Raw genomic sequence first — 104,032 nt, forward strand, 5'->3', positions numbered from 1 at the left:
AAGCACGAAAAGCATTGGAATAAAAAATAGAATCGTTCCGCGATAGCACCCCTGTTTCAGCACGGGTGATGAGAGCTCAGGCATTTTTCTGATTCCCAGTACGCTGAGGTGCACTTCACGTCGAATGAAGCACCAAGGAGGTATCGCTGTCTTGGATGCGGGGCTCAAGCCTGACGGAAGGTGGGCGGAATGGTTTGCAATCGTTGCACAATACGACGCCCGTGGTCTTTCTGAAGGCAATGTTGCAAGGTTTGGCAATGGGACCGGGAAAAATGCCTGACAGGAGCTCTCAAGGCTTCCACCGCAATGTGCGTTTGCAAAGGTTGGTCCCGTGCGATGGAAATAGTCGCTTCAGTCGACGCGCAATTTGGCAAGCCATGGCAAACTCTGGGAGCCTGAGGTTGTACAGACTGCAAAGTGCGAATATTTGTTTTGCATCTATTAGTCAGTACGGGCAGACTAGCGTATATAAAAAAACGATAAACAGTGATCTATACAGTTCCAGCATTGCGTCTACCGACATCCCCCAGGTTTTTCCACCCAGGAACTTGAACAGCTGGGAGATTGCCGTCAGGCGCTGCTTCATGTAAGACAGATGCGGGCTCGAACGAAGGTCTCTGTCTATGATTATACCCAGAAATTTGTGGGTTCGGGCTTAAGAAATTGTCTGCCCTTCAATAGAAATGGCATAGTGAGTCATTGGTTAACGTGTTAAGGCCACTACTGAACATTTTTCCGGGGATATTTTTTAAAGCCTTGCTCCCCGCGATAGCTCGCTGTCAAACTTCCACCTTTTTGATTCCTCGCTCGTATCTGGAGGCGTGTAACGGCTGATGTCCAGACACATATGTCGTCTGCATATATAGATATCTCGATCGTACATGGCAGGTATTCGGTAAGTTTAATGAGAGCGAGATTCAATAGAGTAGGACTTAGTACTCCACCCTGAGGAACGCCTGGCAGGTATAGCGTCATATGGTTGGTCCGTCGTCGCTTGACATAAAGAGTGATCTTGCTGTCAGGTAGCAATCTATCGAAAAACTCGGCCACCCAGTCCATTCACCTTAAGGGCATCGAGAATGGCCTCGTGTATCAAGTTATAGTATGCGCCTATTGCGTCTAGGAACAAGGCTCCAGACTAACGCGTGCGGGATGTCTGCTGTTGGACATATGTAACGAGATCAATAGCATCATCGATAGATGAGCGATCACGTCGAAAGCCAGCCATGAAGTTTGGATAACTCTTGTAATGTTCAAGATACCACTCGAGGCAACTTAGGATCATGCGTTCCATTATCTTTCCCACGTAGTTAGCCAGTACGACAGGGATGTACAAGGCAAGTTCAAGTGGGGACTTGCCTTGCTTCGGAAGTTGTACCAAAAAACTTGTCTTCCATTCGTCAGGAACACTTCCTTCTTGCCACGATGCGATGTAGAAACGTAGCAGCTCTCCCCGCGCAGCCTCACCCAGACTGCACAAGGCTCGATATGATATACCATCTGGCCCCGGTGATGAAGAACACCTGCATAGGGCTAGAGCAGCCTCAAGCTCCTTCATTGTAAAACGAAGGTCCGTGCGGCCGTCATGGGAATGAGGGACGTCACTTCCGTCCAGAGCATCTGGACGAACAACTTGGTCTGCTATCCTCGCGCAAAAGTATTCTGCGACATCACTGTCTCGCCGCTTTTAGAAGAGCACTAGCGCCTGGAATGGAAAACGCTGTTCAGGAATGCAGCGCAGACCACGCACCGTTCTTCACAGGTGAGATAGGGGCTTGCGGGGGTCTAGTGTCTGACAAAACGTTCTCTGACGTTCAGAGGCTAACTTGTCCATACGACACTGAATCTTCTTTTGCACTCTTCTGGCTGTTCTAAGGCCGTGGACGGACTTTGTGGGATGATATCTGCGTTCCGCACGGCGGCGAAGCGCTAGCAGTCTTTCCAATTCGGCATCAAAATCGTTCCGCCTGGATGCAATCGATATCATGCGCGTGGCATCTTGCATTGTGCACTTGATTACTTGCTCTAGCCCAGTGCTTAGACCCGCTTGGCAAGCATCTTCCATGCCAGACTTGAAAGTGGTCCATTCAATTCTTCGAACGGTCTTCCCTGGACCAGATCTCGACATGCCTTTGATGTGAAGATAAGTGGGAATACGGTCACTCCCGAGCGTCTCAATATCCGAAAACCACTTACCACATCTGGCGAACGAGTTGGAAACGAAAGCAAGATCAAGGCTGCTGCCATATGTCACACCTCGAAGAAAAGTGGGGCTGCCGTCGTTGATGAGGGTGAGGTCATGATTGTAAACGAAACTTGCTAGACTGCGCCCTCTTGTATTTGTCCTGGTACTTCCCCATGCCAGGTGATGTGCATTGAAGTCTCCTATGATGACCAATGGAGCTGGACACACGGCCAAGGTACTAGCTAATCTTTTTCAGCCAAAATTACTTGAAGGCGATGTGTAAACGCCTATGAGAGTAAACATGAGTTTGTTCTTCTTAATTGTCAGGCATACATATTGATTGACAGCATGAGGCGCGATTCTTTGGGGTCATGACAGCTTCGTACCCCGATAGTCTTACAGGCTTCGATAAGTTAGAAAATTTGAATACCCCGATGGTGTAAAGATACTTTGTGGAGGCTTTGTCGAAAGCTCGAAAAATGCACCTGAGGATTTTAACTCCACAGATTCTCAACTCATTCAAGTCATTTTTCTTTCTCAATCTCGCCCCTCCTTTTCGTGGGTCTATATTATACAAGACAGCTACAACCATCTGCAGTAAAGAATGAGAGTTGAGGCTTCGGCTCGGGGCCGCTCAGCAGTAGCACGTGGCTACCGAAAAATTCTATTTCATCAATCAACATATGGTAGTGCAGCTTCCTTGCTTCTCTCTCTACCTCTTTCTATCTGTATCTCGCATTGGCAATGACGAGACTGTCGAAGCGTGCGCATGCATGTGACGAGCGGGGTTACCGTTTACTAGGCGGGGGAATCTTAAATCGAGAGAGATACATCTGTGACTGCAGCCTTTAACGTCGCGTACTCCGGGAGACAAAAGCGTCTAATGCTGTACGACTAACACCAGTTTCTGATCTGCTTTAACCTAAGGCCCCTCTAATTTACTCGACAGGTCGCAACGTCGCAGAAGAAGGCTATGCAGGCGCTACTGCGTTTCTTGTGATCGACCGGGCTTTCTGAACGACTGCAACCAGAACACCCTTCCTGTGTGTGTTGTTTTTTATCCCGTGTGTGTATGCGTTTTTTATCCTCTTTTTTTTCCTCTCGCCCTCTCTCTCTACGCCCCCTTCCTGCTCCTATTTCCCCCCACCCCAGTGCTGGATAGTAAACCAGATGCGAATATGTGGTCGACCACCTGGCCTAACTTTCATCATCTCTCTCTCTCTCTATATATATATATAGTTGTGTAGGCCTCAAAACTACTACAGGCTGGAACTTAGAGGCTTTGTTCTCAGGCTAGGCTGAAATTCAGCTGTTTCGCTAATCTTCTTTTCTGGCCCCTTTTTGTCCTCAATAGCACATGACGCCTGCGTCTTTTCTGAGAGACAGTGCTCGCTCCCCTCCCCTTCCTTCCTCTCTCTCTCTCTCTCTATGGCTGAGCTGTAGTCAAAGCCTGTGCATCTGCTGGTCTTTATTGTTAACTCTTTCACCTCGTCGTCTAAGCGCTTTTTTTCGCCAATTTTTTTGGAAGTCATGCAGCATACTAACAACGTCATGAGACTTTTCTTTCCTCGCCTATTTCATTTTATCCCTATGACGTAGCCGTGGTTCTCACAATGGCATGAATAAGGCCCACTTATCGACAGCTCCAAGTGGAATGGCATCGATATACCTCCAATCGCGGAGTAACAACGACATCCGTAGATAAGCTCAGTGCTTCTCCTTGAGTGTGTAAGGCTGATAGCGTGTATGAATATGCCCATTGTAATGCACACACTGTTTATCCTACAGAGCAAAGCTTAAAGTTCTTCTGTGATATACTTTCCACGCAGCTTATCTACAACAGCGCAATTTCCACAAGTATCACGTATAACATTCCCCGGCCACATTATAAGGTTATCACACATAATAAGGTGGTGCTCACACGTCATCATGCATTTGGTCACGTCACTGGGAAAAAGAGGTACCAGAGGAGAAGAAGAGAGACAGAGGGAAATAAATCAATAAAATAGCGAAAACAGAAAGGTCAACTGGAAGAGATGGTTCGTGTTTGCTAACCAGCATTTCAAGAAAAAAAAACGAAAAGAGTGGCGGAAAGAGTATCAGAAAAAATAAACGGGAAAGGGGAAAAGAGGGAGAAGTTAAGAATCTTTTTCGATAATTATAGTCTCTACATGAAGCTCTTATGACGGAAAATAGCTTCATTAGCGAGCCTGCTGTGATGGCAGTTTAATTAGGTCGTCCTTCCAGGATTGTTTGCTCCGAAAGCGGCCTATTGTTTGTCGAGAGGGCTAACGCCGTCATGAGCGTCTGCCTGCGTGCGTTTTGGCAAGAGCAGTGACAAAGAAAGTGATGGATAATGTCTCGAAAAGACCGTGGAGGTAGCGGCTTTGTCTGGAGCAGATTTTGCTATTGTTGGCCGCCTAAGTCTGGCTTCATCCGAAACCAACCTAAGAGCGTAATTATATATGAGCAAACCTTAAACCAATTATTCTGAATTTAAAAGAAACGTTGGCCACAACTTATACCTTTATTAGCAAAATAGCTTCCCGTATCCACCTCAACCTTCCTTGCTGTCTACTCATATGCAAGAAACGTCATTCAACATAGGCCAATGACCGTTGAGTTTATGTTTGTCTGCTACTCTGTAAAACCGTAACAACTTTTTACGGTAACAGCGCCGCTCATAAAGGAACGCATGTACCCGGGATCTGTGGCGTGCAGTAACAGACAACGCTAGAGATTCGCGCAGCGACGCCACCCCTACAACGCTTCCACTCGGCAAAGCAGCGGTTTTTTCAGTGGATATGATCATGTTCTGCTCAACACGCGAGAAAGGCTGACGTTCCGGTTTTTTTGGGCAAGACATACGAGTAGCTATATAGTGCTTCAAGAGACAGAGGCGACGCGAGTACAACCTTTTTTACAGAACATATCCTTAGACGAGGTACATGTGTCTGCGTGCATCGTTTACAAATAAACCCTTCTTTTAATGTTAACAGTCGTCTTCTTTGAATGTTAGCAGTCGTCTTCTAGTCTTCCTGTTGTCGTAAAGATATAAAAGCATAGGAACTAAGCTACGTCTACACAAATTGTACATTTGTTTCTTAATTGTTTACTCAAGAAGGAAGAGTAAAATAAAAAAATACTCAGAAACACTATGCGCACAAGGGAGACAAGAGCACTGAAAGTAAAGTATAGAACCTACAGGTGGCCACACGTTACACATGGGAGTCCACAAAAATCTATGCGTATTTTTTTTAAACAAGATCACCGCGATATCGGTGTTTAGGTATGAAACAAAACGCAAACACGATCTGTGATGCCACCTATATATCCTTCCACCGCGTAGGACAGCAAATCGGGTTTAACCTGGTCAACTTCCCTGCCTTTTTCTAACACGAAAATGTTTTATGCCGGGGTTCACCAAGACTTCACTGGCGTATTTCCGTCTGATGAAGACTTTACTGACATATTTCCGTCACGGAAATACGTGAATATTCCGTGAGTAAAACACAGATGACAAAGGAACATCAGACGAAAAAGTTGCCTTGATTTGGAGGACCTGGGAGTCGAACCCACAACCTCTTGGTCCGCGGCAATAGGCGTCCGGCGCTGTGCTGTACCCGCTGTACCCACTCTTTGGGTATCTTGTATTTGTATCGCAATACGTCTGGCAAGACGAGTATCTGTATCTATAGTTCCGATACATTCAATAATGTATCATGTATATTTACATACAAGACACCACTATAGAAAATCGCCAGGTCTGCGTGGAGCACGCAGCACAGTCGCGGCGAATCCTCGTGGTGTTGCGAACGTCTTCGCGCAGCCGGCCTTTTGCTTTCTTGATATTAGGAGCTGGCTCGCCAGGTTCTTAAGCTGGGGCCAAGTCCCGCGCTGTACGCGTAACCTTAGTTCCAGAGGCGACCGCTACAGGCGCAGCTCGACAGGGTGTTCTTCCTCTTGTTCTTCTAGTGCCTTGATGATGATATTAACGCAGGCAAAACCACATATAGCATAGGGAACCCAAGCTCAAGTTTGCGGCGCGACGACAGCGCCGCGCCAGCCGCGCTGCGGCTCTGTCGGAAAGCTCTGAACCTTAGCGCGGCCAACTCAGCCCCTTTCACGGTAACGGTAGCGCACGTGCGCACGCGTTCTTCTCTCGGTGCGGGTAACTGGGGGACCGTCAGCTGGGTACGTTGAACCGAGAGGCTTGCTGTGCGAAGCTGCGCATTTCCGCGATGGCAGAAGCGACCCCGCGGAAGCGCACGCGTGGTCCGAAGTATTGCGGTTTAGTGGCCAGCCACAACAGTGCAGACAGCACCAAGGCACACGATTCACGTGTTAAACTGTATCGGTTCCCGGGCGTGTCGCACGAGAAATGAAGGCGGCAAGCGTGGATAGCTGACAGCGCTGTCTCGCCTTCTATTTTGGCGGTCTGAGTTCATCGCTTTCGTTCGTTCCGACTACCTGAATGAGTAAGTAACGCGGCGCATGCACGCAGCGACTACAGTAATGATTACTCGCTGTCTTCTCGCATTGTTAAAGTCCAGTTACGGTTGCAGGTGAAGCAACATTGTGTTTTGATTCCCCGTGCTCGTGAGACCTACCCGTCGTTGTTGAACGTTCACATTCGCGTTATACCGTTAGCGTTGCGCGGTTGGTTGAATTCAACTGAACTCGGCACATGTTGGTTGAATTCAACTGAACTCGGCACATTGTCAGAAGTTCAGCGCCTGCATTTCACGCGTCGGGAAGGCTGCTTTATCACGCCGGAACGGACGTCTGTGCATTTTCAGCAAGCTTTGACATCGTTCTGCAGGTTTGCTTTGTATTTGTCACTTTATTAGGGTGATATATATTTAAGCCGCTAAATATAACTGGCACTTAATACATGCTTTGCAATTGCAACCTTGAAGTAACCACCTTCTGACTTTGTGCGATTTTCTAGCCGCGTTCACGCAACAGGTTTTATACGCCTGTCAAGTCGATATCATAAAAAGAGACTGCAAGCATGACGCGAGAGCCGAAAAAACGAGGCGAGCAGTTCATCTTGCTTCACAGTGGTTAAAGCTCAGCTAGCTGCCTCGCGTCTTAATCGGCGGGTGATTCTCCAGCGGCACGGGGGACTTGACTCTAACCTTCTCAGGAAACAGGGCCATGGCCGTGTAATTTCTTTTTTTCGCACGCCGCAAACGTTTGTTCACGAAAGTACACGGCTGCTACTGTAAGCATGCCATATCAAAACAACAATCATATGATTCGTAGTCCACGCAGCAGAACACCGATAGCTCGTACGGCTTCATTTCGGAGTGCATGTGGACCATTATTCATCTTTAACATGACAGAATGAGACTTACCTCGAGGTATACGTCCTACACGGTGTAATCGCGACTTGCAAAATGCATTTCGCTTTGAGTCGGGCGTCGTTGTCGTCGATCGTCTGCTCTTCACCGTTAACGTGATTGACGAGCTTTTCTCATTTTATCAAGTTCGCTTTTCGGAAGTGCCAGTCAAGCTTGAAAATCCTTTTGAAGCCGCACTGCAAGCGGTACATTGTGAGGCGCCGCAAGTGCACCGCGAGAGCTCTGCACGTGCACAGAAGCGAGCAGCAACGCGGTGGAGAGAAGGAAAAACGCGCGCTGCACACCTCAGTTTCTCTTTTTCTGCCAGAGATGGCGCTGCCTGTCAAGAGCAGCAGCGCCGCTAAGCGTTGCTTGGGAAGCCTATAGCCAACTGTAGCATGCGGCGCTCGCTCCACGCCTGCGCGTGCTCTAGTTTGATAGGAGACCGCTAGAGGGCCACAACTGCGCGCTTCCTCTCTCTTTCGACAGTCGTCAGTCAGTGCGCATCGATACGAATAACATGAACGAAGAAGACAAGGCGGCGGAGCGGAGGGTTCGCAAGGCAGCAGCATCGCGGGCTCGTCGCCAAGATCCTGCGTTAAGAGCTCGCGAGGCCGCAGAGAGACGTTAGTGTCGTGCGGACACCGAGATACAAGCCCGCGAAGCCGAAGCACCGTGGAAGCGGCGGCAAGAGAACCTCGAAGAGGTACGGGCGCGACATGCAGGGGCCAAGCACCGAAAGCGGTCGCTACCTGAAGTCGGTGACGCCGACGCGCGCACCACACGTTCGGCCACAGCTGCAAGTTCTGCGACCGCTTGTGGTTCGACAAGAACCTGACCACAATCGATACTATAACAACGTGTCACGTCTTTATATGACAGTGAAGGAATTGTACGGAGCATTCACGGTTTACCCGATTATCTCCGAGCCAGCTTCTCAATCATCATTCACTTCGTGGGAATGTCGTGATTTTTAAATGCGAAGCATTTCTTAGCGAACCTCTGGCACTTTGAGCGTTTCTATCTATCTATCTATCTATCTATCTATCTATCTATCTATCTATCTATCTATCTATCTATCTATCTATCTATCTATCTATCTATCTATCTATCTATCTATCTATCTATACAGGGTGTTTCAAAAATGTGTCCAACCTTCTCAAAAAATCAGGAAAATGCGATATTTGATTGCTGCCTTCAGAATCGGTTTTTCTGTAGTGGCAGGGATTTTAAGATGTTGAAAGAAATTATTTGGAGCTGTAATTAAAAAAGTTAAATTAATTAACTTTTTAATTAGTGGAGTAAGGTGGTTACGTCAAATGGGAGAATTGAAGTTCTTCATGCCGCAAACCCAACCCTACTTTGAGATTTCGAAAAAGTGGCATCTGGTAATAATTACGAAGTAATTAAGATCAGCCAAATTCAATGGCGAAACCTAAACAGAAACATGGAAGAACGCAACTGCCATATTCTTCCGAGTTGTCCCAAATGAGTGAATTACTTTTTCTGTAGCACTAGGCATCTTAAGATGGTTAGAGACATGACTTGAGACAGTAATTAAGAAAATTAAAATAATTAACTTTTTAATTATTGGAGTTACGTGACTCTGTCAAATTGGGGAATTGAAGTTCGTCGTGCCAGAAACCCATCCCAACACGAGATTTCGAAAAAGCGGCCTCTAGTAATAATTACGAGGTAATGAAATTCAACCAAATTCGATGGCTTTCGCTGTTGAAAGCCGTTGCATTTCGTTGAATTTCATTACGCCACAACAATTACTAAAGGTCGCTTTTTCGAAATCTCAAAGCTCGGATGGGTTCCTCGCATGAAGAACTTCAATTCTCCCATTTGACACAATCACCTAACTCCACTAATTAAAAAGTCAATTAATGTAACTTTCTTAATTACTGTCCTAAATGATGTCCTTAACAGGGTTGCCAATGGTGGCTACGTTTCGCCAAATAAGGCGAATTTGAGACGCCTGTGGCGACCTAAAATTACGAATGGCGACATGGCGAATTTTTGGCGATTTTCGGCTTATGTCTCCACTGAGTTATGCAACCTAAGCTCAGTGTCTTCCCAACGATTGAGCGGCAACATTCTCTGTATTTTTCTTGGGTTTAGACCCACGAGTAGTATGTGCATATTACGCGTCATTCGGTATGTCCGTCCTGTAACTCGTGTGTATCTCCTCAATTCATCTAGATGCAGGAGGTACTGGAATGTCCCCCAGCGACATTCTAGCAAAATGTAAGTCAGCGGACTGCCTTGCAAACCGCGAGGGGGCAGTGTTTGACTATAAGTTTATGGCTTTAGGCGCTTTAAGCTTCTCTAAAGTTTCGCTTCTGAAGGGGCTAGACGACGGGTTGGCCGCCTGTTCCGACCATGTCTTCCGCCAAAGCTCCAACTGTTCTGAATAGCTTGGCGGCTTATTCACTGTTGCAGTACCCCCAATTCAGCTCGTAAAGACTGTTTTGGAATAGCGAAGAGAGGCGGATACGCGGCTATTCGTGCAATAAAAAAAATATTTATTGAGGCATTTCGCACTGTTCTCGGTGAGCGTGTGCAATGAAAACAATTGCTATGTAACGTTTTACACTGTCTACCTGATCATTAATAACGCATCAGATTGCCGCGTGTAGATATAGGTGACTATAAGAAAGGGTCAGTGGCGTCTGGTATCCTATTAGTTCACACTGAAAAGGTGTAAGACTCACTAATGATCGGTTCCTGTAAGAATGCTGTCGTGTTACCTTCAATAAACCTTTTAATACTTTTAATTCATATAAGGGTACGTAAAACTGTCTACAAACAACGCTTTCACGGTTTTCGCCCAAGGTTTACCACACCTTTACCTTTGAAACGAGCGGACAGGGATGGAACGATATCATGAGCGTTTCATTCATCCACCCTTGCGCCACCACGCACATCTTGCGGCTAGTCGGCGAAGTAGCACTATGCACTCCCACGGTGAAGCGGGCGAAACGACTGGCATTGAGAAAGGTCAACATAATTTCAGGGTCTTGGATGGTACTGTATTCTACGGGGCTATACGTGAGTGGAAACTTTTATTACTAGGTATGCCGCACATATCTAGAATGGCGACTTCTTTGGCGACATTTGTAAAAAAATGGCGACTTTTGGCGACATTTTGCTCTTCGTTTGGCGACATTTACTCGAAAGTCAGTGGCAACCCTGGTCCTTAACTACCTTAAGATTCCTGCCGCTACAGAAAAAGCAACTGTGAAAGCCCCGAGCAAATATCGCATTTTCCTGATTTTTTGCGAAGGTTGGACACATTTCTTGAAACACCCTGTATATCTAGCCGCCTACGTCTGGCTGCTCTCATGATCGCCTCCTTAACTTGGTGTAGACCAAAATTTGCATGGGAGGGTAGGAGGATTTGACGCATATGACGGCCGGGTCATGACATAAATAGCGTTAAAATCCTGTCGCGTACGTCGTCAAACCCTTTCCACTAGACACGTGTGGCACATACCCGTTTACCACGGGCCACGGTGTACGGGTATGCGCCACAGGTGATAGACAGTTTATGTCTTCCCAGGAACGGCGAGAACAGACATTGGTAACTTAAATGCTAGAGAGTTAAGTAAAACCAACATCGGCAGCGTTGACTCAACGAATGGAAATAATGAAAATTAGGATCCCAGCAGGAATCGAAGCCAAGCAATCTGCGTGGCAATCAGGTATTCTACCACTGAGCCACGCCAAGTCTATAAATTGGTTTGGAAAACCAGCCTACGCAGGCGTAATATCGGTGCAACGTCAGTTGTGGTTGTGGTGCTGGCTATCTAATTTTACAAGAAAGCAATAAACACTACATGATACTCCTACGATGTGTACTCCTACGATACGGGCGTGATATCAGATTGACGTCTGTAGTTCCAGTGTTGGCTCCGATTTTATAGCAGTCTAATAAACTTTACGTTTGTATTCCTATGATTCAGCAAGCTATATTGAAGCATTGCTCGACCCCGGAGGAATACATTAACGAAAGTTACATATGATATTCGCATCACCGCATCGTAAAGTGCACTTCGTCCACCAGAACGATGAAGTGTCCTCTTCATTTCTTAAGAGGCTGGGCGATGGCCTCATGCTGACCGAGGATGATGTCAGATTGATTGACAGCCATTTGTAGACTAGGCTACGTAGGCCACATACGCCTAGGTAGTCTACGAATAGGACAAACACCATCCACTAATGTTGGTCTACGTAGCACTGTCCAGGCCTACCAGCCTCGACGGCCTATGCCTCACCAACGCGAGAGGTGGCTTCAGGTTCCGATATGTCGCCGGCTCTGTCGAGAGACAATTTCTCGACGAAATGACCGAGGCATCCGCGAATTCCAACTGTTCTACTATACCACATACTTCAATACACATGGACCCCTCTTCACCACGATCACGACCGGATCCTATAACAAGTCATGACCAGCTGCTCGTGCGCACTGATCACGATGATGATGCCCTTGTTCAAGAACTGTCAAGAACTTCTTGCACACATTCACACGAGTTCGTGAAACGCGCGTGCGTTCTCGGGACACGCATAAGCACTACATATCAGCTTACTGCTTCTGGTGTTGGTAATACCCACGTTGTCATTGGCAGCGTTACCCAACCGTAAACAACTGCTTGTATAACACATATGCAGCTCTTCAACGTATATATGTGTGCGTATAAAATATATACAAATATTTAGCGTCATTTTGTAACGTGTCGCTCAGTAAAAAAAGTTACGCCAGAGTCACCTACCCGCCGCATGCTTCGCATAACATCGACTCCCACAGTACGTGGGATCTGCCGAATTTTTCTTTCTTTTTAGTTATGTTGGTGCCATTACACTTGCTCGTAGCCACTATACTGTGCCGCGTCATTCGCGCAAGTTCTTGTGCCGCTATTTGTCGTTTTCGAATTTTCATTGCGTGGCGGTTCATTAAGAAGTCTGAAGAATTCAAGAATAGGGTTGCTTTGGGTATCACGGCTTTCACACATCACCTATTAGAAAGATATTGTGTATGTAAGTTTGACTTACACGCGATGAGATTGACTTATTTGCAAATGAGAGACCATTGCACCTCCCGTGCCTATGCTAGATGCAATCCAACAAGCATTTACGTAATCTAATATATTTTGTTGTACTAGCTGCATCTTTGTTAGTCCTGCTAAATTATTTAAGGAGTTTTTGTAGTCATAATTTGATTGTTAGCGCAGGTGTTCTATTTGTGCTGTCTTGCGTTTGCATCCCACCTGCCACGATGGTCTAGTGGTCATTGTGCTCGACTGCTGACCCGAAGGTGGCGGGATCGAATCCTGGCTGCGGTGGACGTATTTTGATGAAAGCGAAATGCTTGAGGACCATGTACTTTACGGTGCACCTTAAAGAAGCCCAGATGGTCTAACATTGCGGAGCCCTCCAATACGTGGTCCTTCATAATCATCTCGTGGTTTTGTGACGTTATATTTCAAAATTATTATAATCAGTTTGCATTCCATACATTAACAAGCCTCTGTTTTTGGCCGTTTGCTTACTCCAATATGTCTTCTGTAACCGGCTGCCAAAAAAGCTTTCTCTGCTTTATTCTTAATATTTACCTCTCTACGTCAATCCTACTATTTACATATCTACATTCCACTTGAGTTTACCCTTATGTCAAGGCGATGTTTAGGAGAAAGGTCAAATAAGCTGGGCGTGCTTAGGATATGCAGTAACAAAAATTCTGCGTACGAGTTAGTAAATTAACGACCCTGAGTTGTCATTGTAATAACAGAAATGTTAAGGAAACGCCTTAGGGATCTTAGGAAGGGAGTTCAAGAAACATAATGCCAAAGTACTCCGTTTTTCTCAAGAGCGTCCCCTAGAGCCGTTTTATGCAATTTTCTATAGGCACTGAGCTTTATATTGTCTGACCTTAACATCTTAGTTGACTATACATCATGTGTAATTGTCATTGCGCTTATGTGTGCCGCCTTTATCGTGTTTGTACAGGTTGTTTCGCGTAACTAGGACCAAATATTTACAAATAAGTGGTTTATACCTCTACTGAATGAAACCAATGACATAGCTCGCAGTCATCTGGCGCTCGTTATGTATTTTTATATTGCGCTTAACTTGTTAATCAGCTAAGATCAATTATGCAACGCTTTTAATATTCACTTTTGGCGACATTTTTAACAATCACTTTAGGGCCAAAAGAGGTTCGCAAGCTTATGGAGCGCATTTGAAAACGACCGATCGCATTTTTAGGGGCGAAGCTCCTTATGCCGTGGGTCTGTCCACCCTCCGTTTGTACGTTTGTTTGTAGTAGCCACCTCTAGTTCGTGAGAAGCGCGCGTTCTGGTATGCAGTAGAAGAAGACGTTGACGAGTGAGACTCTCGTTGTGTGTTCGCCTGTGTGGCGTTCTTTCTTCTTTAGTACGTCTCGTGTTTTCAACGACACCCGAAGACAACATTTCAGAAGTAACGCGTCATGAGGGTCCCTCTTGGCACGCTTTCTCTTTAGCTCGGAGTCGCCAGATGGAAGACAAGGCTGCGGAACGGAGGGCACGGAAGGCGGCGGCAGCGCGCGCTCGCAGACAGAATCCTGAGGTGAAAGTCCGCGAGGCCGAAGCTGCACGTCGACGCCGCGAAGCAGATTCCGCCGTTCGAGCCCGCGAAGCCGAAGCTGCTCGACAAGCTGCACGGCTGCGGCGAGAAGACCCCGCCGTTCGAGCCCGCGAGGCCAAAGCTGCTCGACAAGCTGCACAGCTGCGGCGAAAAGACCATCCGAGGGACGTGTATAGACCTGGTATTTTCTAATTTCCAGTTGCAACCCGTACAAGAACCGCTGTCCCTTCACTTCACGGACCATAAAGCCGTGATAATGAAGGGACAACGCAAGCCAAGCATCATCTAATTAGGAAAAATAAAAGTTTCATGTTTGTAATATACACACAGTGTTTCTCACTCTTCATATGATGATTGATGGGGCGTTACACAGAACATTCACGGTTTACCGATGATTATCTCCGGAGCTTCGCCCCACTCATCATCATTCACCACGTGGATATGCTGTGAATTTTTTTGGTGGTAACGTACAGACTGCACAGTAATTTTTCGCGATGTTTAAAGGAAGCCCGCGATGTATGACCACGTGACTGCCCTCGTGCGCTGCTATGCTGCAGCGCTCTCAAACGTGCTTCGAGCGAAACAACCGGCGCGTAGACCACGGCCGAATGAGTGGCCGCAGCTGTACGCATCGGCTTCACAGTGTGTCAACATTTCTGATGGCCGCACAAGGCAAGCGATGCCATCATCAATAAGAACCGTTGGCTGAATGTCGCCGGACCGGTTGTTCGTTCAAAGCACGGTTGACAGCGCTGCAGTACAGTAGCGCATCAGCGCAGTTTTGTTATTTTATTTCATATTTCGCGGGCTTTCTTTAAAAGACGGGAAAAATCAGACGCAGAATGTACGTCGCCACAAAAAATTGGATCGGTCGTTTGGAATGTCTTTACGACGTGACGAAATGCACTTGGCCCCAAAGTGAATATTCAAATTGTTGCATCATTGACCTCAGTTAATTAATCGAACAAGCGCAATATAAAAAATACCATAACGAGTGCCACATGACGGTAAACAATATGTAGTCGGTTTCGTTCAGTCGCGGTTAACCTTTTTTTTTATATACTTAGTTTTGTAGTTACATGAACCACCCTGCATACCTATTCATTGATTGCTCATTCGCAACCATTTTCTATTTGACTTATATATATTCGTTTTCCCTTTTTACGTCCTCGTAAAGTTTTTCTTTCACTGTGACAAATCACCAAGTAGTCCGAACTATTATTGTCAATAGTGTGAATAGCAGTGGTATCCAGCGACGCTTTGTCTCACGGCGATACATCTGAGACGTTTCTGGGCAGCGCAACTTCTCAGAGAAACGTTGAAGGGTTTCACGCTAGTGTGTATGTTGCTAACGAACCCTCTGCGCCAGCAGCTAACTAGGATATTAAAGATCATTGCAATGTTATGTTTTCAGTGCATAAAAAGTGCGTCCCAAGAAATATCGGTATGCGTCGTTGCAGCTCTACACCTGTTGGGTGACCCGTTATTGCGAAGAAAGTAATGTGCTTAAGGACAAGGTATGACTGCACAGCTGTATTTGAGCCATCGTTCGGAGGCTTCCTACTGATGTTCTTGCAAGTAGATGACAACCCGCTAGCTGGTCGGCAAGTAGAGCAGTGGCACCCATCAATTATGAAAGTGTCAAGCAAAAACCACTGACAGCGCAGCATATAAGAAGCTGTCATCTTAAGCAGCCAAACATATCCCAATAAGTTGTTTTGGAATGAAACATATACTTTGAGCCAGAAAGACAGGACTTTTGGGATACAAATAGATATTTGATTAAAACTAGTCAAAGCTGGTCACAGTTGAGAAATTTTCAAGCAGTAATTTTTACAGATACGTGTTTTGCTGCTTCATTATAGAGATCTACAATATCAAATTTGCAAGTGTATCGAAGTATCTGAAGATACAATTGGTAAGTATCGTATAATAATGTCGGAAGTATTTTGTAATACTTCTTGCCCGAGTATCTTGTATCGTATCACGATACAATTTCAAAAGTATCTTTGCCCAGCCCTAACTACTTCAGCTACGACAAGGGTTAAATCATGACATTTGGCGTTAGTCTTCGGGATGGAGATGTGCCAACAGGCGTCAGATGGTACTATAGGTGCCAAACATCAGTAGACAAAGTGCAAGCTCTCATACATCAATGTACAATAAACAATAAACTATACCCCTGTAAAGGCACGGTTCACTTTCGTGTTATACCTATTCCTATGACGGAGGGATCAACCATGTCTTTTTGCCTTTCTCTCTCTCAGTACCACTTATAAGCAGTCCGCAAAGTTAGTGGCCGCTAAGAAATTGCAAAGAGCACTCACGGTTTACATGTGCTTATCCCGCATGGGTACGTTCCAAGAACTTTGCTCGCTGTTAGAGGCCGTCTATTTTACGCACATTCTACATTGAGGGCACTCTATGATAAGATACGCTCCACTGGGGCGTCGATATTATCACCGTTTTATCCCAGTCCCTTGAAGCATTTCGTGTCCGTTACTCAGCGCGAGGTTGTGCTTTCGGATACTGGCCGCGACAACCCCATTCTGATGGACTCCACGGCGTGTCTCATAATTTTATCAGTTGGGACGCATTACAGTAATCAATGCGAGGTGCAAGGCACGTGTGGAGGCATCACCCTCGAGAAAAAAAGATCAAACGGAATCTCTCTGAACGGGAATTAAGTAACGTGACATGTATAGCCTGATGTTCGTTCTCCTTGCTGGTTCTGTTACGGCTGTTCTTAAGCTGGAATCACATGAAGCAATTTGGAACCATATGACGCGGCTAGTAGGTATTATCGGGCTGGCTTCAATTCGACGCACGCCCGTGAGGATTCATTTGGAAATCGAGTAGCCACGCGTTTCTGCTAAAGGTACTACTTCTGCGCAATCCCTTCCATGTTCCTCATTTTAACCGTTTAGGCAACGCGAAATTATCATACCTTCGTCTGCAGTGGATTTCCGTGAATATTTTAAGCTAAAGGTGCTCGTAAGTGCAGGTGTCAGCCAATCGTCCTGTTGAACATATAATTTTCGAATGCGGCTGGCCATTCGCAACCAGCACTTACGAATAAAAATAATTGTGTTTGAGAACCGTGTCTTTGCTGCTGGTGCAGAAAAAAGTAACACGCAACAATAATGCCAGTGAGGGATACTTATGCACCGAGGCTTCTATACAGTTTGGACGCTTGTTAGCTGGCCAAAACACGTCCTAATATACTCTATTCTCGGCACAACTAGTCAGTACTGTGTAAAAGATACTCTGAAAACTTCGTAACTTCCTGCAAAATAGAGTCAAATGCTTTTGAAATGTATTTCAAAAGCATTTCAACCTTTCGGTTGAAGACTCAGCTTTGAAAATGCCCTTTCAACGTTAGCGCTAGAAACAGGAAGCGCTAGAAGACGCAGCGCGCAGCGAGAAAGCACTGGCCACTGGTCATTGTGAAGTCTCCAAAACGACAGGGGTTCAACAATGTTACATATTTCATAGCACTGATAGTTCGCAAAAGCACTCAGGAGCTGACTCATGTCGTCAATTTTGAGAAGCACTAATTGAACAATAGGCGCATAGGTTTGGAACGTGCAGGGCAGCTCATGCTTCACATTTGGATTCACAATTTGAACACAGTACCAACACGATTATTTGCTGTACTGGAGTTGATCGCACAGGTTCCTCTCAAATGTCTGTCTCCACTTTTCGGTGACAGCAGCATAGTATAGTGAATGTCTGCGACAGTCGTTAAGCGGTCATTGCCGTCAAGGAGGTCGAAGACTTGTGACATCTGATGCGAATACCTCGGTTGGATCACGCCATTGATTGATGAGTGCGTACAAACGAACCCCCAGTAAGGGATAAACTATATGTGCCAGGGTACTCTCTGCCTCAAGTTCCTTAACGATTGAGAGCACAGCACACGAATTGGTCTTCAGAAATTTCATCTTAACGAGGAAATCGCGTACAGCTTCAGGCGATGAAATAAGACTCTTGAGCTTCTCACACTTCGTTCCCCTGGCTTTGTCGCTTCCCAAGAAAGACAAGATGGCACGCCAGTAGTCCAAAATATCTTCTAGAGCTTCATAAAAAAAATTGGCAGTGGCATAGCTCGGCTATGCCAGGATATACGCGGCGTTAGCAAAGGTTCAGCTGATTATTCTTACATTTCCAGATTGTCTAGGATTATTAGCCTACTTCTGTTCATTCTTCCTACGCTCAACCGCCAATTGCCAGGCAACTATTCGATGAGATAAGCTTCTCGGCTCTTCTGCGCCGTTGAGCAGGATTTGCGCTCTCCTTCTTTATGGCGTTACCCACCTGCAAACGCCAGTCAGAGGCGCTATCAAGCGGCTCCAGCACAGTGTCAGACGGCGACTGCACAGCGAAGGTGAATAGCTGCGCGCGCGCTGGCGCCAATACGTCTGCCAAGGCTACGACGTCACTCCTCTGGAAAGCACAGACCGGCGGCGGCGAGTCGCGCGCGGCGGAGTCTGCGCGCGCGCCGGCGCCAGTTTGTCTGCCGCGGCTACGACGCCACTCCTCCCAAACGCGCAGACAAGCAGCGGCGAGCCGTGCGCGGCGGTGGCGGAGAGTGCGCGAGATGCCGGCTCCGGTGAGCCAGCTGTGTGACATCACTGATTCTCGCGCATGCGCAGCAGGGCTCATGACGATCCACGTGAAATCGGCTCTGGCTAGGCAAGTGTAGCTAACGCTACAAAAGAGCACCACCTCGACGGACATACGGTTTTCAGCGACTTCAAGGACATGTCCGTGGCCAAGCACACAAGGCCAAGCTTACGGCGCAGCTCCCGCGACGACTTCAACAGGGCAGGAAAGTGCACAACAAAGTCTCGAACTACGTTAAACGAGCTTATCCTGATTCCATCCTCCCGAGCTTTGTTGAGTAGGTGGCACGGATCTTTGAAGTGAAGCGTCTTGAATTCGGGGTTGGAGAGTTGCAAGTCGTTCTGAAGCTTCTGCATGTAGGAAGCTGAGTCGGAACACAATACAGCTACGTCGCCTAACACAGCTACGCGCGGTAAACTTTAAATTGGTCAAACCAAAAGATGTATCAATGAGCGCTTAGAACTTGCCCTTTCGATAAAGAACGGAATCAGTATAATAAAAAGTTAGGCGAGTTGGTGTTGGTCCAGGTCATATTGGCCCTTGAAATCTGAGTTTATCGGATAAATCCGAATTGTCAAAAATTTTACCGGCGAATGTTTATCAGATTTTTTCGGATAAAACCGAAAACACAGAGCCCTATGAATAACTGCTTGAAAAATCTACTGGCCACCTTAGCATACATTGTAGGGACAGCGGCTGCGTAGGCAGCAGTAACGAAGGTGGTGTGTAAGGAAAAATTGAATTAATACGGCAACTTATAGGTGCAACTGAGATTTTTAAGTGGAAGGAAAGAGTATCAGCCCCCCCCCCCCCTCGGTCATCCTGTCTGATAAAGAAAATAGGTTTTATGCAGCAAAACGTGGCATTGTTAAGTGGTTCACATATCTCCTGATATTTGCTTGTACGAGATGAAGGCTGCTCCACGACTCAATTTTCAAGTTTTGTGGATCTAATCCTGTTATTAAATTCTGTATTTTTTTAACACGAAAGTATTTTACGCCGGGGTCCACCAAGTACTTCCGTTACGGTTATGACGTTAATAAAATGGACGCCAACAGGTAAGAAATAAAAAACCAAGAAAAAATCCGCCGCTGGGAATTTAACCCACGACCGGCCGCGACGGTAAGCGCCCGACGCTCAAGCGACTAAGCCACCTTCACAAACGGACACTTCACAAACGCACCTTATATCTTTCACACATTCTCTCTCGCATGGTGCTCTCCGTCGGCGGTGAAGGTAGGCGGGGCGGAGTGGGGCGGGGCGGTGCCGCCGTCTGTGAGAGGTGAAAAGAAGTAATGCGTCATGATCGATACTTACTAGCGCTTACTCCGAGATTGCGCGCAATATCGGAGGTCATGGTTAAAGCAGCTAAAGCGTCTCGATACCAGCGAGGGACACTGGCCGCGCTGGCGTCGCCGAGGCACCCTAGACGAAGTTACGTTCTTTGCCTTTCGCGGCTTCGTGTTAGCGTGCGCCGGCTCATCGGAGTAGTGCAGCTTCCACATGCACCAACGGGATTTCTCCGCCACCGACTGATTCGATTGCGAGAGCACCGACAAACAAAACTGCTGCAATACGCGTTGCAGAAAGGACACGATTTCGACTGGCGAATGGCGTGCCTTGGTGAAGTGAGACAGAGGCCACCAGGACGCACGCGTTTCCGGCTAAAGCTAAGAACCTCTGCCTCCCGTGTTGATGAAGCGCAGTGTGGTAGTGTAGGCATGAGCAGAGGCGTCGGTTACCCATTACTCGAAAGCGCACACCGTGCGATTTTTTCTCCTTAATTGATGACGTTTTGAAGAAGCGCATATCGGGTACCAGTGTTGATTATGAGCTTGTTGATGTCATCTTTACGCGGGATTCACGATTCGCTGTGACCACAACAGTTTAGTGATGACCATGGGCGTTAGTCGTCGCGATGGAGACATGCCACTTGGTGTCAGCATGGATGCATCCACGTCAAACGGTGCTATAGCTACCAAACACGAATAGACATTGTACAAGCTTTCATATATCACTACACAATAAGCACTACTTCTGTGAAGACACGTTTCACTTTCGTGTTATACAGATTCCTATGACGGAGGGATCAGCCATGTTTTTTTTTTTTTTTTTTTTTTTGTTGGAGCGCATATTCAAGCTCGTTCGTCGGCAATAAACGACAGTTGAAGTTGAGCGCTTGTGCGTGTATATTCGTGTGTTCTGCGTCGTCCTTCCTTCTGATGTGCGCTACCGCCAGCTTCATGACCTACCAACTAGCCCAGTATGTCCTAAGCATGTCAAGTACCGTTGAAGTCATCCGGCACCCTCCTTCTTGCCTCCCCATCCATTTTTCCTGTTTTGCCAGTGCAGCAATTCCAATCTACGGACCAAGCTGAATTTTTCATTAACCGAGAAGTGTTCTTTCTGAAACATTCGTATGAATCTTTAGTAGCTTCAAGCTTCAGACACGTGTATGACAATTTATTTTTTCTTTCGTGAACCTTGCAGAACTCTGCGGGTTTCTGCGGAAATGATTTATGGGAAGGGATCGTAGTATCCACACTCTGGCGCCAGAAACACCGATCACTGATACTATGGAGTGAGAGAACCTTCAGTAATGCTTTAATTTGGGCCAGTTGGTGCAAACTTGTAACATGTTTCATGGCGGCGCTAAAAACACGGATAACAGAAGAGACGTACACACGAAGGGCACAAACTACCAACCTAATTACTGAACGCCAAATTAAACCTACATATGCACGAATCTCATCACGTGCTCTCTTTTTTACGCCCCTTCATGACAGATTAGCAACGCACCCCCCTGGGGCTATCTTTCTTTGAAGCATGGCCATGATATGGTAAAAAAATATACAACCAAAGAATTGACAGAACCACAAGGCCGATAAAACTAAAAATTGCAAGTAAAAACAAGGACACTGTGTGTCAGTTAGACAAAGCCGCCTAAAAATTGAAGCTTTTTTTTTCTTTGAAGAAGCATGCCTTCTTTAAATTTGCTCCAAAAAGAGCTTCAATTTTTAGACGTCTTTGTCTGACTGACACACAGTGTCCTTGTTTTACTTGCAATTTTTAGTTTTATCGGCCTTGTGGTTCTGTCAATTCTTGGGTTGTATATTTTTTTACCATATCACGATTATCCTTCAAAGAAAGATATCCCCGGGGGGGGGGGGGGGGGTTGCTAATCTGTCATGAAGGGGTGAAAAAAGAGAGCACCTGATGAGATTCGTGCGTATACAGGTTTACTTTGGCGTTCAGTAATAAAGTTGGTAGTTTGCGCCCGTCGTGTGTACGTCTCTTCTGTTGTCCGTGTTTTTAGCGCAGCCATGAAACAAGTTACATGAGAGCATCTTCATTGTCAAGGCGCTCACACTCCATACCTACATTTCACGATAACCATCTTGGTGTAGAAATCCCTAACAAGTGATAATTTACGACTCACACTCAGCGTGGATGCTTATTGGTCCCTCCCATCCACAAAGCTTTCACTTCTGTTCGTGCCGAAATAGTGACGAAAGCCTCGCCGACCGCACAAATCCATACAATGTTGCAACACAATAAACGCTCACGCGTTTCTCATGATCAATGCCCAGCTCGTTTCTGTCATGCTGCGCATTGCGTCACAGCGTTGACTGATATATGTGTCGATTGCTCTATAAGTGATCTGCTAACACTATCTCGCGGAAGACAATTCGTTGGCTGCTAATTTATCCATGCTCTCACTTCCTACAGTGTAATGAGAGGCCTGGAATACCAGCAGCGACAGTCCGTTTTTGCGCAATCAGCTGCCAATTTTCTTATCTCCTCGAGCCGCTTCCTCCCTCTCTTTACTTCCACTTGTTCAGGGGAGAACAATCAAATTCCGAAATAGCAATTGGCCCGACGCCGGTCGCTTTCCCAGGCGGCCCACGTCGAGTACTGTTTGCTGTCGAGGACGACTCGGGTACGGTGTAGCGCTCCAAGATAAAACTGCTGACAAGTGCCTTCGTACCGAACACGAGCTGACTGCGAGCCCACGTCTAAATACGTGCGCGTTCTTTCTCTCTCCTCCCTTCTTTCCCGATTAGCCCCGCAAACGTCGTCTCCGACCTCTCTGCAGCCTCGCAGCAAGCGTCGAAGCGAGTAGCCCAACTCGGACTGGGATCGCACCGTCCGCCAACTCCCGAATCCAGGAAGTGCCGCAGCTCATTGGCAGCCGGCTACCCCGCCTTGCAAACCGACACGCTGCTAAGAACTCGTATAATTGGTGAGTGCCCACGATTCCAGATCCACCCGGAAATGCCTGTACTATGAGCGCAGTATATTAACCAGAACCCCCTACCGTTAGCCCTAAATCTGGAGCAGACTTACACAGATTTAGGGCCATTTACATATTATGTAATTCACAAATGAATCTAATATGTTGGAGGCGCGAACGCACCTTTTTTTGTGAACTTCCTCGGCCGCTGGGATAACTGCAGATTTGCCTAATTATTTTGTATATGGATGCGGAAATTGTACGAGAACTTAAAGGCAAACTTGGCATGATTGTTACTGCGGGAAATGTGAGCGTAAATCAACGTCTTAGTCGGAGATACATGGGGAACTTACAAGGTCTAAAAGAAACTGTTTGCAATGTGAGAACGCATGCTGCCGTCGTTATATGATTGCTGAGGTTTAACGTCCCAAAAGCACGATATGATTATGACAGAGGCCGTAGTATAGACGGCCGCGGAAATTTCCACCAGCGGTGGTTGTCTAACGTTCACCTGAATCTAGGCACATGGGCCTCTAACATTTCGCCTCCATCGAAATGCGGACGCCGCGGTTCCGTCATTGGCTTAGCTGCCGTCATTGTTGTATGGCTATCGTCAGCCGTCCAGAGAGCGTTGCAGTTAAGGTTCCGTACAGGCTCATTCACATCTTCTTTGTTCTTTTATTTTTTTTTTTTAAGGTAAGGTGCCATACACGAGATGGGCACATAAAGCATCACGGTCTTTTTAAGCTACAGTACAGAATATTAAATATCGCAGGCGAAATATAATGCGACCCCGGCGTCTACAAGTAGCTATAAGTCTTTAAAGGGCCCCTCACCAGGTTCGACAATTTTGAGCTAACGAGCGCAATGCATACACTGGGCGTTCACGATCACGTCTGCCAAAATTTGCAACGCTACGCGCCGCGGAAATGGGTCAAATTTCAAGGTGAACACTGCTTGCCCTTCCTCTCGCGGGCACGCGCTTTAGAGAATGAGGGGATGACGTACATGAGAAAATGGCCCTACGTAGATGGTACTGCTGTGTCGTCGCTCCTCTACGTATAGACGACTGTGCTCTGACGTCGCCAACAGTAGCACGTGACACTGCGATAATTATTTGACACGACATGTGTAGTTTGTGCAATTTTTGCTTGCATAGATGAATAAAACTTGAGAGAAATAATGAGACACACAAAGGGAATGTGTGCGTCTTTTTCATTTTTTTTTCGTTAATAGCAGCGAGATGCGGGGCTAATGTGCCTCCCTTTCCCATGCGTTCGTGTCCTCGCGGTTAGCGCATCGAGCAGACGCCAGCAAACGAAAGTAATGTTCTGGCGCGTTCGAGCACTCATTATGCTCATTTATTCTACCGCGTCCAAGTAAACGTTAATGCGGCACTGGCTCATGATACCGTCACTCTCGTGCCCGTACAAATGTCTCAACTTTCATGCCCGCCCCGCAGAAACAGGCAGTACACCACACAGAACACCGACAAAACGCCCACGGCCGCTACATTAAAAAAAAAAAAAAAAGGTAGCGGCCGTGCAACGCTGCTCGCGTGCTCGGCTAGGTCGCATTGGCTCGGGCTGGCTCGGGCGCGTCATGCGCACGTGACCATGCATGCGCATGACGTGTTCATGCGTATGTGTCAAGTGAAGAGGGCAGGGAAGGGATTTGGCTTGCTAAGGCCACACGGGGCGAGTGGCAAGGGTTTGAAACTCGCCTCCTCGCATCATGGTTTCGCACCGCTACAAATTATTGTTTTTCTCAGCTCGTAATGAACCGATTTGTAAAATGTTTGCGGCATACTGCTCTTCATTCGGCACACAACAACTTCCAGCGTCTAACTAAAATTTGCTATGTGGCCTGGTGAGGGGCCCTTTAAAGACAGGGTAATTTTTAATACAGGGTAAATAGGCAGTCTTCTTGCAGTAGACAAAGAAGGCTATTGTTGTTGTCGATGATGATGGTGATGATGATGAAATGTGTTTCGGGTATTTCGCATTTGAGGTAAAGCTAAAGATTCTGTTGAGGTAATCAACTTTTAAACAAGAATGCCAGTCGTGTACGAAATGCCTATAGCTAGTTCATTTAGCATTTTATTTGCCATTGACTAGCTACCTTCCATAATGAAGTGTCGAGCGTCAGGATCGGGTGTAATATTCTCCTGCGAACAATGTTAAGCGTAAGAGCTTCTTGTGAATACCAGCCCACGTGATTTGCCACAGTAAGCGATCAGGACAATGCTGCACTACTGCTTCGCATGGAAGAGAAAGCCGTATCTCACGCGGTGCTCTTTACGATCCAGTCTTCCGACCATGGCTTCATGATTGCGCAAGCACTCGTGACGGCGTGATCATCGACCTTATGTTGCGGCTTCACGTTTCGCAAATGCGTGCACTTGCGGCATACACGCGCTCTCGCAAGCCTGTGTATACCTGCCTGCTTGGCTTGGATTGGCCTTCTCAAATGCCGATTTATTTATAAGGCGATAGCTTCAGATGCCTCATCAAACGCGAAAATTGACCGGCCTCTCGCGTCGGCGTCCCACGTCGGCAGCGTCAACGCGAGTGACGAAAAAAAAATCATCATCACATGATGACGTCACCATATGACATCATGACGTGACAGATCGTCAAAATTTCTTATGTCATCATGACGCCACTGTGAAGTCACATAACGTGACGTAGCATGGTGACATCATCACATGACATAACTGCTTGGTCAAAGGTGGGCCGATCCCGGAGGCAGTGCAAAACAAGGTTAGGTGCAGAAAGCTTAGAATTCCTCCGATCCTGGAGGCATTGCAAAAACAGATTAGTTGCAGAAAGCTTTCGGAGGGTGGCGCGGGAGGTTCAATACATCTAAAATCACAGAAACGGAAAAAGTACCCCGACCGTTCGGCCCGCCGCCATATTTGGTCCAGCGCGGCCGAAGCTGCGGCGGCGCGGTGTTGATTTTAGGTCGAATAACGCATGTCTTACGTATTATGTGCTAGGTTCGAATGAAGCATAACGTTGTTCTCTAAATCATCCGGAAAGAAATAGCGGCACTTTTCATTTGCCTATGCACGCATGTCCGTGTATTAACGCGATGAAAGAAATGGGAACTGCGCGGCACTTGCGCGATCCGCTGTCGGAATTTATGTTCAAGCGCTTGTAACCAATATCTGTTAATAAAAACATACTAGAGACGCGCATGATGTAATCAAGGATGATTTTGAGGTAGGTGCGAGCGCGATAAAAAGAAATGCGAACAGCGCGCAGCACGTGGGCGCCGTGCAGCATGCAGTGTTCACATTTCTCTTGGTCGCCTCGGTACATGCTAGAATACGTGACGTGCAGACGTACAGAAAGATATAGATTTACATGCAGCCATATAACAGATTCACAGTGACCCATCTATCATGTATTTTATACGGCAATTTTGCCCTAGCTGGGCGCATACCGGTGCTATTAAAGCTGCATATCGCTTTTTTTTAACTTTCTTGAGCACCTCCTCATTCTTTTAGGAGCTTGCTCCTTTTGCTGGGGGGTTGTCTCTCGTCCCTCCTGCCGTGTGCGCTAGTTCTCATTGCTCCCGCTCGCATGCTCCGCCGAGAGCGGAGCACGCGCGCGCTCCGCTCTCTTGGCGCGTGCTCCAGTTTGACAGGAGACCGCTAGAGGATCGCGCCTTAGCGCTCGCTCTTGGCGCAGTTTCTTTCTCTTTCGCCGGACATCACTCAGTGCATTTCGCTTCCGCTACTCACCATGAACACCGAAGAAGCTAAGACAGCAGCGCGGAGGGCTCACAATGCAGCAGCAGCACGGGCTCGCCGCCAAGACCTTGCGGTGAGAGTTCGCGAGGCCGAAGAGAGACGCCAGCGCTGATAGCAAGCACAAGCCACTACCAGCACCGAGGCGGCGGCAGCAGCGAGGGCTCGCGATGGCGAACCTAAACGGGCTCGTCGAAAGCGGTCCCGGAGGCGGCACAGGCCCGCGAGGCCGCAGCGTAGCGGTAGCAAAGGGAAGCGGCCCCCGGGCTGAGAGCCCGCGAAGCAGAAGCAGCGCGGAAGCGTCGGCAAGCGGACCTCGAATCGGCACGGGCGCGGGATGCAGCGGCCAAGCGCCTGAAGTGGTCGCTACCTGAGGTTGGTGGCGCCGATGCTCGCTTTAAGCGCGATTTCCTAGATCGCAGTTTCGGCCACAGCTGCAAGGTATGCGACCGCTTGTCGTTTCACAACCTCACCACAATCTCGACCATCCGCAACGAGAATTCCCGCACCAACACCATCGCCGTGCTGCAGCGAGAGTCTGCCGCCACGTCATCAACTGACTACAGTGAGTACAAAGTGTGCTCCACTTGCAAAGACTCTTTGGTTGCCGGAAAGGTCCCCGCGATGAGCGTCACGCACGGGTATTGCTACCCTCCCAAGCCCGATCACCTCCCCGTGCTCAACCCACTAGAAGAACGCCCGATCACTCATCGTCTACCGTTCATGAGCATCAGGCGTTTAACTCACGGTGGCAGCCAGTACGGCATTAAGGGGTAAGTGGTCAACGTTCCGATCAACGTGCCCAACACCGTGCAGTGCCTGCCGCAGAACGTCCCCGACGACGCAGCCTTCCAAGTCCACCTCAAGCGCTGGTTCATTAATAAGCCTTCCTACAAAAAGAAGAAGAAGAAGAAGAAACGGATATGATGTGGACACCTCGTGGGAACCCATATACTCAGCACTGTAGAAACAATTAGGATTGAATTTGATGATATATATCCGAAGAACGCGAAAAATTTACCGTATCAATATCTAAATGGCATTTTGGAAGACCATTTGATCAATCTAGAAACAAACACTGTGATAGCGACTGATGTTTTCGTTTGTGAAGAGAAGGCAGGTGTGGGAATTGTATCATTCTCTCTAGACTGGTCATTCTGGATTCGGTTGACTGACTTCACCTGACCTGACTTCACCGCTATTTACCAGGCTGAATTGCTGGCAATAGTCCTAGCATTCAGTAAATTGCCCCAGTGTCTATCAGCAGTGGTTGCTCTAACAGACTGCCTCTCTGTCTGTTCTGCCTTAAGTGCACCTAATTTATCGAGTACTTTATCGATAAATTAGGTATCGAGTACCTAATTTATCGAGTGCCTTAAGTGCACCTTATTTATCGAGTTTCTTGCACACTTGTAGGGAAGTACGCATTGACTAACAAAATAGGCTGGCAGCCTGGCAGCGTTATTTACAGGGCAAAAATTTCGCTTTCATGAGGCATGTGCTTATATGCAATTCTTGCTTTAAGAATTATTCTATAATTGTTAAAAAATGCCACACCTCCCCTTTCGATGGACGGTCCAGCCGGAAAGATCTGAATCTATTTATTCGAAAAGACTGGTGCATTGAAAGCCAGGTTTCTTGTAGAGCAATGATATTTGGAATGAATTTCGATGCCAAATATATCAAATCAGTTACAGCTGGGTGAATGGATCGGCAATTCCAGTGAAGAATTTTAAGTGACCCTATGGTATCGCTAAAAAAGACTCGACGACTGCCTTACTTAATGTACTTTCTTTTAGAAAATCAGCTTTAGACAGGCTGTCCTAGTACTTCTTAATCTTTGAGTTGATTGGTGTAGTACCTTTTTTGGCCAAACGGGATCTTGGACGCTTTAACGATCGGGGATCCGTCTCCATCTCATCTGGTTCCTGCGCGTCATCCCTGTTAACCTCACTTTGATACGGTCTAACTTCGGCGGATACACCTGCAGACTGAGCACCTTGAGACGAGACATCAGAGAGTGCCTGCTTTGAAGGTCCTGAAATCTCACTACTTTGAGGGGTTAGGCTCAGATTTTCCGCTGTGCCTAATATTTGGACCATCTGGTTCGTGAATATTTGGGATAATGAGACACAAAGGTTTCCAGCGAGGCGTTCCATTGCCTTTTCCATTGCCTTCTCGACGGCTTCCGCCAGAGAAACGGAGAGAGACCCTTCCATTGATGGAATATGGCGGCTGTAACACCAGCGTAACCTTCTTATGTGCGTGCCTGTATTTCAGCTATTGCTTCCCTACGAGAACAGCGTCTTCGTTCAGCTATCTCGAGAATTTGCAGCTCGCGTGCCTTTGCAGAACAGCTTGAGCAATCTGCAGCATGAACTTCGTTACATAGGCAACACTTTTCTTCCTTGCTTTGATATTCACTAGCATTGTGATCCTCCCCACATACTCTACACCTGACAGCAGACCTGCAACATTTTATGGTGTGCCCATAACTGCAGCACTTTACGCATTGGAGAGGGCGAGGGGAAAGAGGTTCGACTCGGTAAATTAGAAGCCTTGCCTTAATTTCTGATGGCCGTACTGATCCTCCAAACGTTACTATGACGGACTCAATTGGTATTTTGTCCTTGTCAACCACACATCCACATCGGTAAACTGAAGTAACACCTGCTGGAGAAAACAACTCAGTTGGTATTTTGTCCTTGTCAACCACACGTCCACACCGGTAAACTCAAATAACACCTGCTGGAGAAAACAATTCTAGTACTTCAGATGGTGTCATGTTGGCGTCAACGCCACGGACTAGACCTCTGGTGCATGCGAAGTGTGGCGGTATGAACGCGCTCCTTCCCAAGAACAAGATAGCAAACCAGAGGCTTCCGCTGTTTAACCCCCCTGTCTTTCCTTTATCCCTCTCTCTCTCTCGATCTAACTGTCGCTCACTCTTTGTCAGAATAATGAATTCACTGGTCAAGTGTGCACAAGGCCTTGAATACAGTGCTGCACGTAATGAGGGCATCTGAACTCAGTGACAAACTTAGAAAAGTGCGGGCACTACACTGCACTCATGCACAGTGCCGGTCTGAGCAATGCCAGATCTCACTGTGTTTCTCTTGCTCCTCCTCCTTCACCCATGCATCATTTATTTGTAAAAAGGAAATATATGTAGCTTCACGTAATTTCCCATGCTGCTTCTAGCATCTGAGACCTACGTACAGTTGTCTCTCCAGAAAAAGCCACGCATTTCTTGCCAGGCGTAGGGCTGCTTCACTTCACTTCAAAGCAATTTGCCATACATTCAGTCGTATGTATACTGAAAACACCACCCATCATATTTTCCAACAAGCACCGACGTGTACCCCAACGCTCCAACACGCAGTTCCAAATAGTGGCAACTGCCACCCGCTAGACGGAGCACGCGTCGGAAAGCACACATACCGCGCGCCTCAACAGTGGTTGCGCAGCCTGCTTAATGGGAATCGCATGCTGAACGGTGACCGCACAGACTATGTTGTTCTGTGGACCTTGTCATAGCACTGCAGCGAAGGAATGACCCCCCCCCCCCCACATTAAGTCTGAACCACTCTTCCGCATGAGACGCTAAGATGTAAAGAACCAATTCTGTGGACAGAGCGGCTCAAAGCTGTCTGCTGCAATAATGTTTTGGGAAGAACAAATACCGGCGGCGAAGTACTATCAAACTTCATCCGTCGACACTACAAAAAAAAAGAGAAAAACGAAAAAAGGACCATTGTTGACACAGTTGCCTTCCTTAGGCGGTGAATGCCGTCAAAAAAGTTAATCGTGCGCGACACGGGTATCGTTTCATGCCGTCCTTGTTCGGTGAAAGGAATGCGCAATCCTTAAACTCGTGAGGCCACGCCCTCCCGTGTTGCAAGTCATATTGAGCGCGACTTTACGTGTAAAGTCGCTGCGGAAAAAGATTAGTAAAACTTGTTGTTGGGCTCGTTGGTAGAGTCGCACTCAATAAGACTTGCAACACGGGAGCGCGTGGCTTCACGAGTTGAAAGCCTGCTCATGGCTTCCACTAGCCCTTACTTCCATAACTAAACGCTGTTCTAGCACTCGGGGATGATTCCAAGTAAGAAAATATCGTTTAGTTGCTGAAATGAAAACAAGTTGAACCCATGCGCAATCTTTGAACTCATGGGGCCACGCGCTCCCGCGCTGCAAGTCATATTGAGCGCAACTGCACATGCTTACAGAAATACAAAAAAGATGTGTACCATCGAGGAAAAATTTAAGACAGAACAGAAAAGGGGCAAAAAATAGCACAAGCGACTGGTGGCCGAAGCTGCAAAATTTCGACACGCGGCGCCATTGTTTCAAAGCACGCCAATAGCGAGAGTGCCAAGCACGTTCCATTTTCCAAAGCAGGGGCGCCCGGCGGAAAGCACTCCAACAAACAGCTTGCATTTGAAATGATAGCTTGCTCGCTGCTTATCGGTAAAATCATGCGCAAAAAAAGCAAACAAATAAATCATGTGCATAGCCACATCTACCGATGAGGAATGCACAAGCGTTTATTTAAAGGGACACTAAAGGCAAATAATTTATGTCAGAGTGAAAGCTCAATGTATGACAACGTCTAAAACGGCAATATTATCAACAGCAGCGCCCTACTTACCGAGAAATTAAGCTAAATGTATCAGATGATGAGCGCCGCGAGCGGGACATTTTGGAAATGATCCCGATGACGTGAGAGAGTCCGACTACAATTAATCACTCGTAATCAAACCAACTGCAATAAAAAAGAACCTTCCGTGCATCAAGGGACGTAATAAAATGCTGCTTGTTCGTTTCTGTTTGCTTAATGGAAAAAAGAACCTCTTTGGCGTCGCCATGGGGAACAGCGCGCGTGGTTCAAAGGTTCCGTTTTCGCCGAACTGCGCTTCGCCCGGCGCCCTCCTTCGCTCACGCGGTCGCGTCTCAATGGTAGTTTCGGTATCGCGTACTACCGCATGTGTTTTGCGCGCTCGTGAAAGTCGCTCTGACAGAAAGTTCGACAAAATACCGCATGCATGTGATGTTGCCGGATGCCCGAATGGTGCACGCCGCCAGTGCGCGCAGCCGCGCAGTAAAGGTGGGCAACGTTGGGCACGGCAGCAGTGACGTATGAAAGTCTGATTTCAGGCGGGTGATTTGAAGTGCGCTAACGCGATGCAGACCACTAAAACGTGATTTTATTTCAAAATAAGCACTTCTTTGGCACAAAAGTAGCACTATGAGGTTTCTAAACCACTATTTCAACAATCCATGTCGACTTCATTTTGCCTTTAGTGTTCCTTTAAGATGTGAGCTTTCGGATGGGCCAACAGCAAGATGGGCTGCTTTCCCCATTGAAGGCTATCTTCCCATTTGGTCATACGGCAGCTTCCTCTTTGAAGTTCCCCATTGCAGTCAATGGAGAAATTCAAAAATTATTTTATTTCTGAAAACAAAAATTGTAGTGATAAAACTCGCCATATAAGAACTATTTATTTTCTTTTGATTGAGCCTGTATGAGGGTGATTTTTTATTGGAGCACCACGTGGTGTAAATTACGTCTCAATGTGGACCAAAATGATGGTTTTCTCAAATTTGTTATTTTTTCTCGTAAAATTCAGAAGCATCAGTGGTCTGAAAATATTTTCAACGCAATGTATACCTTCTGTGTAGTAATTATTCATTACTCAGATATTCATACGCAGCGCAATATCATAGGAGAGAAAATGTAATCATTTCTGGAGGTGTATATGGCAGAAAACTTGCAGTAATATTACTGAGCTTCGAACACTTTACACAATTGCCCCTGCGTAGTATCTAAACCAAATTTGATATGGAAACAAGAAACGATACTCTCAGAATAATTTTTCCGACAAACAACACTCAGACGCCATTCTGCAAAAATTAGAAGGTTCCCGCGTGGCCAAAAATTTCTTTCTCTCCGAAGTATTCTAGCAATTCGCTATTTTCAATACAAGAAATCAGGATTTTTTTCGAATACATTTGAGATGGTCGCCAAAATGGCTGAGTCGTTTGGTGTGGAAATGACCCAGCTACGGCAGTCGTGGTAAAGATAAACGCAAGGCAGTTTTGTGGCTTCTGCTGCACTTGGCCGTGCAGCTTTACTACACGTTCCCCATGACTGGCGTCGTAAGGACGTGTCTTATAACGTGGCTCTCAACTACACTGTTGAGCTGACGCCCGTAACAACCTGCAGTAGTCCTTGCGCCGTGACACTACCAAGCACTAAGTGTTCGCAGTGCCCAAAAGTGCGAAATATGTATACGGGGCTCGTAAAAGAGCGAGAAAGAAGGAATCCTAATTGCGGTACCCGTGCTTATGTTATCTAGTATATGTGTGGCGGTCTTACAGCAAAGGCCGTGTGCTAAGAGCATTTCTTGGCACTTTCAGCTGTTGCAGAGAGAGAGAGAGAGAGATAATAATCTTTAATAAAAATCCCGGAGAGGCTAGCCTGGTTTGTCGCCTGGCTTGCTACTCCGGGCGTCGGGTGATGACTACGGTATATACAATGAATCACATATGCACACAAACGGCACGTACTGTCACATACGCACATATATACACAAGAGTCATTCACAAACTTTGGTTAGGTGCAGTGTTCCTCAACAACATCAACAGCGCTTTTGTGTTGCGCATTGCACAACCACTGTCTTGCCACGGGCCGAGAAGGTGCCGCAGTTCCAAGCTCGAGCCGCGTTGCATATGAAGTTCTGCCTTGAGAATCTGTCGTTCGGCATCGTGACGGGAACAGTCACAGAGTACGTGCTTTAAGTCTTCCCGAGTATTACGTGTGGTGCACGTGGATGAGTCCAACTGCCTGATCTTTTGCTTGAAGTATTGAAGCTCCATTACAATATAGAGAGATGATAATCCTCTTTGTGCGTTCCCTGCAGTTTTTATTGCCTCTACTGTAGTGTAGTTATACAATCCGCACGCAGTCACACTACAGCGTTGTTTCAAGTCACTGGCTTCTAGGGTGCATGCGTCTCTCTGTTGCGCGATCTTGCGATGTAGTGTACGTCGCCTGGCAAAACCACAAGACGTGCGCAGATTGTGCGACTATGCCGTAAATGTTCGTTGTGCCAATTCACCGCAACAACTTCCTGCAATATGCTGTACAATGGCAGTCACTGAGAGAACATCTGTCAACATTTATCGATCGATCATTGTCACAAAAATATATATTGCGACATTTTCCGGAGTATGGTTATCAGCGGGACGTTATCAATGCTCTCATCGGGTTCTTGCATGAGAGTGGTCTGAATATGAGAATTCGAAGCGCCTTCCACAGTTCAGGTTTGTTCATGGCCATCTTCACCATCATAACAACTCGATCTATTTCCCCCCTTTACATCCATTCCCCTTCCCTAACGCTGAGTAGTAGGTCCGATCCTTTATTCAGGCCGACCTGACAACTGTTCTATCTTCTTTTTTATATAGTTCACATGATGTAAGGAGATGTTGGCGCACAAATAAGGCGCCGGCTACTCCTTAGCTCTTGGAGTACATAGGGTCCATAAACATAAAGCACATAGGGTCCGAACTTCTAATCACAATTTAACCCACAATACATACAATATACAACTTAGCGTAACAGTCAAGACAAAACATAAAAGTCAAAACAACATATTCAAGAATACATATATGTGTACATACGGCGATGTTAAAAAAAATGAAGATCAACCATTGCATAACATAACCAAGACAAAAATAGCCAACACGCACATATACACTCTGCCATTAAAACAAAACAAAGTGTAAATGCACTAGTAATGGCCAAGAATGCCGCTGTTCTACCTTAATATCAATCTCTCTCTTTCTCTCTCTCTCATTTGTGCTCCTCTGCTGTCTCGTTAGCCTCTTCAGCTTCGCAGCTGAACGGCAATATTTACTGTCCATTGCCGCAAAGCAATATCCAGAATTCCAGCACAATGTTCCTTTCCATTGGTCGGCGGCGTAGTTTAATAGTATGCCCGGCATCCTGATTGATTGGAATGTGTTTTTATGAAATGTTGCAGCGTAAGAAGTTGTTTCAGGTATAGGCCCAGAACATCTCCTGATCGCTTTACCTCAGTTTTTATTAAGCATCCTTTCTCTCTCTCTCTCTCGCTAAGACCGCTGTAATTATTGCGCTGCACTTCGTCAAATTCATTCCAAGCTATCTTTTTTAATATCTAACGTTGGGAGATCATCAATCACGCATCAGTCTTTTCACCTCATTTCCAAGTACAGCGTATTGATCGTGCGGCTGCACCATCAAACCCGACTTAACTCCTCAACTAACATTATTACGGCGTGTCATGAACAACATGAGCAGCAGTGCTCTCCGAAGATAAAGACGACGAGTGGGCGCGAAGCGCTTGCACGTGGGGCTTCTCAGCCATCTTGTTTAGGTGCCGCTGCACTGCTGTAAATATTCATTAAATCGACATCTCGCCTCCGTCACAATATGATCGGGTAAGCTCCGGTGCTTCTCGCAAGTACATCAAGACGAGCACTTCGCAGTAAACAAATGTGTTCAAGCTAATTTCGACAAAACGGTCCTTCTTTTATTTATTAAAGAAAAATGGCGGCAGAAATTGCGACACGTTCGTATAACGCATTTTCTCAATACTCTGAATATCTTGGCGTGAAATTTACTCACAAATTTTCGTTGTCGACTGACTTTGAAACAATATGTTCAAAGACCTCGCAACAGCTTGTGTGCAATTTGCATAATGCTCCTCCTAATGACTGAAACCTCTCAATATACGAAAACTCTTGTTCGCCCAATTCTCCACTACGCGCTTACGTGTGGTCAGCTGTGAAAAGAACGATCTGAAGTGGAAACAGTCCGCTTCTATTTTCGTCGGTACGCGTCTTTATTTTTCGTCCACGTATGCGCTTCCTGGGTTACGTTTAACATAGCTTTTCGCAATTCGCGACGCAGAATTCTAAAAGGCATTACGCAACATAATGCATACGTCTTATCACTCCTGGAGAAAATCCTGCCTATATGTTCCCAAACCCTCTTCCGCGCGCGCATTATTGAGCGCGTATTGTGGGATTCTATATATGACAGCTTCACTTCAGTCTAAAAAAAAGAGACAGGGCGTGCAAACACGGACGCAAGAAAGAAGTCAGGACACCACAAACGCCGACTAACAACTGAAGAGACGCACAACGGCTGAAAAGAAAGAAGGCACGAAAACCTATCTGCGCATGCCCATGCAACAGGCGAACCTATCAATGCGGCACGCGTGGCGGTCTACGTGGAAGATAACTGTTAAGGCATTTGATTTCATATTTATGCAGGTTAATCGACGGTTGGCTCACGCATGCGCTACCACTATTCTCGATATGCCATGCCTCAATCATCAGGCGCGTTTCTTCATTTCTATGCCGGTACAGCACTGCGCATTCATCGAATTTTGGCGTGCACTTACAATCTCGACAATGTAAAGATAGATTAGAAGGTGAGCCTCCTGTTAGCGATCTCTGATGTTCTAATAATCTCTGGTTAATGCATCGGCCCGTCTGTCCTACGTAGAAGCGGCCGCAGCTGAAAGGGACCTTATACACCACACTCGTACGGCAATCAGTGAATTTGTTGGTGTGTTTTACGAAACAAATATCGGTCCGCTTCTTGTCTTTTACTCGCTCATTCTTCCTCTGCGGCGCGGTGCGTAACATCCAAAAATCGCGTAACAACCCAACAACTAGTCACGTGACTAAAATCACGTAACATCACGTAACAATCAGTCATATGACTAAGATCACGTAACAGTTACTCACGTGACATGTTCCCGCCATAAACGACGGAATAACTAGTCATGCGACTCAAAATCACGTAACATCACGCACCTGCTAGTCACGTGACATGTTCCCGCCAAAACAACGCAGCTAGGGGTGTGCGAACATTCGAAAACATCGAATAACGAATCGAATATCACTCTATTCGATTCGGTACTCGAATCGAATAGCGCATATTCGATTCGGTACTCGAATCGAATAGCGCATATTCGAACTACCGATTATTCTTTCAATACTTTTCGAATAATCAGCACCGATGGGAAAATCCCAAAAGAACGACACGTTGGAAGAGCGAAGGATCATTTTTATTGTTTTAATTAGTAAAATACCAAGATGCAAGCGAGTCAAGCTCTTACGGGACTATCGAAGCTTTACCCACCACCGGATGAAGGAGTTCTTGCATAAAAGTCCAGTGTCGCCGAAGCGAAAGTGTCCTCAATCTACTATCATTATCATGAGATTAATGCCGTTCATTCATGAAATACTACTTCACTTTTTGGTGTTAGTGTTCTTTAAAAGCTGATGACAAAGTACAACCTCGAATACTGAACTGCTGTATTCACCCAATAGTTAAAAAAATATCTCGAAAGCTCTAGTCGCTACTGTATACGAGCTTACCTCAATTTACGCAATTATCGTATTTTTTGTTATTTAAATGTAACCGTGTTACGTTTCTAAAGTTTTTCAATATTTGTTTGAAATAAAAAGTTGTAGAATACTAGACCTGTATTGAAAATGCTTGCCTTACTATTCGAAAACAATTCGTATAGTATTCAATACGTATTCGTATTCGATTCCAATCTAAATTTCACTATTCGCACACACCTACACGTGACATGTTTCCGCCAGAACAGCTTAACATCCCGTAACATCATAAAATCGCGTAACATGACGCAACAGCTAATCACGTCACTAAAATCACGTAACGTCGCGTGACTAAAAATCACGAAACGTCACGCGACAGCTAGTTACGTGACTAAAAATCACGTGACATGTTTCCGCCGCAACCACGTGACATGTGCGTAGTGTGGGGAACCGACCGAAACCCGAGAAGGATAGCCGAGCCTAAGGATACTTGGTACTACCAACAAAAACTTTGCATCTATAGCAAAAGCTTGGCATCACTAGCAAAAACTTGGAAAAAGCTAGGTCGAAAACAAGCTCCGCTCTTGGTCTCAGCCTAGCGCCACTAGCGCGAGCTGCGCTTTCTTTATTTATTTCTTAGCGGAAGAAAAACCCTCATGGTCCCTTAAGCATCCACTTAACTCGAAGGTAAAAGCAATCTTCTTTTTCTTCTCAATCGATGTATTGATGCCGCCCCGCCATCCTTCGAAAGGTTTCCGCACCTAACGCTGTTTTGCACTGCGTCCAAAATCGGAGGCGCCTCACCTCGTTTTGCATTGCCTCCGTGACCGGACCACCTCTGACCAGGCTACAATCTCATGCGATGACGTCATCATGTGACGTGACGTCATGGTGACGTCGTAATGCCGTGACAAATTTTGGCAATTTGTGACGTCACTGTGACGTTATCAAGCGATGATAATTTTTTGCATCACTCGTCCCCGGCGCCGCGGGACGCAGACGCCGACGGCCAGTTTCGTGTTTGATGAGGCATCTAAGGCTTTCGCCTTTAAAAAAAATTTGCAAGCTCTACTCCCCTTAGACGTTGCTGCATTCAAAAACAATTGACTGGAGTCCCCGATACTGAGATAACAGTAACGTGGTTCTTCTTGAGATTCGTTAAAGCCCACTTCCTGACCATACCTTACAAACGAACTGCGGCATAGTACAGCGCTTACCACGTTCTGCTTCTGAACGGTGTGTCGTGGGTTCGATCCCGGGAAGCTGCATCCGCATTGTAATTGGCGCCGCACTGCAGAATCATTCGTGTACTTTTAATTGTCTTTAAATTTAAGTTTACGGACATCGTTTTCACCTTCGTGTTCGAGTCGTATGAATGATGATGATGATGATGATGATGTTCTCTGCAAGAACCTTCCACCATTTTTCTGGCTTCCGCAGAACTAAGTTGCCACTTACAGATGTTGCGGCCCTAGGTGGTCTCAGATAATTAATCCATAACTCTCAATGACGGCGTCTGTCAAAGGCCAATAGTCGATTTGGGACGGAATAAACCCCTTGATTCCACCAAATAATCATGAATTCGCAATACCGCTCTTAAAGTGAAGACTAAGCGATGCAGGCGTTGTGAGCTGTGACGCTTTACGTATTTGAACTGCGATATCTGGCATAACACGCACTGTACCCTGAAGATCCATAATCCTGCGCGTGATTGAAAATGTAAAAAAAAAAAGATTCGGCAGATCCCACGCGTTGTGGGAATCGGTTTCATGCGAAGCAGTCAGCGAGTACTTCTATGCTGTATTTTATGGCTTTGAGCCAAGCGTTACGAGGTGGATCAATGTTTTTTTGTAAGTGTAGAAGCTGTCTCCACATCGTGAGCTTACCGGGCACGTCGACAACACTGGTGCTAAAGAGTAACTTATGGTGTGACGTAATGTCATCCCTCACGTTAGAGTACATACGTCAGTGTTATCAAAACTAAGTGCACTTCATGGTGCAATCATGTGAATGTCATACGTAACCTTCCTTAATGTATACCTCCGGGGTCTAGCAATGCTTCAGTATAGCATGCTGATGAAGAGAAGAACATGTTTAATGACAAAAAGCAGGAGAGGTTGCCGAATCATATGAATACAAACGTAGTGTTTATTAGACTGCTATAAAAGCGGAGCCAACACTTGAACCACCGACGTTAATCTGATATAACGCCTGCATCGTAGAAATACATATGTAGTGTTTATTGCTTTCTTGTAAAATTAGATAGCCAACACCACAACGACAATTGACGTTGCGCCGGCATTACGCCTGCATAGGCTGTTTTACAGCGAAAGCTGTTATGAGATCATTTCACCGGCCGTTTTTGGCGCCGTAGTTGTCCGCCGTCGGTGTCCGTAACCACTATCGCTCGAAAAAAAAAAAAAAAAGAAACGAAATGAGAAAAAATTTTCAGGATGGAACGAGGTTCCAACCTGGGCCCTCTGCGTGGGAGCCCAGTATCCTGCCTAAGAGCCATGCTGGTGCTTGAAACTGCTTTGCAAAAACACCCAATACCGGCTTCGTGTCAAGCACCAAGCGTCGCACAACGTGAATTCTGTAACCAGACGTCACACAATGCGAATTGCGCAACGAGTAGGTTGTTTAATGCTTCCAACCCATTACAAAGGGCTCTGCCATAATTCCTCATCGTCATCAGGCACAGCGTCAACAAAGTGCGCATAATGCCTTACATGCGTTTAGCAGGTACCAATGCTCTCCGTAGAATGACGAAAAATGCCACAGTGCCTGCTGCCCTACTTCTCAAAAATTACAATGATTTATAGCGTAGTGGGTTCCTCGCAAGTGCACTTGCATTGGTTGCCAAGGAAGCCCATAAGCGCATGATCCACTTCCTCGGGGTCTCAGTGAAGCTCTTCGCCCCCCCCCCCCCCCGTCTCTCTCCCACGTCAACGTATGGTATACAGCATGACGGGAGAAGAAAATAGCCACCGGGCGTCACCCAATGTAAATTACATAACTGGTGGGGCGTTTAAAGCTTCCAACCCATTACAAAGGGCTGCGCCATAATTCTTCATCGTCATCAGTAGTCGCGTCAACAAAGTGCACATAATGCCTTACAGACGTGTAGCTGGTGCCTCGCTTCTCCGCTGAATGACGAATAATGGCTTAGTAGGTACTTCCCAACTTCAGAAAAATTGTGATTTATGGCGTAGTGGGTACCTTTCTAGTGTACTTGCATTGTCGCCCTTAAAACGGGCTCTAGAAACGCCGCTCTTCCAGCTTTCGCTGTGACTGTGCTGCGGTTTCAGCGCAGGCCTGGCGTTTTTTCCAAACAAGTTTATAGACCTAGCGTGGCTCTGTGGTAAACCCCTTGCCACGCAGAATGCTTGGGTTCGATTCCTGCTGGGATCCTAATTTTTATTCTTTCCATTCATCGGGTCAACGCTGCCGATGTCAGTTTTTCTTATCGTTCTCGCATTTAAATTACCAATGTCTGTTCTCGCCACTCCTTGGTAGATATAAACTGTCAATTACCTGTGGCGCTTACCCCCACACCGCTGCCCGTGGTAAACGGGTATGTGTCACACGTGTCTGGAGGAAAGAGTTTGACGACGTGCACGACAGGGTTTTCACGTTATTCGTGTCATGACCCGACCATAGGTCGGCAAACTCGCACATGAGTCGACTCACTCAGACTCAGACACAGATGGAGCCATGAGTCTGAGTGAGTCCGGGTGAGTAATATTTTGGTGAATTTGAGTCCGAGTGAGTTCGGCTGAGAAAAATTTTAGTGAGTCAGAGTCCGAGTGAGTCCGGTTCAGAAAAATTTTGGTGAGTCTGAGTCCGAGTGAGCCCTAAGGGCAAAATATATTCCATGAGTGAGTCTGAGTGAGCTCCACCCTTTTTGCTGACCTATGGACCCGACAGTCATATTCGTCAAATCCTCTTACCCTCCCATGCCAATTTATATCTACACCAAGTTAAGGAGGCTATCATCAGAGCACCCAGACGTAGGCGGCTAGATAGATAGATAGATAGATAGATAGATAGATAGATAGATAGATAGATAGATAGATAGATAGATAGATAGATAGATAGATAGATAGATAGATAGATAGATAGATAGATAGATAGATAGATAGATAGATAGATAGATAGATAGATAGATAGATAGATAGATAGATAGATAGATAGATAGATAGATAGATAGATAGATAGATAGATAGATAGATAGATAGATAGATAGATAGATAGATAGATAGATAGATAGATAGATAGATGCGCAACGCGAAAGGATATTCATAGCATCCACGTGAGAGTTTGTGCATATGCGCTCTCAATGCTACGGATATAGAGGCACGATAACGCTCGCCTTAATTTATTTAAAGGCGCTACCGGCCGCCGTGTGATCTCCTTTTGATTCTACGCCGCATTTGAGCACACGTGCTTTCCTGGTGTATACATGAACTGATACGAACTGTGCGTCACTATACTCCGCAGCTTACAAAGTACAAGAAATGGAAGTTAAAAAATCTGAACAGACTTTCATTTCTTCTTCGAATAATCAGCATACTACTGCGAAGCGTATTTTTAAAAGAACCATCTCTGTAAAAAATGATTGTCTCCTAAGTGTCTTTTTAAAACAACAAAGACAGAACCAGAGGAGAAGCAAGTCAAGGTAGGGCAAGCCCAGAAACATCACTAGTGCTTCCCTGCACTGAAAAAATGCTGCAGCACATCCAATGGGCCCCGTTTAAATCAACAGACAGCGAAGCTCATTCACGTCTTCGTCTTTCAAACTGTCAGAAGCTGAACTCGCGCTTCAAGAACCGTCCGGTCCTTAAGTTACTGCTTGCCGGGCACTAAAATAAAAAACCGGCACCTCCCTGAAGGGGATCGTGAGGAAATGCGAATGCATTTGGTTGCACCCGATGAGTGTGCGATTAATTAATGAAGAGAGACGAGAGTGTGCACGTAGAGGCGTAATGCTCGAGTTGCATTGTGTTACACTTCGTCCTAGTGGTATTGTTGCCGCGAGAGATTCGACTTCACCGACTTCCATCGCTATCAAGACACCAAAGGGCGCGCTCCCTGCATGATGTATATAGGCGGTGCGCAAAGCGCCGACGACGCCATCTGCCGCCACAGCTCGGAAGCGTTGATGGGTCCCGGCGAGCAGTGTTCCCGCGAGCGTCTACGCGAGTTCACGGATGGGTGTGTTTTCATCCTGATTTAACGACTCTGTCGGGCCTCAGCGACGTCGAAAAATAACTGCTGCATTGTCGGCTGCTCAAGCACACAGAAAAAATCGCCAGGAACGCACTTCTACAGGTTTCCGGTGCTATTTCATGAGCGAGAGCGACGGCGGCGGGGGATTGCAGCCTGTACGACGTAGAAGAAACGCCATCGCGCTTTGTTTACGGCAGTGTTAGAGCGATTACCATGTTTTTATTTCTCCATTTATGTCGCTACGTCTTCAGCGAACGCTACAACGTTTACACTTGGTCGCCTCGCCTGCATTGTAAACGCTACAATGCACATGAGGTTGTTATTACTGATAAGACGCGATGCCTGGGCTCTCTTAAAAAACGAATGGTGCGAAGCGCAATGCCAGAGAATGTGGGGCAGGTGACGGCTCCTTTACAAAAGCGCCGTGGAATCACACGTGTGCTGCACGAAATCAGCTGCATTCTACCTAATGATGGCACTGGAATGCGATCGCCGGTGCCTGCGTATGGCTCACAAAGGAGGTGGCTGGAGAGGATCCACTGAGAGGATCCCATGGCACGTAGGTAACGTGATAACGCAGACGCTGCGTGGCGGCACAAGCGGCGCTTCTTCAGCCCGACCACGCTCGCCCACTCCCTAACAAAAGAAGAAAAGAGAAAAACATAATCAAGAAACAGCTCAATTCGCTTAAGAAAGGTCGAAATAATAAGAGAACGCCTGCTTTCACTTATAGACAACAAAATATATTTTTTTCAGCGAAATTACAGGGGGTCGATGGACATGCACCGACGTTCTTATCTGAACACACCCAGCAAATACGTAGCCAAGCTGCTATGACAAGCTAGGTGACCACCAGCTCCGCAGTGACTCAGTCCCGCGCCACCAGCGCAAGCTGCCGAGATATTTTTTCACAAGTTTATCGTGCTGGTTTCAAAGTTTTACCAACGCGGACCCTTCGCGTGGCCGCACCCGTGAAATCCATGCGCCGGTGCGACAGCGCTCCCTCGAAATCTACTATATAAACACATGGCACGTAAACGAAGCTACTGTGTCGAGAAAAAACGTTGGTTCATGCGTCAACGCATGCAGGCATTAGTGATCGGGACGTTATAAAGAAAGCGGTGTACTTACGATGAGCTCCACTTCGAAGGGAAGCTTGTTGACGCTTGTCTGTGGCAAACACTTGGCGCATATGGTGACATTGTCATCCCCCACAGCTGTGACATCGGACACATGTCCACTATTATAAAGTGCGGTTCCTTTGCGCACACTATCGCCGCAGAAGTAACTATCTGGGACGCGCACAAGCGGCAAATCGCACGCGCGCACTTCCGTCATGCTTGCAGTGAAATGAGGCGTTTTCTACGCGACCCATCAGCGGTTCCAACGGCCGCCGCTACGCGGCTGCGCATCGCGTATAGGTCCGAGCGCGGAGAGGAGGAGCGCCCGAGCTCTCTTTCCGCCAAGCAAGCTCTGCGAGAACTTGCGTTTGGCCTAGTTGGTGCTTACTGTTTGACATTTTGACCGCACAAAAAAGACGAGGACAGAGGGAGGTACGACGACACGGGCGGTAAACTTTCAACTCATTTTATTCAGTGAAAGACGTAGCAATATATAGCGAGTTTTGACATGCGCAGACACAGTTACGTCCGCTCATCAGTCTAGTGGGGCAGCCACCTGTCCAAGAAAGACATTTCCGATTGAAATAATCTGATAGAGGTGTCACTGACACAATCATCATTTTTCTTTCTAATAAAGTAAGCTTCTAATAGCTCTCGAGCTTTTTGATCTTGGCTTCTGCCCAGAATCTTTATCCCTTGAAACCGTGGTTCACACGTGCAGTCTTTACAGTGCGCAGGCAGGTGCGCGAAAACGTCTCCTTTCTTTAACTTTTGCTCGTGTTCCCTGGCTCGATCATTTAGGCACCGCCCGTCTGCCTATGTAGGACTTGCCGCACGTCAGGGGGATTTCGTACACGACTCCTGTAGAGCACTTCGCGTACGGCTTTGCATGGTTTTTACCGCAGCCGAGACTTCTTTTAGGTTCACTGGAGGAACGGGGGCAGAGCCGCGCCAGCTTGAATGGCGCCGAAAAAACAAGGGGGACACCATACCTGCCTGCTACCTTCCTTAGGTTGTGGCTGACCTTGTGTATATAAGGCACCACTTCAGGTCTTACGGTAATAGGAGTCGTCCTCGTCCTTGCCTCCCTCCTCGAACCTTTCACCTTCTGCAGAAGTGTTTCCACCACTGGCGTCACCATCGAGTCAGGGAACCCAGCCGTCTTGAGACGGGAAATCTGATTGTCAAATGCATCCTGCATTTTGTGAACGCACGACTTCCTGAGAGCCGACTCTAAACAGAGCATAGCAACTCCCCTTTTCACAATCTTTGACTGGGCAGAATCATATGGCACCAAACCCTTCTGTGCCCGAGGAAAGTACTGCCAGCAGGCATGACCATGGCCAAAAGAAATGCTTAGGTCCAAAAAACGCAGGGTATTCTCAAGTGGAAGCTCATGAGTAAAAGAAAGACCTTTGCCAAGACGTTTAAACATATCCAGAATGACATCACAGGTGGATAAAGTTCCTTGCTCGTTAAAAACAATTAAAAAATCGTCCATATATCTAAAAACGGTTAAAATGTTTAAAAACGCATTGCCTTTAAAAGCTTCCTCGAGCGCCTTGTCAATGTAACCTAGAAATATATTACACAGTAGCGGCGCAATACACGACCCGATGCAGATGCCACGCTTCTGTAAAAAAAGCTGTTCGTCAAACCTGATAAAAGTGCTATTAAGATAAGTCTCTAAAAGCGTTAAAAAATGTTCCACCGAGATACCAACTGCGTTCTGGAAAGGAATCGAGCCATTTTCGTCAACGCACATCCTAACCGCCCTAAACAGGTCGCTATGTGGGATGGAGTAAAAAAGATCCTCCACATCTACAGAAAAAGCTGGGCCTATGGCCTGGTTGTTCCTAAAAAAGGCAACAACATCATCCGAACTTTTAGTCAAAAAGGGATCGGTAATAACAAGACTCTTCAAACTCTTAAGAATGAAGCGACTAACATGTAGCTGCCAGGTTCCACGCTCGCTACCAATTGTTCTGAACGGAATACTGGGTTTATGTGTCTTCGCCGTGAAGAAAACACTTAAGGCCTTACTCGTAGTGCTACTAATGTCACTGGCTAATCTATCTAGGTTAAAAGACTTGCACATATTTATAACCTTGCTCTTACCCTAGCATCAGAGCTTTTTATAGGTTTAAAATTCTTCCTCAAGGCCTCAGAGGCCTTTGTGCCAAACAACCCTCTCGGAAGGACTACAAACCCTCCTTCCTTATCTGCTTCCAAAATAACAAGGTCATTATCCTTACAAAAGTTCAAAGTCCTATGTATAACGGATACAGTACGATTAGAAGACGGGCAGGAAACACTCTTGGTAAGACAGTCAACACCTTCTAGCAGGCACCTGTCATGGTCTTCCTGCGGGGCCTTCTTCGCCACACGTCTATTTAAAGCAGCCAGTTCATGGGCAGGAACCAGCGCCTCGACGCTGAACTTCGGACCTTTCCCAAGCAAGGTGGACATGTCTTCTGGGATGTCTACGCTGCCCAACACGAGAGGCTTCCTTGCTTGCTCCTGTCCGGCCCTCGAACCTTTCGACGCTCTCAGAAAATGACCAACCAAGTTTTTCCAGTAGTACTTAATAGACGTGTGGCGAAGAAATAGACGTGTGGCGAAGAAGGCCCCGCAGGAAGACCATGACAGGTGCCTGCTAGAAGGTGTTGACTGTCTTACCAAGAGTGTTTCCTGCCCGTCTTCTAATCGTACTGTATCCGTTATACATAGGACTTTGAACTTTTGTAAGGATAATGACCTTGTTATTTTGGAAGCAGATAAGGAAGGAGGGTTTGTAGTCCTTCCGAGAGGGTTGTTTGGCACAAAGGCCTCTGAGGCCTTGAGGAAGAATTTTAAACCTATAAAAAGCTCTGAAGCTAGGGTAAAGAGCAAGGTTATAAATATGTGCAAGTCTTTTAACCTAGATAGATTAGCCAGTGACATTAGTAGCACTACGAGTAAGGCCTTAAGTGTTTTCTTCACGGCGAAGACACATAAACCCAGTATTCCGTTCAGAACAATTGGTAGCGAGCGTGGAACCTGGCAGCTACATGTTAGTCGCTTCATTCTTAAGAGTTTGAAGAGTCTTGTTATTACCGATCCCTTTTTGACTAAAAGTTCGGATGATGTTGTTGCCTTTTTTAGGAACAACCAGGCCATAGGCCCAGCTTTTTCTGTAGATGTGGAGGATCTTTTTTACTCCATCCCACATAGCGACCTGTTTAGGGCGGTTAGGATGTGCGTTGACGAAAATGGCTCGATTCCTTTCCAGAACGCAGTTGGTATCTCGGTGGAACATTTTTTAACGCTTTTAGAGACTTATCTTAATAGCACTTTTATCAGGTTTGACGAACAGCTTTTTTTACAGAAGCGTGGCATCTGCATCGGGTCGTGTATTGCGCCGCTACTGTGTAATATATTTCTAGGTTACATTGACAAGGCGCTCGAGGAAGCTTTTAAAGGCAATGCGTTTTTAAACATTTTAACCGTTTTTAGATATATGGACGATTTTTTAATTGTTTTTAACGAGCAAGGAACTTTATCCACCTGTGATGTCATTCTGGATATGTTTAAACGTCTTGGCAAAGGTCTTTCTTTTACTCATGAGCTTCCACTTGAGAATACCCTGCGTTTTTTGGACCTAAGCATTTCTTTTGGCCATGGTCATGCCTGCTGGCAGTACTTTCCTCGGGCACAGAAGGGTTTGGTGCCATATGATTCTGCCCAGTCAAAGATTGTGAAAAGGGGAGTTGCTATGCTCTGTTTAGAGTCGGCTCTCAGGAAGTCGTGCGTTCACAAAATGCAGGATGCATTGACAATCAGATTTCCCGTCTCAAGACGGCTGGGTTCCCTGACTCGATGGTGACGCCAGTGGTGGAAACACTTCTGCAGAAGGTGAAAGGTTCGAGGAGGGAGGCAAGGACGAGGACGACTCCTATTACCGTAAGACCTGAAGTGGTGCCTTATATACACAAGGTCAGCCACAACCTAAGGAAGGTAGCAGGCAGGTATGGTGTCCCCCTTGTTTTTTCGGCGCCATTCAAGCTGGCGCGGCTCTGCCCCCGTACCTCCAGTGAACCTAAAAGAAGTCTCGGCTGCGGTAAAAACCATGCAAAGCCGTACGCGAAGTGCTCTACAGGAGTCGTGTACGAAATCCCCCTGACGTGCGGCAAGTCCTACATAGGGCAGACGGGGCGGTGCCTAAATGATCGAGCCAGGGAACACGAGCAAAAGTTAAAGAAAGGAGACGTTTTCGCGCACCTGCCTGCGCACTGTAAAGACTGCACGTGTGAACCACGGTTTCAAGGGATAAAGATTCTGGGCAGAAGCCAAGATCAAAAAGCTCGAGAGCTATTAGAAGCTTACTTTATTAGAAAGAAAAATGATGATTGTGTCAGTGACACCTCTATCAGATTATTTCAATCGGAAATGTCTTTCTTGGACAGGTGGCTGCCCCACTAGACTGATGAGCGGACGTAACTGTGTCTGCGCATGTCAAAACTCGCTATATATTGCTACGTCTTTCACTGAATAAAATGAGTTGAAAGTTTACCGCCCGTGTCGTCGTACCTCCCTCTGTCCTCGTCTTTTTTGTGCGGTCAAAATGTCAAACAAAAGCTCTGCGATACGAGCGCCCTCACCGAGTACCCTCCTCCTCTCCCTTACCCTCCGCTGCTCCGCGATGCGAGCGCCATCACACGCCCGCGCGCTCCTCCTCTCCCTTACTCTCCGCCGTTCACCACCTGCTCCGGTTGCTTATAGGCGCGGCGCAGCTGTTGCTAGGGGCGAGGAGGAGCGCGCGCGGACAGATAACACCTGTGCGCACGCCGGCCAGGGACGCAGAACAACCCCCGACTAAGAAATGCATTCGCATTTAAAAGAAAAGTCTATTTTGAGCATGGTGTGGTGAATAAACAGTACTTCAATTCGCCTATAGCGCAAAAAAACGCCAGGCCTGCGCTGAAACCGCAGCACAGTCACAGCGAAAGCTGGAAGAGCGGCGTTTCTAGAGCCCGTTCTAAGCTCTCTTGGGGCTACTAATTAGTGATGCAGAACTATCGATGGTACTATCGATATTATCGATAGCTGAGTTACTATCGAACTATCGATGGTGAAAAATACTATCGATAGCGCTATCGATAGCGAAAAATTCGATGGTACTATCGATAGTATAAAATCAACAGCACGGACTCAATGCATAATAAACTTGGTTCCCTGCGCGCGTTGTACATAGTGAAGCCGGAGGAGCAGGCTGAAGGGCGAGAATGTTGATATGCTTGTGTGCTTCACCAGAGTGCTTTGCTGACACATGATCATGAAGTCAAACTGTTCATCTGTAGCGGAAAGGGAGCCTTTACATGTGGTGGGACTGCGCGGCTTGAAATTGATATTGCATTTTATGATTTCAAAATAAAAAAAATATCAAGAAGTTAATTGTAAGGTGTAACTGGTTACTTTCGGATACGAATTTATTTATGGATATATTCTGCCATTTTCACTGCGGAAATATTTAACTTCTCTGCCAAAAAATGTTCATAAATTAAGCGAAGCTGGCAGTAGACTATCGCAAATATTTTGGCAATATGGCCGGCCAGCAACCGCATCACTATTCACACCACTTATCTATAGTATTCTCACGTGGTTGTGATGCTGAAGAATGCGGCAGCAAGACTGGGAAATACGGAGCTCTTTATTTGTCCGAACTTGTACCCAGAAAATCAACTCAAAATACAAGCGATACACGCTGCGCACTGATAGCGGTGGGAGCAATCGTCAGCCGTTCAGTAATCTCATCATCGGTGGAACGCGTTGTCCTTTATACACCAGTCATCAAACCTTCCAGAGTTATCACTGGTGCTCGCATAAGCTCTCGAATAAACTTGAATATTCGCGTCCGGCGTGTAATCTTAACAGAATGATCTCATACAATTGTGAAGCTTCTCAAACATTACGGCGCGGTCTGCGTCAAACGTTGCTAACAGTCTTTGTGGGTGAAACCCGAATACGTCAAAACGAAGCAATGAACACGGGTGGCAGTAATATCACTATAGTAATTTTAACGGTGGTATTACCGATTGCACTATCGATAGTTTGTCGATAGTAGCACTATCGATAGTTTGTTTATACTATCGATAGTTTCAGAAAAACTATCGATACTATCGATAGTCAATTTATCGATAGTTGTGCATCACTACTACTAATACAAGTACACTAGCAAGGTACCCACTACGCCATAAATCACAATTTTTGTGAAGTTGGGAAGCACCTACTAAGCCAATATTCGTCATTCTGCGGAGAAGCGAGACACCAGCTACACGTCTGTTAGGCAATATGTGCACTTTGTTGACGCGACGATTGATGACGATGAAGAATTATGGCTCAGCCCTTCGTAATTGGTGGGAAGCTTTAAACGGCCCACCAGTTACGCAATTTGCATTGGGTGACGCCCGGTCACTATTTCCCTCTCCCGCCATGCTGTATAACATACGTTGACATGGGAGAGAGGGGGGGGGAGGCGAAGAACTTTATTGAGATCCCGAGGAAATGGATCAAGCGCTTATGGGTTTGCTTGGCAACCAATACAAGTGCACTTGCGAGGAACCCACTACGCTATAAATCATTGTAATTTTTGAGAAGTAGGGAAGCAGGCACTATGCCATTTTTCGTCATTCTACGGAGAGCCGTGGTACCTGCTAAATGCATGTGAGGCATTATGCGCACTTTGTTGATGCTGTGCCTGATGACGATGAAGAATTATGGCGGAGCCCTTTGTAATAGTTTGGAAGCATTCAACAACCCACTCGTTGCGCAATTCGCATTGTGTGGCGCCTGGCTACAAAATTCGCGTTGTGCGACGCTTGGTGCTTATTTTACTCTTCAACCACGCTATATTGCATATGTTAATGTGGTTCCTTCCCGAAATGAAGCCTGTATAGGGTCTTTTTGCAAAGCAGTTTCACGCACCGGCATGGCTCAGAGGTTGAATGCTGGGCTCCCACGCAGAGGGCCCAGGTTCGAACCTCGTTCCATCCTGGAATTTTTTTCTTATTTCGAGCGACAGTGGTTACGGGCACCGGTGGCGGAGGCGGCGGACAACTACGGCGCCAAAAACGGCCGCTGAAATGATTTCATAACAGCGTTCGCTGTAAAACATTTTTAATTGTCTCGTTTTCTTCTATGTGTGTGTATTGCTATCATCCTCTTCTCCTCTCGCTTCCTCTTAGCGACAGATGCTGCGTTTTAACACTGAAACTTATACACACACAGCTGTGACTCGGGGGCACAACAGTCATGGACTGGTTCACGATTGCCGGCAGCGTGCTGGTTGCATCACTGCTCTACCTGATCACGCGGAGTTGGCTAAGCGGCAGGAGCTTGCCACCTGGTACACGTCTGCCTCCAGGTCCACCAGGTCGACCTCTCGTGGGCCATGTCCAGTTCACGCACAAGGACTTCCATTGCAACCAAGCCATGAAATGGGCCAAGCAGTACGGGCCCGTGTACAGGTGCGTTCGCGTCCTGTCGTCAAGAGGCTGTATACCGTATGCGTTTATGATCATCTATCGTGCAAGCACATAGAGCTGACGCTTTCCTAAGTTTACAGCAGCACTAAGGCACCCTGAGTTAATGGAGCGTATGAAGCAAAAGTGTAAAAATGCCAGATTCATTGTTACGCGCCGCGGTGAAGCACCAGAATGCTAATCACAGAGGCAAGAATCGCGTACGAACACAGCCACAAGTTTATTCATAAGCTTGTAGATTGGACTGGACAGAGCTCGCTGTGTAATGCCGTGGCCTCTGCAACCGTTTGTAACAAGCTGATAATCACGGAGGTCATGGTAATGACTGTGTCATCCGCGAAAAACTATCACACAGATGCGCACCGGGCCGTCCGAAGTGCACTGTTACATCCATGGAACCATCATAGCACCTCTGCCCAACGGTTTGATTTGTCGACGACGTCATTATATAAGCGGCTTTCGCGATGGGACGATCGCTTCATTTTATCGGCAGTCCTATTGGCTGGTGTCGGCAACGCCGGTATAAATGAGAGAGCCGCGACAGCCTAGGCATGACTCAGGATGCCTACACTATAGGCAGGCGCTGTGCATTTATAAACCTTCACTAAAGACAAGGCTTGCAACACGTTGCAATTACTCAACTATGTATCGTAGCTTAACGCTTGTTATCACGCTTTTTCTACAAATAGTGGCACTGACGTGCATGCTCTTGCCTATCGGTCACTGCTGAGGTCAGGGTGTCGGAACGAAATGTTTTTCGTTTCGGTTTCAGTTTCGTTCCACCACAAAAAGTTCCGTTCCGTTTCTGTTCCGAAACGAAAAAAAAAATGTTCCGTAACGGTTCGTAACGGTTTTTTTTAATGCAAAAACTTGAACTTAAGGTAATCATAAAAACATTGGATTTGTAATACAGTTACTTGCCCTCCTCTTAATTAAGAAAGTGGGACAGGGGTAAAACACGTTCTTTCCACGTTCTTCAGAAGAGTGGAAGAAACTGCACCACGAATTCCAACAGACTAGCACAAACCAGTACTATACCCTTCATAGTCATACTATTTATTTTCTCAAAAGTGAATTAAGACTTTCTTTAGCGGGCTCAATGCTTTGTGTGAAGGCAATGAGCACCATCGCAATAACAGCACGTCATTGAGGGCACTCTCTGTGCGAGACCGCTGATCTGATAAAAAAAAAATCGCCAGGCCTGCGCGGAACACGCAGCACAGTCACAGCGTAAGCTGGAACAGTGGCCTTTCTAGAGCCCGTTCTATACTCTCTTGGGGAAATATAATACAAGTACACATGCAAGGTACCCACTACAGCATAAATCACCATAATTTTTATGTAGTAGCGAAGCACCCACTATGCCACTTTTCCTCATTGTTCGGAGAATCGTGGTACCTGCTACACATCTGTGAGGTATTATGTGCACTTTGTGCTATGTTTAATGAAGATTAAGAATTATGGCTGAGCCCTTTGTAACGGATTGAAAGCATTCAACAACTGACTCCTTGAGCAATTCGCATTGTGTGACGCCAGGGTGCTATTTTACTCTTCTGCCACGCTATATTACATATGTTAACACGATTCCTTGCCCGACATGACGCCTGTATAGAGTATTTTTGCGGAGAAGCTACGAGCACCAGCGTGACACTGTGGTGGAAGACCCGACTGCCACGCAGAGGGCGCGGGTTAAAATCCCATCCGATCCTAGAAATGTGTTTCTCATTTCATTTTTTTTCTTATTTCACGCGACAGCGGCTACGGGCACCGGCGGCGGCAGCGGCGGATATCTATGACGCTAAAGTCAGCTGTTGTGATCTCATAACAGCTTTCGCTATAACAAACTTTAGCGCCGAGAATGCCCTTGCCACGCTGACCTGCGTGACAGGCACGCAAATGTCGACTTACGTTAATATAAACATCTCTGGTTGCCCATGTTTTCGTTTTTCGCACAATTGAACATATCTTTGTTTTGGAATTCCTGCCTGACGTACGCGCTAATATGGTACTTTGAGATGTGCATAATTGCTCACGTTGCATGACCTCAGTTGTTTCGGATTACCCAGTTTTCTCGTGAACCGAAAAACCAGTGCTGGGCAGTATCGAAGATACATGTATCTTCGATACTATCTTAGATACTCCTTGGGTATCTTGTATCTGTATCGCGATACGTCCTGCAAAACGAGTATCTGTATCTGTATTTCCGATACATTCAATAATGTATCGTGTATCTTAAGATACAAGATACTGCTATAGAAACACCACCGTGCGAAACAATAAACGTCGACCGAAATTCCGGTTCTCAAGCTGATATTGCTGCCACTAAGCCACCTGAATAAAACTAACGACAGTAACATCCTTGTATATTTCCGCCAGAGCGCTCCAGCGAGCACAGGTGATGATGTTTAAGAGTCCCTATTGGTGGAGCAGAGTCACGTGATGGCGCTCGAGCCATCGCGACAAAAACAAGCGTGCGAACGTCTACGCGCAGCCTACCTTTTTTTCTAGACGTTTTCTTTCTTTTTATTTGTGTTGATGTCATGACACTTGTTCATAGACCCTGCACCCCGCTGCGTACTCCAATGCGTGCGGCATCTATAGCACAAATTCTGATGCCGCTATACTGTCGCCATCGAAGGTTGTCTTGCGTGATGCTTCGTTGCAATGTCTCAAGAATGCAAAAATGGGGCTCCTTTGCGTCTCGCGCCTTTCACACATCAGCGATTTGAAAGGTCTTCTGGATGCAAGCTTGACTTACATAGTACGATGAGATTGACTTACATGCAAAGGAGATTCTAACAACCGTCCCACTATCGGTGCTGACGTTAGATGCAATAGAAGAAGCATTTACGTAACAGGAAATATTTTTACGTACTGTGTCTTTGTTCTTCCTGCTAAATTATTCGAAAAGTTCTTTTAATGATAACTTAATTGTTAGCACAATTGCTTTCTTTGCTGTCTTCCGTTTTTGCATCCCATACATTACCTAGTCATCTGCATAGTTTTTCGCCCATCTGTTTATTGTAATATGTCTTTTGTAACCTGCTGCTAAAATACGTTCTCTGCTTTATTCTGATTTTTTAACTGTGTGCGAACGTGGTTTTATTTCATATTTCGCGGTGTTTCTCTAAAAGCCCGAAAATATTCACCACGCAGCGTGTACGCTACGAAAAACGTTGGGTCAGTCGTTTTTAAATTCGCTCTACGATGTGTCGAAGCGCAGTTTGCCCTAAAGTGAATATTAAAAACGTCGGAATATCTCATCATTGACCTTATTTAATTAACCAGTTAAGCTTAGCACAAAACATACCATAACGAGTGCCACATAACGGCAAACCAAATACTTTTGGTTTCATTCAGCGGTGGTTAACCACTTGTTTTTTTGAATATTGGGTTCTGCTTACGTGAAACAAACTGTATACTTATTCACTTTGATTGTTTAATACGGAACTACCTTGCTATTTGACTTAAATATATTCGTTTTCCTTTTTTTAGGTCTCCTTAAAGTATTCTTATTGTTACAAATCCGCAGGTAAGCAGAGCTAGAAGCGGCAATAGTGTGAATAGCAGTGAAAACCTGCGGCGTTTTGTGCCGCTAGAATACGTCTGTGACGTTTCCTGGCGGCTCAGGTTCTCCCGGAGAACAAATGGTAAAATATTGCACGTCAGTGAGTATGTTGCTAACGAACGCTTTACACCAGCGGATAAGTAAAATATGAAAAATCACTGCCGTTTTATGTCCTCAATCAATTGTGAGCGCCGACTATGCAGTTCATCGTCTTTACACGACGCGTCATAAACAATACCGCTAACAACGTTGTTGCTGCTGTACACCTGTCGGTGGATGCGGTATTACGAAAACAATGAACAAGGTGAGACTGCACAGCGGTATTTGCGCCATCGTGCGGAGGCACTTGCAAGTAGATGGTAACCAGCTAGGTGGTCGCCAAGTAGGGCAGCGACATCAATAAACTGCAGAAGTTTGAAGCAATAACAACAGCGCAGCAGTTAAAGAGCCGTCTTGTTAAGCAGTCAAACAAATCTCAATAAGTCGTTTAGAAATGATTCTAATACGCCTTGAGCAAGAAAGTTTGTATCTTGTGACACAAAGTAGTATTTTGTTAAAACTAAACAAAGCTGGTAGCAGTTAAGAAATTTTCTTCAAGTAAACACATTTATACATAGGCCTTTGCTGCTTCATATAGAGATCTATAACAGCAAATTTGCAAATGTATCGAAGTATCTTAAGATACAATTGGGAAGTATCGTATCGGATACAATTATTCCGCGAGTATCTTGTATCTGTATCTCAAATACTTTTTGCCCGAATATCTTGTATCGTATCGCGATACAATTTCAAAGTATCTTTGCCCAGCCTTGCGAAAAACGATTGAAAAAATTTCGGTTTCGCTCCGGAACGAAATAATAGATAAAGTTTCGGCTACGTTTTCGTTCCGGTCAAAAGTATCGTGTTTATCGTTTTTCGTTTTTGGTTTTTGTTCCGTCCCGACACCCTGGCTGAGGTAAACACGTATATTGAGTATTTTGAGTTTTTTTACACTGAGGGCATTGTCGTTCCTGTATTACTTGTGTATTTTGACTGCCTTAGCATTTCACCTCATTCTCTTCTAAATATTGCGTTAATTATATTTACATAGTTCATGACTGTTTGAACGTTCCTTTTATGTGTGCTCCTCCCTTAAGTAATACCCCAGCAGGGGCCTTTAAGGGTTAATAAATGATGACGATGAATTGATGAAATAAATGATGATGATGCGATATTAGAGGGAGAACTTGTGAGCGTTACCCGCAATATATTTGATTGAACTTGACAGAATTTGTCATAGAAGTGTCTATACACGGCCGCATAACTATTTTTATCTACTTTTTAAAGTTTTCTTTTCATGCAGTCTTCGCACTCTTAATGCATTCCTGAAGCAGTGAATGCGGTGTGTTCATCGTTCGTTAATAATTATCTGGTCCGGCGACCTAGACAAGTGAGAGTGTCATTCGCACGCTATTTTCTTCCAGGATAAGGACCGGTTCAGCTGACATGGTCATACTGAACGACTTCCCGTCAATAAAGAAATTTCTCACGAAGAAAGAGGTTCTGTACAGACCCCAGAACTGGCTGTTCAGGGGAGAAGTGTACGGTGGTAAGTGCGCCCAGCCACGCATTCTCGTTTGAAAGTGAAGCTTTCGTTTCATCCAGTTAAAAAAAAATTATTAAAGAAAGGTACTCTCTCCAGCTAAACGCTAAAAGAGAGCGAATGAAACGCCGTCATATACATCTATAAAAAGAATCGCAGAGGACCATTGCTTTTAGCCGTGAACGTGGACACCGTGTAAGATCGACACAGCTCCGGTACATGAACAAAGGAACTGTACGAGACATGAGCGTCTCAATTCATAAGAGGTGAGATACACTGTACGTGCTAGGCGTTGTGTTTCAATGCACTGTTATCTAAATTTAAGAGCGTTTCTTTTACGAGTACGAAGATCACAAATGCATTCAAAATTTTCTTGGTCGACTATTTATTAAGGCCAAACCCTTATATGCCTCGCCAAACGGGACTAGTGGCGTCGACAACAAGAGTGGTACTAAACATCGGATAGTCACTCGAGATTGCGAGATGAGTTTATGAGATGTGAAGTGATTATGACGGCACAGATCGCCGAAATTTGTGGCGGCGTCATTGCATACGACGACGTAATTCCATGACGTCACCGCTTGGTCAAATGTGCGCCGACCCCGGAGACGGTGGAACGCCACGTGAGGTGCAGAGAGCTTTAAGGGGGACGGGAGGATAAGGAAGAGTCAATACAATCGACTGAAAAGAAAAAAAAACGAACACAAGAAAGTAGGAGATGGTTTTCGCCTTCGAGTCATCTTAGGCGAATGCACGCCCTTAGGAACCCTGTGCGTTCTAACGTACACTGTTTGCAATAACTACCAAAATTTAATACCTAGTGAAAATACTTCATAAGAGAGTGTGCCCTTGTTTGACGAACACGTGGCAGCCAGTTGCAGCCTTGAAGAAGACAAGTCCGCTAATCGAAACGCCGGCACCAGCAACACGCCGTGTTGACAAATTTTTCATCCTTTCAAGCTACCATCCTACCCCGAACTTCTGCCTTTTTCGGAACACGTGGCGAATAACGTTTATGCCACGACGAAAAACTTCCTTTATAACTCGTAAAGCTTTAACTTTGTTATGACGTCTGCGCGTTAGCTCGTGCTCCAGAACTGATTGTCGTAAAACCAGCGATGCCCTAAAAGATGCATCAAAGATTTTTTGCTGCGTGTGCTGAACTACTTTCTCAGGTGTGGCGACGCTGAACGGCGACACGTGGGTGGATAATAGAAGGTTCTGCCTGCACGTCTTGCGAGATTTGGGATTCGGCAAGACATCCATGGAGGAACACGTCAAGGTAAGCAGCATCCTTTTTCACTTAATTCACATATTCGCGCAGGAAAATATTTGCAGTCCTCAATATTACCTCAACAGCCACGGTCAAATTACATCTGGACATTTTACCACTTATCGCATTAGCGCAGTCTAACGTATATGCCCATTTGGCATAAGGAGACAAAGGTATTCGCTTACTCGCCATCCGGTATCGTATGACTAGTTGTGTGAACAATTTCAATGAATACTTTCGTGATAGGTTCAAAAGTGAGAACGACAAGTTATACAATGCTTATCGCTACTAAACAACGACTATTAAATTGGATAGTGCACATATTAGGAGGAGGAGATGCTATTTCTGCAGCCCCATAAATGGGAGCCCGGCTCAGCCTATGTAGGGGAATGGGAAGAGGGTCATAAAGGTGCGAAGAGGAGGGGCGAAGAAGAGGAGAGTGCCGTCCATGGCCGAGGACGCGACGGGAGGCTTCTATAGGCCTAGTGCACTGCAGCTTTGAACCGAACAGGCAGCGCCACCTGACGCCCGCGGCTGAAAAGTTAGGATTGTCGTTTGTTGCTCCCGGGCGCGCAGTCACGGTAGAAACGCAGGGCTCCTCGCCGAAAGGACGTAAAAACGTCGCAGTAGTCCGGTACTTTTTCGTACTTCTGCGTGCATGGCTGGCACAAGGGCTGTAGGAACACCGTTCGGAAGTAACTAGCTTTAAAATTCTGCGGGTTACCTCAGAAGTCGGACGAAAATGAAAGACAACTCTACCGCAGCTGTGCGGGGCTGCGTAAGCAACGCCGTACATAAGTGTTCCCATTTTCGTGCGTTTTTTTTTTTCGCCTTTTATTATTCATTTTAAATGTATACACAAGCTTACAAGGTCACTAAGAAATAGGAAGATAGCAGGCTGACAACGGCCACCTAGAGGGGCAATGGGCCTGTCTGCGTCTCCTGCTCTCACGCGTGATTTCTTGCCAGCCAGAGCGGCGAGCAGGGGTAGCCGGTGCGGAATCAGACACAAATTTGCCGCGTCCTCTTCGCTGAGAACGAAAACAGTTCGGTATGGCTCAGCACACGTAGAGCACTGAAAAATCAAAGGCTCACCTCCACTCGTTCGGCGTAGTCCTCGGTTTTCGATTGCACTCTTCATTTCCCAATAATGTCGAAAGATTCCATCGCGCACATCAATTCTTCTTTCAGACCACAACTGACCACTCGCGTGCAACTTCGTACCAAGCGACCAAGAACTCCTTTTGAAACACACGTTATTACAATTTCAATCCTACGGAAACCGCAGAACAACAGACGATCGTCGCGTCTTGTCCTCACGTTCACGCGCGGGCTGGCGGCCGTGGCTGGCGATGCGCTATCCTAGCAGACGACAATGCTCGCTTGCAGTCTCACTGTCTGTGAAGTGTGTGCGCTCGCTCGCCTGTGTGTGTGCGTGCGTTGTGAGCGTGTTTGTGTGTGTGTGTGGGGGGGGGGTGTGGTCTACTGTTCCCAAGAGACGGTATCCAAGAGACGGAAAAGAACTTGTTTCCGGCGCAAACAGCTGTGTTTTGTCGGCTTTTTCTTTTTTTTTTTTTTGTTGGTAGGGCTCGCAGTTCGGTTTTCAGCGAAAAGAATGACTGAGAGGGGCCTGTCTTCCTCGAATGGCTTGAGGCGAATAGGGGACGAAGTTTTTTTGAATGCTTACGTTAACAAGAGTCGCTGCATGCTGGTTTTTCGGCAGCTTTAAACGGCTGTAGTTTGAGAGGTTTTTCAGACAGAAAGAAAAACATAAATAAAGATAAGTTAGCACAGCGTATTTACACACGCAGACAGAAAAAAAAAAGAACTACGGCGGCCGTTCTTGAAGAACAGCGGCCGCCGCAACCGTAGCCGCCGCCTTGAAACATACAGTCGGGCCCGTAGGCGACAATCCTAACAGTGCGCCGCTAGCCCGATAGAGGGCGAGAGCAGTAGCGCCACCATACCAGCTCACGAGGTCTATAGAGCCGCTCGTGCTCGGAGGCCGCGCCCTGCCCTGACGGTTGGCTCAAGCGCTGCTGAGCAATAAACGTCTTTACAAGCCAAATCTTATTCTATAAGTATGTCTGGCACATTTGTCCTGAGAGGAAAACCGTACCTTTCACTAACTTGCCAGTTGATTCCCTTGACCCTCTTAATTAACTGTATCATTTCCTGAGTAAACTCCCAGCCTACAGCTCTTCATAGTTTTTTCCTGAGTACTGTACACGTACATTTCATTCAGTTTTTTCTAAACCGTGCAAAAATTACCAGCAGTATTTTTCTAAGAGGTAAGCATGTTGATCTTGAATAGAGTTCTGTTTTGTTTTCATTGCGATAGCAAGTACATGGACACTCTCGGCGGGTTTTTTGCCGTCGCCGTCATGCTCCGTATGAAGTTGTAATCGACAACATCGCCCTGCGCATCGCATGTTCTAAGCGCAAGTAAAAGCATGCAACGCGGCTCAAGCAGAAATGAAACGAGACGGCCATCTCCGCCGCACGAAGGGTGCAAGAGATAAATCGCCCAGAGCGCGATGCCTGCAGTCGATGGCTCATCAAGCAGAGAGCAAACGCCCCGGCCGACTTCCGCCAGGCAAAGGATAGACGGTGAGGTGGGAGTGGGCGTGGGGGGGGGGGGGGGGGGGGGGAGTCTGCGGCGCTTGAGCAGCAACTGCGAACTTCGCCCATAAGGGCGCGGTCGCAAGCGCCATCTCGACAGACATCAGGAGACGCTCGTAATGTGGCTCTGCTCTCAACGCTCACTTCGAGTTTAGAGGACTGGCAGCACGAAAACGCTTCGTTCCCTGGAGCGGCCGCATTCCCTTAACTTAGCCTTAAGTTGTTGAGTTGAGCGAGATCCGATAACATTCCAATTTGTTGCTATCGTATTCATCGCTTCGCCGTTGCAACGAAACTGTTCTTTTTTTTTTCTTTCTTTTTTTTTTTAACGTGGCAAGACCGCAAGTGATTGAGGCACGTAGTAAGGGGACCTTCAGGCTAGTTTTGACTGCCTAAGATTCCATAACGCCGCTAACTACAAATACAAAAGCTTTTAAATGCGAATGCATTTCTTAAGCGGAGGACAGGCGGTCCGATTTTCCATGCGATCCGACGGCCGACGCGGCGGTGGGGGAGAGGGAATGGTGGCTGTACGATGCTATGAAAGGTCACCATTCCGGTTTCCCCTCCGCCGTGCCGGACGTCGAATCGCGTGAAAAATCGTACCGTCTGTCTCATCCGGCATTGTCCGCGCGCCGGCAGGTGTTATCTCTCCGCTCTCACTCCCTCTCCCATAGCAACAGCTGCGGGCGCGCGCGCTTATCCTCGCCCGGAGCAACTGGAGCATGTGGTGCGATAGAGCGTAGGAGAGGGTAGGTGCAGTGCTTCGCCGCTCCTTCTCTCGCCGCTCGCTCTCTCTTCTCCCTGCGCCACCGCCTCAATGTAGTGCGTTTGAAACGCGTTTGTAGCGTTTGTGCTGCCTTGGAACAACCTGAAAACAGCGCGTTCTAAACGCGTTTGTGCTGCATTGAAGGCGGTGGCAACATCCCTGAGGTGATTACGAACGCACGTAGGAAGCGTTCGTTGAAAAAGGCGCCCTAAAGGGAGACTCTTGAGCGCGTCGATGTGTCCAGCTTTACGCCATTAAAATTACTACGCCATGTACTCTCGGCGCAAGAAATGCATTCGCATTTCCTCACGATTCCCTTGGGGGAGGTGGGGGCATTTTTTTATTTGCATTGCACCCGACCGAAATGCGGTCGCCGTGGCTGGGAATAGAAACCGCGTCCTGGAACTTAGGAGCACAGCACGGTAGCTGCTGGGCAATGACAGCGTGTATGTTAGGCTCAATGCGGATAAAACATTTTTGACAACTTTTTACAAGAATTTTATGCGAGCAAATTAGTACACGAGTATTGTCGCTTCTGGTTTATGGCACCAATGTAAACATGTAGTAGTGTGTACAAATGGACTGTTTTACGCATGTTTAGAATGAAACTAAAGAGAGAAAAAAAACGCCAGGCCTGCGCGGAAAGCGCAGCATACTCACAGCGAAAGCTCGAAGAGTGGCATTTCTAGAGCCTGTTATAAACTCTCTTGTGGCTACTAACACAAGTACACTAGCAACGTATCCACTACGCCACAAATCACAATTTTTGTGAAGTTAGGAAGCACCCCCCACGACATTACTCGTCATTCTGCGGAGAAGCGAGGTACCATCTGTAAGGCGTTATGAGCAGTTTCTTGATGCGATGGCTGATGCCGATGAATAATTACGACTGAGCTTTTGTAATGGGTTGGAAGCTTCAAAGGACCCACTAGTTACTTATTCGCATTGTGCGACGCCCGGTCGTTATGTCACTCTCCCACCACGCTTTATAACATACGCTAACGTGAGAAAGAGATAGAGAGAGGGAATTAACTTTATTGAGACACTGAGGAAGTGGATCATGGGAGCCTTATGGGCTTCCTTGGCAACCAATAGAAGTGCACTTGCGAGGAACCCACTACGCTATAAATCATAATTTTTGTGAAGTAGAGAAGGAGCCACTATGCAATTTTTCGTCATTCTGTGGAGAACCAGGTACCTGCTAAACACCTGTAAGGCATTATGTGCACTTTGTTGATGCTGTGGCTGATGACGATGAAGAATTATGGCAGAGCCCTCTGTAATGGGTTGGAAGCATTCAACAACCCACTCGTTGCGCAATTCGCATTGTGTGGCGCCTGGTTACAGAATTCGCGTTGTGTGACGCTTGGTTGTTGTTTTACTCTTCTACCACGCTACATTACATATGTTAATGTGGTTCCTTCCCGACATGAAGCCGGTATAGGGTGTTTTTGCAAAGCAGTTTCAAGCACCGGCATGGCTCTTAGGTAGGATACTGGGCTCCCACGCACAGGGCCCAGGTTGGAACCTCGTTCCATCCTGGAAATTTTTTCTCATTTCGTTATTTTTTATTTCGAGCGATAGTGGTTACGGACACCGGCGGCGGCGGCGGCGGCGGCGGACAACTACGGCGCCAAAAAACGGCCCTTGTTGTGATCTTATAACAGCTTTCGCTGTAAAAGAATTGGGGCACCTACTCACTAGTGGTGCGAAGGCTAAGGAAGCAGCAGAGCTGGTGGCGTTCCCCTCCTTTTCCTCCTCTTGACTTTCCTTCCTCATCCTTTGCTGTGCTATTCTATACAAGACTATGCTACGCTTTACCTTCTCACCTCCTCATTTACCTCCTCCTCACCCTCACTTTCCTTTCGCACCCCTTGTTAAACTACACATGGCTATGCTTGCTCTCTCTTTTTTCCATCTCTCTTTTTTGTCTGTTTTTTTATCTCTTTCTCTGTCTGTCTTTTTCTTTCTCTGTCTTCCTATCTTTTTTTCTCTTTCTCTCGTAGCCCACCGTATGTAGTGCTAGGGTAAGCACGAGCAAGCACTTTCTAGAATTTATGAGTTGTTGATCAATTATTCATTGGCCATCGATTGGTTATCCCAACGTATCGACCATGCATTTTTTTGGGGTCAGGCTAAACTGATCCAAACATTTTCCTATGATGCATTAGTTATTGATGGATTATTGATTAGTTATAGTTTGGCTATCCATTGATTATCACAAGATATCGTTCACGTATTTGGGTGATCCTAAGCACATCCAAGCATTTTCTAGATTTTATTGGTTATTGATCGATTATCGATTAGCTATTGATTGGTTATCGATTGGCTATCTTTAGGCATCGATGGCTATGTCAGGAGCTGCTTGGCACATATCCACTTTCAGTGGCACATACCCGCCGAGTTTTTGCGAACGCCGGAACGAAAAGCCTGAACAGCTCCGTTGTTAAGGGGGTACTGACAAAAAATTTCGCGGCCGAGATAGCCTGCGGGATCGATTCCCGTGATCATGCGTATATCATCTGCAAAATATCAACAGCCACTATAGCTTGGAAGGCATTTTAAATGAATTTGGAAGTTTGCGTGAGCGATCGACACCCTTGGGCTATTGACATCCTCAAAGGTGACCCTCGGTGACCCCCTACTTCTCTCACGTGACCACGTTGCAACAAGTTATGATGACGACATGGGCGCCTTTTCTTTCTTTTTTTTTTTGCCGCGTTCGCTCCAGCAGCCTATTTCTCGGCGGCTGCTCGCGAACCGCGCGGAAGTGCGTCACAGTTCTATGTGCTGACGTGATCGAGCGCTGCACCCGCTAGGTGGTGATAGTTGCACCCGGAGGCTTGTTGTTTCTGAAACCGAAGTCGGTAATGAGGAGGCCGTAATTAATTATCTGTCGCGCGCTGCAGCAAACGATGTGCCGTGTTATGACTAACAGGCTCCCATCAACACATTGCAGCAAAAAAAGAGAAAGAACGCGAGGCCAAAATTTTTGTGTTAGTACCCCTTTAAAAGACAACGTTGTATCTGTCGCCTTCTCTACGCCGGGCGGTATTTAGCCTAATTAACTACTCTTCTAAGTGAATAAGGCTAACAAGCAAGGCATATGTAAAGTGGTAGCGAAGCTTCCGAAGAAGCCCATATGTCAAGAAAATGGTGACTCGTTGCAACTATCGCCATCTATACATCGAGGGGATAACTAACAGCCAGCGAAATATAAAAAATGACGGCATAACCGGAAGCGTCAAAACATAACCGGAAGTGCTACATGGCGCGAAATGAGGAAATATTTTCTTCATGGTGCTGCTTTTTTTTTCACTCGTTATTCATAGGTACGCGATTTTTTTAATTGTTTTTGTGTCTTTGAGCCTCCCTGATGTTCATGCGCGATATAACAGGAACACTAACAAAATTTCAGAATCAAGCTGCGTTTTATTAGCCAAATGCTGCGCTTGTATTATAACATGAAATACCTTGCAGATAAAAACATAATACAACGACCACGAGCCCAAAAACTCGTGTTGCCGAATCAAGGGGAAACCTGCGGAAACAGATACCAGCTGCGAAAGGGTGTCCTTTGTAGCCGCACACAGTGCAGCGTTACTTCGCTTGGCGTGCCAAATTCATCATCACGAAGGGCTATAGCACGCCGGCAGCACGCCAGCAAGAGCATTCTACAGTCGCAGGAATGATTCTGTACAGCAGCCATGAGCTAGTTTAGTATCAGCGAAGTGTCGCGCCAGGTAAACAACACATATGCAAAGTAAAACTTGGAAAAACTTGGAGGACACTTGAGCTTCGCTTTCAAGAGTAGAACGCGATAGCGTAGTTCGGCGCCGTTCGCATTCACTTCTAAATCGCTAGCCTAGCTTCGCTCTTTCCCCTCCCCTCTCTTACAAAGCCTACGAAAGTGAGTCATGCCATGCTAAGCCGACAATGCGCAAAACTAAATACGAGCCCACATTAGCGGACTGCACGCACACGCCCGCTATTTTTTGCAACAGACCGAAAAATGTGGCAGTCGACTACTCAGCAAGACGCAACGATCACCGTAAACTGCTAACGTATTTGTCACATTTCAAACTAAAAATATTAGAGAATAATTTCCCGCAAAGCTTTGTTTTTTTTTTCATTATTTGTCCCCACCTCACCTAGTCGCGCTTCAATCGCATGTCACGCGTTGATGTCTAGATAACGTAAGATCACCACACTTATTATATAGCAAGAGGCAAGCCGACACGTGGTTGACCAGAGCTATCTCCCAGGCCAGCTTGCCGTACATAACTCGCGCAAGATTAGTTGATTATCCTTATTGGACGAGACGACTACTGCAAGACAGCGTCGGCAATGCGGCGAAATATGTGTGGATTACTTGCTAAAAATGACCCATTGCTGATTGAGACTGCCAGTGTGGCAGTGCCAATAACAAGAATAGGCGATACAAGACACGTGCTTCGCGCTTTCAGTAGATGATCAAGAATATGGTCAGTACGTGGCTGACTAGTACTTGCAGCGCGGGTTCCTCACAGTTAGTACACTCTATCACAGTAGTAAACACGTGCCTGGTCTTAGGTCTAAGTGCCAACAATAGGTAATACCAGCCCAAGACCACCAGTCATAGGCGTGCGCATGGGGGCGGCCGCCCCCTCCCCCCAATCATCCAAGGAAGGGGGAGGGGCTTTACTTTTACAATTTCTTTGCTAATCATCGGTCTATAGATGCAGGTGCGGCCGTTCCACCGCATTCTCCATGATTGCTCGCCTGCGTATGTATTGCCTTCGGCGCATACGGTAACGGCATTCGCTGCATTAAACATTTAAAGAAAGGCATTTCGCCGCGCCTGCCCCTACCCATCCTCCATTTCATAATAAAAATTGCGGTTACATGACCTCGACAGCCACTAGGTATGGATTCTGCGTGAATTTCATTCTTTTAGCGTCACCCAAGACGGAGCATTCTGCTGACTTTATTCGAACGGGAAAGAGATTGCGATGCGCAGAACCGTGCATAAAACTGCACCCAAGGCGAAATGCAGACCCTGAGGGAAATTTCAGGGTGAGCGTGCTATCGACTTGGGCCGTCACGTCAAGGGCGGTCGAGAAGGTTGGTTGGTGTCTTCAAACTAGAGGCACCTTCTTTCACTTGTTTGTCGTTCCACTGAGTGCAGAAGTGCACCCATCCAATAAAAGTGGCAGAAAGCTCTAACTATATTTTTTATGTGTGCGCGGGCCTTGCGAATTAAACCTGAGAATGGTAACTAAAACATTAACAATGAATGCTAATTAACACGGCGCTAATAAAGAGCGTGTAATTAAAACCTAGATAATCAAGACCTTACTCACCGAGAGCGTGTTAATTAGGATCATGCTAATTAGTATTATGCTAATTAGCTCTGTGCTAATCATGACCTTGCGAATTAAACCTCGGTAATTTTTGTCGGGGTAATTAAAACATTAACAATTAAGAAAGGAGTATTCAATATCATGTTAGCCAAGACCTTCGTAATCAATAACACCACTATTGAGACCGAACTGACACGGTCATTACTGCGAAGCAGACCAAGCATACTGAGTAGACGAGCCACGTAAAAAGCTAGAAGGAGCTAGGTGATCAGAAGCTCCTCCGATGGCGCCAGCCTTGCACCAGTAGTGCAAGCTAACAAAATTATTTTATATGCAAAGAAGCTGCTGAGTAGCGTCCACCGCATGATACACTTGACAGGCACACCGGCACTATGACATTCACGAGTTGAACTGGGGTCATTTCAGAATGAGCGAGTTTGTGCCCGAGTTCGCGTGTCAAACAGTTCGATTGACAAACGCCCGCGGCGAAGAGCGGGTCCGCCCACCGCGTTTGCTTTTGCCGAGGAGCAGTGCTACCGCCGCAACGCCAGCGAGCGGCACGATTCATCTATGAGCTTAATCGCACAGACTGTGCACACACGCACGAAGAACTACAGGTTATATCACGTGGCTACGATATCTCGTATTCAATTTCACCGCTCTCACGACGTACCACTCACAGCTATGAAGCAAGCGGTGGAAAATGCGGCGAGAAATGTAACTATTTACTCGTTTGTGGAGACATTGTTGCTACCGATTCGCTACTACAGAAAAATCTTCAGACGTGTAATGTAAGTATAGCAGTAACCTGTCCATTCATGTATCTGTGATATTCCAGAGAAGCGAAACGAGCTGCACTAGAGTGCTGCGTGTGCGCCCTTGTTGCCTTCGAGAGTGGAAATTTCCATGCTGCAGGTGGAATGAAAGAATTTTCCGAAAGAGGACAAACGCCCACAAACACGCCCGCGGGAGGCGCGATGATGAGTTGGCAAAAAGATAGCGTGACAATCACGCTGACGTCGCTGCACTGTCAAAATGTTGACTGAGTGGCGACGCTGACTCATTCGCACGCGGTGTTCCTTTGAAAAGCGCCGCAAATGCCGCACATGTGTTTGAGACGCCATTCTCGTTCTTGTACAGTTTTTATCAACGCTGCTATCGCGTGCTCCGCACTGTCTTCCTGTCATGACCACTGTAATGCAAGTTCGGAGCAAACTCGTGTGCCCGAGAAGCTCGGGGCATCCTGCATAGCACCCTAGGACTCGGCAAGCCGAAGAGGGAGGGGCGGTTAGCACCGTATACATGGAGCTCAAGTCCACTAACCCTGCGCATGCCTATGCCACCAGTGCAATATGACATATGGCTGACCACCCCTGGATGCACGACGGCACAGGAAGTATGGCTGATAATCTTTGCACATCTAGCGTGTTATATGTATCCTTGCATCCTTTCAGATATATCCATAAACACAGGCTGCGTGCTACAATGAAAACGTTTTCTTTCACCACCGACATGCTTTGCAGGAAGAGTGTCAATGCATGGTGGAGAAGATCGCCGAAGCCAAGGGTGCGCCCCTCGCAATCCAGGAGTACATCTTCCCGAGCACCTCGAACAACATCGCGGCGCTGGTTTATGGTAGCCGGTACCCGTTCGAGCACCCACGCCGGCGGTACCTGGACGAGCTGCTCAGCGAACTGTTCAAGGCAATTCGAGCTGGCACTCTGGTCGAATTTCTTCCGTCGTTCGTGCGCAAAGCTGTCACCTGGCTGCCTTCAACGCGACGCACCGTCATCAAGTCGAAGCTCTTGGAATTCATCGAATACACAAAGTACGCATGGTTTCATTCTCTTTCAACTTATCCTTCGTATCTCCATGAAACAGCGAAGCCAAATTTTTACGTCGATAGTCTTTACCTACCGATAGCTCTTAACGCAAAATCGTTAAGGGCAGGGGCGTAGCCAGGGAGGGGGGGGTTCAAAGTCCGCCGCAATTTTTCAATTTTGCATGTGTATATATACACGCACACATACAAACGCACGCACGAACATACATAAAGTATCGCTGAACAACCCGCCCCCCTTACCCGAAAAAAATTTCTGGCTACGCCCCTGGCTAAGGACAATACGGGAGTATTTGTTGGCACGTGAACTGCAAGAGGTCACGTGACCGGAAAAGAAACGTCGCGCGTTATCTCATTGGTAGAGCGGTTTGGTAAGTTGCTTTTGGGAAACAAAGTTGGTGTCAGCAGAACGTCTCTCCGGAGATATCATTAAAAATATCTATCTATCTATCTATCTATCTATCTATCTATCTATCTATCTATCTATCTATCTATCTATCTATCTATCTATCTATCTATCTATCTATCTATCTATCTATCTATCTATCTATCTATCTATCTATCTATCTATCTATATGTCGACCTTGGTTCTGGCCTAGTGATACTGGCGAAATGGTGAGAACCGCGAAGAGGCACGGCGTCGGTTGCTGGTCCCCCGGTGACACGGGCCAACCAACGACACTGGCAATGAAGCGAAACCTGCCACAAACGCTGTACCAAGTGACGTCACACGTGACGTTTTCTACTCAGGTCACCTGACGCCGAGCTGCTGGCGCGAAAATATGCTCTCCTAGACGGAACAGCGACGCCATTTCTCGATTGCTCCACCAGTGACAGACTGCGGCACTGTTACATTCGCATAAATTGTGTATATTTTATGTAACAGCGCTCTTGGGCTACCTGGCCAAGTTTTTATGTGCGAAGTACCTAAAGGCCGAGCTCAATCCGGTGGTGGTGGTGTGCGGCGTGACCACCCTTACTGCGCATGCGCATACCCTCTCCACACACCTCCTCTCCACTCACCCTCTCCCCTTTCCCTCTCCACTTTCCCCCTTTCCACTCTTCCTCTGAAACGCGGGCTAGACATGCCGAAATTCTCTCCTGCGCAACGCCGCGATGAGCTCGAGCGCATGCGCGTCCCCTCTTCTTCTCTCTCCTCTCCACGCTGCCCCCCTCTCGCCCGCCTGTCGACCGCGTTCCCCGCTCGCCCTGTGAGAATTAACGGCCAGGCTAGATGGAAGATACGACGCGCGTAGCGTCCCTCTTCGCGTTCCACGACGCGAGGTCGTTAGCATGCCCAACGAACGCCAACGGAACGCGATCGTGCAAGTGCTCCGTCTTCGCATCGCCTCATGGTCCCCTTTAGCGGGAGATGGTGTAACTTTTTGTTTGTCGGCTACTTGATAGCTAAAAACACGATAATGCGCATAACACCGTGAGCACTAAACGGCGTGCGCCTGCTCTACATGAAGATCAGAAGAAATGTTGCCCTCGCAAGAAATGCATTCGTCAAGCACACCGCATCGCATTAAGGGAAAAACTACAATTTCTTTGCTAATCTCGAATTATACATGCAGGTGCGGCCGTTCCACCGTATTCTCCACGATTGCTCGCCTGCGCATGTACCGCCGTCTACGCATACGTGAGCGGCATTCGCTGCATCTAAATTTATAGAAAGGTATTTCGCCACCCCTGCTCCTACCCGTCCTACATATCATAACAAAAATTGCAGTTACATGTCCTCTACAGCCACGAGATATGGATTCCGCATGAATTTCATTCTTTTGGCGTCGCCTCAGGCTGGGCATTGTGCTGACTTATTTCGAACGGGAAAAAGATGGCGATCCGCCGAACCGTGCCTAAAGCTACACCCAAGGCGAAATGCAGACCCTGAGTGAAATTTCAGGGTGAGCGAGCTATCGACTTGGGCTACGGTATTCACGTACGCCACGCGTACTTGCCGTTCTATTTGCTCTACATTTTGTACACAAGGGACAAATATGAAATGAGAGAGGCACTATACTGCCAGGTTTTGTTATGTGTCAGATTTGCTTCTCGGCCACGAATGCTCGCGATAGGATTTACGCGCAGTCATCCACTAACGCGATTTAGCGCTCACTGTCTTGACTATTATGTATGCATGTACTATTGTGAGCAATATGGGCGGGAACACGCGAGCATGTGGAAAATAGCCTCGAATTCGACGCGGTGCCATTCGCGGCGGCTGTTGGAAACAAAGTGAAAAGGGCGCTACGGTTCACCAAGATCACAACAGAAAATAAAGATACACCAAAATGGGAACATAAAAACAGTGCAGCTGTTTGCTGCACCTGAAGAAAACGACAGGCGCTACAATTTCGTGCAATTATCTGTATCGCACGTCCCGCTTGTCGTAATAGCAGACGCGTGGTAGAAGTGACAACAGTGTACGGAAAAGCACTGTCCGTTCCAGTATTCCAGAGGGGCTATACGTGAGTGGAAAGTTTTGTTACTAGGCATGCCGCACATATCTAGAATGGCGACTTTTTTTGGCGAAATTTGTTAAAAAATGGCGACTTTTGGCGACTTTTTGCTCGTCGTTTGGCGACATTTACTCGAAAGTCAATGGCAACCCTGGCGCCGACGCGAAATTAAACACCGATTTCGCTGAACGCGGGATACTGCCTGCAAACATGCTCCGCAGTGAAACTTAAAAGCATGTATCAAGAAACTGCAAATTATCAGAGCAAGGCGTGACTTGTCAATTAAAATCAAATAATCATCTGTATAGCTGAACACTGTAATACCTCTCTACAGTTTGGTTAAACCCGATCACGAGTCACTATGGCATTAAATGCCATAGCGGCTTGTGAACAAGTAATCATTGAATAACATACGAATTCGGTGTTCCAGCTCACATTGCTCACGATAGCACGTTTTGACTGCATGTATCGGCACTTGATAACTCGCATGCCGCTTAACTGCTACATCCGGTATACATCCGCTCGGTAATACCTACACTGACTGCATCCTTCCTTTCGCATTTCATGCGTAGAGATACATTCAGGTGCGTTCAGACATGTGTAGTATTTAGGATTTAATAATATTCAACCAGCAGCGACGCGTTTTTTTTTTTTTTTCGTTTGGTGCTCCCACGGCGCCAACGAGCAGCGAGCGACGGAACAGTCGGCGGGCTCGCCGTACACACTTTTCCCATAGTGCTTCGTGCGCCCGCGGGGGGTTCTGGGATAGCTTGAAAAAGGTCTATTGGGGTTTGAGGCAAACCACCACGCACATGCATGTTCTCTCTCATACTGCTCACGATAGTACAGTAGCAGGACTGTTCGACGATGCTTGTTAGAACGCTTGCTATACTGGCGCACTTAAAATTTCCCACTCATTGCTGTCGCTTTTTGTTCCGTGTGCGCGTGTTCTAATTGCGCTACTTCCTCTATAATCAATTACCACTATGTATGGGACCATGCGTCTCTTCAAGAGTTTCCCTCAGGTTTTTACTGATTACATCCTGCTCCATGCAGGACTTTCCTGGAAACATAAACTGGGCTGAGCGCAACATAATAATAAATGTTGGGGTTTCACGTCCCGTAACCATGATGCAATTATGAGGTACGCCGTAGCGGAGGGCTCCGGAAATTTTGGCCATCTGATGTTCTTTAACGTGCACCTAAATCTAAGTACACGGGCTTATAGCATTTCGCCTTCATCGAAATGCGGCCGCCGAAGCCGGGATGCGATCCCGCGGCATTCGGGTCAGCAGTCGAGCTGCATAACCACAAGACCATCGTGGCGGGTGTGAGTTGAGCGTAATACTGAATAGAATTACAGTAATGAAATCTCCTGGAGTGAAACAGTCCACGAAAGGAACAGTATAGAAAACGGGTTTAGACACAGTATTGCCTAGACCTTCATACGTTAACATTTTCATATAATTACAGGAGAGAGAGAGAGAGAGAGAATGATTGCGGAGAGGAAGGGGATATAGTTTCTGCGGCTTATTGAGGAGCAAATCTCAGCCTGAAATTTATGTTTTGCAGAGACAAGAAAGGAGAAAACAATGCACATTATTCGCAAAATATTCAATCTTGAGTGCGAATTGCAATGCGTTCCAGTGCTTTAACAACGAAGTTTTCGACACCACCCTATGAATGTGTACGAATGTCAGCCAAGAGAGATAAATGGACTGACGCAAGGCAACTAGAGGTTTCCTTTTTCCGGCTGACAGCAGCTGGCATGCGAGGATGGCCTCGTTTTCTGCTTTAGCAAAAATTTTCCGACTTCGCAATTAGCAGACAGGCACAGATTTTTTTTTCTTTTTGATCTGTATTTATTCCTCTCTACACATTCCCTACATACAGCGAGCGTAGCCTCAAAGGAACAACGAAAACAGGAAGGCTCGAATCCTATCTTTGTACGCGTGTGCGTCGATGCACGCTCTGACCACTTTGTAAGATTAAACAAACCGTCGCTGGCGCTTGCAGAGATTCTATTCATACAGTTAACAGGGGAAGACTGAACATATAACAGTTTCAAATATTTCAGTGTGAATTATAGAAGTAGTTTTTGCTGTCCTCGAGTTCTGCGGTGGACGTTTCATTTAAATCTATACAGGTGGTTCACCTTCGTTGAAGCCGAAATAGCACGAATGAAAGACGACAAATAAGAAAATTGACAGCGTTTTTGTCCGGTTCACCATGGTGCCCGGTTCACTACGTATGCTTGTTTATTTTTACCTGCTTTAGCTCCTAGTTGTTACTCTTCATTCCAGCCGGCACGAAAATTCTCCGATGTTGCTTCTCGGCATATCACCAGTTAATGTCCGAATTCCCATAGAACATTTCGAGCATGCTTGAAATCCAGGAAGAGAGAATCCTGACAAAAAACCTGACGATAAATGTAACATCCATGCCATTTTCGTGGCGGACAATGTATGAAGCACGAGAGTAGTTGCTTATAAACGGCGATATAGGAGGGCATCCGAACGATATTACACTGTTTTGCGTTTTCGTCGTCGTTTTCTTTATTGGTTCGTATCACAATCACATAAACCATTGATACATAATCATAGTCGTCTCTTCACTGTGACATTCGCGCATAGAAAACATCTATACTTCAATTTTTCTGTATCTTTTTCCTTTTCTTCTTTCGCACTGCTAGCCATATAAAATCACATTTAAATAAATGCGTGGCAGTCCTCCCTAGTGAGAAAACCGCACTAGTCGTTTGTGATGAAGAAATACGTAAACAGGGGGTGGGTGCTCGAGCGGACGTTTCGATAAGTGGACTTGTCTTCTTCAAGGCTGTAACTAGTTCCAGGCTTGAAGAATACAAGTCCACTTATCGAAACGTCGGCTCGAGCACCCACCCCCTGCTTACAGATTTTTTTCAACGCAAGATTCCATCTTCTCCTTCCTGCCGTTTTTTTGGACTAGTCGTTTGTGTAACTTGTTAGTAATACTTAACTGGACTTTCCGTGGACTTGCGATCAATGAAAATTCCACAGATCCAATTTTCGCGGACGTAAAATTGTATGCCGATTTCATTTCAGGGGACAAGTCGCCGACCACAAGGCCACAATGGACGAGCATTTCAACCGCGACTTCATAGATGGCTACTTGAAAAAAATTCAGGAACATGAAAAGGAGCAGAACCCAAATTTTCAGCGTGAGTATCACTATGACTGACAGATATCGAATCCGGAGTGAATATTGCTGTTCAAGAAAGGGTAATGGGAAAAGGTGACACACAGTCCTGCGTTCTTGAATTCAATTCGACCGTCTGCACATTACTCAGAGAAGAAAGAATAGACTTTAATGAAACGAAATGAAACGGATGAAACGACCTATGCAGGTGTAAGAGCCAATGGCGGGAATCCTAAAGAAATTCGGCAGATCCCACGCCTTGTGAGAATCGGTTTCATGCGAAGAAGAAGTCGGCGAGTGATTGTCTATACTGTATTTTTTGGCTTTGAGCCAAGCGTTACGAGGAGGATCGACGTGTTTTTGTAAGCGAAGTAGTTGTGTGCACATCGTGGGCTTACCAGGATTGTGTACTACACTGGCGCTTAAAATGTAACTTATGGTCTGGACGTAACATCAGCAGTCACGTTAGAGCACAGACGTCAGTATTATTGAAACGAAGTGCGCTTTACGGTGCTATGATATGAATATCATACGTAACTCTCATTAGCGTATTCCACCGGAAGTCGAGCAACGCTTGAATATAGCTTGCTGAATCATAGGAATACAAATGTAATGTTTATTTGGACTGCTACTAAAAGCGGACCCAACATTGAAGCCACAAGTTGAAGTTAACCCGACATGACGCCTGTATTATAGGAGTACATATGTCTATTGCTTTGTTATAAAATTAGATAGCCAGCACTGCAACCACAATTGACGTTGCACCGGCATTACGTCTGCATAGGGTCTTTTCCAAGGCAGTTTCAAGACCAGGCATGGCTCTGTGGCAGAATACCTGAATGTCTTGCAGAATGCCTAGGTGTGATTCCTACTGGGATCCTGATTTTTATTCTTTGCATTCGTCGCGTCAACGCTGCCGATGTCGGTTTTTCTTATTACCCTCGCATTTAAATTACCAATGTCTGTTCTTGCCTTCATGGGTACATATACACTGTCAATTACCTGCGGTGGTACCCGCATACCGAGGCCCGTGGTTTACGGTTGTGTGCCACACGTGTCTGGAAGAAAGGGTCTGATGACGTACGCGACAGGATTGTCACGTTATTAAGGCGAAAGCCTTAGATGCCTCATCAAATGCGAAAATTGACCAGTGGCCCGCGTCAGCGACTCCCGTCGGCGTCAACACGAGTGATGCGAAAAAAAAAATCACGTAATGACGTCATCATGACGTCACAGTTAGGTCACCTCACATGATGGCGTCATCGCATGTCATCGTAGCTTGGTCCACGGTGCAGTAATAAAAGTCTTCAATATTAACAGTAATAGCCTTACAACCGCCAGGGTTCTGCTCTGAGAGAAACTGAACTAGCGCCTGAGAGAGAATAAGAATAAAAGAGAGACAGGGAGGTCAACCAGGGCTGAGCCCGGTAGGCTACGCTGCACTGGGGAAGGGGGAGAGGGGCAAGGAAAGTTATAGAGGAGGAGAGAAAAGTCACTCTTCCAGCCGACGTAACAGTTCCGCGTTTCACATCACAAACGGCGAATCAGCCCGGTATCCTTCAGAAAAGTCAACAGCGCTAGCGCCTGACAATTACGCATAAGAAAAGGGTCTGAAAAACTCAGAGCATGAGCAGTTCTGCAAGTAAATCGATACAGCGAATTGCCATGTGACTTTCTCTGAAACAATTGCTCGAAAAGAAATCTCGTTCGTATGCGTTTTCGCTGAAAAAAAATAATAACAGTTTTAAAGTAAGCGATTTAGCCTTCTTGACATTAGAAGCTATCCTCTCTAGATTATGTCCTAACAAACGGTCGACGGCACGTTGCCTAACTACCGAGGGTTTAGTCTTACCGTCCTAAAATTCTTTTTTATAGGCTGTTAACACTTTTTCTGGTGAACATACTGTCCAGCCCAATTACGAAATACCTTTCCTTACCTGAAACTACAGGCCTTAGCTTCTTCTCCACACAATAATTAACCAAAGGCCGGATAAGATCAGGACTGAAGCGGACTTACGTTTGTTCCGTAAAACACGGCAACAAATTCACTGACTGCCGTACAGGTGTGGTGTTTAAGGTTACTTTTAGCTGCGGCCACTTCTACGTAGGACAGACGGGCCGTTGTATTAACCAGAGATTATCGGAACATAAGAGAGCGCTAACCGGAGGCTCACCTTCTAATCTTTCTTTACATTGTCAATAGTATAAGTGCACTCCAAATTACGATGAATGCGCAGATTTGTACAAGCACCGGAATCAAGAAACGGGTCTAATGATTGAGGCATAATAGCGGTAGCGCATGCGTGACCCAACCGTCGATTAACTTGCACAAAGAAGAAATGAAATGCCTTAACAGTTATCTTTCGCGTAGAACCCCACGTGTGCCGGATTGATAGGTTCGCCTATTGCCTGGGCATGCGCAGATATGTTTTCGGGCCTTATTTCTCTTGAGTCCGCCGTCGGAGTTTGTGGTGTCTTGACTTCCTTTTTGTGTCCGTGTTTGCCCTCCCTGTCCTTTTAGAACCTCATCTTCATTCGTCGAGTTCCTTGCCTCTTGTCGCAGATCGATTTCTACTGGGCAACGTGCTCAGCTTCTTCATTGCCGGTTCAAACACGGTGGCCGTGACCATCCACTGGCACATGCTCAACTTCGCCAACAATCCGGACACGCTGCAGGCCAGAGTGCAGCGAGAGATCGACGAAGTGGTGGGCAGGGAGAGGCAGCCGACGTGGGAGGACAGGAACAAGATGCCCTACACGATGGCCTGCATCTGGGAGATGTACCGATGGAAGACCGTGTCCCCACTCGGTGTGCCTAGGGGGTACGTGCGGATGCTGTCCCATTAAGAGTTGCGCACAAACGCTGTGCCACAAGTATCGTTTGACATTCGCGAGTGAACGCAAAGGGTTTCTTTCTTGCACTTTGATTGATTGATTGATTGATTGATTGATTGATTGATTGATTGATTGATTGATTGATTGATTGATTGATTGATTGATTGATTGATTGATTGATTGAGTGAGTGAGTGAGTGAGTGAGTGAGTGAGTGAGTGAGTGAGTGAGTGAGTGAGTGAGTGAGTGAGTGAGTGAGTGAGTGAGTGAGTGAGTGAGTGAGTGAGTGAGTGAGTGAGTGAGTGAGTGAGTGAAGGTTACTCGCTCACGCACTGAATCGTTTATTGGCTGTTTAACTACCGCCGCGTAACTGCATGCTCACTGTCTTATCAATTCACTGTCTCACTGTCTTATCAATTAAGCTACACATGTTCACCTATGCAGGGAATTGCCGACATTTTTATCAGTCGACCACTATTTCCAGTATCTGTATACTATTTCGCTCGTTTCCTTTTTATGTGTTTGCGTTCTCTTTCCAATATATTACTCGCTATATTTCAGCTCTCCTCCTTACTCACTCAGCTGGCTACTTATCAAATCCGATTTCAAAACCGATTTGATAAGTAGCCAGCTGAAACCATATGTTGCAACCATATTTTGCAACCATATGTTGCAAAATTTTAGCAGCTTCTATGTGAGCACTACGTGTAGGTTCGCTTTTGTTACTACCCAACTTTGCATACAGCTCCAATGCTTCCTAAAGCCTAGAATAATTTGTTGCAATAAGTCCTTCTTGCAGGCTACTTGGTTCATATCGAACAGGCGCGTGCTGCGCAAGCACGAAGGAAGGAAGCATAGGATGGCAGTTCGAAGGAAGGCAGCACCTGAATAATAGCTCTTATCTATGGCTACAGCGTTCTGTATACGTTCTGCATATGAAATCGTCCGAGGGCTTTATCATAGGCGGAACGGTGCGTTGAAGTTGTGCGGGGTTTCGAAGAAAAGGGTGGCCTGGGCGGCCGATGCAAGGATTCACCGTCACAGCATCGTCTGATGCGAGTCCTTTACGAATGCTGCAAAACAGCCTGAGGAGGAGAAGGGTGTCTCTCAGACGTATCTCTCCTGTCTCACCTTTCACGCGTTCACGAATTCTAAAGCCTGATGCAGCCCGTTCATTGCTGCATTATTCATCAAGCTCAGTCTCCTATCTCAACAAGAAGCCCGCTTAATCTTTAAAATATGCTTACTATAGGCAGGTATTGAGCCTTCACGAGAACCTCCTCCTGCGTGACGCGGTATTCGCGCACTGTATTCTTTAGCAGTTGTCAAGCATCAAGAGTGGGCGCGTGGGCTGCGCACCAACGCTCTTCATTGGTCAGTGTGGTAGCACTGGTGTCACTCTTGGCTAAGATCAGTGGCCGAGAACTGGAAGTCTCTATATTCTCGTGCTTGGTGCGGAATACTCCCGTCCGTTTCTGGCTCCCCAAACATTCACGGATGTGGAAACGGCCTTCCATTTCCGGCTTGCTCTGACGAGTGCTGTTTAGGTGCTTCTCTGCAGTTCCTTCTCAATAAGTTTCATGCTCAATCAAAGTCCTCGAACTTCCTGGGTGGCCCGGCGAGAAAAGCTGCACTCCGTCAGTGCTCCAAACTCGCTGCTCGGTGCTCTTACTAACTGCCTGCAATCCTTTATTCCAAAACACACAATCTTAGCCTAAACGCGGGTAATCCCAAGTCTTAGGTCAAGCTAGAACCACCGCATGCAGTTCGTGTCGGGACTCTCGAGTACTGCAGCTGGCGTGCCGTTTACAGGGAAGGTTCGCAATACCGCAGGAGCCGGTCCAATAAGAAAAAGTTCAGTCGAGCACCAGCATCCGCGCCCGTGTGTCTTCGCATGACTGTTCTGCCGCATCAATCCCAATCACGCAATCCAAAGGGCTGGTCTCCCTTTTCTTCTGGCAAACTTCACTTAACCCCGACGCGTTCTGTTCACTCAAGTACGACCGAGTACAAACTAACAACGATAAACCTGATTTTGGGCTTGTTTATTTTTCTTTTCACGGATGCAATAAAAGGTCCCTCCAATTTTGCAGATATCAACGGCATAGTGCAAGGGATATAAGGGAGACTGCAGGAATGTTCGAGAAAAGATGGAATGAAGAAGAGCAGAGCGTGCTAGCAGATGCGAGTTTCCGGTTTGCTACATCAAACTTGATGGCGAAATAATGTTTGCGAAGAGAGAAGGAAAGGGGTACGGCGTTCACATTATCTTCGTTCGCAAAGACCGGTGGATCGTAGGAAGCGCTTGCAAGGCCTTATGTGACGTTAAGTCCTGTTTATGGCGTATAATGCAGGGATGTTAACCCGAAAAGAATCTGATGCACCCTACGCTCGGGGAAGACGAGAATCTTGAGAATAATACGATGAACGTGTGCATATACGCAGACATTGAGCACCGTGCAGTCAACATTATCATCGTGTTACCCGATCAGACGAACTTTCGTGAAACTGTTGAATAAAACATTTTAGCGACAAACACTCGTAAGCTAACTCGGTACTTCTGCAAAGCGAATGTCAGACGTGGAGAAACAGATGTACCTGTCGTGCCTTATGTGTACCGCTCACTTGGCCATGCTTCCTTTGTTACTGGGACAATTATTGCGGTTCAAAACGTGGTCTGACATCTTATGTGTCTTTCTTCATATTATAGAACGGAGAGAAATATTCTGTGTACCATGCCAGAGATACTGGACAGCTGGCCACTGTAGGAAGAAAAGATATTACGCTAATGGTCACGACAGAGAGATTAACTAAAGGCAGCCACAGTGCTGGCTAATTCGTTTCCTGTGCCGCCTACTGCCCTGCGAGTTTGACTGCGATAGTGACAAACGCCACCTCAAAGTTTCGTGCACCGTCTTGTACTTCCCTACACATTCATTTTCATCCCTTTCTGTCGCTAAAAGAGATATTTAACAGCGAAGCTGTTTAGCAAGTCGTTCCTTGTCCGGCGAAACAAGAATCTGTCATCATCATAAACGGGAATGCGCCACAGAAATTGGGTAAATTCCACTACTCACCACTAGTCCACTAAAGATGAAGAAGGCAACAGTTAGCCCAACACGCGGCTGCGAAGCGACGGCGACGAGTCGAAGACCCCGAGTACGTACAACGAGAGAACACTAGGGAACGGAAAAGGCAACGGCGGCTGCGAGAAGACCCCGAAGCGATGGAAGACCTATGCCAACGAGGACGTGCTCCTAGGTCTATGAGAGGTGCCAACGCTTGGTTTCAGCGCGAGGTTCTGTCTCTGCAGTTTGCACCTCCGTGTCGTGCTGTGACTGTCTGTGGTGTAACACGAACCTCTCTGCTCTGAGAATCGACGTAGAAACAACCTCGCGTCACGTAGCTAAAGCCTAGCAACGACCTAGAAGCAGCCTGGAAACAACCTGCATCACCTAGCTAAGGCCTAGAAACAACCTAGAAGCAACCAGATTAGTCTTCAGAGTCGTCCACTCTCGCTGTTTCAAGCCTTGCGCGGCTTAATGCAAGCTTCGCTTTTTTTTTTTCTTCTCGTGCAAGGTACCAAAATGCACGTATTTTTGGTCAACTTCTTTACCTTTTCTACCTCTGTCTCCAACCCGCCACGGTGGTCTAGTGGTTATGGCGCTCGAATGCTGACCCGAAGGTCGCTGGATCGGAAATCGGCCGCGGCGGCCGCATTTCGATGCAGGCGAAATGCTATAGTAGCCCGTGTACTGAGATTTAGGTGCACGTCAAAGAACCCCACGTAGTCAAAATTTCCGGAGCCCTCCACTACGGCCTCCCTCAGTCATATCGTGGTTTTGAAATGTGAAGCCCCAGCAATTATTATTACTGTCTTTATCTCCCTTTATTTCAGCTGAAAGTTCCAAACCCACCCATAGATTTGGGTGGGTTTGTATCACCTTATACGGCTCACGACAACACTACGACCTGTTCACCTACTCACGTGACCTTACACTCCATGTTCAATATGATTTTCTAGTGCCGGCGAAGACACCACGTTCGACGAGTACTTTATTCCCAAAGGAACCACCGTGATTCCCAACGTGTGGGCCGTACACAACGATCCAGCGCTGTGGAAGGAGCCGTCCAAGTTCGACCCGACGCGATTCTTCAAAGAAGACGGCTCCCTCATCCAGCCGAAACCCGAACACCTGATTCCCTTCTCTATCGGTAAGACGAGTTTACCTGTCAATACAGCTTCCTCTGCTTGCTGCTCGCAGGAAGTATCCTCATCTATGTCTTTACCACAAGATTTACTCTCATAATTCATATCTGTCTTCAATATTGATACATGCAACTCCTTTCATAAAATCGCGTCCGACCATCGTCAGAAAATTCATGCTCGCAAAATTAACACAATTACCAAATCATTGTCATTTTTGCCTAAAGCTGCCAGTTATTGGAATCAGCTTCCTGGGTCTATAACGAGTATCCGTGATCCCATATATATTGTAACGCACAGTTCAAAAAAACACACTTTAATGAACTATAGCGAGTTGGGCGAACTTGTGCCCAAGAAGGAAGCAGGAGATAGCTCTGCAGAAGAGTCCCCTTTTCAGCTCTAAAGCTACACCTCTTCTTCTTCTCTTCCTCTGGTTGTGTCCCGCGTGGGTCGCGCGCAGCTGTTCTGGCCTGGTTCAAGCAGGCAGGCGCTCTCGGCCACACGTGCACCTTCTTTCGCACGTATGCCACAGACAGTTGGGAGGGCGCACAAATCGGCCCGGGTGCGTAGTTTGAAACCACCTGGTGTCAATATATTAAAAATGTCTTGTTAACTAATTAATTAGCTTCACTTTAGCCATTGTGTAATTTTATATTGTTACGGGGAGAGAGAGAATAAACTTTATTGAAGATTAGGAGTACGTGGCTAATCCCGGGTGGAGCCCTCTTGTAGAGCCCCATTGGCCACGGCGGCTCGCCGGGCCTGGTGTATAGGCTCACCAGTTGGCTCCCAGTGCCGGCTCGGAAAGCCGTGCCTCCCAAGACCACGCTGTCAGTATTTGTAGTGAGCGCACCAACCTAGGTACTGCCTTGGCTGGCCGCTCGGTATATTGGTAAGTGATGTGTGTAAGTGTGGCTCGGGGAAGAAACTATATACACAGGGTATGTTTGACAACAAAAGCGCAGAACGCTGTCGCAGTCCAAGCGCGTTCCGCCCGGCACTCCATCGTCGTCGTCATTCTCTCCCATCTTCGCCCGTGACAATATCTTTGTGCTTCAGCTGCTTATATATTTACTGTATATAGTATTATACTACTTATGTGCTTTTTTGCGTATGTATTGCTGCTATATTGTGTAATCCATGTTAGGTTATCACTTATTTTTATGCCTATTATTAGATTGATACATTCATGTACGATAGCCCCTCCCTTCTGTAATTTATTGTACTCTGAGGGTAAAATAAAATAGAGTAAAATACTGCTCTACGGAATAATTGGAAGTTCCGCCTTCATTTATTGTTCCAGGGACATTAACGAAATATATTTATACATTGTTGTCGGACACAACCTAAGAATACACTGTCAAGTGCATTTAAGGTTGTCCCGCTCAAAGAAAATAGGCGTACCTCCGTGAGTTTATTACGTTCTTTCCTTTTCGTGACACACAGCGGAAGTAAACGCCTTGCAAAGTTCACATCTCTTTCTAAACTGCTTCAGAAAGCGGAGGCAACGAGGCGGATGCGAAAAGATATTGTGAGCTGAGCCGTAGCACTGAATTTTTCAATCCTATTCTCCATCCGTACACAGAGTAGCATGCCAGCAACATACAGACGCCGGCAAAAATATCTCTTTTTCAAATAAAGAGTGACTCTCTCTCTGTCTCTCATGGGAACAGCAATGAAGTATAGTAATTTACACCCACTTTTATTACTTTTAATTATCTACTTACTATTGCCTTGAGAAGACACCTGGTAAACCACAAATGAATCCAGAACTAAGGACAGGTGGCGACGCCTCTTTGAAGTACCGTAAGTTAGCAATACTATGTAAAAAAGTTTGTTAGCGGCCGCTTGGGTCAAGCTAATTTTAAAGGGAGACTTAAGTAAACCAATGAATCGGCTTAGATAAGCTGCACTATGAGAACTCCGAGGTCGTTCATTTCACCATCACATGTTTATCAGCAGATGTTTTCCCATCTTATTTTGTGCCCAGGGAAAAGGATGTGCCCCGGCGAAATTCTGGCTTCGGTCGAGATCTTCTTGTACATCACCTGTATTCTCCAGAAGTACCGAATCCTGCCCGAAGTTGGGAAGATCCACGATCTCGACTCTATCGACATTCCTCTCGTAGAACTGAACCACTACAAGTTGACATTTACGCCGCGGTAGACGCGCCAAGAAAACTTTGCCCAGCGCACAACTTAAAGCACTGCTGGTTTTGTTCGTTTCTTCGTGTGTGTTCTGTCTCACAATAATAATACCAATTTTCAGTGTTTCTTCTATTAAAGAGAGAAACATTTTAATGAAAAGCTAGAAATGTTTGCCTGGCTATTCGCCTGACATGCTACTCCAGGTGCTGGGCGACGATTATGATGTATACACTGATAAACGCATAACACATACAGCCACACACACGTAGACTACACTGTTTACAAAGTTTTGTTCAGGCTCGTAGCCCGCAAGAAAGTCAACAGCGCTTTCGTGGCACGTAGCGCACAGTTGCTGCTTTGCCATGGGCCCAGAATATGTCGCAACTCTAAGCATGATCTCCGTTGAAGATGCAAGGCCGCCTTCAGAGACTGTCTCTCTGATGCGTATCGCTTGCAGTCACAAATAACATGATTCAGACTGGTGAGTCCGACAGCTTGATCTTGCTCCTGACATAGTTGGTGTATGCGACGTTTAGTCTGATGCGGTGCAAGCGTGTTTCCTCTTGTCTGTTTAGGTCTCGCGGCAAATTGATTAGTGAGAAAAGGAGCCATCCTAACAACTTCTGAAACACCCTTCACAATTGAGTGTTTGCAATTGAGTGTTTGTAAAATATTTCGTCTGAAATATGAATCTTGTTTTTTTCTTTTTTTGTCAACGCTGTGATTTGGCTGAGGCGTGTCAAATCCTCTACAGATGTGTATTTTTTCAATTAAACATTCGTATGCCCAAAGCACTTAGTTGTTTGTTGCGCAATCGCTTTATTGAGGACTAATATATGATAGCTTTACTGCGCGACTGACATACCAAAAGCGTCGTCGGTATACTGTGCGCTGTTTCGAACGAAATTCACCTTACGCGAGGAGAGCAACGCCTCAAAGTGTGATGTAAATATCTTGGGTATATAAAGGAGAAGAGTTAATACAGGGCTGGTTACTTCACCAGGATTGAGCCCAGTTTGTTACCCTGCATTTGGGCAAGGAAAAGGAACTCTTAGTAGGAGGAGAGGAGGAAATATTTGGTGGTGGCAGTGATGGTGGTGACGAGGATGATGAACATACCGCGAGCGCGGAAGCCACCGGTAAGGAAGAAATAAAGAAAACAGTTGCGCAGGAATCCTCATGTACCGTGTTCTAACGATTCCAGCGCGCCCTCGATTGAAACGCGCAGGCATTATTGCATTAAAAAACTTCAAAAAAATAATAACTTGATGCCGATTTCGCTTTTGAAGGAGCACTGACACAAAAATTTTGCCCATTGATCACGACCCACTGATCACGGCTGGAAAGCTCGTTTGCTGCTTTTACAGCGCTCAGTCGCAGTTTAGGTTTCAGAGAGCGCCGAGTGAGGTGGGACCCAGAGTCGTTTTCATGTAAACATAGTTGGCTACGTGAGCACACAAAACTGCATGCACATGAGCACCGCGTTGACAACTCTTTTCGCCGAAGGCTTTCTGGTTGCCGCTGAGACGTTTTAAATATGCGTGACCCCCAAACATACACTGCCGAAGCAAGAACATCAGCCTTTGTACTCCAGTGCAAGTCTGCACCCTCTTTCCATTGAAAAAGTATGCAAGGATAGAGCGCTCTGAAGGATCGTGGCAGCCAACACAAACTCGTGACGCAGGTAGCGGTTGTTTGTGTACACGAAAACCAATGGCGCGTTTCGCGTGCAGTGACGCGACAGGCACTTTAAAGTCGATTTGAAATATGTTCTAGGCTATATTATTCGTTGGTATTTCGTGGATAATGCGTGTGTGTTCATACAAATCTAGCCCACAAGTTAACTCGCCTTCAAAATTTTGTGTCAGTACTCCATTAAGCCCGATTGTAACACGCACGCTAAATTGAGGGTAACATTTAGCAACAAAAAGCCTCAGCTTGGGATGTAAAAAACAGCGCAAAATATAGACAAGGACAGAGGAAGAGACGACACCGCGCTGTCGGCCACTCGGATTCCAGCGCGGTGTCGTCTGTTCCTCTGTCCTTGTCTATATTTTGCGTCCCAAGCATGAACCACCAACTAGCCCAACTTTCGCTATTATTGAAAAAGCCTCAGCTTCGCCACAACGGCGAAGCAATGGATGCGATAGCAACCAACTGGAATGAATGTGAAGAACGGCAAGCAGCTCGAAACTTCCAGCGCGCTGCTCATGCACAAAGGTCGCATGAAAGGAACACACACAAGACGAGCGTGAACCAAGAACTGTCACTGCTCGACACTTAAAGCGCGCTGCTCAAACACAAACAAGGACGCACGAAACAAACGCACAGGCATACAAAGGACGAGCTCGAACTAACAACTGTCATACTTGTTACTTCTTCGTGTTTAAGCAGCGCACTCCTTTCGCAAGCGAAGTGACCTTCGCGAACTTCAACTTTCTGGCATACCTTCAATATAATCTGTGAATGTGCAAGGAACTGTTTAATCGATCACGTTGGCAAAAAGTAAAAAAAAAAAAAACAAATTACAATACTAAAGCGGAGATCCTCAAAATAATCACAGCGAAGGACTTCTAGTTGGTTTCAAATTATAGCAGCAGGCACACAAGCACTTATTGTAGTTATTAGACCTACAAAAATACACGCCCAATGAGCGTACTATTTTGCAGTGCGCCGGGATACCGCCGCCGTGCACCCCGCAGCTTCCACAGTGCTGCAACCAGCTTGTGAGACAGAGTATGGTCGGCGACTTCCACGTACACATTATAGACCTTAGGACCGAGCTTTGTCATCGACTCTTTATGTCACTTTATGTCACTCAGTGTACATTATATGGGGCAACGCTCGGGTAACATATGTGACACACAAAAAAGGTTAAACAGTACAGTAATATCAATCACAATTGTGACAGGACAATATAAAACTCCCAGAAACACAAACCATTTATACTAGTCGGCGACTACAACGCAGACATTATGGACCTTAGGACCTAGCTTCGCTCACTCGTCATCATTCACTTCGTGGAGGTGCGTTCCATACCACACATTCTCTCTCTGCCACAAAATAAAAAGGTCAAAACACCATAAAAATACCGACATTAAGCGGCCATCAATGAAGCATATGACAGCACAATGCACGCTGGAGTGAAAATACACGAGAGGACGCTGCGGTGTAAATGCGTATGTGCGCGTTCCAGACCACACATTCTCTTTCTGCCAAGGATGAAGACCGACGTAAGGCGCGGCATGCGGCGGCTCAACAGGAACGCCGGCGACAAGCTACTACTCCTGAGGCGAGGGCGCGGGAAGCGGTGGCAAAGCGGCAAAAACGACAAACGGGAGAGTCACGGTTACCGAACGATCCCCAGTGCTTCGCCACTCATCATCATTCACTTCGTGTATATGCGTGGATTTTTTTTTTTCTGGCGCTGCCTTTGCTAAGAGTGTTGGTTGCTGCCATGTCCTCGCTCAACTCGCCCAACGCGTGAGCGCGTACGCTACGGGAACGCCGAGCAGACGAACGCAGCGCGATTGAATACACCGTGAAACCTGTTCGTTCTTCCTATTGGCTAAGCAGCCCCGTAGCTTCCACAATGCTGTAGCCAGCTTATGAGATTGAGTATATATCCGCATGGGTTGACGCCGCACGCAACCGCTATACGGCATCACTCAAATAGAATGCCTACTACAAACGCATATGCGCGTGCAATGTCTATCAACGTACAGGCAACGCCGGTACAATGTAAAGTGTTAAATCGTCCAGAACCGGCTTCAGCGGATTGCCATTGGAGACGCGAAAGCACACCCTCTTTGTACACGCGGGCACAACGGCCACGCGTGTTCCTTTTTTTTTCTTATTCGATCGCTTGATCTCGAAGTGATTAGGAAAATATTGCAGGAGCGCCTGTGGAGCGCTCGATTGTTGTAAAGGCCAGTACACCTTACACAATCTCTCACAAACTTTTTTTGTAATGTCGGCAACCCCACTTTAACGTTCCTTAGCACAAAGAAAAAATTAAATGAAAGCTGTTTGTGCAAGTATTCCCTCAGCCATCGAAGGCCTCGGCTCTTGATACCGGACGCGCTGTACCATTGCACCGATGTCGCCTCACAAAATCACTGGAATTGAGATCTCAGTACAAAAACAGTCTTATTGCATGCTTTTCAACAACAACAAAAAGAAACTACTTTTTTACGGTGAACGATCGAGTATATTGCAGTCAAAACAATCCCTATATCGCCTAAAGGTGTATGGGGCATTGTATGACCTTAAATGTCTGTAAGGCTAGCAATATGTGAGGCACCGTTTGATATTACATCTGCGTTCCACAACTTTTTTCTTTCTTTTTTTTCGCTTTCAATCTCTGGGCTACTACGGCAGCCGGATTCCTCAATACCGAAAGCCCGAAAGAGCAGAATGTTCGAGCTCATACCCAGACATCCGCTTCGCCCTCCAACAGAGTACGTATGATGCGTTCTTTTAGCACACTCCGCAAAACCAGTGAGCTCTGTGAGTAGTTATTAAAAATGGAGAATTGACAAAAACTACTATCTCTGCTGACTTAGAACATAGCAATAGCAGTCGCCAGACTCAATCTCATATAGCGAGCATGTAATTTAAGCAAATAACTCTGACCTAGCTTACTTTTTCTATTTTAACGCCAGGAGCAGTGGCGTAAGCAGAAATTTGTTTCGGTGGGGTCAAGTCCTTGATCTGAAGGGGGGCCGGGCAGGCAAGTGTGGTCGAGTGTCATTTTGTGCAAATTTCGGGAGGACCACGTGCCCGGTGTGCCACCCCTTGGATACGCTACTGGTGAGGGGTTAAGTTCGAACTGCGCACTTGAAAACGGCAATATGCAGCAAATTTCAATGCTTTACTTGGTATAGAATCCCTGTGCCTATAAAAAAGGAAGAGGGAGGAGATCAGACGCGCGTCCGGTTTGCCAACCTACGCTGGTAGAAGGGGATTAAGGGATGAAAAGATGGGAAGATTAGAAAAAAAGTGAGCATACAAAAACATCGCGGGAGCTTAAACAACGCTGCTGCGTTCGATGCACGTTCGTGTCTTGACAACTTGATAGTACTGGACGATGGATATCAGGCGTATCACGTCCCACCCGAAGAACAGTTTTGAAAACTCGTGCGACCACAAAATTGCGGCGAGTAGCGGCAAGAGCGCACTGTTATCTGTTGAAAGGGATGCGTCGTGCCCTCAGGCACGACGCAAATTGTGTACGCGAGAGATTCCCGCATGACGACGGAATATAAGTCTCACCTGTGTTGGCCAAGGACGTCAGGATGTGCGAATGCACTCCGAGTTTTGAATGCTTCAAGATTTTGCACTCTGAAAAGACAAAAGTAGACAGGGATTGCTTGGTCGCAAGTTGTTTTGTTCTTTCTCTCTCGCTCTCATTAAGCAGGAAACCACGCTCGTGACTGTGACGCCCTTAAGGCTAAATTGATTAGGTATTCCATTTCTCGAATGGTAGCGTAGTATGTGATATGCTTCTAGATTAGCTTTCTTGCACTACATAATTTTGCGATTGTTTTAGTACGTGCACCGAAGGACCGCAGGAGAGTTTACACATTTGTTAAACTGTTTTGCCATCACTTGTCAAACTATCTCAGCAAACGCGGATACAGGAAAGCACTGTTCAAATAGGCTGCACTACTCGTACACAGCCAGTGCTGGGCAGTATCGAAGATACATGTATCTTAGAAACTCTTTGGGGATCTTGTATCTGTATCGTGATACGTCTCGCAAGATGAGTATCTGTATCTGTATTTCCGATACATTCAATATTGTATCGTGTATCTTAAAGATACAAGCTGCCCCTATAGGAACACTACCCGCCGAAACAATAATCGCTGGTTCAACTTCGCTACTTAAGCTGGTACTAGTGCCACTAAACCGCCTGAATAAAACTAAGGGCAGTGACATACTTTTATCTTTCTGGAAGAGTCCACCAGTGAGGGCAGGCGATGAGGTGTGCGCGTCCGTTTTGGTTGAGCAGAGTAACATGACAGCGCTCGCGCAGTCTCGACAGAACAAGCGCGCGAACGTCTATGCTTAGCTCACGTGCCTTCCGTTTTGTCATTTTTTTCTTTTTACTTGTGCCATTGCCATGACACTTACCCTTATCCACTGTCCAGCGCCGCGTACCACAACGCGTGCGGCAATTATCGCGCAAATTCTGATGCCGCTCTCCTGCGTTGTGCTTCGCCACGAAATCTGAAGCATATAGGGTTGCTTTGCGTCTCGTGGCTTTCACACATCAGCGATTTGAAGGATTTTGTTGATGCAAGTTCGACTTTCTTGCAACTAACTTATGTGCAAATAAGATCCTAACTATAGCACCTCTAGTACCGACGCTAGATCTAATAGAGCACGCGTTTATCTAACGGAAGATGTCTTCGCGACCCTATCTTTTTCTGCCTGCGGTCGATCGAGTCCCGGCCGCGGCGCTCGCATTTTCGATTGAGGCGAAAATACTTGAGGCCTGTGTACTTAGATTTAGGTGCACGTTAAAGCACCCCAGGTGGTCGAAATTTCCGGAGCCCTCCACTACGGCGTCCCCCATAATCGTATCGTGGTTTTGGGACTTTAACCTTCTTGCTATTATTATCTTCTTGCTATCTTTATTCAGAGAGTTTTGAAATGATAATTTGATTGTTAGCACATGCGCTCTCTTAGTTTTTTTCTCTTGCATCCATCCCTGCCTTCTCCCTTTCGTATTTCCTTCCTTCCATCTCTTGCATCCCGTAGCCTAGTAGGGCTCTGAACTGTTATTTTTTTTTGTCTGGTCAGAGCAGTATGTCTCTTGTAACGTGCTGCCAAAATAAGCTCTCTCCTTTATTCTTACTTTGAACTGTCTGCTTTATTTCTGCTACTGTTCACACATTTATATTTCACTTGAGTTTACTGTTCTGCCAAGGTGATTTTTAAAACAAATATGTAATTATGTAGGCACGCACTGAGGATACAGTAGCAAATATCCTGCTTACTGCTTATTAAAACAGTGAAATTCAGTTTGCACTATAATAATGGAAATAATTAGGAGCCACCTTAAAGTCGTTAGGAAGGGGAATCGAGAAACACTGCTATACTAAATGATCCGTTTTTCTCATGAGCGTCCCAACGAGCCGTTTCACTCAATTTTTCATAGGCACCACATCATTTTATTGGCTTACATTAACGGTAAGTTGACGATACTTCATGCTTAATTGCCATAGCTATTAGGGGTGCCGCCTGTATCGTGTTTCAATACTAATTCACGATGAATGTTTGGTACAGAATGGTTATTCTATTTTATTTACGTATGTTTGTTTTCTTTTTGAGGTCTCCCTAATTTTTTTTTTTTTACTATTACTAATCACCAGGTAATCGGAGCTATAGGTGGCAATAGCGTGAATAGCAGCGGTGTCCTGCCACGCGCTCTTATTTCTTCAGTTTGGTGTGATCGGGTTTAAACCGCAAAAGAAATATTAGCAGCGCTAAGCTCAAGCCGCTCCGCGATGTTTCAAAATATTTGCGATTGTTTCAGATTGTTCCGTTAAGATTACTTGCGAATCCCAGTCGCGGCGGCCATATTTCGATCGAGGCGAAATGCTAGAGGCCGGTGTACTTACATTTAGGTGCACGTTAAAGAACCCCAGATGGTCGAAATTTCCGGAGCCCTCCGCTACGACGTCCATCATAATCATATGGGGGTTTTGTGTTGCAAGACCGCAACAATTATTATTAAAAAAAATTCGGCAGATCCCATGTACGGCGGTAAGGTGACTGTGGCGTAATTTTTTTACTGAGCGACACGTTACAAAATGACGCTAAAGATATGTATAAATTTTATACGCACACATATATGTTGAAGAGCCGCATATGTGGTATATAACCAGTTGTTTACGGTTGGGTAACGCTTCCAACGGCAACGCGGGTGTTACCGACACCAGAAGCGGTAAGCTGATGTGTAGTACTTATATTTGTTCCTTATGATGGAGAACGCACGCACGTTTCACGAACCCGTGTGCGTGTGTGGAAGAAGTTCTTGACAGTTTTTGAACAAGGTCATCATCACCGCGATCAGAGAGCACCAGCAGCTGGTCATGACTTGTTATAGGGTCCGGTCGTGATCGTGGTGACGAGGGGTCCATGTGTAGCGAAGTATGTGGTATAGTAGAGCTGCTGGAATTTGTGAATGCCTCGGCCAATTCGTCGACAAGTTGTCTGTCGATAGAGCCGGCGACATGTCGGAACCTGAAGCCCCCCTTCGCGTTGTTGAGGTATAGGTCGTCGAGGCCTGGATAGCAGACTAACATCAGTAGATGGCGCTTGTAGTATTCGTAGACTACCTGGGCGTATGTGGCCTACGTTGCCTAGTCTACAAAGCGGCTGTCAATCAATCAGGCATCATCCTCGGTCAGCATGAGGCCATCCCCTCCCTCGTAAGAAATGAAGAGAACACTGCGTCATTCTGGCGGACGAAGTGAATTTGACGGTGCGGTGATGTGGATATCATATGTAACTTTCGTTAATGTATTCCTCCGGGGTCGAGCAATGCTTCAATATATCTTGCTGAATCATAGGAATACAAATGTAATGTTCATTAGGCTGCTATAAAAGCGGAGCCAACACTGGAACCACAGACGTTAATCTGATATGACGCCTGTATCGTAGCAGTACACATCGTAGGAGTGTCATGTAGTGTTTATTGCTTTCTTGTAAAATTAGATAGCGAGCACTACAACCACAATTGACGTTGCATCGATATTACGCCTGTGTAGGCTGTTTTTCCAAACCAGTTTTTAAACCTGGCGTGGCTCAGTGGTAGAATACCTGATTGCCACGAAAAATGCTTGGGTTCGATTCCTGCTGGGATCCTAATTCTTATTCTTTCCATTCGTCAAGTCAACACTGCCCATGTTGGTTTTTCTTAACGCTCTCGCATTTAAGTTACCAATGTCTGTTCTTGCCTTGCTGGGTAAATATAGACTGTCAATCACCTGTGGCGCATACCCGTACACCGCGGCCCCTGGTAAACGGGTATGTGCCACACGTGTCTAGTGGAAAGGGTTTGACGATGTACGCGAGAGGATTTTAACGTAATTCATGTCATGACCCGGCAATCGTATTCGTCAAATCCTCTTACCCTCCCATGCAAATTTTGGTCTACACGAAATTAAGGAGGCGATCATGAGAGCACCCAGACGTAGGCGGCTAGATAGATAGATAGATAGATAGATAGATAGATAGATACGTACATAAATGTACTCAAAGTGCAAAAGATTCGCTATCAAATGCTTCGCATTTAATATGCGCAGGACGCGAGCACTCTAGTTCATTCGGGAGCTCACGCGAGCACCACCGGTAACGCTGGAAGGTTCGGTCGCTGATGCGACCACGCGTTCCGCCGATGGTCAAAATACCGAAGGCCGACGACTTTCAGTGTACAGCGCGCTTTGCTTGTACTTTGATTTACTTAGTTTTCTGGGCTCAAGTTTGCCCAGTGAGCAGTTTCGTCTCTATATACCAGAGTGACTGCTGCCTACTTCATCGTCACCACCACGTGACAATACAATAGGTATTAGGCATTTCTGTGGTGCACATGCTCTCTCTTTGAAGAAAAATTGTTAAAAGATCGCACGTTAGTGAGTATATTGATAACTAACGCTTTACGCCAGCAGATAAGTAGAATATGAAAAGTCACTGCAGTTTTATGAGCTCTACGTATACACAATGCGTCACGAACAATGTCGCTAGCAGCGTTGTTGCTGTAGTACACCGGTGATTCGGTATTGTGTAAACGGTCTTTTACAGCCAAGGTAAAACTCCACACCGGTATTTGCGCCATCGTGCGAAGGCATCTTATTGAAGTTCTTGTGATTAGATGGCGACCCGCTAGCTGGTCGGCAAGCTGAGCAGCGACTACCATCAATTACAAAAATGACATGCAAAAACCGCTGTCATTGAAGATCTGTCCTGTTAAGCAGCCAAACCAAACCCCAATAAGTTCTGTCGGAAGTAAACTAATGCACTATGAGCAAGAAGGACAAAGCTTTTGAGGTACTAACAGACATTTCATTAAGATGAAACAAAATTGGTGACATTAAAGAAATTTTCAAGAAAACCTTTTCGTGCATAGGCGGTCGCTACTACGTTATAGGGGTCTGTAATAACAAATTTGCGAATGTATCGAAGTATCTTAAAGGGACACTAAAGGCAAATATTAAGTCGACGTTGATTGTTGAAATAGCGGTCCAGAAACATCGTAGTGCTACTTTTATGCCAAGGAAGTGCTTATTTTGAAATAAAATCACGTTTTAGTGGTCCGCATCGTGTTAGCGCACTTCAAATCACCCACCTGAAATCAGACTTTAATACGTCACTGCTGCCGTGCCCAACGTTGCCCGCCTTTACTGCGCGGCCGCCGACACTAGTAGCAGCAGAGCGAAAGTAGCGGGACCCACAGCAGCAACAACGGCCATCGAAGCCATCGAAGTTTGCCGCAATCGCCGCAATGGATGTGGACGGAGAACTTGACAACGAGACATCGGCTCGCGACGCTGGGCTCCAATTCAGCGACTTGAGCCCCGATGAACGCGGTATGCTGCTGAGGACTCCTAGTGCCGGCGTCGTTGCGTGCTACGATAGCAGCCTCGGCAGCCCTGGCGTTGTGCACCATTCGGGCATCCGGCAACATCACATGCATGCGGCATTTTGTCGAACTTTCTGTCAGAGCGACTTTCACGTGTGCGCAAAACACACGCGGCAGTACGCGATCCCGAAACTACCACTGAGACGCGACCGCGTGAGCGAAGCAGGGCGCCGGGCGAAGCGCAGTTCGGTGAAAACGGAACCTTTGAACCACGCGCGCCGTTCCCCATGGCAACGCCACAGAGGTTTTTTTTTTTTTTTCATGAATCAAACGGAAACGAACAAACAGCATTTTATTACGTCTTTTGATGCACAGAAGGTTCTTTTTTTATTGCTGCTAGTTTGATTACTAGTGATTTATTGAAGGCAGACTCTCATACGTCATCGGGATCACTTCGAAAATGTCCCACTCGTGGCGCTCATCATGTGATACATTTAGCTTAATTTCTCGGTAAGTAGGGCACTGCTGTTGATAATATTGCCGTTTTAGACGTTGTCATACGTTGAGCTTTCACTCTGACATAAATTGTTATTTGCCTTTAGTGTCCCTTTAAGATACAATTGGCAGGAATCGTATCGGATACAATTATTGAGGTAGTATCTTGTATCTGTATCTTCAATGCTTTTTGCCTGAGTATCTTGTATCGTATCGCGATACAATTTCAAAGTATCTTCGCCCAGCCCCTACAGTCGAGTTTTTCAGTGCGACTGCAGCGCCAGAACGCAAAGCCTAGCGGATAAAAAAAAGCAACAATGAGACGGGGTGGGTCAAAACGGAACGCGATGCGCGAGTCTCCCTCCCTGCATGAGTGGGCGGATTGTGGCCGGACTACACGATGGACGCGTGCGCGCGTCTAGCTGTTTTCTGCGTGCCCCTAACGGCCAACGTCAGCAAATTTGGGACGAGGCATGGATGGATGGATGGATGCTATGAGCGTCCCCTTTATAACGGGGCGGTGACATGTCTGCCACCAGGCTCGAAGGCGAAAAAAAAGAGAAAGAAGAAAAAAAGCTTCCTTGTTTCATGTTGTCCTAATGCCTTATCTGGGCGCTGCGAGCAACGCAGCGCCCTCTGGTCAGTGGACGGTGACTATGGCGGAAAGCGATAAAAAGACACTTCGCGAGCATACATGAAATAAACTTAGTAAACCTGCGCACAGTTATGCAATACACGATAAAGAAAGCGAAAGGCCAGTCTCAACGGTCTTTTAGGCATTTCAAATACAAAATAAAGGCATGAAATACTTGACACCTAAGGTTAACACTGATTGATATTTGTCCTCGGAAAACGACAATTCTTTTAGTATTCTACAATGGTTTTTTTTTTCGGAATTGCAGAATTTTCATGTTAGGAACAAAGGGGTAATTGTTCTGAAAGTTAAGAAGTTGGAACGAAAATTTTCGGTTTCCCTAAGTTGTTTTATATGTTTTGAAATTAACACTTGTCTGCCCGGACACGCTGGATTTTTATACTATACACACTTAGTTTTACTTGTTTTTAATCGAAGCTAGCAATAAGTCAAAAATTTTGTAGTTGCAACCAAATATTTCCTTACTCGGAAAATATTCTGTAACTCTTTTGTGGCAAAGAACATACTCGTGTTTTTTCGTTGGGCTAGTTGGTCACACATTGTAAAAGGTAAAATAGCGCAAAATAGACGAGACGAACGAAGAACCACACAGGACGAGCGCTCTGATCGTCCTGTGTGGTTCTTCGTTCGTCTCTTCTATTTTGCGCTGTTTTTACCTTTTACAACATACTAGTATCGTGTGGGTATAACAATATATTGGAGCAGCGTTTAAACTTTACGATGGGTCATTCCACGAGAGATCGACACAGGTCCGAAAATTGATATTTTAGATTTGATTGAGTATTTAATATTTTATGCACCTCTTTCCAGGTAGCCTGAAAGTAAACTTCGTTCTATGATTAACGGCATAACTTACGAGAAATAAAATATCGAACTTATCCAACACGGAGGGACCAATTTTGTCCCCTGTTATTCTCGAAAGTTTGAGATGCTATAAAAACAAATATTATTGTTACAAGGGAAATATTTTTTCCTGAAATTTATGCCTAATGAAGAATAAATTCATACGGTTTAAAGTTTGAAGAGCGAAAGAAAATAGTTTCTAAAAATGTCTAATTAGGTGACATTTTATAAAAGGTTATGTATTCCCCATTTTTTTTTTCTCTGAAGGCAATGCAAGCAGCACTTCAAAACTTGACGAGTTGTGGGAATATAACGTGTTCAATAAGTGCATAAAATATTGTTGCCGTAGGGCAAATATATACTTTTATATATTGCCTCAAACTTCTCATATCGGCGAAAGTGAACCTTGCGGAAATGCGAATATTAAAAAAAAACATCTTTGATTTTTCTTAAAATCACGTAAAGAGACAACCGAAGGCCATCGAAAAGTAATATAGAAAAACATGTTGCATTATTTTGTTTTTAGCGACATTTTATTCGCGGTACAAATCAGAGCTTTTCCAGAATGCGCTGAGGTGCTGAGAAATCTAGAAATCAGAACAGAAAAGCGGCAATCAACTTCAAACGCGAGTAAACGTGACCGCATTTGGAGAAGAAAGGCTGTTTTAGTGGATCGGAGTAATTATTTTGAGCACGATATTCCACAGTACCTGAATTTGCGCTTATACGTCGAGAACTGAGACTTCTTATATGTGGACGCCTCTCCATTACTGGCACACGGATGCGACTGCTGTGACGGCCATGTGTTTTCAACATTTTGGTTAAGTGAAATGAATCTGGAATGAGTTCACGAACGATGCATAACGAATTTTGATCATTTGGGGCGCGGAGATTGCCGCTTTAGACTGAAGAACACGCTTTAGGGCTAGTTGTCGTCCGTCGTCTGCTCAACAGATTAATTGCTGCACGCCACATCTCGGAGGCAATGCTGTAGATCATGTGGTTTAAAGTTGGGACAAAGATAACGCCATCTGTGATTTTATCGACAAATACTTCCTGAAATTCTTTTGAACATACTACACTTCAGTTTTGCATTCGCACTGCGGGCACTGATCGTAGTCGTGTTTTGTTAGTGTCACTTACTGCTAAAGGTGATCTGCAAGAGGTGCAGCCCTTTTAAGCGCATCTCTTGTTTCACTCATTCATCACCAAAAGAGCAGAGTGTGGGTACTTCAAGCGCATATCTTTTATCTTGCGAGACCCAACACTTGCGTTGTAACATTTTCATGCATATTGTTATCTGCAAATATACACAGATGTTTTCCAACTGAGTTACAGTGTAGAAGATTTCTTCCATTAGAGCTGTCTAATCAGCAGCATAAATGCGCCTTCATAGGTATGTATTTGTCACAGTGCTAAAACAGCCTTTCTTCTCCAAATGCGGTCACGTTTCATCATCAGCCTGTCTACGCCCACTGCAGGGCAAAGGCCTCTCCCATGTTCCGCCAATCAACCCGGTCCTGTGCTTTCTGCTGCCACGTTATACCTACAAACTTCTTAATCTCATCTACCCACCTAATTTTCTGTCTCCCCCTCACGCGTTTACCATCTCTTGGAATCCAGTCAGTTACCCTTAACGACCACCGGTTATCCTGCCGACGTGCTACGTGCCCGGCCCATATCCATTTCTTCTTCTTGATTTCAACTATGATGTCCTTAACCCCCGTTTGTTCCCTGACCCACTCTGCTCGCTTCCTGTCTCTTAAGGTTACACCTATCATTTTCCTTTCCATCGCTCGCTGCGTCGTCCTCAATTTAAGTTGAACCCTCTTTGTAAGTCTCCAGGTTTCTGCTCCGTAGGTAAGTACCGGTAAGATGCAGCTGTTATATACCTTCCTCTTGAGGGATAGTGGTAGATTACCATTCATGATTTGATAATGCTTGCCGAATGAGCCCCAACCCATCCTTATTCTTCTAGTTATTTCACTCTCATGGTTCGGCTCCGCGGTTACTACCTGTCCTAAGTAGACGTACTCCTTTACAACTTCCAGTGTCTCTCCACCTATCGCAAAGCGCTGTTCTCTGCCAAGATTGTTCCACATTACTTTAGTTTTATGCATATTAATTTTCAGACCTACTCTTCTACTTTCCGTATCCAGTTCATGAGCTGTAATTCGTCTCCCGCGTTACTCATCAATGCAATGTCATCAGCGAATCGCAGGTTACTGAGATACTCTCCATTACCTCTTATCCCTAATTCTTCCCAATCTAGGGCCCTGAAAACCTCCTGTAAACACGCGGTGAATAACATTGGAGAGATCGTGTCTCCCTGCCGTACGCCCTTCTTTATTGGGATTCTGTCGCATTTTTATGGATGACTATGGTGGCCGTGGAGCCGCTGTAGATTTCTTCCATTATGTTTATGTAGGCTTCGTCGATGCCCTGATTCCGCAGTGCCCGCATGACTGCTGATGTCTCCACCGAGTCAAATGCCTTCTCGTAATCTATGAAGGCTATGTATAGGGGTTGGTTGTATTCCGCGCATTTCTCTATCACCTGATTGATAGTATGAATATGGTCTATTGTTGAGAAGCCTGTACGAAATCCTGCCTGGTCCCTTGGTTGATTGAACTCTAATGTCGTATTAATTCTGTTAGCAATTACTTTTGTAAATAGCTTGTAGACAACGGACAGTAAGCTTATGGGCCTGTAATTTTTCAGGTCCTTGACGTCCCCTTTCTTATGGATCAAGATAATGTTGGCATTCTTCCAAGATTCTGGTATCCTCCCCGTCGAGAGACACTTCGTATACAGGGTGGCCAGTTTTTCTAACATAATCTCTCCACCGTCTTTCAACAGGTCTGATGTTACCTGATCCTCACCAGCTGCTTTGCCTCTTTGCATTCCCTTTAGGGCTTTCTTTACTTCTCCTGTCAATACTGGTGGAATGTCAGATTCCTCTGCGCTAATACTGCTTCTTACGTTATCATCCTGACTGTCTCGGCTGCTGTACAGATCTCTGTAGAACTCTTCCGCTATCTCAACTATTCTATCCATATTGTTTGTGACATTGCCTTCCTTGTCCCTTAATGCATACATCTGATTTTTGCCTATGCACAGTTTTGACTTCATAGCTTTGAGGCTTCTTCCGTTCTTTAGAGCATGCTCAATTCTCTCCATATTATACTTTCTTATGTCGGCTACTTTACGCCTATTGGTTAGCTTCGAAAGCTCCGCCAGCTCTATTTTGTCTGTTGCACTTGAGGCTTTCATAGCTTGACGTTTCTTAATGAGGTTTTTCGTCTCTTGGGATAGCTTACCAGTGTTCTGTCTGACGACTGTGCCCCCGACTTCCACCGCACACTCCTTAATGATACTAGTCAGATTATCATTTATTGCGTCAACACTAAGGTCGGTTTCCTCGGTTAAAGCCGCATACCTATTCTGAAGTGAAACTCTGAATTCCTGTACTTTCCCTCTCAGAGCTAGTTCATTAATCGGCTTCTTGCGTATCAGTTTCTGCGGTTCCTTCCTCACGTCTAGTTGAATTCTAGATCTTACCATTCTATGGTCACTGCATCGGATCTTGTTAACTACTTCCACATCCTGTACAATGCCCGGGTGGCCGCACATTATGAAGTCTATTTCATTTTTAGTTTCGCCATTAGGACTCCTCCACGTCCACTTACGAGTAGCCCGTTTTCTGTAGAAGGTATTCAAGATGCGTAAATTATTGCGTTCTGTAAACTCTACTAGTAACTCCCCTCTGGCGTTTCTAGAACCGATGCCATATTCCCCAACTGCATGATCTCCAGCCTGCTTCTTGCCTACCTTTGCATTAAAGTGGCCCATCAGTACAGTATACTGTGTCTTTACCTTACTCATTGCTGATTCTACGTCTTCGTAGAAGCTTTCAACCAGTTGATCATCATGGCTGGATGTAGGCGCGTAGGCCTGTACCACCTTCATCTTGTACCTCTTATTAAACTTAATTACGATACATATCACCCTCTCATTAATGCTATAGTATTCCTCTATATTACCAGCTATATTTTTATGAATAAGGAATCCCACCCCTAGTTCTCTTCTGTCAGCTAAGCCACGATAGCATAAGGACGTGTCCGTTCTTCAGCACTGTATATGCCTCTTGTGGCCTCCTAACCTCACTGAGCCCTATTACATCCCATTGAACACCCTCTAATTCCTCGAATAGTACAGCTAGACTCGCCTCACTAGATAAAGTTCTAGCGTTATACGTAGCCAAGTTCAGATTCCAATGGCGGTCTGTCCGGACCCAGAGATTCTTAGCACCCTCCGCTGCGTCGCAGGTCTGGCCGCCGCCTTGGTCAGTTGCTTCGCAGCCGCTGGGGACTGAGGGCCGAGGGTTAATTGGTGTATTCATGTGGGAGGTAGTGGCCAAGTACTACACCAGGGTGGCCAATCCTGCTCTGGTGAGGGAGTGCATTGCTGGCTGTGGTCGCCAGTGAGGCTGCACCCCAGGCCTTTTTACACAATTCCATCATCACGCGGATTTTTTTTTTTAATCCGGTTGGGAATTGTCCGGCACCGGGATTCGAACAAACACATAAGTAAAAGCAAAAGCACACAGTATATGTGCCTAAAAACCAAGTATGATGCATTGGGAGTTTATGTACCAGGCTCTGTGACCTATGTTAATCTAGCGTATGCGAGCAGCGGTCGCTTGATCATTGTTTTTTCAGTGTGGTGATGTGTGTTACTACGGACAGTTCCAAAATTAAAGCGAAAGCATTAGAATTTCCACAGAGACCACAGCTGCTGACACACCATCTGTGTATATGGAACACGCACAGCTAATAATGTACGCAAGTTTTATATGTCCCAACCCTGGGATTGAATGTCCATCCCACATTAATTGTGATAAGATCCAAACGGGGCCCAGCGTGGACCTCCATGGGACATCTTTCGGTTTAACACGGCAAGTTGAGCGAGTTGGTATGTTGACATATTTGGTTGAATGTGCAGTGCAGCACAGACGAGGGATAAAGAAATGCATGACACAGCGCTCGGAGCTTGAAAGGCAGCTTTGCCGCAATACACAGTGTAATGAGACGAACCATATTGAAAATCTGAAGGGGTCACTTTCAACCGGACGTTGACTGCATTTGTCTTTGGGAAGTTCGAATAGTTCGAATAGTAAAATTCCAGTGCGAATCGAATTGAATAGCAAACACTATTCGAAAAATATTCGAAATTTCGAATATTCGCACACCCCTAGATTTCAGTGATAGTTCTTTGAGAGCAATAGCGACTGAAGTCCTACAGATATTTTTTCCCAATGTTGTGGCGATTTCCCAAAGTTGGACACAATGTGTCCAACGCATGCCCTTGCACCCCTCCTGGCCGTGCATGTAAGCACAAGAGGCTTGCACAAACAAATTAGTAGAAAATTTGATCACAACACAATGACAAACTTATATTTCACGGACTTCCCCTTCCCTTCTGATTGGCTGTCACCTGCGCCTCTTTGTTGTATGCTGCCAGGCAAGTCACAGGCAAGCACGAATGCAATTGTAAATTTCTGAAATTTGACGTAATGAATGTCAACAGCTGGGTCTTATACACGGACGAACCGGCATATATTAACATATGCAAATAAACTATGAACAATATTATTTAAACTCCCCAAACAACATGCATACATCCCAAAGATGTTTATTGGATCCAGGGAACCTCCCAAGTGAAACACTGAAAGATGTTTGGTTGACTGTGCAGCGTGGCACAGACAAGAGACGAAGAATTGAACAACACGGCCACGTTTACTCTAGGTTGAACCTGATTGCCGCTTTTCTGTTCCGATTTCTAGATTTCTCAGCACCTCAGCGCATTCTGGAAAAGCTCTGATTTGTACCGCGAATAAAATGTCGCTAAAAACAAAATAAAGCAACATGTTTTTCTATACTACTTTTCGATGGCCTTCGGTTGTCTCTTTACGCGATTTTAAGAAAAATCAAAGATGTTTTTTTTTTTAATATTCGCATTTCCGTAAGGTTCACTTTCGCCGATATGAGAAGTTTGAGGCAATATATAAAAGTATATATTTGCCCTAGGGCAACAATATTTTATGCACTTATTGAACACATTATATTCCCACAACTCGTCAAGTTTTGAAGTGCTGCTTGCATTGCCTTCAGAGAAAAAAAATGGGGAATACATAACCTTTTATAAAATTTCACATAATTAGACATTTTCAGAAACTATTTTCCTTCGCTCTACAAACTTGAAACCGCACTAATTTATTCTTCATTAGGTATAAATTTTAGGAAAAAAATATTTCCCTTGTAACAATAATATTTGTGTTTTTGTAGCATCTCAAACTTTCGAGAATGACAGGTGACAAAATTGGTCACTCCGAGTTGGATAAGTTCGATATTTTTTTTTCTCGTAATGCCGTTAATCATAAAACTAAGTTTACTTTCAGGCTACCTGGAAAGAGGTGCATAAAATATTAAATACTCAATCGAATCTAAAATATCAATTTTCGGACCCGTGTCGATCTCTCGTGGAATGACCCCGATATCATTACATTATTGCAAGCTAGTAAAAGTCATACGGATCCTTGCGACACCCGTATCATTTGGTATACCGAATTTAAGAGATAACGTCGTGTATTAGTGTATACTGCCTTTTTTAAGTGATGTAGTACTTAGGCGTGTTTGTTAAAGAGAATTCAACAGCCATTGCCCTATCGAGAAAATGGGGGCAAGCGAAGCTTGACTTGTGCGGGCCTGACGTACTACTTTTTTCTTTGCTTGCTTTGCCTTGCCTGGCTTTGCCTTGCCTGGCTTTGCCTCGCCTTGCCTTGCCTTGCTTGCTTGCTTGCTAGCTTGCTTGCTAGCTTGCTTGCTTGCGTGCTTGCTTGCTTGCTTGTTTGCTTGTTTGCTTGTTTGCTTGCCTTCCTTCCTTCTTTCTTGCTATCGCGTTTCCTTCCACATGCTTCATCCACATGCTTAGCAGCGCAACGCTTCAGTTGCTACAGGCAACGACGACGGTCATGAGTTCATATCCAGGCAACAATTAAATGCAGCAATGTGAAATGACAAGTGACCTCGATAAAAGATCGGATTCCCATATCAGAAACCGCTGATCGCCGACAAGCCCCCGGTCGAGAGAGCATCAATTATTGCAGAATGGTGCATACACAAATACGCATGTGACCGGCGCAGCTTCGAGGGCCGCATTTCTTTGCGCCCGCGGGCGCCTGGTCTTCTGCGTACGACGCCACGGAATTCTGTTGCCTCGATGTGTTCCTTTGTGCATGAAGTTGTAAGAATGTTCGAAGATAGAGACTTCAAAAGATGATCCCCCCGTTAAAATCGGTGTCAGTGGATGCAAACGGGGCGATAAGCTATACACTCGTTGCTCAGTTCACGACGGGAAATCCGCTAGCCTTTTGCGATTAACAGCTGCTGTTTCCGTTTGGCTCGCAGAGAACGCCAGACGCGACATCCTTTTAACATCCACCGGATACACATTTACAGGGGTTGGCGAACGCACGGGAGATAAAACGGCAACGTACGAAAACTACGAAAACCGTTTTTTCGTTATAAAGTGTATGGTTTCTGCGCCAGCGGTCTTCCTGCGACTTCGACAGACCAGCCACGCGAATCTACGCACAAACGAACTGGTAAACATTTACTTTTCTTACTTGTGCCGTATGACTAACGGGGCAGGTAACTTGCCGCGGATTGACGACCGATGTCAGGCTTGATGGTGACGTGTCGACACGACGAAAGGTTAAAACTGTGTAGAGGCGCTTATAGTCCTTAATCCTCCTATATAAATTCATTTCTGGAGCGCTCCGTTTCCTCCGGAACAATTATGAAGACTAGCGCACTTACCCACAAAAAATAAAAAAAGAAGAAGGAAAAGGAGGACCTGCCCTAATACGGTTCGTGTAAAAGAAGTGCAGCCAGGTCTGATTGTGAACGTACTATAAGCGAAGGAGTTCGACCAGAGAAAGCACACTTATTAAAGCGAATATATGCGTGTTGGGTCTCAGAATAAATTGCACAGTGCCTGGAAACTACTTTAACACGGAAGCTACTTTAACCAAGCCTTGAACTTCCGTTTACGGATGACTGTAAATATAAGTAAGGAACGCAGGTTACATTAATTTCCTCTTCATTTTCCAGCACCATATGGAACATCAAAGGCTTCCAGTTACTGTAGCGTATATACAAGTAACCAATATCGAGTTGAATGGAGGTAGAAGGTAGCCACTTGCTTCGGTGGGAGCTATTCCTTTGTTATCAACTGCCTCTCGCTACTGGCAACTCGTACGGTTAAAGCAGGTAGTGCATCTTTTGGACGTCTGACAGAACAGGAATAAAATTGCGCTGCAATGTTTTCAGTAATCTAGCCACAGTTCTAACGTCGTCATCGATGGATCTTAACGAAGCCTCGTGTAAGTTCTGTCGTCGTCAGAGCTTATTACATGCCTTAATGGTCGTCCACTGCATGGTGATAAAAGTTTGCAGCTAGAGACGCTCACCTAACTGCTCTTGAAAGTGGAGTAAATGAACATAACATGAGCATA

At 46.1% G+C, this 104,032-nt stretch overlaps 1 protein-coding gene across 1 annotated transcript; it reads left to right on the forward strand.

Annotated features, from left to right (window-relative positions):
* Positions 1–22,757: 22,757 nt before the first annotated feature.
* Positions 22,758–83,657, forward strand: LOC119382953 (cytochrome P450 2C31). The gene is made up of 9 exons (XM_037650889.2): positions 22,758–23,026; positions 50,795–51,033; positions 56,080–56,204; positions 57,374–57,480; positions 67,728–68,032; positions 73,590–73,705; positions 76,247–76,505; positions 80,541–80,731; positions 82,714–83,657. The coding sequence occupies exons 2-9, from the start codon at positions 50,819–50,821 to the stop codon at positions 82,887–82,889; spliced, it is 1,494 nt and encodes a 497-aa protein (XP_037506817.1). The 5' UTR covers positions 22,758–23,026; positions 50,795–50,818; the 3' UTR covers positions 82,890–83,657.
* The last annotated feature ends 20,375 nt before the right edge of the window (positions 83,658–104,032 follow it).

The sequence above is a fragment of the Rhipicephalus sanguineus genome, chromosome 2, assembly GCF_013339695.2.
Source record: "Rhipicephalus sanguineus isolate Rsan-2018 chromosome 2, BIME_Rsan_1.4, whole genome shotgun sequence".
Taxonomy (NCBI): domain Eukaryota; kingdom Metazoa; phylum Arthropoda; class Arachnida; order Ixodida; family Ixodidae; genus Rhipicephalus; species Rhipicephalus sanguineus.

Excerpts from the sequence above, each read along its gene's own strand:
- LOC119382953 (XM_037650889.2), top strand. The coding sequence starts at position 50,819 with ATGGACTGGTTCACGATTGCCGGCAGCGTGCTGGTTGCATCACTGCTC. Across the intron at positions 73,706-76,246 it reads GCAGAACCCAAATTTTCAGC|ATCGATTTCTACTGGGCAAC; the intron begins GTGAGTATCACT and ends CTCTTGTCGCAG. Across the intron at positions 76,506-80,540 it reads CCACTCGGTGTGCCTAGGGG|TGCCGGCGAAGACACCACGT; the intron begins GTACGTGCGGAT and ends ATGATTTTCTAG.